Raw genomic sequence first — 121896 nt, forward strand, 5'->3', positions numbered from 1 at the left:
AGAAGTCGTTCACTGGAAAGTTGTTGAATTTCATGATGACTCCCAGCGTCCAGTTGAGGTTTTCTTTGTGTCTGCTGATCTCCTCGGTCTGGTTCTCCAGCTTGTTCTTTTCCTGAGTCAGCAGCTTATTTGTTTTGGAGACGTCACTGAGGTTCACACTGACTGTGAATGAGAACACAACGTCAACCGCTGGACGGCGTGGCTCAGAAAGTTAGAGCGGTCGTCTCGTAACCCGAGGGTTGCCGGTTCGATCCTCGACCAAGTTGAGTTCATGTCGAGGTGTCCTAGAGCAAGACACCGAACCACTAATTGCTCCTGATGGGTCGTGGTTGAACGCCTTGCATGGCAGCTTCCACCATCAGTGTGTGAATGTGTGTGTGAATGGGTGAATGTGAAGTATAATGTAAAGCACTTTGGGTATCGTTCCAGGTACAGTAAAGCGCTTTATAAATAAGGACCATTTACCAAAAAACCGATCCAGGAGGACATCCATGTGGTGTTACAAGAGAGTCATTTTCTCATATTCCTGATTGATTTTCATACATATGTCACACTGTCATTGCAAGTGTGCTGTTCAAGCTTTTGTCTGCAGGGGGAGCAGCACTGCAGACAAAGACGTCTGGACAAACTGGTAGAAAAGGCCAGTTCTGTGCTGGCTAGGGAGCTGGACCCTATGAGAACAGTGGTGGAGCAGCAGATGAGGAAACTGTAGGGCATCATGGAGTAGAATAAACACCCTGACAGGACAGAGAGGCAGCTGAGTGAGAGGCTGATCTCAATGCAGGACTGAGACGTTCAGGAGATCCTTCCCCCCATAGTCAAGAGACTGTACAACAGTGACTTCCAACATGATTCAAGGTTTTAGTTTTCATCACCTATAAAGAGACTTTACTCATATCTTCAATCTTTATTGCTATTCTAATTTTATTCATTTTAATTTCTTATCTTACTGTTAAAGATCAACCAGTGAGCAGAAAGTTCTGAAAAGTTATGTGTGTCTGAAGAGAAGTAAAATAATGCTCCTCTATGGCTGGAATAAAACCAAGAAGACGTTTCTGATGCACAGCTGAGCTGGAGTTGGTTTAGTGAGGATAGCACGTAAATAGTAGCAGGAATAACTGGAAATGAGGAAAAAGTGGAAACATGGAAATAGTTTCTGTTCTGTGTTTGTTTCAATGTCAATATTTTTTCTCCTGAAAGCCAAGACTTGAGAGAATAATGATGAAAAGACTGTTGATCTGTGTGTTATTTCTACAAAGTTCTGTTTGTAATAAATTCTGCTTTCTTCTTCTGGTCGGCCTTTATGCTGCTACATCTATTCATACATTCATTTTACATCATTTTAGCCTCATAATCTGACAGCTGAGGCTGACCTGGGGGAAAAAGTGTCTTCATGCTGACTGGGATTTAAAGGGTTGAGCTGCTACCTCCAGTTTAACATGAGAAAAAAATGTTTTGACTTTCAGGGTTTACTCACAACAAAGCCTGAAATCTTCCTGATTTTTATCTTTGAATTGAAAGACTCCCACATTAACTTTGCTGCTCTAAATGTAACATAACTAGTTCATCAACATTTACTGTGTTATGATGAAACTCACGGTGGATGATGGCGACGATGCTCCCGATCAGGACGAAACAAAGGAAACCCAAACACACCAGCAACAGACGTGTGTGAGAGGCTGCTGCAGCTTCTGCCTGAACTGAGGGAAGAAAATCAGCATCATAATTACTGTGGTCACATAGTATTGATGTAGCTTATTGACAAGCTTTAAGTCAATAATCTGAATTAAAAAACAATTTCTGCTTGTCTTAGATTAGATGATAAAAAGAAGCCACTGAATCAATACACCTGCTTGTTTTGACAAATATACATTTTGACATGTTAATATCGCCTCTATTTCTAATTATGTAGGACATGTTTATATCAGTACCTCATCCTGATTCAAAACTTTATTTAGAATCTATAAAGCTACCGGCCATTCACCTGGTTCACATGCCTATGTGTTGTTTTTATTATGTGTTACGTATCAGCCATCAACACTGAATCTGCAGAACTCAGCCTCTTCTTTGCCTGAGTACCAGGAAAAAAACAGTAAAGCACATGCAGGCTCCTAGAGAATCTAAAAGTAGACTGGGAGGCAGAACCTTCACTTATCAGAACCAGCTCCCAGTTTGGCTTCAGGAAGCAGACACTCTCTCTACCTTAAGATCAGACTTCACACTGTCCTTCCTAATAAATCTTAAAGTAAGTCTGGCTTGGTGACCCTTGGTGACCCTGATCCATCCCTTTAGCTTTGCTGCTACATGCCAAGGCTGCTGGAAGACGTCCCATGATGCACTGGGCTTCTCTCCGTTCTCTTTAAGCTGGATTTATACTTGCGCGCCGTCTGCGTCCGGCACAGCTGATGCTGGTAAAAAATGCTCTTGCACTGAAGCATAGGGCATCGTGTTGTAGTTTCTCTTCTCTGGTTACTGCAAAATCAGTGAGAAGCTCCAGAAATCCAGAAACGCGCAATCCCAAACCGACCAATCACAAAGGAGTACTGGCCTCCGCGAACCTACTCAAAGCATCCGGCATTGACGCCGTAGCCGACCTCACGCAGACGAGTATAAATCCAGCTTTATGATCCATGTAGAAATATGTGATGTTTTTTTTTTTCCTTAATTTGTGCTTCTCTTGTTCTTCTTCTGCTGGTTTCTGAGGATGTTGAATCTGCTCATGCTTCACGTTTTTGTTAGAAACTGAAAGCGTTGAAGATTATTGAGCATTTTGATTGTCAAAAGGTTCAAAGTAAAAATAAAAATAAAACCCTTCCCTTCTTCTTCTTCTTTTAAATATAAATACAAATGATCGAATCACTTTATCCAGCATCCATGTAAACATGTCAGCTGGAATCTCTGATCAGAATGATTTCAGTCATACAGATAAAATATTTGTCCATGTAAATGTAGTGACTGAGACCCCCAGTCAGAAGTTTTTACCACATAAGACACAACAACAAGCAGCCCTCTCCTGTTCTAGCAACGTGCTGTCAGAGCTGCTGTTTCTGGATGAACAGGATACAGAATGATGTCTTCTTTTCTTAAATTTGACCCAAATAACTGCCCTGTAAACTTATTAAAGAAGCAGAGAAGATCATTAGCATATCAAATGATCCCTTCTCACTAAATGAAGAAGGTGGGGGGTTCTTTATTTAACAGCAAAAACCGATGAAAACAGATTAGTTGTTTGCAGATATGAAACTGCCACTTAGGGAATTTCAAAACCTGAAATTTTTTTGGGAAAACCTTTTATTTCCCAGCTTCTGAAGAAACTAAACTTATGAAAATGAAACCAGTTGTCCTGACACACACACACAAATCTTCAGCTTTTACTGCAAATGCCAGATTTTATAATTAAGTTTAACTATTTAAATATCCTGTAAAAGTTGATGAGACACACATCTCACCACACTTTAAAGATAAATGCAAGCACATGTTCATCAGGTCTGAATGGGTCTTTAGCACTTTATTTTATCAAGTCCTTCATGTGTGTGGTTTATAATTATTATTATTATTATCATTATTATTGATGCTCTTAGTTGTTCTTATTGTTACTTAAGGTATTTAATGGGGATCCTGCACTCTGGGGGTTCTGCCTTGGGGCTGTTGCCATGGTGATCATCCTTCTCTGGGTGGCTGGGGTCCTGCACTGCAGCCTTATGGCTGTGATGTGGACCCCAGCTGGCCCTGATATGGGTGGTTGCTATGGCGGCGGCCTCTGGGACAAGGGTAGACTGGCTCCTGATGTGGACGGATCCTCATGATATCATAGTTTCCTCACAGCAGCATCAAGCCAGATGTTGATCACTTTTAGTATTTTACACTTCAGTTTAGAGACAGAAATTAGGGAGTCATGTTTGTGCAGAATGGGGGAGGGGGCTGCTTTCTGTGTTTATACATGTGTGTGTGTTCAACTATGTGTGAAAGAGACTACAATGAGTGTGTTTTTTTTTTTAACTGCTGTTATCTATTTTGGTGTGTGAAGGCTTGTTTTATTTAATTATGCACGAACTACTTTTTTTTAATCATGTAAACACTTTGTGTAAAACTGCTTTAAAAAAAAAGTTTGATTTAATGATTTGCTATTTATTAATTTTCTGTACGGCTTAGGTCAATTAAGGGTTGCGGAAAGCTGGAGCCTATCCCAGCAATTAACAGGTGAGAGGCAGGTACACCTGGACAGGTCGCCAGTCCATCGCAGGACCAACACAGAGGGACAAACAACCATTCACACTCACTCCTGGGGAGAATTTAGAGTCACCAGTTAACCTAACATGCATGTCTTTGGATGGTGGGAGGAAGCCGGAGAACCCGGAGAGATCGCACCCATACACTCGAACCAGCGACCTTCTTGCTGTGAGGTCAGATTTTTTTTTCAAAATTCCATGTCTGTATAATCAAAAAGAAAAACATCTTCTGTCTGCATGTTTTTCTAAAGATTTCTACATTTTCTTTTTGTATGTGCATAAAAGTTTCTTCTACAAGTTGCGTAGTTGCTGCTAAAGATACAAGATAAGATACCTCATTTGCGTTTTTGAATTGCATAACTTACTTGGAGGAGCTGCAGTGTCTTTACTTGAGTGTTTTATTTCAGCATAAACAGTCATGTCTTCATTTTTCTCTGCAGACAGAAATTGAACATAAATGATTAGACATTTACTGTTTTTCACATCACCATGATAATGAACAGAAATGACCAGAAATCATGATAAGACAAAAGAGTTAAAAAAAGCTTGTACAGTTCAAGATATTGATGATTCTGTTTAAATTAAAACAGAAAAGACAGGCAACCAGCTGCTACACCTGTAAGGAAACAAAAAACATTCCTATGGCAGCTGCAAGAAAAACAGAGCTGTCAATCATCAGAAGCACCTAAAAATAGACAGATGGTGCCAAGAGATTAAAACGCACAAGTTCCTGAGTTTTACAGAAATGATTTTAAAAGGTTTCTACTGAATTAGAGCCTGTGGTATTTAAATTTCCAAACAAGTGACAAAATCTTGTTTCGTTAGTTCTTTTTCTGTAAGGCAGAGTTGTATTGTACACAGCTGATCAGGAGTTACTCACCTTTTGGAGGCTGACGACCATTTTTGAAAACAACCGTGGAATAGCTGACCTCTTCCTCCATTCTTAGAAAACAAAACAAAACAAACAAAAAAACCAATAGAAATATTTAAATAAAAGAAACTGATGGAGAAGTCTGGCTGCTGTGTGAACGAATCATCAGTGTTCTTCAGAGAAAACAGTCAGGTTCCTTTTCCCTTTAACGGAGATGCTATTGTGGTTGTTTATTACACAAGCTGCCAGTTTTGCTTTTTCTCGGAAGGATGTGTTTCTGAAACCTCAAAAATTTTGCACAGACCATGAAATCAGCTGTTAAACCCACCGTGTTTGGGCTTGTGGATTTCTAAGCTACCATATTTGGTGCAGTTGAACTGTGACAACACTGAAAGGGAAAACACTGAAATTCATCATGAAGTTAGTCACAGTCTGCATGTTTGTTAATATCAAACAAGGAGAGAGAGAAAAAAAAACTTAAATCAAACCAAAACTTAAATTTACTTTGCTTTTGGTCTCATCTGTCCAAAAGACATCAACAGTTCTTATAAACAGCTTCTTAGATCTTACTTGTACTTGTGTCCTGCACTTGTATAATGACAAATAAAGAATCTTGAAGATTGTGGCATTCACAGATATTTTTCTCCTACAAATACTCAGCGATGAGCACAGTGACTTTTTTTTATGTACATTCCTGAAGCTGTTGTTGCCCTGCAGCATCCTGAGGCTGAGAAACAGCACTTTACTACTTTATTGTCCAGCCCGGGGCAACATTTTTTTTTTTTTACGCCCCTGTGTCACATCCCAGCAGCTGGATGTCAGCACACTGGACGTTTTGAATGGGCACCGTGATGCAGGCGGATGCTGAATTAGCCGTTGTTAGGGGAAACCAAAGTAAGAAAATTTCTTAAGTTTAGTAATGTTTAAAATTACAATAATAAAATTACAGTAATGATTTTGTCTGATATTTTAACAACTTTTGGTAATTTACTAAATGTTTTGTTATTTAAAAATAAATCAAGTACACAAATTCTTTCACTTGTATCAGTCAGTGGTTCTATCATTTTTATACACCAAACTTCTTCCCAGTCCTGCTCACAAAACGGGAAGTTTACTGTGGATGCAACTCGCTGAAATTTAACATTTAACATGCTAACTGAGGCCTGGAGTCTGAGATGGAGCTCTTGGGTTTTTTGCAGTTTCTCTAAGCATTTCATGTCTGATCTCAGGCTGAACTTGCTAGTACGTCCAGTCCTGGGAAGAGTGGCAGCTGTCTTTAATGTTTTTCTCTTGTGAATAACCTTTCTGTCTGTAAAATGATGGAAATTATGTTATAATCCTTCCCAGATTGATGGGCAGCAACATTAAGATCATTGCTGATGTCTTTCCTCCTTGGCATCATATTCAAGAGAAAAAACTTTTGCTTCTAATGAGATGCTCACACTTTGAACAGCACCTGACTGCGACTTACCCCTTTAACTCCTGTTGTAGCGCTTAGGATGGACTTTTCTCTGTAGGTTTGACCAAATTAGGAACACACGCACTACACAGTTTTGGATCAGTTTATAGTCAAAGATCTTAAGAATTTTTAACATCCATTAAAAAGTAATATTTCCCAATCAGTTTATTCAGTCTTCTGTTATTTCATAAAGAAATATTGTTAAAAAAATACATTTCAATGAAGTATAAACAGATTTATAGCTTTTACACATCACAAAATAAATCCAATAAATAGATGAAATGTTTATAGGGACAGGAGAGGTTAGACTGTACCAGCTGGCTCAGGTGCTAATCAAAGATCAGACACAGAGTTTATGTATACATCATATACACATCTTTATTTTAAATTTAATACAATAAGAATTAATAAAGCAGACAGTAAAACATTTCATAAAAAGTAAGTTTTTCTTTTTGAAAATCTGGTTTGAGAGAGAAAAAAACAGCATAAATAAATGACTAATCCTCAAATACTAAATAACATATTGAGACCCAGCGGCTCATTCTGGTCGGATTAAGGCTTTTTTCTCACAGATCCAGCAGTTTTTCATGGTGCAGCTGGCTTTGTCCCAGTTGGCCAGAGGATCCTTACGAGGGTTACTTAAAGCACATGACGTTTGGTAGCCGGGTTCCTGCGTGCTCCAGTATCTAACGAGAAAAACACAACCATGATGAAGCAGAATTACATGACGTGAAAATGTAGAATTTGATGGTGAAAATAATAAAATCTGATTGTAATATTGTTGTAATTTACTTAAAATTTGATGGATCTGTATGCTAACAGTTTTGGTATGATCCGTTCCTCTTTGTTTAGCTCTGTAGCTAACGCCCATACCATGGATAAATATCACAGGAGGATCTTCTTGTTATGGCCCGATGCAGAAGTTTTCATCACTGTACAAGTACTATAGATAAAAATATGAAATACTGTGTCCGTGAAAGTGGCTCTTGGTGTAAAATTGCTTAAATGGTCAAAAACAAAAGTTGATATGCCTTGAAAAGTCTTTATTAGCTGATTTGTTTTTAACCTTTAAAGCCATTTTGGCCATGTTTTAGTCAGGTCACCCCTGTAATCTCGATATTAATGGGATTTTAATGTGGTTAAAATCCAATTCTGCTCAAGTTAAAATCACCTCAAGTTAAAATCCAGCTCAGCTTGAGACAGCTGTGAAAATAGCAGCAGTGAAGTTGGATGGCTTCTTAGCAGAGCATGGCGTTGCCATGACAGCTTCAGACCATTTAGTGGATGTTTTAAAAGACATTTTCAAAGACTTAAAAACTGCACGGAGCCTCGGTTTTGGCTGTTCAACGTCAGCTGCAATAGCCAAACATGTTATTGGTGACTGTTATTTTGAGAGTCTCTTAGAAATCCGTCCAAACCCTGTGTATTGCTGGATGAGGAAAGACTCGTTTTTGGAAAGTTAAACAGATTTTTTCAGACCAATATATTTTATCTGAGATGGGGTGAAAGCAGAAAGGCTTTATGAGGAAATGATGAAATCATTCACTGACACAAATGTGCTGCTTGAAAATATCATTGGGTTTGGGTCAGATGGCTGCAGCACAATGAAGCACAACTCTGTCTCCAGTCGTCTCAAAGCTGATTGCCCTGGTGTGCCCGTGCAGCGCTGCATTTGCCACTCATTTCATCTTTGTGCAAGAGAAGCCTGCAAACAGCCCCCTCAGTGTGAGGATTTAGCCAGAGACTTGCATGGATATTTTAAAAACAGTGCCAAGCATGTGGAAGAGCTCTGGGAATTTCAAGAGTTCGGTCATATTGAGCCCCATAATGCACTGAAGCCATCCCAGACTCCATGGTTGTCACTAAATGAAGTTGTCAAACGCATGTCCAACCAGTGGGACACCTTCAAATGTTGTTTTTAGACCAGTGGTTTGATGCCAGACTGAATCAGAGGATGTTTTCACCTCAGACTTCTTCTGTTGTTACGGAAGAAGATGTATGTGTTGTAAAGGATTTCTCTAACTAATCATTGATTTGCTCATTTGATCGCGTCTCACTGGTTGTTGACATTGCTACTGAATAAACCCTGGTGTCCGTTAATATAGAGGTAAAAAACTTAGTACTTAGTTGTGTATTCATATGTGTGTCTTGATGCTTACGTCTGAGTAAAATTGCTGCCATCGACCCAGATCCAGGGATCCCTTGTATTTTTCTTCAAACCGATCCAGTATCCGTGCTTTTCATCATTGTATTCTTCTGTGTGGTTGTTGATGAATTCCTACATTTGAGACATGGGTGATATTCCTCAGTTTAAAATAAAAATAAACAAATGCATTCATCTTTAAAAATAATCATAAAACGAAAATAGTTATTTACCAAGATTTAATTTGGTCTCCGTCTATAAATGAAAAAACTCTCTAGTATATTTGCAGAAAGAAATAATTAAAAGAGTCTTGCCTGTTCCTTCTGGCTATTAATCACCACCAGGTCTGCATGTTTTTCCCTGCAGTCATTTCGGCTTCCTTCCCAGGTCCTCCACTTATTAGAATAGCCATATTTAGCAAACAGATAACAGTTCGACTGGAACAGCAGCCAGTCGTCCAGGCAAGGTTTGCACACTGTAGGAAGAAAGTGAGACAACGAAATATTCAATATCTCACTTTGCTTGATATTTTAAAACAACTTAAAATGATTAAAAGGGGGTTGAAACTAAAATCACTAAAATAGGAATAAATATGCACATGCAGCAGTGTTTGTTTACATTAGAAATGATTGTTTCTTCTTCTACTATTTTTGGAAAGTCAAATTGTTCTACGCATGTGAAAATTATTGTTCAAAAATGTGATGCATGTAAATCATTACAAGAAAACTAACCCGAATCCACATCCAGGCCTTAATGTCTTTAAAATAAATCTGAAGGTTCAGTAGCTGACTGTTTTCCTCTCTTTTAATGAATAAATAAAGCTGGGTATCATCAGCATAAAAATGTTGTATATGTACACTACCGTACAAAAGTTTGGGGTCACTTTACCATGGGATTTAATAGGGAAGTGACCCCAAACTTTTGAACAGTAGTGTATGTCATTTTTCATAGTGATACTGCCTAATGGAAACATGCATAAAGTGATTAAAAATGGACCTAGACCAGAAACCTGAGGTACACCAAAACAAACTCAGGTTTGCTTAGAAGGCAAAGCTCATAAAGAACTTTGAATCTATCAGACAGATGTGACCCTTGAACCCAATAATGTGGTCAAGCCTTTGTAATAAGATGTTAAGGTCAATGGTCCAGGACCAGCACAAAGATAAGACCAACATTAGAGGCAAGAAGAATCTGATAATTCTGGTGAAAATGAAAAATTTATTTAATTTACATTACAATTACGTAAAACTTCACCTTTCTGTGGGCAGTGTTTTTTCACAGGGAATTCCTCGTAGTCCAGGATGACTTCAACAGTCCAGTTGAGTTGGTTTCTTTCTCGGATCAGGTCTTCTTTTATTCTCTCTAAGGCAGCCTTTTCTGACCAGAGCTGCAGATTCTCCTCAGTTAAGGTGAAGTTCTGTCTTCTCAGTTCAGAAGTGACTGCAGTTTGGAATAAAGTGTTACTGTTGGTAATCCCAGACTAGTTTGAAATTTATTAAACACGGGGACAGACAAGACTTACAGTGGAAGCTGATGACGACAATGGCCAACACCAGGATGAAACAAGTAATTCCCAAAACCACTACAACTAAAGTAAGCAAGGTGGAAAGTGTAGCTTTTTGTTGACTCTCTGCAAGAGTAAAACAATACATTATTACAATAATTCAAGGTAACTGTTTTGTTTTTGTTTACTTTGCATTCAAAAACCACAAATTACCTTTTATAACAGAATGTGCATCCCATTCCTTTCCCTGTGTTTTCACCTCATCATAGATGATTTCCATATTGTTTGGTTTCTCTGCAAAAAGGAAAATAATGTAATAGAAAATAAAGTTTACATTTGGGATATGCAATTTGGCCGTATATGGTAATGCCTGTCATTTTAAGACATTAAGAGAGTGAAAGAAACCTTTGAATGAGGTCTGACATGTCTATTCAAAGCTCCACCTCTACATCAGTCCATCTGGGAGTATGTAATACCTCTCAGAGTGTGTTGAGGAGACTTTGTCATGAATTTGTGTTATACAGGTAAAGCTAAACTGGACTAAAATAAATTAAAAATTTTTATGTTTCTTTTATACTTAATCCTGGCACCCTCACCTGTCACATGTTAATTTGCTTTTTGGTGAAACTTCCAGAACAATTTTACTGTATATTTCATAAACTTTTCTTTCTTGGCTGCTCTCCAAACTCTTTAGAGTGTGCTGCTGTGTAGATTGGCTCACATTTTATGGGAGCTGACATTGCACTGTTGATGGTCATTATTGCCATGAAGAAGTGGTAATGGAGGATGAACCTGCTCTCATAGAAGAAAATGGGAAGGAGATTTCTGTCGTGCCTCCTTCGGCACACATTTTTCCTACCATAAGTGTTTACTTTAAATCTAACCAAGCAACAACTAACTAAATTAGAGAATCATTCCTTTACTGTAAATTTATCAATGCAGTTATTATTGTGTATCATATGTGTTTTGCCAGTAAAATCTATCAATCTGATAATGAGAAAAATAAAAAAATATAGACTAAAAGCATTGTTATGTTTTGAAATGCAATGGAATATAAGAGTTCAGAAGCAAGGAAAGGAGGCAGTTAATAGTACCTTAAATCTACATAAGTACGATACTGGAGTCAAAAACGTCCTGTTCCAGAGCACTCACAGTCTATAGGTTAAAAAAATGAACTAAATGTCTCACCGAGTGTAGAGATATGATTAGTCTTGAAAGTGACAGTCACATAATTCACTTCCTCCTCCATTGTTTATGGACATATCAGTATTCAGTTCAGCAGACAGAACCACAGAGTCGAACCACCATTTTGGTCTTGAGGTCACTGAGAGCTTCGAGCTGCAGAGAAATCGAATGCAAGAGATGTAGTTCCTCATTTTGTAAGAATGCTGTAAGACAGAATTTTTTTTGTTTTGTTTTTTGTAATAGCTGCTGGGAAGACGAACATATGAGATGTAAAACAAGAAAAACTAAGTGGCATTAACAGCTGCTGAAGCCTTCATTTTTCATGTACATCAAATGAATGAAATGAATTTAATTATTCATTCATGTCTGTCGCTTCCAAAACACAAAATAAAACAAGCAGTGATCAGGGGAGTAGCAGCAGTAGTGAAAGCAAACACGAGGCAAAGAGCATTAGTGGAAGTCTGCAGCTTAAATATCCAATGGATATGTTTGATTTGTAACATGAAACTTTAAAGGACATCACATGAGACACAGCACAGCAGCTATACACACACACACACACACACACACACACACACACACACATATATATATATTCATTTTCTGAATATTTGTTGCTTCCTAAATGGGAAATCATACTGTAAAGAAAAATTTCAAAGTAACACACACACACACACACACACACACACACACACACACACACACACACACACACACACAAGTGGCTCAAATGTCAGTGTTGATAACTGCTACATATTTGTACATGTTAACCTAACATGTACAAATATGTGTGTCAGAATGTGCCAATAATGGAATTGAAAATTAAGCTCCAACTTCCTATTTGCCTTCCCTGAACTTCCTCTTTTTGTCTGAGTAATTCCCTAAATTTGCACAGTCAGACTGACGGTAGTAAAACAGGCCTATCCCTTCATCTTCTTTGGAACCTAAAATGTGACTACTGAACACCTGACAATGGCTATAGTGCTTGTAGCAGGAGGTTATCCATCCTGAAGTCTTGATTTGTTAGCATTGGAGAGGTAATTGGTTAGCTCATAACTAGCTTCTCCAGGCTGGTGACATACTGGAACAGATACTTCCTCTGCTTTCTGGTAGCAAGGAGATGCCAGCATTAACATTGGAGAGGCTAGAGTCACAAATATATGAAAACATAACTGTAGCTAAAGTTAACTGAATAAAGTGCTGCATTGACATGTCTTTGTTTCTGTTTAATGGCATATTGTGCAATATGCTGCTGTTACCTAGCATTGACTTCAGGCTAAGGCTACTACTATAAGCTACATAAACAAATGCATTAGGCCCTATAAACCACCTGGTGGCACTAAAAGTATTCAGCCTCATCTGATGAGAAGTAAAATGACCTGTCTTTATTCTTTGTAGCAGAAGTCGGCAACCCACGGCTCCGGAGCCACATGTGGCTCTTTCATCCCTCTGATGTGGCTCTCTGGCTTTTAAAAATAATAAAATGTGTATTCAATTAAAATGTATTTTCACTCTTTGCCGTGTGTCTGAAAGAAGTGAAAACTTACCTGAGCACCAAAAGGCTCATACTTCCTATACCAACCTTTGTATCACAATAGTGGGAACAGAGACAGACTTCCTAGATCTGACGAACAGGTGATGATAACAATGAATATCCAAAAGTTAACTTCAGGTCTCCTGTATTGTTTTCAGACGTTGGCAGATGATTTCTGTTTAAATGTTAAGAGGAACCTGTTGGTTCTCCATGAACTACAACTGGAATTCCTCCTACAGTAACAGCTTTAAATATGCGTACCAGCTTCTGTTGAAGGTTGGTCTCATCCTCAACTCTGAAACATCAACAGCAGCAGATGATCTTTAAGGATGGAGGAAGAAATACATTATTCAACTCTGGTTTTTAACAAAAATGCATCACCTTCAAAAGGTAAAGAAGTCCTGATTTCCTCATATTAAACATGGTTAATATGTTTGATTTTAAGACGTCTTTAAAAGGTCTGTTTAGTGAAGTTATGGAGCTAGTTCTGTTTGTTTCCAGTTGGCTGTTTTACTAAACTTAGACACCAGATTCAGCTGGGATTTTCCAGTTATCCCAGCTGAACCTACTTGTCTTTAATTTCACTCAAAACTGGAGATTTAATCTTTATTGCAGATCATCTGCTCCAGACTAGACCATCAGTCAAGCTTAGATTTTTCAGTGTTCAATCAGGAGTCAATCGGTTCAGGAAATGCTTCTTTGTAGAGTTGTTTAAAGCATTTCATCCATGTTTTTAATCCAGTCTTATGTACTTTTATTATTATTATTACTAATTATTGTACATTAAAATACAATCAATTGTCCCAGAAACAGAAATTCATTTTTCTTGGATCGTCATTATTTCCAGCTGGTGTAGGTGTGTGCAGCTTGATGTTCAGTGAGGAATAAGCTTGCTTGTATCACTGTGGTTGCTGAGATGATTGGGCCTCATTCACCAACAATTCTTACAAACTTGTTCTTAAGTCCTGCTTTTTATTAAGATTGCCGTATTCACAGATATCTTCATATCCTGAATTCCTTTATCTTACGAACACTCAGGAAAACTCTTACGAACATTTGAGTGCTGACATGTTCGAACAAAATTAATGTTTGTATCGTCTCCTGTTGTTCAGAAGGGATAAGAGAAAAGATAAGTACTTTATTCATCCTGTAGACTGGGGAATTTAGGTGTTACAGCTGCAAACAGCAATAGACAATTTATCATGACAGCAGAATGATGGTCTGGCTGTCGTATTGTGATGAACAAATTTACTCTACTAAGAGGAGCCTTTTGGATACGAGCCTCCCCTTTACTCTTAAATGTTATTCTTTTTTATTATTTTAAAATATGTTTTTGCTTATAACCGCTGGACTGGACCAGAGAAACAGCAGAAGGAAAAAGATGGATAGAGGAGAAATAGGAAGAGAAAATATAGAACAAGGGAACAAAAGGTAGAAAAACAAGAGCTGCAATCAAAGCTAAACCGATAAACTAAACAGCTGCTACACCTGGAAAGAACCAGTAAACATCCTGAAGGTTTCTAAGAGAACACATCAGACTGAAAACCATGAACATGAACAACGAACACAACAGCAACTAGTATGTGTGTGGGTTTGTGTGTGTGTGTGCATACAATAAAGGCTAGATTTGTCAGCCACCCTGCTGGCCAGTGGAGTTGAACCTCTGCACTGGTGGCCATCTTGCCACAGTCAGCTCGCTCACTCAAACTTTGTTTTAATGGAGCATCCACTTTATAAATAACCATAACTTGCTCAATTCATTAGCAGTTGTTTTGGATTTGGTTCCTTATAAATGCCAGAGATGTAGCTATGACAATGCATACTTATGAATAATGATAATGAATAATTATAGCCAAAGATTCTAGAGCGGAGCTTTAACCGTGGACTTTCACATGATAATAAACATATAGGTGCAATGAATACACACACACACAATCAATATTTAGGCTACTAAAACTCAGCATACACAATGACAACATGATTGTTAATATATATATAGATATACAATATAAATTTTTTATTTATTATATCTTTAGTTTATTTTATGGTAAATGTCCTGTATTTATAAAGCATTTTACTGTACTGATCCCCAAAGCGATTTACATTATACTCACACACTGATGGTGGAAGCTGCCATGCAAGGCGACCCATCAGGAGCAATCTGGGGTTTGGTGTCTTGCTCAGGGACCCTTTGTCATGAGCTCGACAGGCCAAGGATCGAACCGGCAACCCTCAGGCTACAAGACGACCACTCTACCCACTGAGCCGTGCCCCATTTTATTATCTTATCATAACGCATTATAATACATTTATAATACATTATTCTCATTATTCACTGTCTGTAACATCTTGGACATAAAAGTGACGTGTTTCTGCAATACAAAATAAGTAGACTATAGTGGAGATTTACACATGGAGGACAGAGATACAAACAGATGTGTGAGTGAAACAGTTGAATTGAATTTAACACTGAAAAGGAAAACACTGATATATAATTAAATGACCTGACTTAAGATTTCACTAGACAGATACACAGGGCATAGTAGAGTGAGAGAGAACTTCAAACCAACACAAACTACACATGATTTTCACTACTACATGACTGAATACAGACAGACTGTGTCTTTCTGAGGGAATTATCTTAATAACTAAACAACTTTGTGTTACAACTTAGATATGAAACATGCATCAAAAATTTAATTTGATTGCTTGATTGATTTATTGTTTTACACAGAAGCATTATTTTGTTTTGTTTATCATTATTGTAGCAGTTGTTTGTAGTTTGCACCATTTTACATGTTTTAGGATTTGCACTTGTGCCATTTCTTGCCCTGGACCTTTGCAATAAACATTATTTTTAACTAAATGTTATTTATAATTTTTATAGCGGTTTGTTTAGTTTAGAGCAGGGGTGTCCAAAGTCGGTCCTTGAGGGCCGCTGTCCTGCAGGTTATCGGTGTTTCCTGCTTCAACGCACCTGACTCAAATTAAATAGATCCAACAGCCTATTAAGTTTTGCACAATGACTCAGTAATTTGAGTTAGGTGGTTTTGGAGCAGGGGCACATCAAACACCTGCAGGATTGTGGCCCTCGGGGACCGGAGCTGGACACCTTCTTCCGATTCATCAGAGAACAACAGTTTTATTCAGCCCATCTCCAGCTGAAGGTCAATAACAAAACTGATAAAGTCAGAGAAAGGAGACTGGATGGCGCCACTCTCCTACCAGTTCTCACCAAAAACAGGCTGGTATCCTAAACAACTATTGCTATCTCGCAGATGTGCATCTTCGAAAACCAGGCTTAACTTTCCCATAACCAAGTTTTGAAGCGAGAGGTCAGTCTGACCTCACACAAGCATTCACAATAAACCTGCAGAAAAACAGTTACTTCAAAGTTCTTTAAACTGAAAACACACAATATGAAAAAGTAACAGTGAAAGGATTAATAATAAATGAATGAAGAAAACTGAATATACATGTGATTATTATATGAGTATATATAAGTGATGACCATATGCAGCAAAATGTCTTTCATAAGTGTTTCAGAGTGACCTTGTTTTGTTTGTTAATAAAGAGACAAGAATTTGTACATTAGTTACAAAATGTGTGAGACTTAGTGATGTAGCTTCAGTTTCGGTAAGCATTTTGCCGCGTAGGGTGGGGTGTAAAACTCCGGCACCTGCCGGCCTGGGGCCGGCCATGCTTATAAATATTTCATGGCAGGATGAGTATCAGACCTTCAGCTGTGGAAAGTGCCCCAAACAAAGTATTTCCTCTCATGTCAAAGCTGAGTAAGAAAATAGCAGATGCAGATAATGTTAATGCAGTGTAAAAATTAGGGATGTGATATATTCAAGAGTTGATTACTGCGAGAAACATTACTATTTTAAGATTGCTTCGTTTATTGAGAGTACAAAGGAAAATACATGTTTAACATTTCATTAACACTGCTAGCTCATGTTAGCTCCCAGCTAACTTCTCCTCTTCAGGTGCCTCTCTTTATATTAGTTCCCAACAATAAGCCTACATTCAAAACAGCTGTACAACTCCACCCTTTAAATCATCACCATTGATGACTCCAGTCTCCTACATGGAGCAAACAGGCAGTCTAACCTCACTCTTCTGAGTCTGTAGGTGTTGCTCTGCAGAAATTTACTGATAGCTTATTTTGCTAATATGAATTAGAATACAGAAAACAGTCTACAAACTGCTTCTTATCAGTTATGCATTGTTGTTTCTATCATGCAGAGGAAAAAGAGGATGTTACAGTTTATTCTGGGGTAAAATTTGCAGAGCCTGTGACTACTGAACCAAGTAAGTAATAACATTTTACTACAACATGCAATATACTGCACCCTTCTGTTCTTTGGAGCTTGTTGCAGGTCTTAAATACTTCAATGTGCTGTTCACAGTTTATACAAACAAATTCAAACATTTTAGATTTTCCAAAGATGCTGCCATTTTTGGACTTATTGAACTCTGTTGCTCAAAGTCTACACCATCAAATCTTCAGCGTTATAAATTATAAATAGTTGAGATGGCGTTTGACCTTGATTGTGTAGGTCAGTGGTGACCCATGACCACATCAATTCACTTGTTCTAACAGATACCTGGGCATCCACATGGATGAAGCACTAGTGTAAAAGCTTAATGTAAAAGTTGAATTTTCTCTGCAGCCTCAGAACATTTATAACTTCGGAGTTGCTGCTTCTTTTATATCATTTGCTATTGTATGTTTGCATTTATGGACAATTTGATAGTGCAGTTAAAAGCTTAAAGCATGAATTTCCCTGCAAGGGATTAATAAAGTATTTCTGATCTGATCTGATCTGATTAAATCACATGATTTGAACAGATGGAAATCAGAAGTGTCAGTCAATATAACAATCCTATCAACAAAGCAGAATTAGACAGCCTAAGATAACACCCACACACTTCAGATGAGTTTCTTCAGGCTGGCTACAGGGTTCCCATAATTGTTAATATTTCTGTCACACAGAGGAAAACAAGGACCCGACTACTACTTCAGAGTTCAAAGCAAAAGAGCCTGAAGCTACTGTATCAAGTAAATTTGGTAAGTTTGAAAATACCATTCTGGCATTTTGAGGGTTTCTAGTACATGTACACTCACCAGCCGTTAATCAGGTCCACCTTCTAGTACCAGGCTGGACCCCCTTTTTACTACGGAACTACCTTACTTTTTAGATTGAACAGGGTGTTGGAAACATTCCTCAGAGGTTTTGCTCCATATTGACATAACAGCGTCACACAGTTGCTGCAGGTTTGTCGGTTGCATCCATGATGAGAATCTCCCGTTCCACCACATCCTGAAGCTGCTCTACTGGACTGAGATCTGGTGACTGTGGAGGCCGTTGGAGTCCAGTGAACTCATCTTCATGTTCTAGAAAGCAGGTGGAGATGATCTGAGCTTCGTGACATGGTGCATTATCCTGCTGGAAGTAGCATCAGAAGATGCTCCACTGTGGTCATAAAGGGATGGACATGGTCAGCAGCAATACTCAGGTAGGCTGTGCTGGTTAAACCAGGCCACGTTGGTACTAAGGGGCCAGAGTGGTACAAGAAAATCTCCCCCACACCATTACACCAGCAGCAGCCTGAAGCGTTGATCCAAGGCAGGATGGATCCATGTTTTTATGATGTTTCTACCAAATTCTGAGCCTAGCATCTGAATGTGGAGCTGAAATGGAGACTCATCAGACCAGCAATGTTTCTCCATCTTCTATTGTCCAGTGTTGGAGAGTCTGTGTGTATTGTAGCCTAAGTTTCTGAAATACTCAGAGCAGCATCCATGCCACTTTCCCAGTGTGACTGGCTAATTAGATATTTGTGTTAACATGTAATTGAACAGTTGGACCTGATAAAGTGGCTGTTGAGTGTATATGAGCTGCAAGTTATGAATTATTTTCTGGTATTTTGTCTGTTTGCTTCCATTTTCTTAATGAATGTTTTACTGTACATACTGTAAATTATTCTGGTGACAATGTCACAGTTAGTAAATTGTTGTACATGAATATACCCTGCATGGTCAGAGGGGAAATGTCACACTAGTTCAGAGGTTTATTTAAAAGAACTTACCCAGTTTTATAACATATGGTGTCTGTACACATTCCAAGATAGTAAACCACCATAATGTTTAGTCATTTCAGATTCACTTTTTTTCACCCCAAGCAGAAATTGAACCAGTTGCAGACTCTCACTCTCGCACTCATCTCCTGCCGATGTGTTTGGGGATACTTTGCATCATCCTGTTGGCAAGCATGATCGGCCTCATCGTCTACAGTGAGTTTTATTTAAGCACTAAACTATAATAAACAATTAGAGCAGCTTGCATGATCGTTGTTTCAGTGTGGGGAGAATGTTCTAACCAGAAGATAAAATCAAAGAACTCTGTAATGGGTTTGGATTAAATAACTTTGTTAACGTCTCTCATAATTATTAAAAATATTCCTTAACAAATTCAGTACACTGCTCAGATGAACTTCTACATACTTGAATGGTGCTAGTTACTCACAATCAACCTCTTCAAGTTCTATCACCACATCACAATGCAGCCTCTCCTAGAGCCGCCACCTTATCGTGGTAGTTGGGTTTACATTTTCCAGTGATATTAGGAGCTATGTTGTCAGAGACCTCATGCCCCTGGAATGTCATCAAAGGCCAAAAAGGTCTCTACATGACAGACCAGACAAAGTGCAGCTCAGCAGACCCCTATGTAGAAAAAGAACATTGGTTCAAAGATTCCCTTGCCCAGATATGGGTTCCCAGGGTCCCCTCTGGAGCTAGGTCTGTAGGTGGGCCTCATGGCAACTTGGTGGCCAGGCCCTATGCACATGGGGTCCCAGTCAAGCTCAGCTCAAAAAGGTGACATCGGTCCCCATGGGCTAACCACCTGTGAAAGAGGCCGTAGGGGTCAGGTGCAATGTGAGCTGGGCGGTGGCTGAAGGTGGGGATCTTGGTCCAATCCTCAGCTGCCAAAGTTCACTCTAGGGCCGTGGAATGTCAACTTTCTGGTGGGGAAAGACCATGAGCACTAGCTCAGCTAATGGCCGTCAATGGAAGAAATCATTCTAAGTGGTCAGGTGACGGCATCAGTGTCCACAACGTAGTCAAAATTTCCAGAAAAGCAAGCAAGCGCGTCCTCCTGATGAAGATCCTCCAAGATGACTGCGCCCGAGCAAAGCGAAGCACAATGAAGCGCAGCAAAGCAGCAGCAGTCCCCAACAGACATGATCCGGTGCTGCACGGCCACTCCACAGCTCAAATCGTATGATCCTGGATCGCACAGCTTATCGCTGAGCTTTCACAGGCCTTCGTCCTCTGCAGCTTGGCGTCAGGCACCGTGTTGTCACACTGCTGTGTATAACCAAAATCCAGGGGCGCATGTGAGGCGAAGAAATCCACGAGTTATGCAGCATGCAGCATATAACCAGAGTGAGCAGCACTAGATGGACAAACAAACAGTTTGCAGCGACGGCTGCTAGCCTACCTGCACCATCCAGGAGGGGAAGTTCGGGATTCCAGGAAATGACATAAGCCCAGCCACCAGCAAGCGAGAGGCAGCCTGCACGCCCTGCTTGCCTTTTATATGATCGTCCCCCCCAGTAATTGGCTGACCAACACGTATGGCAATCAATAACGCACGTAACACACGTGTGTCCTACTACAAATGGATAGATGGATCATAAAGCAATAGAGAGATAAACCTTTCCCAAAGATCCATCAGCTGGTGCGTTTAAAAGGTCTTAATGGACTTGCGCTGAATTAAAGCAACCATAGATAGCCAGTGGATGACAATTAATAGTAAAGTGATATTTGACTTTATGTTTGATGGACTAGTTTACTAATGTGCTGTCTCTTTTCCTTCCTAGTCATCACAGTAATGAACAAACTGGAAGCAAACCTCAGCGACCTCAAAGGACAAAATGAGCAACTGATTGTGGAAAAGAAAGTCTTAGAGAATCAGACTGAGCAGGTCACAGTGAAGATGAAAATGTTTGAGAACCAGACTGAGCAGCTAAAAATGGAAAAGAGAAGACTGGAGAATCAGACCGAGCAGCTGAGCAGAGACCGAGACGACCTAAACTGGACACTGGGAGTCATCCTGACATTCAACAGCTTTCCAGTAAACGAATTTTGCCCGAACAAAAGTGAGTACTTAACTAAGTCAACCTAGCTAAGACAGTTATTATTGTATTTTATTAAGTATGATAATCTCAACTTTACTTCGTTGTAGGAGTTGTGCCACAAAGACTTTGTTTTTTTAATATTCAGTCTTTATTTGTGAGAAAATTATTATTTTTTTTTTTTTTGCTTGTTTAAAAGCTCCATTTAAACAGGACTAAAAACAAACTAAACTCACCAATATGTCACTTAAACTCTCAACACTCCAACACTACTCTTGAATTAGGAGGGGATTCCTCGGCTTTATCTCTGTCAATACATTGCAGCAAAATTCGAACCACTTTCTGAACTGCTACATGCTTCAAATGCCACTGAAGACATCGCTCACCATAAACAATATGAGTGTCGGAACAAGCTGTAAACACTTTCTCCATTTAAAGGTTGAACTACTGGGGGGCTATTGCTGCTACAGCTCTGGGGAAGAACCTGTCTCTGATTCTTTTTGTGGTAGTTTTAAAGTGTAATTGTACCCTCTACTTTCTGTGTAACTTCACCCACTGCTGAATTTAAAAAAATGCCTCAAACTGCGAGGGTTGGGGTGGGAGGTGTGGGGTGATCTGGGGTCAGAGAGTGGGCGGGTCGGGATACACAGGCAGAAATGATTGACAGACAGACAGCAGCTCAGCTCACTGGCTCTCTCCAAGTATGCAGGGAGGAGCGTGCTCAGTCTTCCTGGACCTCCTGTATTCTATTCTATTCTATTCTATTCTATTCTAGTCTAGTCTATTCTATTCTATTCTACAGTCATTTGACAGACTGTTTTCTCTAAAGGGACTTACACCTGAGTGTAAGAACAACGCAAGCAAGAAATCGAGCAGGAGGGGACGTCATAATTAAGTGATTGGCTGCTGTGAGTCCAGTTGGATCCAGGTGCTGTCGTGTAGTGCTAAAGGCAGTGTTTGTTTTTTGTTTTTTTTTTATAATAGTATTTTTTTTAATTATGAGATCATGATTTCAACACACAATATCATTTTGGGCATAAGTGCACGCAGCATTCAGTGCTGAGTTGTGCCATAGAGCTGGACAAATCTTTCTAACTTATTTCGATGATTAGATGAGTTAAGCTAAGTGTGGAAATGCTTTAGTTTGCTCTGATTTGATTTAAAAGTGGATAACGACTAAGAATGATTGAATGATTTTCTGCATGAAATTTAAGCAGATCCCTTTCAGTCTTCCTCTGAGTAACATTGTTTTATAAAAAGTGTTCATTGATTTTTTTCATAAACTTATTAAAAACCCAGAGCTCCTCAAAGACGTAGACTGTCATGGATAATGCTTTTGTATTAAATCATCATTACAATTACTTGACATTACCGTATTAAAAAACACTTTTTGTTTAACTTTACAAAATTAATCTCCATGTCCCAACTATTTTGGAAGGTGTTGCAGGTCTTAAATGTAAAAATGGATGTATATTGACTAATATGAAGTTATTTGGCTATCTCAGCATTTAGCAGGTGAGAGGCAGGAACAACCTGGACAGATCGCCAGTCCATCGCAGGGCCAACACAGAGAGACAACCAACCATTCACTGTCACGCCTAGGGAGAATTTAGAGCAACAAATTAACCTAACATGCATGTCTTTAGACGGTGGGAGGAAGCCAGAGTACATGAAGAGAACCCACGCACACACAAGGAGAACATGCAAACTCCACACAGAAAGGCCCCTTCGAACCAGCAGCCTTCTTGCTATAAATTGCTCGTGCAATTTCTAATGTTGTCCTCGTCTTCATTCGCTTTCTGCTTTTTCTTTGTCACCGTCCTGATCCTCTTCTTCTTCTGGTTTGTTTGACATCCACTGTCAGAATTGCCCCCATGATTTCCACTGGTATTGGTCTGTTTTCTGCATTAAATGAGGGATAGCTAAGCTCTGTGAAAACGGACCAAATTACATGCATAACCGACACAGATGGACGGACAAAACTGTCCGTCCATCTGTGTATCCGTCTTCTGCGTAAAGCATAAATGGGCATTAAGGTTTACTGTAAGTCTTAAACACTATCAGAATCTTTATAAATAAGGAGGATAAAGTGGTTTTTGGTAGATTTTGTTGGTTTATGGATTTAAGGCTCCTCTTGATAATCTGATTCATTTATTTATTTACTGTTATTTATTTACTTTGATTTATGGAATCTATGTAATCTTGCTGAATCTGACCGGGGGGGACAGAAAATGAAAGAAAGCAGCAAAAGGGAAAGCAGAAAGAAGAAAGAGGAGACAAAAACACAACAAATAGAAGGCAACGACCCTTCAATACAAACTATCATGGATACACAGATGGATGGACAGTTGGTTACATGCATAATTTGATCCGTAGCCTTCAAATCTGTCAGGCACCAAAAGTGTCTCACCTACCTTTTCCTCATGCTTTTGAACTCCCCCAATCCTGAAACTGTTAGCAAGAGCAACCCGTCCTCATCTTCCTTCCAAATGTTCATAATGGGATCTACAGTCAAAGATGGGAACGTTAGATTTACCTCCTCAAAAGAATAATTGCCTCCTTATTCCAAAAAGCTGATTAAACAAATCAGGAAACATCTCCACCGCTTTAATCATACCATGATGAAAAAGCCGCTTCTCAAAGATCCATGGACCTGATATGCCATCAGCCTGTGTGACAACCATCAGGACCCATCAAGCTTCCAGGACAGAAGTATAGAAAGCTGACAGCCCAGTTATGTCTGCTTGCTCCTGCTTCAGGAGAAAGATGTTTGCCATATCACTGTTCTTCTGGCCATGACATCAATAAGGCCTTGGCCTCCCTCCAGTGCCTTCTGCTCCAAAAAGTCCAAAATCAAATGCTGTAACTAAATGTATTTAAGACCTTAGGGAGGAGAGAAAAGTATAAACTTATAACCATCAAGGCCACTACTAGGTTATTAGCAATCAGGTCACATCCTCTATAGGACAGGTGGGGTAGCAACCATTTCCATTTAGACAACCTTGTACCAACTTTATTAACTGTATCATCCCACCCCACATCCCATCACTCCTCTTCTTCCCCGTATTAAGTTCCCAGGCAATATGGGAAGTATTACCCCCCCACACATGTCCCTGACTGAAAAGCTTGACATTTTGTCCAGTTGACTTTTGCAGATGATGTAATAATTGTGGATTTTCTGTTAATGTTTGGTTCTGGTGATGGATTTACTTCCTGGGTAAAGTGGTTGGTAAGTGATGCAGACTGTTTTCTGTAGGTAGGAGGTGGTCTCAGTAGACCACCGAGTAGAGGAATAAGGCAGGGCTGTCCTACTTCAGGGCAACTGGACAGCGTAGCTATTGAACCCTTGCTTTGTAGGCTGTGTGACAGGCTGGGTAGGATTCATTTACTTGGGATGGGTGAAAATCTTCTTTTGGTGGTCAGTGTCTATGCTGATGATGTCACTGCGTTTTTAAGAGAACAAGCTGATTTTGAGGCCCTGATAGAGTCTTTGAATGTATATATGGAAATATCATGTGAAAAGGTTAACTAGGCGTGTTATTGCCTGGGAACATGATGTGTGGAATGAAGGGGTCTTTGGTTTCAGCACTGAAGATTTTTACATTCAAAATACCCAGCTAAATTATAAAGAATGTGTCCTGGTTACCAATAAGCTAGTGGCACAAACTTATACCTCTCCCTCCATCCACGGACACATATGAGAGGGTACATCACATGATCTTGTTTCTTTTATCTTTTCTTTTTTTCCTTTTGAAGGAGAAGGGACTGGTTAGGCAAATCTATCCCCTTCTTATCAATCACAGAGGGAGGCCAAGGTCTTTATTGATATCATGGCCAGAACGATGGCCTTCAGAAGACTGACGGCTCAGTCTCCTCTGTCATCACATTGTGAGACTGCTGGATACAGCAAGATCTCTCCTGCAACAGGCTGGAAGACTGGGATATGGCAAACATCTCTGTCTCCAGAAGCAGGAGGAGCAGACTTAACCTGGCTTTCAGATTTCTATACTTCTGTCCTAGAAGTTTGATAAATCCTGAAGATTGTCAGAGATCCTGAAGGCACTCTGGATCTGTGAGGATCGTAACGGTATCCTATCATCGGCCTCTATAAGATCAGCTTTTAAGGAAGCAGGCTGTGTGAAGTTAAGATACTATTCAGCAATTCCTCTTGCTCAGTTTCATGATGGGGAGAGTTTAAAAGCAGGAAAAAAGGTAGTTTATGACCTTTGCATGAAGGTGAGACACATTCAGCCTCTGACAGATTTTAAGGCATTGATGTGGATAATGCCTAATATTTAGTTTGTACTTCATTAGGGTATACATTTTCCATCGTCTGCATTTACTCCTCATTAAAAAATGTACAAATGTAGACCTACAAAGAAATAGAATTTAAAACACATACTCATTACTTAGTCAGCCATGCTACATAACAATGTCTTCTCCATTTAAAGTCTTTTCAACAAAAGCTTGAGCAAAATGTTGGTTAAATACATTTCATTACAATATATCAGGGAGCTTTGCTTTCTGTCGCTTGAAGCAGAAAACAAAGAAATACCACCGGAAATCACAGGGGCAGTGCTGAGCAGAATATCTGACATGTGACCAGCAAAAGAAATGAACCAGACAAGAAGAAGAGGAACAGGATGGGAACAAATAAGTAGAAGAAGAATAAAGACGAGCACAATAACTGTAGAAATTGTGCAAGTTTTACAACCGCCCAAAACAACCTAAACAACTTTGTAGATGCGTTAATGCAGCAAAACGGTGTCTGAAACTGACGTCGGCTCGCAGGAATGAACTTAGCACTGCCCACTAAGGGAGGATTTAACTTGAAAACCATGGCAACGCAAAACATGCATGGAAGTATGAGGACGGTGACACATGAAAACGCTTGAAACAGATTTCACTATTTACGCACATAATGGAGCATAAATGGTCCTTTAATTTCTGAGGACGTGCAGAAACAACGAATCAAACATATGCAAAATACGTGAAGCACAAACACAAAAACATGTAATTAAATGAGTTTATTCTCTGCCTTAGGGGTTTGTCTTCTTTTCCTTTTTCACCTATATGTGCATTAATGCTTCACATATACTTCTTAAGATACTCAGACTATGAGACTGATTAATTTAACACATTGCATCAGGATTTTTGTCAGATCCAGTTTACAAGATGAAGAAAATATTCAAGATATTACTATACTCTTTGTTATTTTAATATTTTAGAGACTTCTGTGGGTACACAGTCAGTATCAAGGCCAAATGAAGACAAGTCTGCTAAAGAGCTTTGTTTTTTATGCAAACTGACTATTAAATAAATACTTTTTCCATGAAAGGAAGTAAATTGAAGTGACAAAGACAAGGCTGAAATGTGTTGCTGGGGCTCAAGACTAACTCCAAAAGGAGGTGAAAATCTCAAAAATAATCTATTAGATGAACAAACATATTTTTCCCATCTGCTGTGAAAAAAAAAAAAAAAAAAAAAATTACTCTAAAAAATTAAAAAACAAAACAAACAAAACAAAACAAATAAAATAGTCAAACTTCCGTTGAACAATTTCTTACAAAATTGAAGCATAAAGAAAATACTAAGTACCTGATGTATTCGTTAAGATCAGTGTGTATCCTGAATTAGACATTTCGTTGCACTGAGTTAATCTGGTTCCATTTTTCTTCTCATTTCATGAACACAGAGTGTCAGTCGTGTCGCACCGGCTGGATTCAGTACCAGAAAAAGTGCTACCTGTTTTATGAAGACAGTCAGACTTGGATGACATGGAGTGACAGTCGACAGTACTGCCAAGATAAAAACGCAGATCTGGTTGTTATTGATGACCTGCAGGAACAGGTGAGTTTTAACACAAACACTGCACCAACATCTTTTCCTAATTTACCAAAATGCCATTTAAAGATAAATAAATAAAAGTTCTGATCAGAATTTGCTCCGTAGATCATTTGTTCATTTAATATTGAAATAAAATAATAAAATCATCAGTATGTTTTTCATCATTCTTTTAGGAATTTCATACATATATATATATATATATATATATATGCATTTTTGATGTGAAATTAACCATTTAAACATTTAAAACCTGAAATGGGGAGAAATTCTATTTTTTAGAATCTTTATTTAACCATTAGCAAAAAAAAAAAAAATGCAAATAATTTTTATATATTTACCGTTGATATCTTGAAATTATCGTGGTGCATCATTGTATTATTACTGCATCCACCAGGGGGCAGAAGAAAAGTATCAGACAGTGTTCAACAGGGTTTTAAGCTAAGTTTTGGCCTTAAAGTGATGCAAAAGGTCTCAGAAACTGTAAGAACCAAATACTTCATACAGAATTAAAGGGTTAGGATTTAAATCAGTTAAACTTAAAAAACAACGAACAAACAAAATTTGATTTTAATAGTTAATTTGTGTTGAAGCCAGTTTCCTCGTTGAGATTTGTTCCCCCTCCAGCCCGGCCACGTCCCCCTGCTAGAACCGACACATTATGACCAAGAAGTGAGAAAATGTCAGAATTTATTTATTAAAAAGGTAACAAGTGATAAAATGATTTATAAATAAAAAGGCATTATTATTACATTACATTACATCATAAAGGCTTTGTCTTGTATATGACAGCATTTGTTACATAAGGTTGTTGAGAATATAAAATAAAGAAAGTCCTTCTTTCGAGGACGCATTTCTTTCCTGTGTGGACGGGTTTTCAGGGTTGAAGGGGGAACGGATCTTAACGAGGAAACTGGTCTCAATACAACACCGGGATTGTCGTCTTGGTTGTTGGAGGTCGCTCGTCTTCCCTTGGCTGGCCTCCGTGCGCCGCAGTCACTTTACGCTACTGCTGCATCACCGTGGTACATCCCACCACCTGTCTCCCTGAGGGGCCAACATCCACCCAAAAGCGTTGTGGGTTTTAGGTGTAGCTGAGGAAAACCCATACGATATCACCACTCTGACAACACACGAAGCAGAAAACACCTTCCAGCCCACAGAAATCCAAGAAATTAAATATAAAAATGAAAAGTCGTTTTTCTAGTTTATTTATTTAAATCTTAACTTAAAATCAAAAGTATAAAAACAGCCTGATTTTAATTTATTTTAGATTTCTAAAAGAAAAATGAAAAACAAGCCAATTATTTATTTATTGAATTTTTTAAATTTGTAGTTGAATATTAAATGATGAATACACGAACCAGAACTGATGCCATTAAATCTGAGATGAATTTATTTGATCATAAGCAATAACATGAATTACAGAAATTCATCAGTCAAAACACGAAGTACTACTATGACAAGTTTCACGGATACTGGATGGGGCTGCAGAATAATGGCACCACATGGGTCTGGATTGATGGACACAAGGACACACTTCAGTAAGAAAATATTTCTTTTAAAAAAGTACTTAAATATTTTATTTTTCCCTCAGTTTCTACAAACTTTTATTATAAGAAAATTTGAACAATTTCTTAAATGCAAAATATACTTGAATTTGTCATTGAACTGCTTTGGAGCTTCACAGTGGTTTGTAAAAGTACGCAGCCCGCCTTGGCCTTCTTTCTGTTCTTTTCATTACAACTGTAACACATGTTTTTTCCTTTTATCTTTTTACTTTGTTTTGTTACTCTGTGTTTGGACACTAGTGCATGCATATGTATTCACCTTTTCAAACCCTTAAATAATCTGGAGTTTGTACTGTGAAGCAGGTTTAGTGCCTTACTGAGATAACTTCTAGTTCAGCTCTGGTTCTTTAGGATCACAAAGCTGGTTCACTTCTTGCCAGGTTTCTTTTCAAATTATCATTCAGTACGTATAAAATGCACTAACTCCTGACCAGGAGGTGTTCCATGAAGCTGGATAAAGGGAAAGTTTAGTCTGTTTCAATAAGTCTGGCTTGTCTCAGTGGGAGTTCTATTCCATCATTGTGGCTGAAATTAATCCCTGCTGAGTTACCATGGTAACTACAAGAACAAGTCTGCTCTGAGCCAGACTAAAGCTGGATTTATACTCATGCAGGAAGATGTTATGGACTGATGGAGATGGCAGGACCCTAAAACAGAAACAAATACTAAATAAACTATTGTGAACGGGGTTTATTTACAACAAGGAGCTTTGATGAGCTGAGGTGAAGATCTGGTTTGGGGATGGAGTGATGTGGTGGTGATGGAAAGCTTCCTACTGACAGCTGGTTTAGTCACATGACTGCTGACGTCTGAAGCTGTTGATTGTGCATCTCAGTAAGAAGTTAATTGTCTTTGTAAAGATGGATGTTGCTTGTTGTATGACAGCAGATGGACAATTACAGTTTTTCATGAAGATTAACATGAATCAAGGTTGAAAGTAAACGTTTTACCTTTTATTGAGAGAGCTTAATTGTCGTGGTTAATAAAGTAATTAAGTCATTGGTTGTCATGGTGATACAACCTGGTAAGAAGTGAATCATCTTTTGTGAAAATGGATGATGTTATATGTGCTGATTTTTGTGTTTTCTTTTGAAGGTACTGGAGGACTTTGAATGAAAAGCTTTATGGACTGACGATACCTGGGACCAACATCAGTCAGAGCTGGGACTCAGGAAATATTGAATTTCAGAACAAATTCATCTGTGAAGATGACGTCCTGATAAGGTCCAATTAGCTAATAGTGTGTTTGTATTCTTCCTCTTTATCCATCCATCCATCCATTTTCTTCTGCTTATCTGGAGTCGGGTCGCGGAGGCAGCTGCCTAAAACAAGGAAACCCAGACTTCCTTCTCCCCGGCCACATTCAGCTCATCCGGAGGGATCCCGAGGCGTTCCCAGGCTAGCCGAGAGATGTAGTCCATCCAGCGAGTCCTGGGTCTTCCCTGAGCCACCTCAACTGGCTCCTCTCGATGTGGAGAAACAGCGGCTCTACTCTGAGCCCCTCCCGGATCACAAGCTTCTCACCCTATCTCTAAGCGAGAGCCCGGCCACCCTGCGGAGAAAACTCATATTGGCCGCTTGTATTCACGATCTTGTTCTTTCGGTCAGTACCCACAGCTCGTGGCCATACTTCTTATGCTGAACTATAACCATAAAGTATGCAGTAAATCCCACCATATCCCCGGTGACATGATGCTCAGTTTATTTGCTTTAAACCAGATGATAGAAATTCACATTTTTAACAGCTTTTTAATAGAGTTCTTTAGATTTGCTTTGCTTGTTAATTAAAAACAAGCTTCTGTTCTGTTTTAGTATAAAACTAATAGATTTTTACATTTTAGAAACCTTTTTTGAGAGAAAAGAGAAGAGAAGAAAATGATCATGTTTTCAGGTTTCTTTTAAGCAAATTAAACATTAAATATCCTGAAATTGTTGTAATGAGAAGATTTTATCAGCTCTGTATTAAATAGCTTGAAGTTCCAGATCAGTTCTTTTGGTTAAAAATAATTTAAGGACAAAGTTTGGAGTCTGATAAGAAATGTGTTTAACGACTATCCATTCGTGTGGTAATCTTATTTTATTCTACATTAAGACCCTGAAGGAATCAGGAGATTCTCTGTTAATGATCTGTGCCGCCAGCTTTTCAGTCAAAAGATTCTGTTCAATTTTTTAAAATGTTTGTGGTTTGAAGAGAGTTTTTGTTTAGTGGTTTGTCTTTCTACAGTAAGAATGATTTTTTTTCAATGGGCCACACACAAGAACAAAAAGGAAACATATAACCAGACTAAACACTGAAGGTAAAATATAATGCATTCTCAGCAGTCCACAGAAATTCTTTCTGGTAAAAAAAAATTGCATTTAACTTTACTTGGTAAGACAGTTAAAGGTGAAATAAGTAGCATTGACACCTAGTGTTTCAGATCCAGAACTGCAGTCTAAAGCACACAAAGTTCTTCCTCCCTTCCCCCTTCCTCCCCCTCGGAGAGTTTCGTGCAGGTTGCCGGTTTGTGAGAGGACGGCTCTTTTATATACAGTCTATGGAGCACGGAGAACATAGCGCCAGAAAATATGATGACGAGCGAAGATGATTAACACACAGTAAGTTGCTATGCTTTGCAATATTAGCGCTAATTTCACGCACTAATTTACGTTAGCATAAAATAGAATGTAAACAAAAGCTTCATTAATCAACAAACACCACGTAGAGGCTGTTTTCACTTAGTCTCACTTAATAAATTAATTTGATAGTAATTTCAGAAGTTTATAAGGACCAACACACTATTCACTTGGCCAAAACATTTAGCCAATTTGTTGTTGTAAACTAACAGGCCACCAATTTACTTAATATATCCATACTGTATGAGCTATATTTAAGTCATATTATGTACTTTGCCTCCATGCCACTAGGGGGCCGGTATGTACTTTGGACTCAGCAGATCTTGAGTCCGGGTAGGTTTCTTAAGCGAGGAAAATACGAGCTCAGGTTGTTGCAGAATGGAGAAGCAAACAGTTTTCGACTGCGCCTGTGTATGCGCCTGAGATGCGCCTGGGCTAGCGCGGTGTATTCGTCTAGGTATGCGCTGTATTTATGCCAGTGTTAGCGTCTATTAATATGTTGAGAATGTCGGTTTGTTATTTATTATGCATTGAGCTTCTACCTGTTGTACAGAAGGCGAATAAATGTAAATAATTACTCATTCACGGAATTCTTTGATTGTTTGGAGCGCATCGGGAGCACGTCAAGTAAGTAATCCTTCCAATTAGCAACACGTACTAGACTTCGTTTAGGACTTAGTCAGTACACATACATTCACACAAATTAATGAGTGCCCAGAAATAAATTAGACTTTTCAGTTAATTTAAGCAAAATTCCAGTACTTACCTACTTTCCCAGCTCTGCATCCATCTTGAAATAATTTTATTTTAGTACTACTTTTTGTTGTTTTTTTTTATTTATTTTAAACTAATAACGTCTGTATTGTTGTTTTTTTCCTCTCAGGACACTGGTTTTAGCTGCCAGACCAGTAGTTTGTGTTGGAGGCCTTGCAGTGGTGACAGCGGGCAGGACAGAGTGTGGGGTGGTGCAGGCCGTCACCCGTTCTACTCGTCCCTGTTTTACTTTTATTAATCCGTGCGTGTTCCCTGGAATGCAGGTCTTTTACTTTTAGCTGATTTAACGGCTTTTTATTGCATGTTCTTTTTGTTGAGTGTCAGAGGGACAAAGTTAGGGTCGGGCCTGACCCTGGACCCTTCATCCCACCTGCCTTTCCTTTTTTTCTTTTTTTGCAGCTGTCATCACTGGAGTGGTCCCCTTACTGGTTTGTATTTTTTTGTTTTATATACATCTTCTTAATAAATATTGTGATCCTGAGGGGATAAGTTGCCTCCGCCCATCTTTTACCACCAGGTTCCTCACATGCGCTACACTGGTTTCAATCTTGTTTAGAGAATAGAAAGTACTTTGTGTCAATAGGTAACTTTACATCTTTACACCCAAGGGTCCATCCTGGGTCCACTTCTGTTTAACATCTACATGCTCCCACTGGCACAGGTCATGAAGAACAACAACATAAGTTACCATAGCTACGCAGATGACACGACTGAGGCCCTTAAGAGGCTCTTGGTAAATCCATTGAGGAGATTAATGACTGGATGTGTCTAAACTTTCTTCAGTTAAACAAGAACAAAACTGAGGTGATTGTATTTGGAGCCCAAAGAGAAACGATTAAAGGTCACATAGTGCATTGTTATTAATGAAAATTTATTTCCTTATATCTGCTTTCCTTTTATTAAAACTAAAAACTAAGATTTATAAACACAACATTTTGAATAAGAAAAGAAACAGTATATACAAACCTTCAGAATCAAGGAGATAATCTATCCAAAAGCCAAGTGTTTTGCCCTCCTTCTGCCGCCTCTTGCTCCCTTCTGGTTTGAAATCTGGTTGGAACATGTTCTCCAGTTCGGAAGCATTCAGGACTTTGGCAGAGAAGCATAAAACTGGGACCAGAACACTGGAAAGCTGCTGCAGTGCAAAAAAATGAAGACTCGACAGTCTATCTTTGAATCTATTAAGGATAGAAACACTAAGGATTTGCATTTATTCTTTTATTTATGATTATACGAGAAGGGGACAAAACAAAAAGGTATCAACATAAAGTATATTAAAAAGAAAAAAAAAGAAATAAGAATTTAAAGGAAAAAAGCCAGTTAACTTTGATGTCTGGACAGGTAATAATTTCTAATCGTTCACATTATCACAGGGATGCTAATTAATCAGTATTTTAATAGATATATGAAGGTTTCACAATGTCAGTGGCTCTTTTAATGAGCGATGCTGGTTTCATAATGAGAAATGAGCTTAGAAATTTGGATTAGTTCTAAACACTACATCATATTTTTGATAATTAATGGCTGACAGGTTATTAATTACCATTGGATGGCACTGTGGTTTCTGTCAATAATGTACCATCTGAGGTACTCCTCCACGAAAGCTTGCTTCTCACAAGTCTTCACACCTCGGAGGCATCCAGCAGTTTGGAACATGGTGCTGTTTTGCAAAATTATATTTTGCAAAGATTTCTCAGATTCTGCTTCCAGGATCTAAAGAAAAAGGAAGTTTACTATGAGAAAAACTAAACAGCAATATCAATTTGCTACATTCTAATGAATAAAAACAATATAATAATAAAAAAAAAATATTTGATGCTGGTTAATTGAATACAAATGCCTAAACTACTACCACAAGCTCTTCTGAGGGCAGATCTTTCTTTTTGTTAGGAGCAGGATCTTCAATGTCAACTTTATCAATCACAATGTGTTCAAACAGGTTGGTGTAGTTTCTGCGGAGTGAAAACATTATGTGCACACAGTATAGATGCAATCAAACATAAATGCATAAACATGCAGTTCCAGCTTTGTAGAACATCTAATTTGTGTCAAGAGTTAAAAGTAAGAGAGTCAAAATACATGCATTCATAATAACTTTGAGTATTAGTTTCATATAAAAATGTTGTTATAAATGTAACAAAATAGCCGATTCAAAGGAATAATATAAAGCACATACTTATATCATTGCTGAGGGCAAATCACCAAACCTACTATTTCTTTTTTTTTTTTTTTTTTTTTTTTTTGCACCACTACTAAATAAAAATATGTAAATATGTAAAGGACAGATGAAGGTTATTATTGTGATTAAATCTTTCAACCTTTGTATCACAATAGTGGGAACAGAGACAGACTTCCTAGATCTGACAAACAGATGATAACAATCAATTTCCATACATGAACTTCAGGTCTCCTGCATTGTTTTCTGACGTTGGCAGATGATTTCTGTTTAAATGTTAAGAGGAACCTGTTGGTTCTCCATGAACTACAACTGGAATTCCTCCTACAGTAATAGCTTTAAATATGCGTACCAGCTTCTGTTGAAGTTTGGTCCACTACTAAATAAAGAGTTTATATTTATCTGCTTGTGTACAGTGTATTGATGAAAAAATGATTTGTTATAGTGTGGAAATTGAGGATGGGAGGAAATGCACTTATAATATTGTAAATGGTAAATCATAATCAAATAGAAAAATGAATGCAGTGAAGAACCTCTGCTTAAAAAATAAAATTTTATTATCTGTTGTAATTCATTTGCATTTAGCCCCAGCACCATTCCTTAGAGGACAAAGAAAAGCAAACTCCACACAAACATCCCAGCTTACCTTCTTCAGAGTCCCTCTTAAAGTAGATCCTTTGATTTGGCTTCAAGGGTAAATCGTCTTTGTGTCCCAGGAATATTATTGACCTCTGTGCCATCCGGAAACAGAAGAAGGAAAGGTCCATCTTTTACATCCTTGTTAAATTCCTTCATTTTTTAAAACAGCCTGATTGAGCAGACGTGTTGCAGTGATGTCAGGGTCTGTTGTTAGGGAAACAGTTTTTCCACGTTGTGGCCTAAGACCATCCTTCTGAATGGCCATCAAGCCAATATTTATCCGTAAGGAAAAGGATGTGGATGCCTGAGCAATGTTTAAAAATCACTACCAAACTATTCTTTTTCATCCCTGCTGCTTTACATGTTGCCATAAGGGTGATTCTTTTTTTGTGGCATCAGTTAATGTCCACATGTTTGTCCTGCCCTGATTTTTTCTAAAATGTTCAAAATATTTACAACAAAGTACTTTGGTTATGCACTTAAGTGTTTGCCATCATTTAAACATAAATAAAATGTATTTCAGATATTAGTTTTTATTTTGCACACTTTTTTGGTGACAAACACACTCTGTTTCTATGTGTCCGCAGTGCAATGTAATCAATTTCCTCAAGAAGTGTAGGCCATTAAATTATATATAGATATATATTTCTTTTCATAACTTGATAAACTAGACTAAACTTTATTTTGTTATACACTTGAATCTGGTGAAACTATATTTTTTATTTGCTAGTTCCTTCATTTTCTACATGTCCCTGTAGTAATTTTCCACCCTGTTACAGGGAGTGACATCATTTGGTTTTGGTGGGAATTCAACTGTGGAAAAAAAAGGAAAGCTTAACTGTAACTCTCTCTTTACTTTTTTTTTATCTTTAACATGTTAGACCTGTATGAGGCACTCTTAAAGTTCCACCCTGTTATTGTAAACAATGAAAAATGTTTATCCAGCAGAAAATTAAAAAACACATCTTAAATTCAGTTATTAAAGGTGTGTTATTCTGTTAAGGGTTAGCTAGCTAAATGCTGATCAGTTAAAGAGCTACAGCTAGATTAGCTAAAAAATTTCCACCCTGTTAGGTTCCACCCTGTTAGGTCTATGGACCTAACAGGGTGGAAATTAGGGTGGAGAGTCATAATTATAATTATAGTTTAATGTTATTAACATTATTTACTTCATATTTATAGATATTTGTGTGTCTTTTAACATTATATATATGTACACACACACCCACACACGTGTGTGTATACGTGTGTGTACATATGTAATTACACACACATAACTATCTACCCATATACATAATTTTACACTATAATACAGGGTAATGCAATAGAAAACATTGTTGAAAAATTGGTTTGTTGAATAAATGATGAAATTATAAATATCTGTTAGGAAATGGCACCAGCGCTTAGTGCAGCAGAAATACAGCGTCGGTACAGGGCAAAGCGTGATGCAGACCCAGAGAGGAGAGCCAGATACCTTCAAAAAGAAAGAAAAAAATGGGAGCGAGACAAGGAGACAGGAAAAAAAAAAAGAATTGCAGACCTCACTGAGCGAGAAAAGCGTGCCCAGAGGAAAAAGTGGAGGGAAAGAAAGAGAGAGGCAGAAACCAGGGAAAAGGCTACTGCAGCGATACCTTCTCCACCCGAATCACCCAATACCCCCGATACGCCAACAGGCCCTTCACCTGCTGAATATTCAAGGTTTGAGCTCTGATCTCTACAGGATTATTTGTTAGAGTAAGTTAAATTTTTCTATTCTTAAAACATAGGAATCCAACTGCATGTTAATTATGTCTTTTGATTTCTTTTCTGTTATAGGCAAAGAAAGTTAGGTCAACGTCAGAAAAAAAGGAATAAACAAAGACTGGAAAGAGAAATAGAAAAACTTACAGCTCTCCTGGCAAAACAAAAAGCAAAAACAGAGAAATACAGAAAGAGGTGGCAACGGAGTCAGCCCAAGACCTATCACCAATCCTTGTAATACCTGTCATTTCAGATGGCAAAATGCAGGACAATGAGGAAAATCATCAGAATTTGGAATTGGGAACAAATATTTTCCACCCTGTTATGTTCCATTCCACCCTGTTAGTAAGGAGTTTTTTAAAAAATTTTTTTACTAAAAACATTGAAGACTGTAAATCTTGTTGCACCATATTAGGAAGTGAGGAACATTAAATACACATATAAGTAAAAGTTTTTTAAACTACCAATATTTTCCATGTTGTCAGTAAAAATGAGTTAAAATAATTCTCTCTTTTTAATAATAGAGGCAAATACTATTCATAACTAAATTATCTGTTACAATTTAAAGAATAAAACATATTATATTAGCAAAAGGGACATAGTCTTTATAAGAAAAAGTCAACATTGATCAACATGTTAAACTATTTGTGGTCCATATGTAAATGTCCCTAACAGGGTGGAACACATTCAGAGACTATGTTTAAGAAGAATACCTGTAATTATCATTTTATCCACTCCTGAGCTTGACCACTATGCATTTCTTAATGTTAAACATGTCAGTGTAGTAACAAAATATTAAAAACATAAAACATTACTTGTTTTTTTTTTTTTCAAAGGCCATGAAGTCACAATGTTGCTGCAAACAGAGAATCACCCCATAAGTAACAGTATAAGTTTAATTACTGCTGTTACTCAAAGTAGAATAATGCAAACTTTTAGATCTAAACTGCAGATTTGGATACAAACAGTTGGTAAAAACGCTTTTTAAATCATTGCTCAATTGGTGATTTACCGTTTTGACTGATCATAGATCAACTGGCAAGCAGGGACCTTCTTGACAACCTAAATTTGCTTTTACTATTAAACAGTTATTCAAATTTTGCATAATTCTGTTACATCTAACTTTCTTCATATCACACCCCTCAGGAATGAGGGAATGTCATTAGCTAGTTGTCAGTTGCTTATTATCAGTTAGAGCCATAGCCAACGTATCCTAACCTTTGCTTTAACCCCTTTCTTCCAAGAGAAAACTTCTGCCTCTTTTCATTTTTCTCTTGTCGGTTTTCTAAGGTGCTGAAGGTTGGAGCTGGGCAGGGTCAGGTAGTCTGCAGCCAAGGAAAAATGTCACATCACAGACACACACACACACACATACAGGTGACATGCCATACACCATACAATATGCAAATCAGGACAACACAGAATCATTTTCCTAGAAAGTAGCTCCCAAGGATAAAACTGAAACTTATATTTGACCCATAAATCGCTGCTGCCATTATTTATTTGTAGGTATGTATACTATAGTCAGCTTTAATTTACCAGGCCCATTGTGTTTGATTTGATTTGATCAAATACTTTTGGGCCTACCTGTAGGTTTAACTGTACAAATGCATAATAGAGAATGAGGACCAATGTCATCAATACACAGGATTGAGTAATTTGCCATTTTTGGGTGTAACCATAGTGTGTTTACACCAGTTCAGCTGTGGCTCTCGTCTTTATAGGAAATTTCCACTGAGGAACTAATAAAGGTTTTCTTATTCTTAAAATGTTCGTATTCCGAATTTGACCATTTCATATTACCCACCATATTAATAGACGGGTATGAATAAATTTCACATGCATGCATGCACACAGCAAGGAAAACAAAATAAACAAATACAGAGAAAAACAACAAAAATAAAGTTATTTTTCTCATTGTTCCGTCTTTTGGATTTATTTCAGGGTTAGTTACCTTCACTTTACCCAGCAGTGGTGTGAAGCAGACATGAGAGTCTCCTGGAACTATAAGAGCTGTGTTGTGTTTATCACTAAAACTGGGAGCAAAACATTCACCAATAAACAAGTAGTTTCTCTACTCTGATGTTCCACCCTCCCCTGTTTCTCCTCCTCTCCAGCTGGACCTTTCTGGCAGGCTAAATATTTTTGGCTGTAGCCCGTTGTCGACTACTGTGCTAATGTCTGGAAACCGCTAATGCTCTTGAGTTACTAAATACATAAGCAACATAAACATTTCTTCATGCTTATTACCTTACCCAAAGGTTGTGGAGTCTCTCTGATACCAGATATTTCGTGAAGCCTCTTGCCACAGCCGCTGCAAAAATTTGGCGATTGTTCAAACAGCTTTTTTCCAGTTTGTGTCTTCCCTCCTCTCCAAGCCATGACCGAGTGAAAGGCAGAATAACTTCTGGCAGAATAACTACCAGCTCCAACGGCGTTGAATTAGTGATGTCTCATGTTGCACACTGGTACCAACGTCTTCCAGTTTGTTAATGTAATTGTGTTTTTCATGTGTTGTTGTGTTTTTTATTTGTTGTGTTTTACACTTCATGGCCGACGTAAATTAGTGACGATACCGAGTCCTATAAACAGTAATGATAAAGTGTGATTTAAGTCAACTGGACTCTGCTTTTACACACATCGACTGACAGATTTGATCAGAGTGATTGACAGGTACCCATATTTTTTTTCCCCCATTAGAGGATATGGCAAGCGACATCATGGCATCAAAAGGAACTCATCCATGTGGGGTAGAAAAATGTAAGAAGAAAACAAAGAAAGACAAAGGACAAAAACAGCCATTTGGTCTTGATGTGGAGTAGGGGGAGATGTAACAGAGTTTTTGACAGGTTTATTTGTCCTGCTAGCTAGCTCGGCTAACATCATATACATGCTAGTTAGCTAGCTGGATATGATTTGTACTCTTATATTGATTCAATATAATTAATTCATTAAGTTTAGTGTGTATTTTATAGGTCTATAATTAGAAGTGTGCTACGGCTTTATAAATGAGAATAGGTATTTATCAAGTAACTTAGTGAATATTAGGCCTTTTGTTTGTTATTTTGGACTGTTGCGGCTGTAGCTCATTGCTCAACGTGGTCACAGATACTGACGGTTTTTCATATTAGTGGTTGCACATATGTGTCATGCATGGACCTCAGAGACAGAAGATAGGTTAACAGGACTTTTTTCAGATACTGCACACAAATGAATCCTCTTACTCAGACAGGCGGCGGGAGAGCTGATTGGGCTTCCTTAAACCTGGGAGCCGGAAAGGGAGAGAGAACTGGTCCATGCTGGTGAGAACATCAAGGTCCGACAGGGAGTGACTGTGGTGCTGGGGTATACAAGGGCTGGTGAGCCAATGGGAGACAGGTGTGACTGATCAGGGATCTGGGGAGTGATTGGCTAAAGGGCAGGACTGGAGTGAATGTGGCAGGGTGAGATGATAAGGAACTGGTATGGATGATCAGGGAATTGGATGTGGAGGCTGTGGTGCCTGGCTGGACCAGGTGAGGGCATGACAACATGGTTAATTTTTACTTTATAATCATCAACTGAGAAAACAGATGAGTGTTAACACATTAAAGGACAGATGAAGGTTTTTATTGTGATCAAATCTTTCAACCTTTGTATCACAATAGTGGGAACAGAGACAGACTTCCTAGATCTGACAAACAGATGATAACGATCAATTTCCATACATGAACTTCAGGTCTCCTGCATTGTTTTTCTGATTTCTGTTTAAATGTTAAGAGGAACCTGTTGGTTCTCCATGAACTACAACTGGAATTCCTCCTACAGTAACAGCTTTAAATATGCGTACCAGCTTCTGTTGAAGGTTGGTCTCATTCTCAACTCTGAAACATCAACAGCAGCAGATGATCTTTAAGGATGGAGGAAGAAATACATTATTCAACTCTGGTTTTTAACAAAAATGCGTCACCTTCAAAAGGTAAAGAAGTCCTGATTTCCTCATATTAAACACGTTTAATATGTTTGATTTTAAGACGTCTTTAAATGGTCTGTTTAGTGAAGTTATGGAGCTAGTTCTGTTTGTTTCCAGTTGGCTGTTTTACTAAACTTAGACACCAGATTCAGCTGAGATTTTCCAGTTATCCCAGTTGAACCTACTTGTCTTTAATTTCACTCAAAACTGGAGATTTAATCTTTATTGCAGATCATCTGCTCCAGACTAGACCATCAGTCAAGCTTAGATTTTTCAGTGTTCAATCAGGAGTCAATCGGTTCAGGAAATGCTTCTTTGTAGAGTTGTTTAAAGCATTTCATCCATGTTTTTAATCCAGTGTCATGTACTTTTATTATTATTATTACTAATTATTGTACATTAAAATACAATCAATTGTCCCAGAAACAGAAATTCATTTTTCTTGGATCGTCATTATTTCCAGCTGGTGTAGGTGTGTGCAGCTTGATGTTCAGTGAGGAATAAGCTTGCTTGTATCACTGTGGTTGCCGAGATGATTGGGCCTCATTCACCAACAATTCTTACAAACTTGTTCTTAAGTCCTGCTTTTTATTAGAGATGTGACGTTCATGAACGAATAGATTCTTTTGAACGACTCTTTTAAATGAACAATGGGAACCGATTCACAACTGTGAGCCTTTCATTTGTGAGTCATTCTTTGTATATACAAATTTTTTACACTGCCTTCATCAAATGAAATGAAATCAAACTTTATTTAGCGCTTTTCATGCCATAGGCAACACAAAGTTCTTTACATGATTAAAAACATAAGAATAAAAACACTCAATGAAATCTTTCACACGCACACACTTATACACACACACATCAAGCCCATTAAAACATTGACTAGAATTTGCACAGACTGCTCAGGTTTCTTCTTTTTTATCTATATTTTTCCTTTAATTTTTAAATCTTGTATAGTAGATTTTATATAGGTACAAATTTAGATTGTTTGTCATTCTTATATATTGTGAAATTTTGTAAGATATTGTGAGAACAAGCCAGTCTTTTGAATGGCTCTTTGAAAGGAACGGCTCCTCAAGATCTCGCTCCCTTCAAAGAGCCATAAATCCCATCTCTACTTTTTATTAAGATTGCCGTATTCACAGATATCTTCAAATCCTGAATTCCTTTGTCTGACAAACATGCAGGAACATTTGAGTCTTTTTTTTTTAACCTGTCCAGCATCATGACAGCAGAATGATGGTCTGGCTGTCGTATTGTGATGAACAAATTTACTCTACTAAGAGGAGCCTTTTGGATACAGGGCTCCCCTTTAATCTTAAATGTTATTCTTTTTTATTATTTTAAAATATGTTTTTGCTTATAACTGCTGGACTGGACCATAGAAGCAGCAGAAAGGAAAAGGTGGATAGAGGAGAAATAGGAAGAGAAAGTATAGAAAAAGAACAAAATATAGAAAACAAACCGCAAGAACTGCAATCAAAGCTAAACAGAAACTAAACAGCTGCTACACCTGGAAAGAACCAGTAAACATCCTAAAGGCTTCTAAGAGAACACAGACTGAAAACCATGAACATGAACAACGAACACAACAGCAACTAGTATGTGTGTGTGTGTGTGTGTGTGTGTATGTGTGTGTATATGTGTATGTAGGTGTGTGTACTAAACATAAGGGGTGAGTTGTGTTGAGTGATCATGCAAATGCAAACGGGTCCCCTCCAACAATCAGAGACAGACTAAGAGGGCCCCAAGCTCTGGGCAACCATGCACCTGGACAGAAGCAGGCAGAGGAAGGTCACAGCCACACCCCAAAGAGAGAGCATTAGAAAGCTAAAGCAGAAAAAGATATTAACATATAAGAGTAGAAAAAAACTACTATAAGAATTTACAGGAAAACATTCACAGTACAAAATTTACAATAACAGATTAAAACGTAATAAAAACCTACAAAACACAAAGTACAAAAATTAAAATGCAGTAAAATTGAGTCAGATTTTTTTTAAATAATTTTGGTAATTTGCATGATCATTTTACTTTTAAAGAAACTGCAATTAAATTTATATATATATATAACGGACTTGAGAATAAACACAGCATTAATGGAGCAACCCACGAACGTCGCTTCAGTGGAGAATGGGGTTGTTTTAACACATTCTTTTCCCAGTCAGAGGACTCCACACCTGCACTTTTCCCACATTTTTTAAACTTGCAACAGTCCAGCTGCGTTTTGCACCAATGTGTTTGCTCTACAGGATCTCGGGTCTTCTCGGTTTGTGCAACAATGGCTGTTGGTGATCAGCTGATCGGCTATTGTTACGCTAGTTCAGGTATCACCAACTCCGGACCTCTTGAGCCAGTGTCCTGCAGGTTTTCACTGCATCCCTGCTGCAACACACCTGGTTCAAATGAAATAGTCAATAGTCAAGGTCTACACCAGCCTCTTAACGACCCATTATTTGAGTCAGGTGTGCTGCAGTATGGAGGTATTGAAAACCTGCAGGACACTGGCTCAAGAGGTCCGGAGTTGGTGATCCCTGCGCTAGTTTATCGTTTAGATGAGAAAGAGGAAAGTAGTGGTTCATGGTTCACACTGTCACATTTTTACCCCAAAGTATTGCTTTTGGCAGGATCTTCTCTAACACAGTAGCTGACAAAAGGATTTATACTTCAGCTATGCAGGGGTGGATCTAGAAAAGTTCTGATGGGGGGCCAGGCAGGAGCACTGACCAGAAAAAGGGCGGCACAAATTAGACCTTTTTTAGGTTTAGATTATATGAAATATAGAACTTATTATTACAATTAAAGTGATCATCTAATGTAAAAAAAGAAAAAAAAGAAAAGCTAAATAAAATGTGTAAAACAAACAGTCAATGATCTATTTTATCATCAGGTGTTTACTTTGGGTGAAGCTGCTGTAGGACTTTTATCACCACTGCCCATCATTTATCACTTTTATCTCTTGGTGAAGTGGTAAGAATACCTTTTTGTTGGAGCACAATTCTAATTCTTACTTAACTTTTTATTTATTGCTGGCAAAGCTGGTAAATTAAATCTACCAACTCATGTCTCAGATTTTCTGTCGTGGTCTGTGGCTGCTATGTAGGGTTTTGTTAAGTTTAAAATCTAGTTACATTTCTTTTTTCCTTTTTTTAATGATCAGAGTGAAGATTTGCCTTATTTTGCTTCAACAAAGAAAATAGTTTATGCAAACATTTGCCTTGAAATAGGTTAACTGAGGAAAACCCCGCAAGCTAGATCAGGCACCCAACTGGAGTTACTCTGCCTTGTATTCTACATGCCACATATCAAACATATCCATTCAGTCTGGGTGATCTGGTTAAGCAACACACTTCCTGTCTTGTTCCTCATGCTTGCTGCCACTGCTGCTGTGACATGAAAAGCTGCCTGCTTTTCATGCAACTTGATTATACACTATATTGTCGAAAGTATAGGCTCACCTGCCTTGACTCCTGATTAATAGACATCCAATTCTTAATCAAATGAGTTCAATATGACGTTGGCCCACTCTTTACAGCTATAACAGCTTCTAACTTCAACCTCTTCTCTAACTCAGGTCAGGCCTCTGTGCAGGCCAGTCAAGTTCATCCACACCAAACTCATCCATGTCTTAATGGACCTGCTTTGTGCACTAGTGAACAGTCATGGTGGAACAGGAAAGGGCCATTCCCAAACTGTTCCAAAAAGTTGGTTCCGAGATCCTTTCACTGAAACTAAGTGCCTGAAACTAAGCCCAGCTCCTGGAAACCAAGCCCAAACCATAATCCCTCGTCCACTAAACTTTACACTTGGCAAATGCAGCTAGATAATTACTGTTCTCCTGGCCAGAACCCTACCCTTACCACTTCATGGCTGAGTTGCTTTCGTTCCCAATCACTTCCACTTTGTCACGATACCACTGAAAGTTGAATGTGGAATATTTAGGAGAGAGGAAATTTCATGACTAGACTTGTTGCAGGTAGCATCCTATTACAGTACCACGCTGGAATTTATTGAGCTCCTGGAGCGACCCATTCCTTCACAAATGTTTGTAGAAACAGTCTGCATGCCTTGGTTCTCAATATTCATACACCTGTGGCCATGGAAGTGATAGGAATGCCTGATTTCAATTATTTGGATGCTTGAGTAAATACTTTTGGCAATATAGTGTACTAAATGAGCTTTTCTACATCTCAACAACACCATGGCATGAAAAGTACCTACAAGCTACAAGCTAAGTTAGCCAGTGACTAGCAGGGACTAGCAGAAATAGATATATGGACCATTGTCACTGACATCACACCGTTCGTTTCCACCGCCACATTGGGTGGTAAAAAGCTAGCTGGGTCCCTGCTCCCGCTATAGTGACTATTCACTGTTTCTCATCAAGGATAGCGCTAGCAGACTTAACACTTTCCAAACCACTTCAGCACTTATGAGGTGAAATAAACATGTACTTGTTGGTGCTGAAAATCCGCCTGATTTTCCAAATTCCTGGTTAAAAAAAACTCCAAAACATCCAACTAATGGAGATATTACCTGATTTACCTTACCTTGACATTTACAACTACCTAGACAATCGACAGGGGCAGAATTAAAAGCATACAAGTCAGATTAGAGGCTTATAAATATTTCATGGCAGGATGAGTATCAGACCTTCAGCTGTGGAAAGTGCCCTAAAGTATTTCCTTTTCATGTCAAAGCTGAGTAAGAAAACAGCAGATGCAGATAATGTTAATGCAGTGTAAAAATTAGGGATGTCCCAGTGACATATTTAAGAGTTGATTACTGTGAGAAAACATTGCTATTTTAAAATTGCTTTGTTTATTGAGAATACAAAGGAAAACATTAACACTGCTAGCTCATGTTAGCTCCCAGCTAACTTCTCCTCTTCAGGTGCCTCTCTTTATATTAGTTCCCAACAATAAGCCAACATTCAAAACAGCTGTACAACTTCACCCTTTAAATCATCACCATTGATGACTCCAGTCTCCTACATGGAGCAAACAGACAGTCTAACCTCACTCTTCTGAGACTGTAGGTGTTGCTCTGCAGAAATTTACTGATAGCTTATTTTGCTAATATGAATTAGAATACAGAAAACAGTCTACAAACTGCTTCTTATCAGTTATGCATTGTTGTTTCTATCATGCAGAGGAAAAAGAGGATGTTACAGTTTATTCTGGGGTAAAATTTGCAGAGCCTGTGACTACTGAACCAAGTAAGTAATAACATTTTACTACAACATACAATAAATATACTGCACTCTTCTGTTCTTTGGAGCTTGTTGCAGGTCTTAAATACTTCAATGTGCTGTTCACAGTTTATACAAACAAATTCAAACATGTTAGATTTTCCAAAGATGCTGCCATTTTTGGACTTATTTAACTCTGTTGCTCAAAGTCTACACCATCAAATCTTCAGAGTATATATATATATATATATACATATATATGTTTTTTTTTTTCCTTTACCCTGTCCTGTCCAGCATCCTAACATACAGAACGGTGGTCTGTGTGCCATATTTTGCTTGACAGATTTGCTCTACCAAGGGAGACATGTTATATACATGGCTGCACTTGATATTTTTATTATCTTTTCTTTATTTATATGTCAGTGCCGAACCTGACAGGGAGATAGAGGAAGAGGGAGAAAAAAGGGAGAAAAATACAGGATTAAAAATGTGGAATTAACAGTTGTCTAGGCTGCCTAAACACACCACAAATATATATATATATATATATATATATATATATATATATATATATGTATATATATATATGTATATATATATAAACTACCACAGTTTCTATTTTATATTATAAATTTTAAATAGTGGAGATGGCGTTTGACCTTGATTGTGTAGGTCAGTGGTGACCCATGACCACATCAATTCACTTGTTCTAACAGACACCTGGGCATCCACATGGATGAAGCACTAGTGTGAAAACTTAATGTAAAAGTTGCATTTTCTCTGCAGCCTCAGAACATTTATAACTTAGGATTTGCTGCTTCTTTTATATCATGTGCTGTGATATGTTTGCATTTATGGATTTGATAGTGCAGTTAAAAGCTTAAATCACATGATTTGAACAGATGTTAATATTTCTGTCACACAGAGGAAAACAAGGACCCGACTACTACTTCAGAGTTCAAAGCAAAAGAGCCTGAAGCTACTGTATCAAGTAAATTTGGTAAGTTTGAAAATACCATTCTGGCATTTTGAGGGTTTCTAGTACATGTACACTCACCAGCCGTTAATCAGGTCTACCTTCTAGTACCAGGCTGGACCCCCTTTTTACTACAGAACTACCTTACTTTTTAGATTGAACAAGGTGTTGGAAACCTTCCTCAGAGGTTTTCTCCATATTGACATGACAGCGTCACACAGTTGCTGCAGGTTTGTCGGTTGCATCCATGATGAGAATCTCCCGTTCCACCACATCCTAAAGCTGCTCTACTGGACTAAGGAGGCCGTTGGAGTCCAGTGAACTCATCGTCATGTTCTAAAAAGCAGTTAGAGATGATCTGAGCTTCGTGACATGGTGCATTATCCTGCTGATAATAGCCATCAGAAGATGCTACACTGTGGTCATACAGGGATGGACATGGTCAGCAACAATACTCAGGTAGGCTGTGCTGGTTAAACCAGGCCACGTTGGTACTAAGGGGCCCAAAGTGGTACAAGAATATATCCCCCACACCATTACACTAGCAGCAGCCTGAAGCGTTGATCCAAGGCAGGATGGATCCGTGTTTTTATCATGTTTCTACCAAATTCTGAGCCTAGCATCTGAATGTGGAGCTGAAATGGAGACTCATCAGACCAGCAACGTTTCTCCATCTTCTATTGTCCAGTGTTGGAGAGTCTGTGTGTATTGTAGCCTAAGTTTCTGAAATACTCAGAGCAGCATCCATGCCACTATCCCACTGTGATTGGCTAATTAGATATTTGTGTTAACATGTAATTGAACAGTTGGACCTGATAAAGTGGCTGTTGAGTGTATATGAGCTGCAAGTTATGAATTATTTTCTGGTATTTTGTCTGTTTGCTTCCATTTTCTTAATGAATGTTTTACTCTGATAGCGTAACATACTGTAAATTATTCTGGTGACAATGTTAACTGTAAATTGTTGTACATGAATATATCCTGCATGGTCAGAGGGGAAATGTCAAACTGGTTCAGAGGTTCATTTAAAAGAAGAAACGTACCCAGTTTTATAACATATGGTGTCTGTACACATTCCAAAATAGTAAACTATCATAATGTTTAGTCATTTCAGATTCACTTTTTTTCACCCCAAGCAGAAATTGAACCGGTTGCAGACTCTCACTCTCGCACTCATCTCTTGCCGATGTGTTTGGGGATACTTTGCATCATCCTGTTGGCGAGCATTATCGGCCTCATCGTCTACAGTGAGTTTTATTTAAGCACTAAACTATAATAAACAATTAGAGCAGCTTACATGATCGTTGTTTCAGTGTGGGGAGAATGTTCTAACCAGAAGATAAAATCGAAGAACACTGTAATGGGTTTGGATTAAATAACTTTGTTAACGTCTCTCATAATTATTAAAAATATTCCTTAACAAATTCAGTACACTGCTCAGATGAACTTCTACATACTTGAATGGTGCTAGTTACTCACAATCAACCTCTTCAAGTTCTATCACCACATCACAATGCAGCCTCTCCTAGAGCCGCCACCTTATCTTGGTAGTGGGGTTTACATTTTCCAGTGATATTAGGAGCTATGTTGTCAGAGACCTCATGCCCTTGGAATGTCAACAAAAGGTCCCTAGATGACAGACCAGACAAAGTGCAGCTCAGCAGACCCCTATGTAGAAAAAGAACATTGGTTCAAAGATTCCCTTGCCCAGATATGGGTTCCTGGGGCCCCCTCTGGAGCCAGGTCTGTAGGTGGGGCTCGTGGCAACTTGGTGGCCAGGCCCTATGCACATGGGGTCCCAGTCAAGCTCAGCTCAAAAAGGTGACATCAGTCCCCATGGGCTAACCACCTGTGAAAGAGGCCGTAGGGGTCAAGTGCAATGTGAGCTGAGTGGTGGCTGAAGGTGGGGATCTTGGTCCAATCCTCGGCTACCAAAGTTCACTCTAGGGCCGTGGAATGTCAACTTTCTGGCGGGGAAAGACCATGATCTGGTCCAACTCTTACTGGAGTGATTTAAAGTTAAGCGTGCTTAGCTGAGATGAGAATCAGCACCTCCAAATCCAAGACCATGGTCCTCAATCGGAAAAGGCTGGCGTGTCCTCTCTTGGTCGGGAAGTGGGGATCTTGTTTATGAGTGAGGGATGAATGGAGATCGACAGGCATATTGGAGCAGTGTCGGCTGTGATGTAAATGGTAAAAGGTGCATATTTATAAAGCGCTTTACTGTACCTGGAATGATACCCAAAGCGCTTTACATCACATTCACCCATTCACACACACATTCACACACTGATGGCAGAAGCTGCCATGCAAGGTGCTCAACCACAACCCATCAGCAGCAATTAGGGGTTCGGTGTCTTGCCCAAGGACACCTTGACATGAATTCATCTTGGCCGAGGATCGAACCGGCAACCCTTAGGCTACAAGACGACCGCTCTATGTTACTGAGCCCTGCCGCCCCATGTGGACTTTGCATCAGTTTATTGTGGTGAAGAAGGAGCTGAGCCAAAAGGCAGCCGGTCACACTACATTCCTACTCTCACCTATGATCAGCAGCTGTGGGTAGTGGCCAAAAGAACAAGTTTGCAAATACAAGCGACCAAAATGAGATTCCTCCCCCGGGTGGCTGAGCTCTCCCTTGGGTGAGAAGTTTGGCCATTCTAGAGGGTCTCAGAGTAGAACCGCTGCTCCTCCACTCTGAGGGTAGCCAGATGAGGTGGCTCAAACATCTGGCCAGGGTTACTCCTGGATGCCATCCGTTCCTGAGGAGGCTCCAGGGAAGACCCAGGACATACTGGAGAGACTATAAGCCAGTTTCCATCAACGGGTGTGGGGTGGAGCGAGTAGACGCATGACTATAATTATAATTCCAAATGCAAAAACTGACCCAACCCATCCTACATTTTTGGGACCCTTCGGATGGGGTACAAATCCAACTGATTTGACCCCAAAGGGTGGAGCTTGACATGACTGATTAGTTGAAAAGAAAAAGTCACATCCCTTGCGACCTGGCATGAAATGTTGTTACGAAGCACCGCCAAGATGAAAGAACATAAAGTAGTGAATGACTGGCATTCTCCTCCTTTGTTTCTGAGTCGTGTTTTGGTTATACTTTAAGGAAGTGGTTGTGCTGTGATGGCGTCAGGCTATTACGTAGCTAAGGCTTTAATTACTATCCACCTGACACTCTGCCTTTCAGATAAGGTTACGGTTGGCTTTGGGAACCCAACAAGATTACAGTTTACAAATCATATCCACACCCTAACCGTCTCGTCCCGACCTGCGCCCGTTGGTGGAACCAAGGCCTAAATGTCTCTCCACTAGCCTGGGAATGCTTGGGATTCCCCAAAGGGATATCAAATAAGTTGCCGGAGTGAACATAGTCCGGGTTTGTCTGCTTAGGCTGCTGCCCAACTCCAAATAAGTGGTTAGAAAATGAATGTGTGGCGTTCAATAAACAAAAAAATATCAATTAAAATAAGCAATAAAACCAAGGGAATAAATCAGGGCTGAGACCTACTTAGTTGGGGAGGGTCCAGACAAAACAAAAAGGGGGTCCCAGGAACACCACAAGTGAGGTTAAACAAACTAAACCAACTTAAATCCACACGACACACAGAGGGGGCACCACCAACACATAAGCCCAACCACCAACAAGCAAGAGGCAGCCTGCACGCCCTGCTTACCTTTTATATGATCGTTCCCCCCAGTAATTGGCCGACCAACACGTATGGCAATCTGTTAAGCAGAGCTTAGCTTCCATCAACTAAGGGAACAATGAAACATGCCTGCAGTCTAGATTCAGTGAGAACAATCACAATCACTTGTTTATTGGTGCAGGTACAACTTAAATAGTGTAGCACATAGCATGATCACATGACAAACAAACCTGTGAGGAATCAACAATAATTGAGAGCACACCTACTAGCCAATGAGTCAATTAACACCCCCACTTGCTCACATATTATTCACATGCATTATAAAACAAACAAAAAAAAACATAGGAACATCATGAAAATCAACTGCATTGCCTCTCGGCTACAACCCAAACAGGAATGTGGAAAAGGTAAGTAGCTTCTGTTTTGTAGCTGGTTTAGTCATCAGGTCTGCTACCATCTGATCTGTTGGGCGATACTCCAAAGACACTTCACCATTGTTTACAGTCGATCTTACAAAATGATATTTGATATCAATATGCTTACATCTTTGTCTGTTAACAGGATTCTTTGCCAGTGCAATTGTACCCTGGTTGTCTTCAAAGATAATAGGAACACCATACTGATAATCATCAAGATGTTGTAGCATTTGAGTCAAGTACAAACACTCTTGTGTGGTTGCAGCCAGTGCAATATACTCAGCCTCACATGTTGACAAAGCTACCGTTGGCTGCTTTTTGGTCTTCCAGGAAATCAGAGGTCCCCTCTTACATAGGCTAACACAATAGCCAGATGTGCTACGGCGGTCACTAGTATCACCTGCCCAATCTGCATCGCTGTAAGCCACCAGTCTTAATCCTCTATCACATTTCCTGTAACAGAGCATCTTGTCATTTGTTTCTTTCAGATATTTCAGTACATGCTTCACAGTTGTCCACTGCTCTTCTGATGGCTCACTGAAATACTGTGACAGTTTACTTACAACATAACTCAGATCAGGTCTAGTGCATGAAGTCAGGTAAATTAGACTACCCACTGCCTCTCTGTAATTCCTGGGGTCACTTAACTTCTCATCACTGTCAGTGTAATCCAACTTCGGTTCACAAGGTGTCGACCTGGGTTTACAATCTTTCATGTCAAACCTTACCAGCAGTTTATCCACATAACTCTGCTGTGACATAGTCACACCTCCATCATACTGATCAAACGTGATCCCTAAAAAATTCTTAAGTCTGCCCAAATCTTTCATCTGGAATTTCCCTTAGCTACATAGCGTGCCTTATACTTATCCGATCCATCAGCATTACTTTTGATAACATACACCCATTTACCCCCCACTGCTTTCTTGCCCTCAGGTAGTGTGGTCAGTGTAAATGTCTTGTTGTCCCTCAGTGATGTCATCTCCTCATCCATTGCCTCTATCCACTGTCTTGAATTGGATGATGTTATGGCTTCTCTGAAAGTCTGAGGTATATTGGAAACCATCTTGTAGCAATAATCAATGTTAATCTGCACCTGATCACTCTCCACCCCATAGAAGTCTGGCCTCCTTCTTTCTCTACCTGGGTATCTCCTTGGAGAATGTGATTCTGACTTGATCTCAGCTAGCTGTGGACTTGTCTGGCTTGGGCCTGGCCGAGTCTCTGGGATGTCACACTGCTTAGGTCTGTCAGGTTCAGGTCTGGTTGAGCTACACTGCACATCAACATCATCATCATCAGATATATCATTAGTCTCCTGTCCCTCAACTTTGGACATGAATCTCACCTGTCTGTGTTTCCTCACATTCCGACTGCCAGGATAGTAGACCAGATAAGCTGGACTGTTCTTGTCATAGCCTACAAAAATGCCTTTGTCTGACCTCGAATCTAGCTTCATCCTATCCTGTTGATAAGCGTAACACACAGTACCAAATGTCTGCATCCTGGACACATTAGGTTTCCTTCCTGTCAACATAAAATAAGGCGTCTGTCTGGTGCGGTTGTTAAAACATCTGTTCCTCACCACTGCTGCTGTTTGGACTGCATATGGCCATAGCTCCTTAGGTAACTGACTTTCTAGAAGCATACATCTAGCCATGTCAAAAAGTGTTCTCCAGTTGCGCTCAGCGGTGCCATTCTGATGTGGTGAGTATGGTGCTGACGTCTCATGTCTGATTCTGTTCCTACGAAGTAATGTTTGATAACCCTTCCCAGTAAACTCAGTACCATTGTCAGACCTGATACATGTAACTTTTCCATATGGGGCTGTGTCAGCTAGGAATCTCTCTGTGGCCTCCACTGTGTCATTTTTGTGTTTCAAAAAGTAAACAAACACTGCACTTGAGTAGTCATCGGTAAAGGAAAGTGCATACCTATACCCCTCTCTGGACTGTGGGTCAATGGGACCTGCCAAGTCAGTATGTACCAACTCTAAAGCTGACTTGGCCCTCACATCAGGTCTCCTGTTCCTGCTCTGAGTGAACTTGCCTTGAACACACACTTCACATTGGATGTACTTGGATGCTTTACCTTTAATTGACATGCCATCCACAACATTCTCTAACTTCTGAACATCATCAAAATTGCAATGTCCCAGAATCTCATGCCACTTCTGAATATCATAACAACTCATACATTGATCATCACAGTCATTGTTCACTGGCACAGTAGGCAAATAAAACAGTCTATTATGTTCATGTATATGAAAACTTGTACCGTCTTTGTACTGTAGGACATCTTCACCCTCCTTGAAGACGACTGTTGCCCCGCTGGAAGTTGCAGCTCTCACAGAGAAGATGTCTTGAGGATATGAGGGAATGTACAGCGCCTGCTTCAGTGTGGCACTGAGATGCCGTCCCCTGCTGTCGACCAGACCCACCTCTGCTTCTCCTCTGCGCTCTGCAACCCCCTTACACCTCGTGCCATCAGCCAGCTCCACGCAGTGTGTCTCAGGCTGGAATTGATCATCAAAGCTCTTGAACTTGGCCAGATCGGTGATGATATGTGATGTTGCTCCAGTGTCCACCATCAGCCCCTTTCTGGTGACACTGCTCCCTGGGTGACGATCACTGGTCACTAGCTTGAAGGCGAAAGTGTTGTCCGTTCCTTCAAACACCCCGCGTACCTTGTCCTGTGTCTGCTGTTTCCGTCCTCCTCGCCGCATGGTACTTTTGCCTTGGCTGTTCCACTGTTGACCACGCTGGCACTGTCTTGCCTTGTGTCCTCTCTGGCCACACCGGAAACATTCTATGTCACCACTCTCAGTGCCCCGCCCTCTTGCATCTGCTGGGGCACCGGCCCTTCTTGGGTGCACCCGGGCTCCCATCACATTGTCTTCAATCACAGCTGTGCGCATGCCTTCAGTGTTCTCATAACTCCTCAACTTGGTCTTAAAGTCAGCAAAAGAGAGGGTCTCGTCCATTTGAGTGACAAAAATGGAAAAAGGTTTGAAAGATTCTGGCAGACCCTTCAAAGCCATCGCAACTAATAGTCCATCACTCAAAACTTCCCCAGCATTCCTCAGTGCTGTGATTGAGTTCTCAGCACGTATGACATATTCAGTCACACTCTCACTGTTCTGTTTTTGCAGTGAAGTCAGTTCTGTGTAGAGACTCACAATACGGGGCTTACCCTTGCCAGCATAGTAGTCCCGCAAAATCTTGAGTGCTCCACGGCCATCATCTGCAGCCTCTCTCATAACCAGAGACAAACTTTTGTCATCAAGGAACTGGATCAATTCGGCGTATGCTTCAGCATTCTTTGCTGCGTCCTCAGCCAGCGTTTCTGCATCTGCACCCTCAGCAGGCCCATTCAAAATTATATCTTTCAGTTTCTGCAGCCGCATATGCCCCAAGAACTTTGTCTCCCACAGTTCATAGTTCTTTTCCTCTCCGTCGAACACAAGACGAGACCATCGTGAACTTGTCCGCTCGCTCATGGTGCTGGCACTCCAAACAAACTGCCTTGTGGTGGCTACTCCTACCCTATTAATGACCTGGGCCCATAACCTGTTAAGCAGAGCTTAGCTTCCATCAACTAAGGGAACAATGAAACATGCCTGCAGTCTAGATTCAGTGAGAACAATCACAATCACTTGTTTATTGGTGCAGGTACAACTTAAATAGTGTAGCACATAGCGTGATCACATGACAAACAAACCTGTGAGGAATCAACAATAATTGAGAGCACACCTACTAGCCAATGAGTCAATTAACACAATCAATAACACACGTAACACACTTGTGTCCTACTACAAATGGATAGATGGATCATAAAGCAATAGAGAGATAAACCTTTCCCAAGGATCCATCAGCTGGTGCATTTAAAAGGTGTTATTGGACTTGCACTGAATTAAAGCAACCACAAATAGCCAGTGGACGACAATTAATAGTAAAGTGATATTTGACTTTTTGTTTGATGGACTAGTTGACTAATGTGCTGTCTCTTTTCCTTCCTAGTCACCACAGTAACGAACAAACTGGAAGCAAACCTCAGCAACCTCAAAGGACAAAATGAGCAGCTAATGATGGAAAAGAGAGTCTTAGAAAATCTGACTGAGCAGGTCACAGTGAAGATGAAAATGTTTGAGAACCAGACTGAGCAGCTAATGATGGAAAAGAGAATATTGTTGAATCAGACTGAGCAGCTAACGATGGAAAAGAGAATATTGTTGAATCAGACTGAGCAGCTAACGATGGAAAAGAGAGTCTTAGAAAATCTGACTGAGCAGGTCACAGTGAAGATGAAAATGTTTGAGAACCGGACTGAGCAGCTAATGATGGAAAAGAGAATATTGTTGAATCAGACTGAGCAGCTAACGATGGAAAAGAGAATATTGTTGAATCAGACTGAGCAGCTAATGTTGGAAAAGAGAATATTGTTGAATCAGACTGAGCAGCTAACGATGGAAAAGAGAATATTGTTGAATCAGACTGAGCAGCTAACGATGGAAAAGAGAATATTGTTGAATCAGACTGAGCAACTAACGATGGAAAAGAGAGTCTTAGAAAATCTGACTGAGCAGGTCACAGTGAAGATGAAAATGTTTGAGAATCAGACTGAGCAGTTAATGATGGAAAAGAGAAGACTGCAGAATCAGACCGAGCAGCTGAGCAGAGACCGAGACGACCTCAACTGGACACTGGGAGTCATCCTGACATTCAACAACTTTCCAGTAAACGAATTTTGCCCGAACAAAAGTGAGTACTTAACCAAGTCAATATAGCTAAGACAGTTATTATTATATTTTATTAAGGAACATGCAAATATATTTAGCTGGATCATAATCTCAACTTTCCTTCGTTGTAGGAGTTGTGCCACAAAGTTTTTTGAATATTTAGTCAAAACTTCTTTTTTTTTTTTGCTTGTTTAAGAGCTCCATTTAAACAAGACTAAAAACAAGCTAAACTCACCAATATGTCACTCAAACTCTCAACACTCCAACATTACTCTTGAATTAGGAGGGGATTCGTTGGGCTTTATCTCTGTCAATACATTGCAGCAAAATTCGAACCACTTTCTGAACCACTACATGCTTCAAATGCCACTGATGACATCGCTCACCATAAACAATATGAGTGTCGGAACAAGCTGTAAACACTTTCTCAATTTCTAGACATGTGTTGAAGCCTCAGCACGGTATGTCCCATCAATAGAGATCAGAGATCCTGCATGTCCATGTTAGACTTGTTCCCTCATCCTTTACACACTGAAATTCCTCCAGATTGCTTGAATGGTTCAATGATTTTCTGCATGAAATTTAAGCAGATCCCTTTTGATCTTCCTCTGAGTAACATTGTTTTATAAAAAGTGTTCAATGATTTTTTTTTCATAAACTTATTAACAACCCAGAGCTCCTCGAGGACGTAGACTGTCATGGATAATGCTTTTGTATTAAATCATGATTGTCCCAACTTTTTTGGAAGGTGTTGCAGGTCTTAAATGTAAAAATGAATGTATATTGACTAATATGTAGTTATTTGGCTATCTCAGCATTTAGCAGGTGAGAGGCAGGAACACCCTGGACAGATCGCCAGTCCATCGCAGGGCCAACACAGAGCAACAACCAACCATTCACTGTCACACCTAGGGAGAATTTAGAGCAACGAATTAACCTAACATGCATGTCTTTAGACGGTGGGAGGAAGCCAGAGTACATGAAGAGAACCCACGCACACACAAGGAGAACATGCTAACTCCACACAGAAAGGCCCCTGTTCGAACCAGCAGCCTTCTTGTTATAAGGCAGCTCTGCTAACCACCACACCACCATGCAGACCTTGACATGACAAGTCAAGCAACTTAATTTCCAAGCACAGCTCGGATAAAGATGCCAATTGTGTAGGGTGTAAACAAAATGTTAGAAATGGCCCTGGTGGTTGGTGGAATTGGTGATTATATGGGAAGTATTACCCCCCCCCCCCCCCCCCCCCGCACATGTCCCTGTTGACTTTTGCAGATGACGAAATAATTGTGGATTTTCTGTTAATGTTTGGTTCTGGTGATGGATTTACTTCCTGGATGAAGTGGTTGGTAAGTGATAGAGTGTTTTCTGTAGGTAGGAGGTGGTCTCAGTAGACCAGCGAGTAGAGGAATAAGGCAGGGCTGTCCTACTTCATGGTAACTGGACAGTGAGCTATTGAACCCTTGCTATGTAGGCTGTGTGACAGGCTGGGTAGGATTCATTTACTTGGGATGGGTGAAAATCTTCTTTTGGTGGTCAGTGTCTATGCTGATGATGTCACTGCGTTTTTAAGAGAACAAGCTGATGTTGAGGCCCTGATAGAGTCTTTGAATGTATATATGGAAATATCATGTGAAAAGGTTAACTAGGCGTGTTATTGCCTGGGAACATGATGTGTGGAATGAAGGGGTCTTTGGTTTCAGCACTGAAGGTTTTTACATTCAAAATACCCAGCTAAATTATAAAGAATGTGTCCTGGTTACCAATAAGCTAGTGGCACAAACTTATACCTCTCCCTCCATCCACGGACACAAATGAGAGGGTACATCACATGATCTTGTTTCTTTTTTCTTTTCTTTTTTTTCCATTTGAAGCAGAAGGGACTGGTCAGGCAAATCTATCCCCTTCTTATCAGTCACAGAGGGAGGCCAAGGTCTTTATTGACATCATGGCCAGAACGATGGCCTTCAGAAGACTGACGGCTCAGTCTCCTCTGTCATCACATTGTGAGACTGCTGGATACAACAAGATCTCTCCTGCAACAGGCTGGAAGACTGGGATATGGCAAACATCTCTGTCTCCAGAAGAGGGAGGAGCAGACTTAACCTGGCTTTCAGATATCTATACTTCTGTCCTGGAAGTTTGATAAATCCTGAAGATTGTCAGAGATCCTGAAGGCACTCTGGATCTGTGAGGATCGTAAAGGTATCCTATCATCAGCCTCTATAAGATCAGCTTTGAGGAAACAGGCTGTGTGAAGTTTAAATACAATTCAGCAATTCCTCTTGCTCAGTTTCATGATGGGGAGAGTTTAAAAGCAGGAAAAAAAGGTAGTTTATGACCTTTGCATGAAGGTGAGACACATTCAGCCTCTGACAGATTTTAAGGCATTGATGTGGATAATGCCTAATATTTAGTTTGTACTTCATTAGGGTATACATTTTCCATCGTCTGCATTTACTCCTCATTAAAAAATGTAAAAATACAGTTAAAGACTGACAAAGAAATAGAATTTAAAAAACATACTCATTACTTAATTAGTCAGCCATGCTACTTAACAATGTCTTCTCCATTTAAAGTCTTTTCAACAAAAGCTTGAGCAAGATGTTGGTTAAATACATTTCATTACAATATATCAGGGAGCTTTGCTTTCTGTCGCTTGAAGCAGAAAACAAAGAAATACCACCAGAAATCACAGGGGCAGTGCTGAGCAGAATATCTGACATGTGACCAGCAAAAGAAATGAACCAGAGAAGAAGAAGAGGAACAGGATGGGAACAAATAAGTAGAAGAAGAAAAAGACAAGCACAATAACTGTAGAAATTGTGCGAGCTTTACAACCGCCCAAAACAACCTAAACAACTTTGTAGATGTGTTAATGCAGAAAAACGGTGTCTGAAACTGACGTAGGAATGAGCTCTGAACTTAGCACTGCCCACTAAGGGAGGATTTAACTTGAAAACCATGGCAACACAAAACATCCATCGAAGTATGAGGATGGTGACGCATGAAAACGTTTGAAACAGATTTTGCTATTTACGCACATAATGGAGCATAAATGGGCCTTTAATTTCTGAGGACGTGCACAAACAACGAATCAAACATGTGCAAAATACGTGAGGCACAAACACAAAAACATGTAATTAAATGAGTTTATTCTCTGCCTTAGGGGTTTGTCTTCTTTTCCTTTTTCACCTATATGTGCATTAATGCTTCACATATACTTCTTAAGATACTCAGACTATGAGACTGATTAATTTAACACAGTGCATCAGGATTTTTGTCAGATCCAGTTTACAAGATGAAGAAAATATTCAAGATATTACTATAATCTTTGTTATTTTAATATTTTAGAGACTTCTGTGGGTACACAGTCAGTATCAAGGCCAAATGAAGACAAGTCTGCTAAAGAGCTTTGTTTTTTATGCAAACTGACTATTAAATAAATACTTTTTTGCGTGAAGAGAAGTAAATTGAAGTGACAAAGATAAGACTGAAATGTGTTTCTGGGGCTCAAGACTAACTCCAAAAGGAGGTGAAAATATCAAAATTAACTAACAGCTTCCTTTTATCAGAACAACTGTTAATTCCTCACACGGGAACTTTATTTTGTGCTTTTTCTCTATTTCATTATTTTATTTCTTTTATTTCTTTTAACATCTATGTTTAATGTACTTGTTATTGCTCAATGCTGTAAAGCAGGGGTGCCCAGCTCCGGTCCTCAAGGGCCACAATCCTGCAGGTTTTTGATGTGTCTCTGCTCCAAAACCACCTGACTCAAACTGATGAGTCATTGAGCAAAACTTAATAGGCTGTTGGAGTCAGGTGTGTTGAAGCAGGAAACATTGGAAAATCTGCAGGACAGCGGCCCTCGAGGCCAGACTTTGGGCATCGCTGCTGTAAAGCTTTAAATGTTTTATGTAAATTGTCTTATACAGGAAATGTGCTATACAAATAAATTTGACTTGCCTGGCCTATTACACGAACAAACATATTGTTTCCATCTGCTGTAAGAACTTTAAAATTAACTTTAAAAAACCCAAACAAAACAAATAAAATAGTCAAACTTCCGTTGAACAATTTCTTACAAAATTGAAGCATAAAGAAAATACTAAGTACCTGATGTATTAGTTAAGATCAGTGTGTATCCTGAATTAGACATTTCGTTGCACTGAGTTAATCTGGTTCCATTTTTCTTCTCATTTCATGAACACAGATTGTCAGTCGTGTCGCACCAGCTGGATTCAGTACCAGAAAAAGTGCTACCTGTTTTATGAAGACAGTTCTTGGATGACATGGAATGACAGTCGACAGTACTGCAAAGATAAAAATGCAGATCTGGTTGTTATTGATGACCTGCAGGAACAGGTGAGTTTTAACACAAACACTGCACCAACATCATTTCCTAATTTACCAAAATGTTCATTTAAAAATAAATAAATCAAAGTTCTGATCAGAATTTGCTCCGTAGATCATTTGTTCATTTAATATTTAATTAAAAATTATAAATAATCAGTTAGTTTTTCATTATTCTTTCAGAAATTGGATATGAAAAACAAAATAAATATATAATCAGGCAGTTTTTGCACTTTTGATGTGAAATTAATCCTTTAAACCTGATGGAAGAAAAAATGGAGAGAAAGTCTCATTTTTAAAATGTGAAGTCTTTATTTATCCCTTAACAAAACATAAAAAAATAAAAATAATTTTTGTATATTTACCGTTGATGTGTTGAAATTATCGTGGTGCATCATTGTTTTATTGCTGCATCCACCAGGGGGCAGAAGACAAGTATCAATCAGTGTTCAACAGGGTTTTAAGCTCAATTTTGACCTTAAAGTGATGCAAAAGGTCTCAGAAACTGTAAGAATCAAATATTTCATACAGAATTAAAGGTTTGGATTTAAATCAGTTAAAGTAGAAAAACAACCAACAGACAGATTTTGATCTTAATGGTTAATTTATCAGATTTATCTGATCTGGAAGGTGCTTCAGATTCTCTTTCTGCAAACCGGTGCTGTGCTGAAGCCAACATCCACCCAAAAGTGTTGTGGGTTTTAGGTGTAGCTGAGGAAAACCCATACCATATCACCACTCTGACAACACACGAAGCAGAAAACACCTTCCAGCTCACAGAAATCCAAGAAATTAAATATAAAAATGAAAAGTTGTTTTTCTAGTTTATTTATTTAAATCTTAACTTAAAATCAAAAGTATAAAAACAGCCTGATTTTAATTTATTTTAGATTTCTAAAATAAATTTACAGTTATTAAATGATGAATACATGAACCAGAATTGATGCCATTAAATCTGAGATGAATTTATTTGATCATAAGCAATAACATGAATTACAGAAATTCATCGGTCAAAACACGAAGTACTACTTTGACGAGTATCACGGATACTGGATGGGGCTGCAGAATAATGGCACCACATGGGTCTGGATTGATGGACACAAGGACACACTTCAGTAAGAAAATATTTCTTTTGAAAAAGTACTTAAATATTTTATTTTTCCCTCAGTTTCTACAAACTTTTATTATAAGAAAATTTGAACAATTTCTTAAATGCAAAATATACTTGAATTTGTCATTGAACTGCTTTGGAGCTTCACAGTGGTTTGTAAAAGTACGCAGCCCGCCTTGGCCTTCTTTCTGTTCTTTTCATTACAACTGCAACGCATGTTTTTTCCTTTTTTCTTTTTACTTTGTTTTGTTACTCTGTGTTTGGACACTAGTGCATGCATATGTATTCACCTTTTCAAACCCTTAAATAATCTGGAGTTTGTACTGTGAAGCAGGTTTAGTGCCTTACTGAGATAACTTCTAGTTCAGCTCTGGTTCTTTAGGACCATGTTGTGGAGTACTTTCTGACCCTTGATGTCATTGTGTGGTTTATTTTGTGGAAGCAGGTGTTGTGGAGAAATAGTTGGTGATGGCATTTTGTAGTTTACTGTCCTTGATAACATCCTACTTTCCGTACTGTTGTTTCTCCTTTGGTGTCTTCATAGCCGTTTGTGTGATATGGTGACTTCATCATATGAAGAGCTTCTTCTCTGGATCATACTTTTTTGTAGTAAATTACTTTAAGCTTATGATGTGACAAAAACACTTTCAGGTAAAAGAAGAGCTCCGGACATCAGCTTTATGTAGAAATGATGGTTTATTACAAAAAGTGACATCGTAAACAGATATGCATCTCTGTGAGGTCTCTGAAGCCAATCGTAGAAAAACCCCGACCAAATGTGTCTCTCTTATATAGCTTTCAAACAAAGAACATTCCTCAGTCCTGAATCGGCCAATCATAGATCAGACACAAGTTTACATACAGCATGTTCTTGTGTTCTTCTCCGAATTTTATGTTTACATCCTGTGCTGGGAACTTCTCTAAGTTGCAGAGTACATTCCTTTAACCTTTTGAATCCTAGGGTTTTTGGAGGTGTAGTGGCCTGAACAGACCTACCCAAATTAAATCAACAATAACTCTGTAATTTTCAGGTCAATATACATAACCTTGGTCTCAATGGATAGGTAAGACCCTATGGAACATAAATCCAGTGTCAGAAACATTGTGAATGTTCATATGCCTGTGCAAACACCTCGCCAGTTCTGGGCTGGACACACGGGAGGCGACGTCGCTCCTTCTCTATCATTTTCTATCGAACATGCGTGATGAGGCGGAAATCGCTGCCCTCCTCCAGCCAAGCGACAGGCGACATTCGTGCATGTGAAATGTTGCTCTTGTTCACGCAGACGTGCACATGGGGGCTTGCGACGCGACACAAGAAAAGAGAAAAATGTTCAATTTTTGTGAGTTGCGACTAAACAATCCAGAGACACAAAGAGATAAACGTTATAAACAAACAGAACTTTTTCTCAGTTAACACAGTGAACAACCGGGATTTAAGAAACTCATCAACACTTTGGACAAACGGCATCACGGCCATCTCGTCTCCATGTTAGTGGAGTGTCTGCCTGCCCTGGATGATGAGTGTGGTGAGGGTGGTGTGAAGGACGTGGCTACAGTCCAATGTTTCACCACCGCTATGGACCTGTGGTCAAGCTGCACCATAAAGCGGTATATATATATATATATATATATATATATATATATATATATATATATATATATATATATATATATATATATACCAGGCAGAACATAGCTGCTGGTCTGAGACAAACATTAGCTATGGGGACCTGGTGGAAAGAAACTAGTCTGTATTACTACAGACAAGCTTCAAATGTCACACTGACACCCCCCCGAGTTCTCTTAGAGAATAATGACATCCCCAACATCCCCTTACATCTCGTATGAAGTGAATCATCTTTGTGAGGATGGATGTTGTTATATGTGCTGATGTTCATGTTTTCTTTTGAAGGTACTGGAAGAATTTGTTCAATTCAACACTTTATGCACTGACGATGCCTGGAAACAATCCCCAACAGAGCTGGAACTCAGGAATTAATTATTTTCTGAACAAATTCATCTGTGAAGACGACGTCCTGATAAGGTCCAATTAGCTAACACTGTGTTTGTATTCTTCCTCTTCATGTTACACCAAAATATAACTTTCTGAATCATCAGTTTTAGACAGTAAAAAACTTTAAAACAAATATGTAAGGATGCTTTTTAGAAAACCCATTTTATATATTCTATAGAAGTAGGCTACAAGTCCATTTACTACTTACAAGAAGACAAAACAGAGTAAAATAATGTGACGACTCAGCTGTTTCTTTTCTTATAAAAGCTTTTTAATAGAGGCCTTTAGATTTGCTTTGCTTGTTAATTAAAAACCAGCTTCTGTTCTCTTAGTGTGAAACTAGTTGATTTTTTTCATTTAAGAAACGTTTTTTGAGGGACAAAATCCTCACAGGACAAAGAGAAGAAAATGATCACATGTTTTCACTTTCTTTTTGAACAAATAAAACACTAAATATCTTGAAATTGTTGTAATAAAAAGATTTTATCAGCTCTGTATTAAATAGATTGAAGTTCCAGATCAGTTCTTTTGGTTAAAACTACTTTAAGGACTGCAGGACTTCTGTAATTCAGTCCAACGGGGACAAAGTTTGGAGTCCGATCAACATTGAGGAAACAATCCCTTTACACACTATAAGAAATCTGTAGAACAACAATCAATTCATGAGGTAATCTGATTTTATTCTACATTAAGACCCTGAAGGAATCAGGAGATTCTCTGTTAATGATCTGTGCCGCCAGCTTTTCAGTCCAAAGATTCTGTTCAATGAATAAAATCATTTTTAAAATGTTTGTGGTTTAAAGAGAGTTTTTGTTTAGTGGTTTGTCTTTCTACAATAAGAATTATTTAGATTTTTTCCAATAATGAGCAGATTTTGTTATGAACTAACAGCATTAAAAAAAGATAATGAAAGATGTGAGATAATTACATTATGGGTTATTTGATCAGTAGTTCCTCAGACTTTCTGAACTTATTTAAAACTTTTCTTTATTTACTTTGAAATGATTCAACTACTTCCTGTAACCTTCCTCAAAAAAGGCTGTGATGTTGCTGTGGCGGTCAGCTGTTCTTATTCAGGTTTTGCCAGACAGCAGAGGACGACGTCGCCACTTTTGTCTGGAGCCTTGAGGAGGACGGCATCCATCCCCCATCTCTGCTCCTGGGACGACAGGAAGATTGTCTAAGAGGGTTCAGACTGGAATAAAGAATAAATCTGCTCAGACCAAATATTTACTTTAAAGCTGCTTAGAATTAAATAAACTGTTTTTGTTTTACATTTATGTTTGAACATATTTCAGAAAATCACTGCAGCTGTTTCCTGTTTAACTGGAAGCAAAATTAAAGGAAAGACTTAAACATCACATCTTAGATCTCAAATGAATGAAATATTCCAGTTAATAATCTTTATTCATTACATAGTGGAATGTGTTGGGAACAAAATACCATAAGAATGATCAATGGAAATCTAAACTGTGAACCCATGGAGGTCTGGATTCAGAATCATACTCTACATAAAAGTGGAAAGATCAGATTTTTCTCTGAATCAACTGAATCTGAATCAACAGGCTGAACCAACTTCAGTGGAAATTCCTGCAGACAGTTCAGAATGAGGTTCAGTGGTGTGTGTGGCCTCCACCTTCCTGTAAGCACTACCTACAACGTCTGGGCTCCTGACGAGACCACGGATGTTTTCCTAAAGGAATCTGCTCCTAGACCTGGATTAGGAGTTCAGTCAACCCCTGGACAGTCTGTACTGCAACGTGGTGGTGGATGGAACGAATCATGTTGTCCAGAAGTGCTGGATAGGATTGATTTGATGCTACATCAAATCAAACTTATCAAACATCAAACTGATTTGATGTAAACATTAAATTAAAATAAATTTGATTAAACTTTAAAAGGTGTTCCTTTAATTTTTTTTTAGCAGTGTTTAAAGCAGCAACTAGCACCATAAATTATATCTGACCCGCCAGATTACATTGATTTAAAAAAACAACAAACAAACAAAAAAAAAAAAAAAAACAGACTTGTAGAGTTATGTCTCAGTAATGTAGAAACATGGTGGTGTTTACAGCGCTGTACTAACAGAACAGCATGGCCTCTTTAAGAGCTGCAGAGGAAGAGAGAAGCAATGTGAGCAGGGGTCAGAGCGGTAGTGAGGGGAAGGGGAACGTCGGAGCAGAGGAAGTCACTGTGAGAAACTTCCTGTTTTTCCTGGGTTAGAGTTAGGGTCAATGTTTTGCTACCAGCTTTAGCAATAAACACCACACAGCTCTGCTAGTTCCAGCAGAGTCCGTGTCTGCTTCACCACTGCTCTGTAAAGTGAAGGGAGCTAAGCCTGAAACTAGCTGCAGTTTCACCCAGGAATAATCACCTCTCCTCCACCTCCCGACCTCGGTTTGAAGGTGGCAGCAGTTTCTGATGTTTCTGTTGGAGTAATCCCTGATAGTGAAGCCAACAGACCAGAGCAGCACGGTTAATAAATCATCAAAGAAATGTTGCTTCTGGAGCGAAAAGACCAGACAGAAAGACGAGTAAAATAACTTGTTGTTGCTGCTACTGCAGTTAGTTCACCTGGCAAAAAAAAAAATGCCCCAGATTCAATCCTGAGGTCTTCCTGACCCACTTTCTCATCTACTTGCTGAACAATAAAAGGACAAAAGAGCCCAAAGAATGTTAAAAATATAATAAAGTAAAAGAAACACTGGTGCATGGTGTAACTTTGAAGCTTTGAAATTAATCATGATTTATTTTACAAATTATTTATGATTAATCACCATTCACGAGTTTTTATATGCCTGAAATTAGTTAAAAATCACAGTGGCCTGACATTTTTTTTTCCTTTTATCATTGAAGTGTAAGTGTGACAAAAGTGATTAAAAGTCATTAGATAATCACTTTAGTTATAATAATTAGTTTATAATTTCATAAAATCTAGACCTTAGAAAAGGTCCCATTTGTGCCCCCCTTTTCCTGGTCAGTGCACCTTCCTGGACCCCCATCAGAACTTTTCTAGGCCCGCACCTGCATAGCTGAAGCAGCATAAACCCTGTCTACCACAAGCCAACTACTGTGTTAGAGAAGATTCTGCCAATAACAATAAACCAAAAACAGTGTAAACCATGAACCACTAGTTTCCTCCTTCTCAGCTGAACAATAAACTAACACAAGAAAAGACAATCAGCTGATCACCAACAGCCATTGCTGCACAATCAGAAACAACCAGAGATCCACTAGAGCAGACATGTTGGTGCAAAATGCAGCTGGACTGTCGCAGGACCAAGTAAACAGGTCTGGTGGCAGAGTTCAGGAGGACAGCCGGGAGGCCGAGACGACAGGGTGCAGAGTCCAGGAAGGTGACCTGGAGGCCGCGCAGACACACAACGGATCTCTGAAAGGCAGCCTGGAGGCCACGCCAACAGGAGCTGGATCCTCGGTGACCCTTCCTGGACCCAGGAGCCGGAGGCAATGCCAGAGACGCCAGAGACGTGGACCATTCTGTAGTGTCTCTGCTTGCCTGGAGATCCAAACAGGACAGAATCCAACTAAGGTTTGGTGGTCTGATTGCTGGAGATTTGGACGCCAACATCAGGAGCATGATTGGACTTGGAACTGGTTGACTGGCTGATTTTATACAACACATCAACATCCTGTTGTACCTCTGCCAGTAGGCCAGCTGCTCCTGGAAGGCTGACATACCATGGTTTGGCATTAAGCAGATCTATAATCCTTTTGGCTGCTGCCAATTGTTTTGGAAAGGAGCTAACTCCAGCCATGCAATCATCATATGCCTTTGTGGCCTGGTGCATCCCTTCAAAAGAGTCCTTATACCTGCAGTTGTAAAGAAAAATAAAAATAATATATATATATATATATATATATATATATATATATATATATATATATATATGTATATATATACATATATATATATATAAGAGTATTAAATAATCTCATATTTAAATCACATATTTAAACAGATGTGAAGGCTGTTTGTGCTCATATAGTCAACCCGTGTCTCACCATGGTTTGGACAGAAACAGACTTCCTACCAAAAGACAGGATCAGGTATCCTGCATTGTTCTCTGTCAGTGGTAAATGATCCTTTTTAACTAAATGTTAAGAGGAACCTTTTGGTTCTCTTAACATTTGAGCTAAAACTGGAATTCCTCCTATAAAACAGCTTTAAATATGTAAAGCAGCATCTGATGAAGACTGGTCTCATTCTCAGCTCTGAAGCAGCAGCAGTTAAAGATGGAGGAAGAAATCAATTATTCCACACTGGTTTTCAACAAACGTGCTTCACCTTCAAAAGGTAAAGAAGTCCTGATTTCTTACGATTAAACACATGGTTAATGACATTTGACTTTTAAAACATCTTTCAAATGGTCTATTTATAAAAGTCATGTTGCTAGCCCTGTTAGTTTAGGTTGTAGTTGGTCTTCTTAACTTACTTGAGATTCCAACTTATTTTCAGATTTTTACTCGTCCCACCTGCTCTTTGTTGTTAGTTAGAGAAAATCTGCTGTTTTGCTGAACATAGAGAAGAGATTAAGCTGACATTTATTTATCTCGCTGACCTGTTTGATGTCTATGTTTTTTGGTTTTTCTTATATCTAATATTTTTCATCACACAGAGAAAAATGAGGACCAAGTAGTTTATTCTGAGGTGACAAATGATAAGCGGAGGACCACCGAACCAAGTAAGTTTTAAATTTTGATTAAAAACATAAAATATATCTTTCAAACAATATGTATATATATATATATATATATATGTGTGTGTGTGTGTGTGTGTGTGTGTGTGTGTGTGCGTGTGTGTGTGTGTGTTTTAAAAGGGCTGTCAAAAACAATGTGTTAATGGCTTTAATTAATTTATGTAATTAATTGCGTTAAATTGTTCGGTCGGATTCTTCACTAACGACACCTGCTGATAATAAGGTCCATCTTATTAGATGGTGAACTGGTAGAAGAAGCTTATTGGAGAGAAAACCAAATAAAATTTCTCCTCAGATAAAAACAGGCTGAGGTGGAGGTGATTTATCCAACGTATTGCTGGAAAGGCACACGTCCTATCCACAGCTTAGTGCTACAGTCCTAACCCAGCTCTAAATAACAGTAGCTGTTGAACATTTTCACTGACATTATCAAGAATCCTTATAAATCTGTTCATTCAGCTGTTTCATAAATATTATTTTTCTCCCACAGAGGAAAACAAGGACCCAGCTATTTATTCTGAAGTAAAACCTAAAGAGCCTGCAACTACGACATCAAGTAGGTTTAATAAATTTAAAAATAAAAATAACACATGATGCATAAACACTCACCAGCCATCTATCAGGTCCTCCTTCTAGCAGGTTGGACCCCTTTTATAATTTTTGGCGTCATAGATTAAACAAGGTGGTGGAAACCTTCCTCAGAGTTTTGCTCCATATTGACATAATATCACACAGTTGCTGCAGGTTTGTCGGCTGCATCCATGATGAGAATCTCCCGTTCCACCACATCCCAAAGCTGCTCTACTGGACTGAGATCTGGGGTCTAATTTATCAAACTGTGCGCAGCAAAGCAAACTAAAGGTGCGTTTGCGGCTCAAAAAGGAAATGCTGCGCAGTTCTACTTTCAGGTTTTTATCAAAGCGTGCACACACGCGTCCCACGCCTGTTTCCGTTTATCAGAATCAGCTCTAAAGCAGGCACACGTGAGTGAACGCCTTCCCACGCCCACATGGTGGCTATAAATGGACAGGTACATATTCATCACATCATTTGCATGATGGCTCGGGAGGGAAAAAGAGGGAAGAAATTGAATTTTTGGGGTGTGAGACAGAGATGCTGATGGACCACGTCGACAAATGTAAAAATGTTTAATTGGTGGGCACGGCGTGGGTGTTACTTGTGTCAGAAAGGCAGAATAGCAGATGCTGTTATCACAGTGTCCGAAGGGAAGACATGCCAGAGGCACTGGAACGTGCAGCCGGAAATCTCAGTTAGTAGAGCATCCATCTGCCATGCGGGAGACCGAAGTTTGATTCCCAGAAAGGTGAATTGCTTTGGAGAAAACCGTCTGCTAAATGACAGTAATGATGCCGGTAATTTAGTCATTTGTTCTAATTTATGCAAAAAAATATGTACAGATACATCTGAGATTGGTAGCAGTTTATTTAATGTTAAATAATATTTCTTTCTAGTCGCTGGGTGCTCCAGCTGGGTGGGCGGTGCTGCAGCTGGGTGGGTGGTGCTGCAGCTGGGTGGGCGGTGCTGCAGCTGGGTGGGTGGTGCTCCAGCTGGGTGGGCGGTCCTGCAGCTGGGTGGGACAAGGAGTTGCAGGAAATAAAGACTGTCTTGACAGAAATTGGGACAACAATTTTTTTAAAAAAGCATTGTGTAAGAATAAATAAATAAATAAAGGAAATCCTCCTCTTGTGTGTTTCATTAGCGTAGCATCACTTCTAGACCTCCAGCCTCCAGTCTGGTCCCGCTTTGCTGGAATGAAGGACCAAAGCTACTTTCCACACTGACGGCTACATGCTGGCAGCAGACTGGCTCCTTATTTAACTGGATGGATTTTATAACATGGAAGTTTTGTTTCACAATGACAGAACATATTTTAGTGGTTGAGGTTCTTATTAATATTATCTCCCTTTTTCCCGAAAAACCTGACATCTCCTCTGACCTCTGACATCAACAAGACATTCTAGTCCAGACAACTGCTGCTCGCTGGATATTTCCTCTTCTTCAGACCATTCTCCGTAACCCTAGAGATAGTTGTATGTGAAACAGTCACTGAAATCTCATTTCTTCCTTTTTTGATGCTCCATTTTAACGCCTGGAAGTCGTCTTCACCATGTTTACATGACTAAATGCTGCCATGCGATTGGCTAATTAGATATTTGTGATAACAAGTAACTGAACAGTTGGACCTGATAAAGTGGCTGTTGAGTGTATATGAGTTTGCTTCTATTTTCTTGTATTTTGTCTGTTTGCTTCTATTTTCGTGATGGATCTTTTACTCTGATGGCAGAACATACTGTAACTTATTCTTGTGTCAGTATTGACTGAAAACATTGTTATACATGAATTTAGCCTGCATGGTGAAAAACACAGAGATTACTGTATCATGTTAGACTTTATTTTTGTCAGATGGGGAAACGTCAAACTGGTTCAGTCGTTTTTTTAAAAGACAAACCTTACCCAGTTTTACAACATGATATTAACATGATATACAATATTAAACCACAATTAAACCACAATAATGTTTAGTCATTTCTAATAAATTTTTTCCCTCCCAAGCAGAAGCTGAAGCAGTTGCAGACTCTCACTCTCGCACTCTTCTCTTGCCGATGTGTTTGGGGATACTTTGCATCCTCCTGGTGACGAGCATGATCGGTCTCATCGTCTACAGTGAGTTTTATTTAAGCATTAAACTCTAATAAACAATTAGAGCCGCTTACATGATGGTTGTTTCAGTGTGGGAGGAATGTTCTGACCAAATGATAAAAGAGAACATCTCTTTAATGGGTTTGGATTAAATAATTTGGTTAATATGTGTCATGATTATTGAAAGTATACATGAACTAATTCAATACACAGCTCAAATGAATTTCTACATACTTGAATGGTGCTTAATACTCATAATCAACCTGTAACGCATGGACCCCTTAGAGACAAAGGCAGGTTAATGATCTTTATTACACAACAGGAATTCAGAGGAATTGTCTTAATGTGACAACGGAGGAGGCGACAGGGGGGTAAGAGAAGCCAGGAATGGAAAGGGAGCGAGTCCTTCATGTACGTAGGATAAGATCCGACAGGGAGTGACTGTGGTGCTAGGGTAAATATGGGCTGATGGGTGAAAGGGAGACAGGTGTGGCTGATCTGGGACAGGTGTGAGCAATTAGGTTAGTGATCACTGAGGAAAGGCAGGAAAGGCTTGGGCAGACCGGGTGAGGGCATGACACAACCTCTAGGTTCTATCACCACACCTCAAAGCTGCTTCTCCTAGAGCCGCCACCTTATTGTGGTAGTGGGGTTTACGTGTCCTAGTGATACTAGGAGCTATGTCGTCAGGAATGGTCATCAAAGGCCAAAAAGGTCTCTAAGTGGCAGACCAGACAAAGTGCAGCTCAGCAGACCCCTATGTAGAAAAAGAACATAGGTAAAAGTTTCCCTTGCCCAGACATGGGTTCTCTGGAGCCAGGCCTGCAGGTGGGGCTTGTGGTAAACGTGGTGGCCAGGCCTATGCACATGGGGGCCCAGTCTAGCTCAGCCCAAAAAGGTGACATCAATCTCCATGGGTTAATCACCTGTGACAGGGTCCATAGGGGTCAGGTGCAATGTGAGCTGAGCAGTGGCTGAAGGTGGGGATCTTGGTGGTCCAATCCTTGGCTGCAGAAATTAGTTTTCGGGTCGTGGAATGTCACAACCATAGACTGGAACTCTGCTTTTTGGAGATGGTGTGGTTTTGTTTCCTTTATCAGGCTGTGATCTCCAACTCTCACTGGAGTGATTTACAGTTGAGTGTGAAGCTGCTGAGATGAAAATCAGCACCTCCAAATCCAAGACCATGGTTCTGAGTTGGAAAAGGGTGGAGTGCCCTCTCTTGGTCAGGAATGGGGTCCTGCCCCAAGTGGTGGTCTTATTCATGAGTGAGGGAACAATAAACTGGAGATCGGCAGGCATATCAGTGCTGTATTTGCAGTGATGTGGACTCTTCATCAGTTTATTGTGGTGAAGAAGGAGCAGAGGCAAAAGGCAAAAGACTTTTTGTTTGATGGACTAGTTGACTAATGTCTCCTTTCCTTCCTAGTCACCACAGTAATGAACAAACTGGAAGAAAACCTCAGCAACCTCAAAGGACAAAATGAGCAACTAATTGTGGAAAAGAGAGTCTTAGAGAATCAGACTGAGCAGCTAATGATGGATAAGAGAGTCTTAGAGAATCAGACTGAGCAGGTCACAGTGAAGATGAAAATGTTTGAGAATCAGACTGAGCAGCTAAAGATGGAAAAGAGAAGATTGGAGAATCAGACTGAGCAGCTAATGATGGAAAAGAGAGTCTTAGAGAATCAGACTGAGCAGGTCACAGTGAAGATGAAAATGTTTGAGAACCAGACTGAGCAGCTAAAGATGGAAAAGAGAAGATTGGAGAATCAGACTGAGCAACTAATGATGGAAAAGAGAAGACTGGAGAATCAGACTGAGCAGCTAATGATGGAAAAGAGAAGACTGGAGAATCAGACCGAGCAGCTGAGCAGAGACCGAGACGACCTTAACTGGACACTGGGAGTCATCCTGACATTCAACAGCTTTCCAGTAAACGAATTTTGCCCGAACAAAAGTGAGTACTTGACTAAGTCAATATAGCTAAGACAGTTATTATTATATTTTATTAAGGAACATGCAAATGTATTTAGCTGGATCATAATCCCAACTTTCCTTTGTTATAGGAGTTGTGCCACAAAGACTTTGAATTTTTTTTATATTAAGTCTTTTAATTGTATGAAAATCTGTTTTCTTTTTTTGATTGCTTTTTCATAGGCTCCATTTAAACAGGACTAAGAACGATCTAAACTTACCAATATGTCGCTCAAACTCTCAACACTCCAACACTACTCTTGAATTAGGAGGAGATTCCTCGGGCTTTATCTCTGTCAATACATTGCAGCAAAATTCGAACCACTTTTTGAACCACTACATGCTTCAAATGCCACTGATGACATCGCTAACCATAAACAATATAAGTATCGGAACAAGCTGTAAACACTTACTCAATTTCTAGACACGTGTTGTAGCCTCAGCACGGTATGTCCCATCAACAGACATCAGAGGTCCTGCATGTCCATGTTAGACTTGTTCCCTCATCCTTTACACACTGAAATTCTTCCAGATTGCTTGAATAGTTCAATGATTTTCTGCATGAAATTTAAGCAGATCCCTTTCGATCTTCCTCTGAGTAACACTGTTTTTAAAAAGTGTTCAATTATTTTTTTCCATAAACTAACAACCCAGAGCTCCTCAAGGACGTAGACTGTCAAGGATAATGCTTTTGTATTAAATCATGATTACAGTTACCTGACATTACCTAATTTAAAAAAAACACATTTTTTCTTTAACTTGACAAAATTAATCTCCAAGTCCCAACATTTATGGAAGGTGTTGCAGGTCTTAAATGTAAAAATGGATGTATATTGAATAATATGACATTATTTGGCTATCCCACCAATTAGCAGGTGAGAGGCAGGAACACCTTGGACAGATCGCCAGTCCAAAGCAGGGCCAACACAAGAGACAACCAACCACTCACTGTCACGCCTAGGGAGAATTTAGAGCAACAAATTAACCTAACATGCATGTCTTTAGACGGTGGGAGGAAGCCAGAGTACATGAAGAGAACCCACGCACACACAAGGAGAACATGCAAACTCCACACAGAAAGGCCCCTGTTCGAACCAGCAGCCTTCTTGTTATAAATTGCTCATGCAATTTCTAATGTTGTCCTCGTCTTCATTCGTTTTCTGCTTTTTCTTTGTCACCGTCCTGATCTTCTTCTTCTTCTAGTTTGTTTTTTTCGCTGGTCACATGTCAGCTATTCTGCTCAGCACTGCCCCCAGGATTTCCACTTGTATTGCTCTGTTTTCTGCATTAAACGAGGGATAGCTAAGCTCTGTGAAAACGGACCAAATTACACGCATAACCGACACAGGAGACGCATGAAACTGTCCGTCCATCTGCGTGTCCGTCTTCTGCGTAAAGCATAAATGTGCATTAAGGTTTACTGTAACTACCAGAGTCTTCATAAATAAGGAGGATGAAGTGATTTTTGGTAGATTTTGTTCACTGCTGTGACAAGGCACTTACATGCCCAAAATCAGCTTCTCTCACCAAGAAAACACAAAGTCGGGAATTTTTTGTGGTGAGATTAACTTTATTGTTCATGAATGTATGTATTAACTCCGCACAGCATAAACAAGTTAATTCTAACAGCCCTAATAAAAAGTAACCGTAATAGTATCAACGATACTAGCCCTTTATTTACTTGGTATCAGATTGACACCAAAATTTGTAATATTGCACATCACTAGCTGGTGAGCCAACTCCCTTGTTTCATTACTGGTGGAAAAAATGTTCCATCTGCATCTTCCTCACTCTGTTTCTCCATCATCCTTCTCCACATGTAGATGTAATAATCTGGTATTTGTTTCCACTTTTGCACATCTCCATGTCAATCTCTAAAACAGTTCTGATCTCTTCTGAGTTTCTTAGCCATTCTTCTGGCCATGACATCAATAAGGCCTTGGCCTCCCTCCAGTGCCTTCTGCTCCAAAAAATCCAAATTCAAATGCTGTACACAAATGTATTTAAGACCTTAGGGAGGAGAGAAAAGTATAAACTTATAACCATCAAGGCCACTACTAGGTTATTAGCAATCAGGTCACATCCTCTATAGGACAGGTGGGGTAGCAACCATTTCCATTTAGACAACCTTGTACGAACTTTATTAACTGTATCATCCCACCCCCACATCCCATCACTCCTCTTCTTCCCCGCATTAAGTTCCCAGGCAATATGGAAAATATTACCCCCCCGCACATGTCCCTGACTGAAAATCTTGACATTTTGTCCAGTTGACTTTTGCAGATGATGTAATAATTGTGGATTTTCTGTTAATGTTTGGTTCTGGTGATGGATTTACTTCCTGGGTGAAGTGGTTGGTAAGTGATGTAGAGTGTTTTCTGTAGGTAGGAGGTGGTCTCAGTAGACCAGTGAGTAGAGGAATAAGGCAGGGCTGTCCTACTTCAGGGCAACTGGACAGTGTAGCTATTAAAGTCTTGCTATGTAGGCTGTGTGACAGGCTGGGTAAGATTCATTTACTTGGGATGGGTGAAAATCTTCTTTTGGTGGTCAGTGTCTATGCTGATGATGTCACTGCGTTTTTAAGAGAACAAGTTGATGCTGAGGCCCTGATAGAGTCTTTGAATGTGGATATGGAAACATTATCTGCAAAAGTTACAGTGTTGAGGTAGTTGCTCTAAAAAAGTAATTAGTTACTAGTTACTCATTACTTCTGTAAATTGTAATGAAATTACTTTACTAGTTACTGCATATGAAAGGTAACGTCACTAATTACTTTATTTTACCATTTCTTACTTCACCATGTAGACATGGACAAACATCATAGCCGAAGCATCTCTGCCTGTCTGCATAGTGTTTACTGTATATTGTAAACAAAATGGCTTTAAGACCATAAGAACAACATCCCTGTCTGTGGGAAGAAATGGCCACACTTGTCTTATAATCATTTTATCTAGAATTTTTCTAAACCTGGGCGATTTAATCGTCAACAGGGGGAGCATGTCTCCTACAGCGAACCCTGCAACTTGCTTGTTCATTTCTGTCTTACCGGCTGCTGCGCTCCAGGTAATGTTGAAAAAAGCTTAGCTTTTTAAGGCGGGTCGGCTGCTAAAGGACTCCACTGACCGGCAAGCAGGATCTTTTACCACAGGTTTGGGAGGAAACTGGACTGAACTGAAAATAATACAAGTATCTCCAGTATCTCTCCAGCTTAATTTTTCTTTTTCCTTAGTTGGCGCACAATCAGCTACGACACGCAAATCTCTATGGCAGCGTGCCCAGGCAAGCACACACACAGGCAGCAGCATGCGCGTACCACTTAAAACAGATCAGAACTTTACACATGGGCAAACACGGCTTGAATAACACAGAAAAACACGTTATTGTAGTCCTGTAAAGTAATTTCATTACCGATATTTTAAGAGTAATGCATTACTTTACTTTGTTACCCAAAAAAGTTATATTGTTACAGTAACCCGATACTTTGTAATGCGTTACTCCCAACACTGAAAGGTTAACTAGGCAACTGGGGAGGGGTGGAGGAATGCTTCTTTTACTGCCTGGGAACATGATGTGTGGAATAAAGGGTTCTTTGGTTTCAGCACTGAAGAGTTTCACATTCAGAAAATACCCAGCTAAATGATAAAGAATGTGTCCTGGTTACTAATAAGCTAGTGGCACAAACTTATACCTCTCCCTCCATCCATGGTATGGATGAGGGTACATCACCTGTTGAAAAATGGGCAGCTGATCTGTAATCAGTGTTTGAATTACGGGGGAGCTAAGGGGAGCTTGGCTCCCCTGAAAGGCAGAGGAGCTCCCTTAAAGAGATTCAGCTGATAAGTTCGGGGTAACCCTAAAAATCTTCCAAATGATGCGGATGATCCGTTCTGTTTCCTTCAGCGGCGTGGACAGCAGCATTGTTTGTATTTATTTATTTCCCTCTTGATTCTTGTATTTTTATGTGCTGCTTTGTCCATTTATGTACAGCTGTTATGGAGAAAGCAATGGACTGGCTGGGAGGTGCTGACTCAGGGTTTGATCACCCAGGGGTGCCAGCCAGAGCACTTCTTAAGGCCGCTCAGAGTATGGGCTAGTAAAGACTGAGAGGCTGATGTAGAGATTCCTTCTCTGCTTTATTTCTCAATTGTGTGTGGATGTGTGGTTTTTTGGTCATTCACACACACATTGCTTATACCGGTGACCTTAGCCCACCACAAAGACTGTTACACATGAAACTCCGCCAGATGACGTCACCCACAATACAACTAACTGGTAAACTGGCCAACCTCGCACAATACACACTGAGATATCGGCTGACTACAACTAAATAAAATGGAGTCTTTGGGGCCTTTTCTACAGCCGCCCCAAATGTATGTAATACATTTGCTCATCCATAAAGGCAACAAAGTCATGGTTGGGAAGAAGCTGTAGTCTCAGAATTGTCTTCTTCTCCAGACGGAGGGGCAGGAAGGATAACCAGCCGGGCTATCGGCCGGGTGTAAACCTTTCCCTTCACTTTCACATCTGCGGATCGGATGTGTCCATCAGGGCTGGGGTGAGTCTTGATCACCCTCCCAATAGGCCATAAAACTTTTTGGAGTCACTGGATCCAGGTCGCTGGCATCTGAGGATACATAACTCAAACGTTTGCTGTTTAGGATTCCCTCCACCTCAATGAGCACAGTGTGCAGCACTTCCTCTGTCACTGGTTGGGCTCCCACCGTGACATAGAGTGCACTCTTGACTGAACGGATCTCTCTCTCCCAAACCCCTCCAAAATGCGGGGCTGCTGGGGGTTTAAAATGGAAGGCAATCTTCTGTGGTGCAAGGAGCTCTTGTAAGGCTGGAGAAATAGCAGTGAAGGCCTCCCGGAGTTCGGAAAACAGCTCTGCCGGTGTTCCTCTGCATGCGACGAATCGACATAGAGCCATTAGGAAGGCATCCGTATCAATGGCGGTCAGGAGATCCAGATGCACTGCCCTTGTGCTAAGGCATTTGAAGATGATTCCCCATCTCTTCTCTTGCTGCCGGCCCACCATAACTTCAAGGGGCCCAAAGCAGACCATTCCAGTGGAATAGAAGGCAGGTTTGAATAGGCGCAAACGGGCTGCTGGGCGGTCCGCCATCTTTGGTACAGCTGGTTTAGCTCTCCATCGCCTGCAGTCAGCGCAACTGTACTGATGCCGCTGAACAGCCTCACAGCCCCGAAAGACCCAGAAAGAACGCCGAAGCTCAGCAAACACCACAATTTGGGCCTGGGTGGTGAAGTCATTCGTCAAACTCCTGAATAGTATGGGTCTAGGATTACTGGATGAAGGGCGATCGACTCCAGGTCTTCTGATTGACGGCGTCCTTGTCGTCCCCCAACATGAATGAGCTCTCCTCTCTCATCCAATTCAGGTGATAGTCAGAAGTCGGCTGCTTTTATGGGCTTCCCTGCTTTCAGTAAACTATGCTCATGTGGGAAGCTCTCCTTCTGAGCTCTATGAAGGACCAACCGCTCAGCTTGGCGATAGACTTCCGCTGTGGGATGTCCATCAGAGTTGGCAGCCCCTTGTAACTCTTGTGCTGTCACCTCCAGCAGTTCCTTCCAGGAGCTGTGCTGGCTGAGGTCTGAGGCAGCCTGTTTTGAAGCAACTGCAGTGAGCCCACAGAAGACCAACTTACGCAGCTCTGTTACATCTTTTGCTGGATCAGCTGAAGGGTTCTCAGGCCATGTGGTTGGACATTGTAGGAGGAAGGAGGGCCCCTGGCTCCATCTGTTTGGCCCAACCAGCTCCCTCAGCCCTTTTCCACGGGTTACATAGTCAGCAGGGTTATTTGCAGAATCAGCATATCTCCAGACATGTCCATCGGTCAGTTCCTGAATCTCTGCCACACGGGTACTGACAAAGACTTGAAATCAGCAGGATTCTGACTTCAACCAGGTCAGAACAGTTGTCGAGTCAGACCACAGAATCAGTCGGTCAAGGCTGATGGTAAGTTCTCTTTGTAGAACCTGTGCGAGTTGTGCCCCAGTAAGAGCAGCACAAAGTTCTAATCTGGGCATTGAGTGTGACGGCTTAGGAGCAACTCTAGACCGAGCTATCAAGAAGGACAGATGCACTCCACCAAGCTTATCAGTGGACCGGAGGTATGCCACTGATCCATAGGCTTCTTCAGAAGCACTGCAGAATACGTGCACTGCTCTCTGAAGACCACAGATGTTCACCTCCTTAGGTAAGTAGGGTCAGGGCAGTGTGATTTGTGGTAAGACTTGTAGCTCTTCCTCCCAGGCTTTCCATTGCTGTAGGAGCTCCTGAGGAAGGAGTGGGTCATCCCAGCCACGGGGCTTGTCCCAGAGTTGTTGGACCAGTATTTTAGCCCAGGTTGTGTAGGGTCAAATGAACCCTAACGGGTCATACTGATTAGCCAGGACTTTGTAGATGTTGTGCATCGTGGAAACACCGAAATCCACTGGACTATGCTGGTAGACGGGGGCGTCAGTGTGGAAATGCCAGCTCAGTCCTAAAGTGGACTCAGGAGCATCTGTTCTGTGCTGTGCTAGCCATAGCTCCACACTAGCCGAGCAGAGCTCTTCCGGTAGGTGACTTGTCACATCTGGTTCATTGCTAGCCCACTGACGTAGCTTGAACCCAGCCGATGGTAAGAGGGCTCGCAACTTGTCAACCTGGTGCCTTGCCTCAGCAATGGTGGGAAAGCTCTGGAGGCAATTGTTCACATAAAAGCACCTTTCCACTGACCTCCTCACGTCTTCATCTGGCTGGCTGTTATCGTTGACATGACGCTGTAAGGCAAACATGGCACAGCAAGGACTACACGTATGGCAACTGCATGCTCTCTGAAACATAGCAGGACTCCCAGAAGTGATGCTCCCAATGTCGGCCCAGGCAGTAGGTAGGTATTAAGGCTCTGTCCTCTGTACTGATAGGAACAGTTGTAGACCAGTCGGTTCTTGCCATTGTGGCTCACCATATGGTGTGGGATGTACCATGCCTTACAACCTCCCTGAACAGGAACTTCGGGACCACACTTGACAATAGAGTCTGCCTTGATCAGTTTCTTCATCTCCTCTCTGTAGACCACAGCCCGTGTAGGATCTCTTGCCAGCCGTAAATCTACCCCTCGTAAACTGGGTTTGACAGCTTCTTTAGTAGCTTGCAGAAGCATCATGTCGGAGAAGCGGGGTAGCATAACAGAGTATACCATCGACCTCTACTCTGGTGGTCTTAGCCTCAAGGATTCTGATGGCCTACTGGTCTTGCTTCGACCGAGTGACTATTTTCTCACTCCTGAGGTGCTACTGTTGTCAATAGGCACTGCTGGGGTTGAGCAAAGCTACAGACTACACTAGCTGGGCCCTGCAGCGTCCAGCTAGGGGCTAGAGGAGACTGAGAATGACACTGATGCCACACGAAGAGAATGTACCTAATCGTACGTAGTGTTAATTCTTCGGGGGTCCCCTGCAGCCCTAACTTCTCTGTTGCAGCTGGCAACAACATAGTCCTCTCAGACCTGTCATCCAATATTGCGTAGGTATTGAGTGTCCTATCACCGTAGTGGATACGGACCTTAACAACTTTTAGAAGGACCCGACTACTATCTAGGGGTCGGTCCAGATACAGCACCTCTGTTGTGGCCCTTGTCTCCCCTTCTGGAGTTGTTTTTATCACTCTTGGTGGTTTCACATTGACCTCATGCAACACTTGGAGGTGTTTACCTTGGCAGAGGTTACATGGCTTTTTTAGGTTGCACTGTGCAGCTTGATGTGATCATGCACAGCGCCAACACCTCTTGCTGCTCTTTATCCAGTCAGTTAACTGCTCCTTGGTTAGACTAGATGCGGCTGTACACTGACTGAGATAGTGCTCTTCGTTATTGCAGAATGGACAGTAAGACCTACTTTTATTCCCCTTGAAGGAGCTGTCAGGGGCTTGGACCTGTGACTTCTTATCAACGTCCTTCCTACCATGGAGAACAGTAGTGGGGCGGTTATTCTGTCAACCATCAGGTTTCTGTGTTGGCCTCTTCCTAGTCCCTTTCACTGCTAATTGTCCTTCAGAGTCCTGGCACCAAGACTCATACTTCAGCCACTCAGTCAGGTAATGTGTGAGTTTGTGTGCCCCAATGAAACATGCAGCGGCAAAATGCTGCTCTCAATTCAAGGTGGCAACTTGCTCAGCAGGCGGGCCACATGTGAGCTGCACTGCAGCTCCACTTCTCCTTCAGGGCCTAATGTCCTTAACATTCACATCAGTGACTGTACTTGGAGTGAGAACTTCTCGAATGCATAAATATCTCCCCGCCTGATATCTGGTGAGTCCAACACAGCAACAATACGCTTCAATGGTATCTAAAGTGGTTATCACTCAGGATGGCCATCGTATCTGAGAAGGGCTTTGGAGAGTTGAGGTAAGCGTTTCAACTGCACTTTGTTTCAACTGTAGTTGTTTTAAAGGGCTTTATAAATAAAGTTGAGTTGAGCTGAGTCTGTTGTGTGCTGTGAGCATCCACACAACCACCTGATGTGCTTCTTTTTGTGGTTAAAGAACTCTCTGTCGCTGTTTCTGATTAAACAAGCAGCATACAGTAGTCTTTTAGTAACCATATTTTTGACCGGGCTACGTGCACTAATATAAATGCTCGTGCGCGTGACGTGTGAAGTTGTGGTGCATGTGCGAAAATAAGGCTCTCCAAAAGCCCCAGTGTAATTCGAGCCCTGTCTTCTGTAATGGTGGATTGTACAAGTTGCCACAGCCACAAGCCACGACACAAAGCATGACTCTGCAAGCTGTGTGTTGCAGCCAGTCTGAAACTCTTGCACGTTTGCTGGTAAATTGCCAGCAGTTTAAATGGTATCTTGACATTCTTACAGATTGGTGTTCAGGCTGGTGGAGGTGTTCTCCTTTCCTCTGTTTGTGTTCAGTCCTCAGTATTCTCTCAGAAATTCAACAACTTCACAAGGTAATTTTTGTTACAGCCAAATTTGCTACATGGTTGACACTAAAAACTTTAGTATCAATGCTGTTAGCATTGATTGGTGGTATGTATCTATCTTTTCCCTCTTTTTGTCATATCTGACTATGAATAGGACAACTTTGTTCACTAATTTGAATGATAAACTTAAATTTAGTTCTCATTAAAAGACCTACAAAGAAATAGAATTTAAAAAACACATACTCATTAATTAGTCAGTCATGCTACATAACAATGTCTTCTCCATTTAACGTCTTTTCAACAAAAGCTTGTGCAAAATGTTGGTTAAATACATTTTATTACAATATATCAGGGAGCTTAGCTTTCTTTCACTTGAAGCAGAAAACAAAGGAATAACACCGGAAATCACAGGGGCAGTGCTGAGCAGAATATCTGACATGTGACCAGCGAAAGAAATGAACCAGACAAGAAGAAGAGGAACAGGATGGGAACAAATAAGTAGAAGAAGAATAAAGACGAGCACAATAACTGTAGAAATTGTGCGAGCTTTACAACCGCCCAAAACAACCTAAACAACTTTGTAGATGCGTTAATGCAGCAAAACGGTGTCTGAAACTGACGTCAGCTCGCAGGAATGAACTTAGCACTGCCCACTAAGGGAGAATTTAACCTGAAAACCATGGCAACGCAAAACATGCATGGAAGTATGAGGACGGTGACACATGAAAACGCTTGAAACAGATTTCACTATTTATGCACATAATGGAGCATAAATGGTCCTTTAATTTCTGAGGACGTGCACAAACAACGAATCAAACGTGAGGCACAAACACAAAAACATGTAATTAAATGAGTTTACTTTCTGCCTTAGGGGTTTGTCTTCTTTTCCTTTTTCACCTATATGTGCATTAATGCTTCACATATACTTCTTAAGATACTCAGACTATGAGACTGATTAATTTAACACATTGCATCAGGATTTTTGTCAGATCCAGTTTACAAGATGAAGAAAATATTCAAGATATTACTATACTCTTTGTTATTTTAATATTTTAGAGACTTCTGTGGGTACACAGTCAGTATCAAGGCCAAATGAAGACAAGTCTGCTAAAGAGCTTTGTTTTTTATGCAAACTGACTATTAAATAAATACTTTTTCCATGAAAGGAAGTAAATTCAAGTGACAAAGATAAGGCTGAAATGTATTGCTGGGGCTCAAGACTAACTCCAAAAGGAGGTGAAAATCTCAAAATTATCTATTAGATGAACAAAGATATTTTTCCCATCTCCTGTTAAAAAAAAAAAATTAAATTACTTTAAAAAACAAAGAAACAAAACAAACAAAACAAAACAAATAAAATAGTCAAACTTCCGATGAACAATTTCTTACAAAATTGAAGCATAAAGAAAATACTAAGTACCTGATGTATTAGTTAAGATCAGTGTGTATCCTGAATTAGACATTTCGTTGCACTGAGTTAATCTGGTTCCATTTTTCTTCTCATTTCATGAACACAGCGTGTCAGTCGTGTCGCACCGGCTGGATTCAGTACCAGAAAAAGTGCTACCTGTTTTATGAAGACAGTCCTTGGAAGACATGGAGTGACAGTCGACAGTACTGCAAAAATAAAAACGCAGATCTGGTTGTTATTGATGACCTGCAGGAACAGGTGAGTTTTAACACAAACACTGCACCAACATCATTTCCTAATTTACCAAAATGCCATTTAAAGATAAATAAATAAAAGTTCTGATCAGAATTTGGTCCGTAGATCATTTGTTCATTTAATATTTAATTAAAATAATAAAATCATCAGTATGTTTTTCATCATTCTTTAAGGAATTTCATGCAAATATATGTATATATATGTATGTATATATATATATATGTATATATATATATATATATATATATATCTGATCTTGAAGGTGCCGAAGATTCTCTTTCTGCAAACCGGTGCTGTGTTGAAGCCAGTTTCCTCGTTGAGATTTGTTCCCCCTCCAGCCCGGCCACGTCCACCTGCTAGAACCGACACATTACGACCAAGAAGTGTGAAAACGTCAGAATTTATTAATTAAAATGGTAACAAGTGGTCAAATGATTCATAAATAAAAATGCATTATTATTACATTTTATTTTAAAATGACATAATTTGAGCATTTTCACATTAAAACTGCATTTAAATTGAAAACTCTTAAACCTTTATAAAGGCTTTGTCTTGTACATGACAGTATTTGTTATATAAGGTTGTTGAGAATACAAAATAAAGAAAGTCCTTCTTTCGAGGACGCATTTCTTTCCTGTGTGGATGGGTTTTCAGGGTTGAAGGGGGAACGGATCTTAACGAGGAAACTGGTCTCAATACAACACCGGGATTGTCGTCTTGGTTGTTGGAGGTTGCTCGTCTTCCCTTGGCTGGCCTCGGTGCGCCGCAGTCACTTTACGCTACTGCTGCATCACCACGGTACATCCCACCACCTGTCTCCCTGAGGGGCCAACATCCACCCAAAAGCGTTGTGGGTTTTAGGTGTAGCTGAGGAAAACCCATACCATATCACCACTCTGACAACACACGAAGCAGAAAACACCTTCCAGCTCACAGAAATCCAAGAAATTAAATATAAAAATGAAAAGTCGTTTTTCTAGTTTATTTATTTAAATCTTAACTTAAAATCAAAAGTATAAAAACAGCCTGATTTTAGTTTATTTTAGATTTCTAAAATAAATTTACAGTTGAATATTAAATGATGAATACATGAACCAGAATTGATGCCATTAAATCTGAGATACATTTATTTGATCATAAGCAATAACATGAATTACAGCAATTCATCGGTCAAAACACGAAGTACTACTTTGACCAGCATCACGGATACTGGATGGGGCTGCAGAATAATGGCACCACGTGGGTCTGGATTGATGGACACAAGGACACACTTCAGTAAGAAAATATTTCTTTTAAAAAAGTACTTAAATATTTTCTTTTTCCCTCAGTTTCTACAAACTTTTATTATAAGAAAATTTGAACAATTTCCTAAATGCAAAATATACTTGAATTTGTCATTGAACTGCTTTGGAGCTTCACAGTGGTTTGTAAAAGTACGCAGCCCGCCTTGGCCTTCTTTCTGTTCTTTTCATTTCAACTGTAACACATGTTTTTTCCTTTTATCTTTTTACTTTGTTTTGTTACTCTGTGTTTGGACACTAGTGCATGCATATGTATTCACCTTTTCAAACCCTTAAATAATCTGGAGTTTGTACTGTGAAGCAGGTTTAGTGCCTTACTGAGATAACTTCTAGTTCAGCTCTGGTTCTTTAGGATCACAAAGCTGGTTCACTTCTTGCCAGGTTTCTTTTCAAATTAGCATTCAGTACGTATAAAATGCACTAACTCCTGACCAGGAGGTGTTCCATGAAGCTGGATAAAGGGAAAGTTTAGTCTGTTTCAATAAGTCTGGCTTGTCTCAGTGGGAGTTCTATTCCATCATTGTGGCTGAAATTAATCCCTGCTGAGTTACCATGGTAACTACAAGAACAAGTCTGCTCAGAGCCAGACTAAAGCTGGATTTATACTCATGCGGCAAGATGGTACGGACTGATGAAGATGGCAGGACTCTAAAACAGAAACAAATACTAAATAAACTATTGTGAACAGGGTTTATTTACAACAAGGAGCTTTGATGAGCTGAGGTGAAGATCTGGTTTGGGGATGGAGTGATGTGGTGGTGATGGAAAGCTTCCTACTGACAGCTGGTTTAGTCACATGACTGCTGACGTCTGAAGCTGTTGATTGTGCACCTCAGTAAGAAGTTAATTGTCTTTGTAAAGATGGATGTTGTTTGTTGTATGACAGCAGATGGACAATTACAGTTTTTCATGAAGATTAACAGCGTTTTACCTTTTATTGAGAGAGAGAATTGTCATGGTTAATAAAGTAATTAAGTCATTGGTTGTCATGGTGATACAACCTGGTAAGAAGTGAATCATCTTTTGTGAAAATGGATGATGTTACATGTGCTAATTTTCATGTTTTCTTTTGAAGGTACTGGAGGACTTTGAATGCTAAGCTTTATGGACTGATGATACCTGGGACCAACATCAGTCAGAGCTGGGACTCGGGAGATATTGAATTTCAGAACAAATTCATCTGTGAAGATGACGTCCTAATAAGGTCCAATTAGCTAATAGTGTGTTTGTATTCTTCCTTTTTATCCATCCATCCATCCATCCATCCATCCATCCATTTTCTTCTGCTTATCGGGTCGCGGGAGCAGCTGCCTAAGCCAGAAACCCAGACTTCCCTCTCCCTGGCCACATTCACCAGCTCATCTGGAGGGATCCCAAGGCGTTCCCAGGCTAGCCAAGAGATGTAGTCCGTCCAGCGTGTCCTGGGTCTTCCCCAGGGCCTCGTTCCGGTGGGACGTGCCCGGAACACCTCACCAGGGAGGCGTCCAGGAGGCATCCTAAGCAGATGCCTGAGCCACCTCATCTGGCTCCTCTCGATGTGGAGGAGCAGCGGCTCTACTCTGAGCCCCTCCCGGATCACAAGCTTCTCACCCTATCTCTAAGGGAGAGCCCGGCCACCCTGCGGAGAAAACTCATTTTGGTCGCCTGTATTCGCTATCTTGTTCTTTCGGTCACTACCCACAGCTTGTGGCCATAGGTGAGGGTAGGAACATAGATCAACCGGTAAATCGAGAGCTTTGCCTTTCGGCTCAGCTCCTTCTCCACCACGAATGATCGATGCAGAGTCCGCATCACTGTAGATGCCGCACCGACCCGCCTGTCAATCTCCCGCTCCATCCTCCCTTCACACTCAGCTGCGAATCGCTCCAGTGAGAACTGAAGATCAAGGCCCGACGAAGCCAACAGAACCACATCATCTACAAAGAGCAGAGACCCAATCCTGAGGCCACCGAACCGGATCCCCACAACACATTGGCTGCGCCTAGAAATTCTATCCATAAAAGTTAGACAGAATCGGTGACAAAGGGCAGCCTTGGCGGAGTCCAACCCTCACTGGAAACAATTCTGATTTACTGCCGGCAATGCGGACCAAACTCTGACACCAGTTGTACAGGGACCGGACAGCTCGTACAAGCGGGTCCGGCACTCCATACTCCTGGAGTACCCCCCACAAGAGTCCCCAGGGGACACGGTTGAATGCCTTCTCCAAGTCCACAAAGCACATTTAAATTGGTTGGGCAAACTCCCATGCCCCCTCAAAGACCTGGAAGAAGGTGTAGAGCTGGTCCACTGCTGTACGACTGGGACGAAAACCACACTGCTCCTCCTCAATCAGAGGTTCGACTATCTGACGGACCCTCCTCTCCAGCACCCCTGAATAGACCTTACCAGGGCGGGTGAGGAGTGTGATCCCTCTGTAGTTGGAGCACACCCTCCGGTCCCCCTTTTTGAAGAGGCCTGCCAGGCCTGACCAGCATCCTCTCCCACCATCTGAGCCAACTCATCACCAGGTGGTGATCAGTTGACAGCTCCGCCTCTGTCTTCACCCGAGTGTCCAGAACATGCGGCCGCAAGCCTGACGACACGACTACAAAGTCGATCATCGAACTGCGGCCTAGAGTGCCTGGTGCCAAGAACACATGTGGGCACACTAATGTCTGAACAAGGTGTTCGTTATGGACAGTCCATGACGAGCACAGAAGTCCAACAGCAAAACACCACTCGGATTCAGATTAGGGGGGCCGTTCCTCCCAATCACGCCCATCCAGGTCTCGCTGTCACTGCCAATGTGAGCATTGAAGTTCCCCAACAGAATGAGGGAGTCCCTGGAAGGAGGGCTCTCCAACACCCCCTCCAAGGACTCCAAAAAGGGTGGGTTCTCTGAACTGCTTTTTGGTGCATAACCACAAACAACAGTCAGGACCCGTCCCCCTGCCCGAAGGTGGAGGGAGGCCACTTTTTCGTCCACCGGGGTAAATCCCAATGTACAGGCGCCAAGTCGGGGGGCAATGAGCATGCCCACACCTGCTCGGCGCCTCTCACCGGGAGCAACTCCAGAATGGAAGCGCGTCCAACCCCTCATAAGGACATTGGTTCGAGAGCCCAAGCCGTGTGTCGAGGTGAGTCCAACTATATCTAGCCGGAACCGTTCAACCTCGCACATCAGCTCAGGCTTCTTCCCTGCCAGAGAGGTGACATTCCACGTCCCTAGAGCTAGCTTCTGCAGCCGAGGATCAGACTGCCAGTGTCCCTACCTCCTGCAGCCACCCAGCTCACACTGCACCCGACCCCTATGGCCTCTCCTGCAGGTGGTGAACCCATGGGAGGGGAGGCCCACATCACCCTTTCTGGCTGAGCCCGAGCAAATTAAACATTAAATATCCTGAAATTGTTTTAATTAGAAGATTTTATAAGCTCTGTATTAAATAGCTTGAAGTTCCAGATCAGTTCTTTTGGTTAAAAACAATTTAAGGACTGCAGGATTTCTGTAATTCAGTCCAACAAGGACAAAAGTTTGGAGTCTGATCAACACTGAGGGAACAATCCCTGTACACACTATAAGAAATGTGTTTAACTATCTATTCATGTGGTAATCTGATTTTATTCTACATTAAGACCCTGAAGGAATCAGGAGATTCTCTGTTAATGATCTGTGCCACCAGCTTTTCAGTCAAAAGATTCTGTTCAATGAATGAAATTGTTTTTAAAATGTTTGTGGTTTAAAGAGAGTTTTTGTTTAGTGGTTTGTGTTTTTACAGTAAGAATGAATAAGATTTTTTTCAGTGGGCCACACACAAGAACAAAAAGGAAACGTGTAACCAGACTAAACACACTGAAGGTAAAATATAATGCACAGAGTTCTCACCAGTCCACAGAAATTCTTTCTGGTAAAAAAAAATTGCATTTAACTTTATTTGGTAAGACAGTTAAAGGAGAAATAAGTAGCATTGACACCTAGTGTTTCAAATCCAGAACTGCAGTTGAAAGCTAAACACACAGAGTTCTTCCTTCCTTTCCCCCCTGCTCCCCCTCGGAGAGTTTCATGCAGGTTGCCGGTTTGTGAGAGGACGGCTCTTTTATGTACAGTCTATGGAGCACAGAGAACGTAGCACCAGCAAATATCATGATGACGAGCGAAGATGATTAACACGCAGTAAGTTGCTATGCTTTGCAATGCTAGCCCTAATTTCACCTGCTAATTTACTTTAGCATAAAATGGAGTGTAAACAAAAGCTTCATTAATAAACAAATGCCACGTAGAGGCTGTTTTCCCTTAGTCTCACTTAATAAATTAATTTGATAGTAATTTAATAAGTTTATAAGGACCAACACACTATTCACTTGGCCAAAACATTTTGCCTATTTGTTGTTGTAAACTAATAGGCCACCAATTTACTCAATATATCCATACAGTCACACAAATTAATGAGTGCCGAGAAATTAATTAGACTAAAATCTTTTTTAAATCAAGATAAGCTTTTCAGTTAATTTAAGCAAAATTCTAGTACTTACCTACTTTGCCAGCTATGCATCCATCTTGAAATAATTTTATTTTAGTGCTACTTTTTGTTGTTTTTTAAAATTATTTTAAACTAATACCTAATACCAAACCTATGGCCCGGTCACATATGTTTGAATACAGACAATGGAAAAATGTCAGTCTTAGTCTTACTGGACCTCAGTGCTGCATTTGATACAGTCGACCACAATATATTGCTTAAATGACTGGAGAACTGGATGGGCCTCTCTGGTACTGCACTACACTGGTTTCGATCTTATTTAGAGAATAGAAAGTACTTTGTGTCAATAGGTAACTTTACATCTGAGCAGACAAAAATTACATGTGGAGTTCCCCAAGGTTCCATCCTGGGGCCTCTTCTGTTTAACATCTACATGCTCCCACTGGCACAGGTCATGAGGAAAACAAAATTAGTTACCATAGCTACGCAGATGACACACAAATGTATATTACAATGTCACCAGAAGACCGAGGCTCCATACAAGCTCTTGGTAAATGCATTGAGGAGATTAATGGCTGGGTGTGTCTGAACTTTCTTCAGTTAAACAAAAACAAAACTGAGGTGATGGTCTTTGGTGCGAAAGAGAAACGATTAAAGGTCACCACAGAGCTTCAGTCTATACAACTAAAAACCACCAACAAGGCCAGAAATCTGGGTGTACTGATGGACTCAGACCTTAACTTTGAAAAACACATTAAGGGAATTACAAAGTCAGCCTACTATCACCTTAAAAATATATCAAGGGTAAAAGATCTGATGTCTCAGCAGGACCTGGAAAAACTAGTCCAGCTTCCATCTTTAGTCGGCTTGATTATTGTAACAGTGTTTTTACAGGTTCTACCTAAAAAATCAATTAGACACCTGCAGCTGATTCAGAACTCTGCTGCTCGACTCCTCACTAAGACCAAGAAAGTGGACCACATCAGTCCAGCTCTGAGGTCTTTACACTGGCTGCCTGTCCGTCAGAGGATAGACTTTAAAGTTCTGCTGCTGGTCTATAAAGCTCTGAATGGTTTAGGACCTAAATACATCAGTGACCTCTTGACCCAGTATGAACCTGCCAGAACCCTGAGGTCATCTGGATCCAGTTTCTTATCAGTTCCCAGAGTCAGAACCAGACATGGAGAAGCTGCATTCAGCAGATCAGCTGAAACACTCAGTTTATTTCAATCCAGGTTAAAGACCCACCTGTTCTCTGCTGCATTTCAGAAGTTTTTATTTAGAAGTAAAAATCTACATCTGGTTCTTTTAAGCTGGATTCATGCTTTAATATTGTCTTTCCCCACACTGGAATTTTATTTCTTGCATTTTATCTATTTTATTTTAACATCTTCGTTCTGTTTTTATTTCATTCATTGCATTTCTTTTGATCTTTGTTTTTTTAATGCATTTGTATTGCTTTCTCCACCCTGCTGAAATGTAAAGCCATTTGAATTGTCTTGTACATGAAATGTGCTATACAAATAAATTTGCCTTGCCTTGATACTGGATATGCTCAGGACCAATCATGAAATTTCTATTAGTATGCATACACTGTAGACGTGTTTAAAAGAAGCTGGACTGTATAGACGATGCAACTACTTGCACTTCCTGAGGTGAGACATGCTATTTTGACTGAACTGCAAGGACCAGGGCAATTGTTCGGCTATCAGACCATGTGGCAAGTTCTCCATCAAAAACACGAAGTAGTTATGGGGCTGCTGAGGCAACTGAGTCCTCAAGAAATTGCTTTAAAAGCTTGCAGGAGGTTTACAAGATGCACGTATCACTCCATGGAGCCCAATTACATATGGCATGTAGACGGAACTGAAACCTTTGGCTTGGCCCTTTCAGGCTGTATTGATAGGTTATCAAGAAGAATGTGACTTGTTTGTGGAACAACAAGCAACAATCCGAGTGTCATCGCTCACAATTATATAATTGTATATGTCAAGAGTCTTGGAGTGTTATCAAAGAGGCTACAAACAGACCTTGGGACAGAGAATAGGACTAAGGCAGCAATACAATGTACCCTCCATCGTGTGTGTATGGACTATTACGCTGGTTCATCAAGCTACAATTATGGACCATCAACAGGAAATCAGTGCATCGAGTCATGGTGGTCTTTTCTTAGAGGATGAGGTGGGAATATTTTGTCATTTCATTCCATATGGAGTTAATTACCATTAATAATTATTTGTTCAGTTACAAAAGGTACTCCAACATTTTATTTTTTTTTTAAGACTGAAAAAGTAAAACTCATTATTTTGTTTATTTGTAGCATGTTTTAAATGTGACCTCAAACAGAATAGGGGAGACATTTCTTAAATCACTATACATTGAACAAGAATAAAGGTACTTTAAATCTAATGTATCCTCAGGTCTCAGTTTTGGATGGACTTGTTTGGAGACCTAAGAGACTCTGGAAACTTCAATGGAAGCCATGAACACTAATGTTTGCTAAGATTCTGCTTCATCAGTGTTTTGCAGAAAGACCTGGATGAATGCAAAGACCTCTGGAACAAACACAGGATCTGGCCAAGCAGACTTGCATCATGTCCCGGGGTGATTCCAAATGAACTTTGTCTCTTACCACACAGGTAACTGACATCTTCAGAGAATGGAATAACCCTTTCGCATCATACAATAATTAAAATTGATACTTTATTGCTTAAGCTGGAAGATATGTTGATCATTGTATACATTGTTTCGGCCCCAGGCCTGTACACTCATGAGAACTATGCAAAACTGCTATGCCAGAGCAAGGCGAGGATTGGCTAACGCTCCAAGGCCACGTCCCCTCCCTCTGATGTCCAGATTGGACGGCTACCCACCCGGACAAAGCAAGGATGGCAACCCGGAAGAACTCCTCTGCTATAAAAGCTGCTCAGAAACAACCTGTCAGGGCGGCTGTGTGGTTGTGTGACACCAGAGCGCCCAGGTGGCTTTGTTCGTGAATAGTGGAGAATTTTGCTGGTAAACGTATAGATAATATTGGATTTGTTTGTGCTGAGCTTTTCAGATTGCGTTCTTGGTTGTGGTGAAAAGACTCTCTCTGTTAATTAGTCTAACCGCTTTTGTTGTGGCGGAGTTTTTGGTTTGTGTATTGATATTTGTGTTAACCTGTTTAGTAACTGACGCTCTCATTAGGAGACACATTTTGAGTTATCTAATTTGGTTCTTTTTTTGGTTTGTTTCTTAGTTGTAGGTTTATAGATATTCCCAGAATTTATCTGGAGGACTTTTTGTTTTTGGTTATTGTAGAGATTATTACACCTGAAAAAGGACACCTTTTGTTTAATAGTTTAGAGATATTGCCGGGTTTTTTCTTTTATGGAAATCCTTTCTGTTATCTTTAAAGTTCCCGAGGTATTTTGTAAATATTTCTGTGTTTTGTTTTATATATTTTGTGCCGGAATAAAATTGATATTCCTTTTACAAATCTCCGGACTCCGGATATTTGTCATTTGTTACCTTTACCTTGTCACTAGCCAAGGGGAACGTAACATACATGGGTATGATACAACTGTTTATAAGCTGTCTCTCCTAATACTAACTTATATAGTTCCAAGAGATATTGATCATATTCACCAGTACATACAGTGACAGGTAGGGATAAAACATTAACAGTCTAAACTATTAGGAAAACTTCACACTTGACATTCTGAATAAAACTTTGTAAACAGTGTTTGTATTAACATTTGTTTATTGTACACACTAGCTCAGAACCAAGAAAAACTGTTTTGTTACACATTTAGCTAAGTTGCTCATCACATAAATGTGTTAAAAAGATAGCTTTGCAAAGGTAGTATGTCAACAGCAGTTGACTGACACATGGAACCATAAACATTTAAAAACATCCAAATCCTGGAGCATTTTGTATCCCAAAATCCACATTTGCCTTGAAGACACTAGGACCTCAAGAGAGGAAGCTTCAATGTATTTGCACAGGTGTTTGCAGCTGGAAAAGGCGAATCGTTTAAAAACTGAATGCGTGGAGGTGGTGTCATGCCTGCTGGTGGAAGTGCTGCCAGGCCTGTGGCAAACATCAACAAATCTTCCAGGGACACAGCCGTCACTTTCTCTGAAAGAAGAAAGTCAAAATTATAGCGCATTGTTATTAATGAAAATTTATTTCCTTATATCTGCTTTCCTTTTATTAAAACTAAAAACTAAGATTTATAAACACAACATTTTGAATAAGAAAAGAAACAGTATATACAAACCTTCAGAATCAAGGAGATAATCTATCCAAAAGCCAAGTGTTTTGCCCTCCTTCTGCCGCCTCTTGCTCCCTTCTGGTTTGAAATCTGGTTGGAACATGTTCTCCAGTTCAGAAGCATTCAGGACTTTGGCAGAGAAGCATAAAACTGGGACCAGAACACTGGAAAGCTGCTGCAATGCAAAAAAAGGAAGACTCGCCAGTCCATCTTTGAATCTATTAAGGATAGAAACACTAAGGATTTGCATTTATTCTTTTATTTATGATTATATGAGAAGGGGACAAAACAAGATGGTATCAACAGAAAGTATATTAAAAAGGAAAAAAAAGAAATAAGAATTTAAAGGGAAAAAGCCTGTTAACTTTGATGTCTGGACAGGTAATAATTTCTTATTGTTCATATTATCACAGGGATGCTAATTAATCAGTATTTTAATAGATATATGAAGGTTTCACAATGTCAGTGGCTGTTTTAATGAGCGATGCTGGTTTCATATTGAGAAATGAGCTTAGAAATGTGGATTAGTTCTAAACACTACATCATATTTTTGATAATTAATGGCTGACAGGTTATTAATTACCATTGGATGGCACTGAGTCAATAATGTACCATCTGAGGTACTCCTCCACGAAAGCTTGCTTCTCACAAGTCTTCACACCTCGGAGGCATCCAGCAGTTTGGAACATGGTGCTGTTTTGCAAAATTATATTTTTGATTTCTGCTGTGAAAGGTGGAATTCTGTCCATTCAAAACATAAAATAAACTACTGTGTAATCTTGATTTCCGTGCAGATTTCATGCATAGGCGCATGAGAAAAGAAATGTTTTTAACCTGGACTTAAATATGTCTATATTTGGTGAAAGTTTAATCTCCACTGGCAGTTTGTTCCACTTGTTTGCAGCAGAACAGCTAAATGCTGCTTCTCCATGTTTAGTCTGGACTCTGGTCTGGACTAGTTGACCAGAGTCTTTGGATCTAAGAGATCTGCTAGGTTTATATTCTCTGAACATATCACAGATGTATTCTGGGCCTAAACCATTCTGGGATTAGTAAATGATCAGAAGGGTTTTAAAATCTATTCTGTGACTGACTGGAAGCCAGTGTAAAGATTTCAAAACTGGTGTGATGTGTTCAGATCTCTTAGTCCTGGTTAAAACTCTAGCAGCAGCGTTCTGGATGAGCTGCAGATGTTTAATGCTCTTTTTAGGAAGTCCTGTTAAAAGACCATTACAGTAATCCAGCCTACTGGAGATGAATGCATGGATGAGTTTCTCTTGGTCTTTCTGAGAGACTAAACTTTTAATTCTGTTGATGTTTCTGAGCTGGTAAAAAGCTTCTTAGTGAAGCTTTGATGTGGCTGCTGAAAGTCAGATCTGAGTCTATCAACACTCCAAGGTTACGAACTTGGTCAGTGATTTTAAGAGCCCGAGTCCCCATGTGTTTGCCAATGCTGACCCTCTTCTCTTTCTACCAAACAGAATAATCTCAGTTTTGTCTTCATTTAATTGTAGAAAATTCTCCTTCATCCAGGTGTTTATTTGCTCCAGACACTGACACAATAAGTCTATTGGACTGCAGTCATCTGGTGACAGAGACACATAAAGTTGTGTATCATCAGCATAACTTTGATAATTAATGTGAAAGTTCTGTAATATTTTACCCAAAGGGAGCAGATACAAGTTGAACAGAAGAGGTCCAAGGACTGACCCCTGGGGGACTCCACAAGTCATGGCCACTCGCTTGGATTCATAGCTGCCGATGGTAACAAAATAACTCCGGCCTTCTAAATAGGACCTGAACCAGTTAAGAACCGCTCCAGAAAGTCCAACCCAGTTTTCCAGCCTGTGCAACAGGATTCTGTGATTTACAGTATCAAACGCAGCACTGAGATTCAGCAGAATCTGGACTGATACTTGACCAGGATCAGTATTCAACCTAATGTCATTTAACACTTTGACCAGAGCTGTTTCAGGGCTGTGATGAGGTCGGAAGCCGGACTGAAATTTATCAAGATTTCCACTTTCATTTAAAAAGTCATGAAGCTGGTGAAATACAACTTTTTCAATAACCTTGGACATAAAAAAGGTTAGAGACAGGTCTATAGTTGTTCATTATAGAGGCGTCTAGAGTCCTTTTCTTTAGGAGGCTTAATAGCAGCTATCTTTAGTGACTTGGGAAAAATGCCTGATGCCAGTGAGCTATTAACTATCAGTAGAAGATCACTTTCTACTGAGGTAAAAACTGTTTTTAAAAGTCGGATGGTATCATGTCCAGAGTGCATGTTGTTGATTTCAAATGCCAAACTGTTTCTTCAGTAGATGATAATCTGTGGACTGCAACGTGAGTGTAAAGAAGGACCTGTCAGAGAACGATCAGGTTCAATCAGGATTTTAATGACAAGCTTGGAGATCAATGAGCAGCTTACAATGGAGGCAAAGGAGGGAACAAACATGGAAGTCCAAACAACAGTCAGGTGAGTCAGAGCCGGGAAGGAGGAAGGTGGAAGGTCCAGCATTGCTGATACGATGCCCGACAATGTGAGAGTGTGGAGCAGGGGTATATGAAGCCGGGTAGGGAATTGGATGCAGGTGTCCTCTATCAGTAATCAGGAGACTGACTGCTGTGAAGCTTGGCAGGAGTGGGCGTGTCCGTGACAGAGCCAGGTGCAAGTGTAACGTGAGGAGCTGAAATTCAGTGCAAGACACTTTCACATTCAGCATTTTTCATGCTCATATGAAAACGTTGTTATAAATGTAACAAAATAGCTGATTCAAAGGAATAATATAAAGCACATACTTATATCATTGCTGAGGGCAAAACACCAAACCTACAATTTCTTTCTTTTTTTTTTTTTTTTTTTTTGCACCACTACTAAATAAAAATATGTAAATATGTAAAGGACAGATGAAGGTTATTATTGTGATTAAATCTTTCAACCTTTGTATCACAATAGTGGGAACAAAGACAGACTTCCTAGATCTGACAAACAAATGATAACAATCAATTTCCATACATGAACTTCAGGTCTCCTGCATTGTTTTCTGACGTTGGCAGATGATTTCAGTTTAAATGTTAAGAGGAACCTGTTGGTTCTCCATGAACTACAACTGGAATTCCTCCTACAGTAATAGCTTTAAATATGCGTACCAGCTTCTGTTGAAGGTTGGTCTCATCCTCAACTCTGAAACAGCAACAGCAGCAGATGATCTTTAAGGATGGAGGAAGAAATACATTACTCAACTCTGGTTTTTAACAAAAATGCGTCACCTTCAAAAGGTAAAGAAGTCCTGATTTCCTCATATTAAACACGTTTAATATGTTTGATTTTAAGACGTCTTTAAATGGTCTGTTTAGTGAAGTTATGGAACTAGTTCTGTTTGTTTCCAGTTGGCTGTTTTACTAAACTTAGACACCAGATTCAGCTGGGATTTTCCAGTTATCCCAGTTGAACCTACTTGTCTTTAGGTTTCACTAAAAACTGGAGGTTTAATCTTTATTGCAGCTCATCTGCTCCAGACTAGACCATCAGTCAAGCTTAGATTTTTCAGTGTTCAATCAGGAGTCAACCGGTTCAGGAAATGCTTCTTTGTAGAGTTGTTTAAAGCATTTCATCCATGTTTTTAATCCAGACTAATGTACTTTTATTATTATTATTACTAATTATTGTACGTTAAAATACAATCAATTGTCCCAGAAACAGAAATTCATTTTTCTTGGATCGTCATTATTTCCAGCTGGTGTAGGTGTGTGCAGCTTGATGTTCAGTGAGGAATAAGCTTGCTTGTATCACTGTGGTTGCTGAGATGATTGGGCCTCATTCACCAACAATTCTTACATACAAATTTGTTCTTAAGTCCTGCTTTTTATTAAGAGTGCAGTATTCACAGATATCTTCATATCCTGAATCCCTTTGTCTGACAAACACGCAGGAACATTTGAGTCTTTTTTTTAACCTGTCCAGCATCATGACAGCAGAATGATGGTCTGGCTGTTGTATTGTGCAGAAGAAATTTACTCTACTAAGAGGAGCCTTTTGGATACAGGGCTCCCCTTTAATCTTAAATGTTATTCTTTTTTATTATTTTAAAATATGTTTTTGCTTATAACTGCTGGACTGGACCATAGAAACAGCAGAAAGGAAAAGGTGGATAGAGGAGAAATAGGAAGAGAAAGTATAGAAAAAGGGAGAATAGAACAAAAGGTAGAAAACAAACCGCAAGAACTGCAATCAAAGCTAAAGAGAAACTAAACAGCTGCTACACCTGGAAAGAACCAGTAAACAACCTAAAGGCTTCTAAGAGAACACATCAGACTGAAAACCATGAACATGAACAAAGAACACAACAGCAACTAGTGTGTGTGTGTTTGTGTGTGTGTATGTAGGTGTGTGTACTAAACATTAGGGGTTAGTTGTGATGAGTGATCATGCAAATGCAAACGGGTCTCCTCCAAGGATCAGAGGCAGACTAAGAGGGCCCCAAGCTCTGGGCAACCATGCACCTGGACAGAAGGAGGCAGAGGAAGGTCACAGCCACACCCCTAAGAGAGAGCATTAGAAAGCTAAAGTAGAAAAAGATATTAACATATAAGAGTAGAAAAAAACTACTATAAGAATTTACAGTGAAACATTCACAGTACAAATTTTACAATAACAGATGAAAACGTAACAAAAACCTACAAAATACAAAGTACAAAAATTAAAATGTAGTAAAATTCAGTCAGATTTCTTTAAAATAATTTTGGTCATTTGCATGATCATTTTATTTTTAAAGAAACTGCAATAATCAGCTGGTGATTCTATGGATGGACTTGAGAATAAACACAGCATTAATGGAGCAACCCGCGAACGTCGCCTCAGTGGAGAAAGGGGATGTTTTAACCATTTTTTTCCCAGTCAGAGGACTCCACACCCGCACTTTACCCACATTTTTTTTAAACTTGCGACAGTCCAGCTGTGTTTTGCTCCAATGTGTTTGCTCTAGAGCAGGCATGTCAAACTGGTCCAGCAAAGTGGTCTCATCTGGACCAGTCAGGCAGCACTTTGAGGGTCATGTTCTTTGATTTCTCAAGTGCTTTTAATACGATTCAGCCTGCTCTGCTGTGTGAGAAGCTGCAGAAATTCCAGGTGGATCCCTCCACAACCACCTGGATTTACGACTACCTCACAAACAGACCACAGTTTGTGAGACTGAAAGGTTGTGTGTCTGAGATGGTGGTCAGCAGCACTGGAACACCACAAGGGACTGTACTTTCACCATTTCTATTCACGCTGTACACCTCAGACTTCCAGTACAACTCTGAGTTCTGTCATCTGCAGAAATACTCTGATGACTCAGCAGTTGTTGGGTGTATCAGTGATGGACAAGAAGCAGAGTACAGAGAACTGGTCGGTCAGTTTGTGAAATGGTGCGGTGACAATCATCTCATCTTGAATACCAAGAAAACAAAGGAGATGATTGTTGACTTCAGGAGGAACAAGAACACACATAGAAGTGTTTCCATCATGGGAGAGGAGGTGGAGGTGGTGGAGGAATACAAGTACCTTGGAGTTCAGCTGGACAACAGACTTGAGTGGAAAAGCAACACTGAGTACATTTACAAGAAAGGTCAGAGCAGACTCTACTTCTTAAGGAAGCTGAGATCTTTTAACGTCTGCACCAAAATGTTGCAAATGTTCTACAGGTCTGTTGTTGAAAGTGCAATCAGCTTTGCAGCAATCTGCTGGGGCAGCGGCATCAGAACCAGAGACTTGAAAAGAATTAACAAACTGATCAAGAAAGCTGGTTCTGTGCTTGGAGTAACTCTGGAGCCGCTGGAGTTGATCATCAAAAAAAGAATTCTGTACAAGCTGACGAAGATAATGGAAGATCCTTCACACCCTCTACACAACGCCGTGACGAAACAACAGAGTGTGTTCAGTGGGAGGCTTGTTCAAGTCCGATGCAAGACAGAGAGATACAGAAGATCCTTCCTTCCAGCAGCTATCAGGCTGAAGAACAAAGCCCTTAATTAATTAATGTGATTGTTTAAAAAAAAAAAAAAAAAAAAAAAAAAATTACTACTACTACAATATTGAATTTCCCTTTGGGATTAATAAAGTATTTTTCATTTCATTCATTCATTCATTCAAAGGGCCGTGTGGCTGCAGGTTTTTGTTCCAGCCAGCCAAGAGCACACAGTTTGACCAATCAGCTGTCTGAAGACTGAGATCAGTTGATTGAATCAGTCAAATCTGGTGTGCTGCTGCTTGGTTGGAACAAAAACCTGCAGCCACACGGCCCTTTGCTGGACCAGTTTGACATGTGTGCTCTAGAGGATCTCGGGTCTTCTTGGTTTGTGCAGCAATGGCTGTTGGTGATCAGCTGATCGGCTATTGTTACACTAGTTTATCGTTTAGCTGAGAAAGAGGAAACTAGCGGTTCATGGTTCACACCGTCACATTTTTACCCCAAAGTATTTCTTTTGGCAGGATCTTCTCTAACACAGTAGCTGACGAAAGGATTTATACTTCAGCTATGCAGGGGTGGATCTAGAAAAGTTCTGATGGGGGGCCAGACAGGAGCACTGACCAGGAAAAGGGCGGCACAAATTAGACCTTTTTTAGGTTTAGATTATATGAAATATTGAACTGATTATTGCAATTAAAGTGATCATCTAATGTAAAAAAATAAAAAAGCAAAATAAATCGTGTAAAACAAACAGTCAATGATCTATTTTATCATCAGGTGTTTACTTTGAGTAAAGCTGCTGTAGGACTTTTATCACCACTGCCCATCATTTATCACTTTTATCTCTTGGTGAAGTGGTAAGAATACCTTTTTGTTGGAGCACAATTCTAATTCTTACTTATCTTTTTATTTATTGCTGGCAAAGTTGTTAAATTAAATCTACCAACTCATGTCTCAGATTTTCTGTTGTGGTCTGTGGCTGCTATGTAGGGTGATCTGGTTAAGCAACATACTTCCTGTCTTGTTCCTCATGCTTGCTGCCACTGCTGCTGTGACATGAAAAGCTGCCTGCTTTTCATGCAACTTGATTATACACTATATTGTCAAAAGTATAGGCTCACCTGCCTTGACTCCTGATTAGTTTATCCACACCAAACTCATTCATGTCTTAATGGACCTTCTGTGTGCACTGGTGCACAGTCATGGTAGAACAGGAAAGGGCCATTCCCAAACTACTCCATATGGTTCAGAGTTCCTTTCACCGAAACTAAGTGGCCACGCCCAGCTCCTGGAAACCAAGCCCAAACCATAATCCCTCCTCCACCAAACTTTACACTTGGCCCAATGCAGCTAGATAAGTACCGTTCTCCTGGCCAGAACCCTACCCTTACCAGTTCATGGCTGAGTTCCTTTCGTTCCCAATCGCTTCCACGTTGTCATGATACCACTGAAAGGAAATTTCATGACTAGACTTGTTGCAGGTAGCATCCTATTACAGTACCACGCTGGAATTTTTGAGCTCCTGGAGTGACCCATTCCTTCACAAATGTTTGTAGAAACAGTCTGCATGCCTTGATTCTCAATAGAGTTGTAACAGTTGTAATTGTGGAATGGCCCTTTAAGACTACTTTTAGTTGTCTACTAATGATGACGTCAGCAAGATGTTTTGAGAAGAGAGGAGATCGTCTTGCGCACGCTTGGACTACAGACGGACATTTTGGGAGCTCAGCTCTTATTCATTTCTTTTTCCCCCTCGTTGTGACGGACGTGTTGTGTCGCACTGTTTTATTTATGTAAAATGAGACAGTAGCCGTCCAACCGGGCTTTATATGGTTGATGAATGTCCTTTTATTAAAGAGCACGCACTGTGAAATCTTCAGTACCAGTGTCGCTGTGAGTTTGTCAACCTTGTGGCAGCTTTATCCAGCTAACTGGGCTAATTCCCTTTTCCACAACACGCTTCCCCGTGTTTTGGAAGTGATTGGAATGCCTGGTTTCAATTATTTGGATGCTTGAGTAAATACTTTTGGCAATATAGTGTACTAAATGAGCTTTTCTACATCTCAACAACACCATGACATGAAAAGTTCCTACAAGCTACAAGCTAAGTTAGCCAGTGACTAGCAGGGACTGGCAGACATAGATATATGGACCACTGTCACTGACGTCACACCGTTCTTTTCCACGTTGGGTGGCAAAAAGCTAGCTGGGTCCCCACTCCTGCAATAGTGACTATTCACTGTTTCTCATCAAGGATAGTGCTAGCAGACTTAACACTTTCCAAACTACTTCAGCACTTACGAGGTGAAATAAACGTGTACTTGTTGGTGCTGAAAATCCACCTGATTTTCCAAATTCCTGGTTTAAAAAAACTCCAAAACATCCAACTGATGGAGATATTACCTGATTTACCTTACCTTGACATTTACAACTACCTAGACCAGGGCTACTCAATTCGGTCCTACGAGGGCCTCAATCCAGCAGGTTTTCCATGTATCCCTGCACCAACACACCTGAGTCAAATTAGGTGGCTCTAACAGCCAATCAGGTTCTACACAATGACTCATTAATTTGACTCAGGTGTGTTGGTGCAGGGATACATGGAAAACCTGCTGGATTGCGGCCCTCGTAGGACCGAATTGAGTAGCCCTGGTCTAGACAATCGATAGGGGCAGAATTAAAAGCACACAAGTCCGATTAGAGGCTTATAAATATTTCATGGCAGGATGAGTATCAGACCTTCAGCTGTGGAAAGTGCCCCAAAGTATTTCCTCTTCATGTCAAAGCTGAGTAAGAAACAGCAGATGCAGATAATGTTAATGCAGTGTAAAAATTAGGGATGTCCCAGTGATATATTTAAGAGTTGATTACTGTGAGAAAACATTGCTATTTTAAGATTGCTTTGTTTATTGAGAGTACAAAGGAAAACATTAACACTGCTAGCTCATGTTAGCTCCCAGCTAACTTCTCCTCTTCAGGTGCCTCTCTTTATATTAGTTCCCAACAATAAGCCTACATTCAAAACAGCTGTACAACTCCACCCTTTAAATCATCACCATTGATGACTCCAGTCTCCTACATGGAGCAAACAGACAGTCTAACCGCACTCTTCTGAGACTGTAGGTGTTGCTCTGCAGAAATTTACTGATAGCTTATTTTGCTAATATGAATTAGAATACAGAACACAGTCTACAAACTGCTTCTTATCAGTTATGCATTGTTGTTTCTATCATGCAGAGGAAAAAGAGGATGTGACAGTTTATTCTGGGGTAAAATTTGCAGAGCCTGTGACTACTGAACCAAGTAAGTAATAATATTTTACTACAACATACAATATACTGCACTCTTCTGTTCTTTGGAGCTTGTTGCAGGTCTTAAATACTTAAATGTGGTACTGTGTTGTCTAACCTGTGCTGTTCACAGTTTATACAAACAAATTCAAACATGTTAGATTTTCCAAAGATGCTGCCATTTTTGGACTTATCTAACTCTGTTGCTCAAAGTCTACACCATCGAATCTTCAGCGTATATAAATTTATATATGTTTTTTTTTTCCTTTTTCCTGTCCTGTCCAGCATCCTAACATACAGAACAGTGGTCTGTGTGCCATATTTTGCTTGACAGATTTGCTCTACCAAGGGAGACATGTTATATACATGGGTGCACTTGATATTTTTATTTTTTACTGTACTCTTATTTTCTTTTCTTTATTTATATGTCAGCGCCGAACCTGACAGGGAGATAGAAGAAGAGGGGAAAAAGAGAGAGAAAAGGACAGGATTAAAAATGTGGAATTAACAGTTGTCTAAGCTGCCTAAACACACCACAAAAGAAATATATATATATATATATATATATATATGTGTGTGTGTGTGTGTATATATATATACAAACTACCACAGTTTATATTTTATCTTATAAATTATAAATAGTGGAGATGGTGTTTGACCTTGATTGTATAGGTCAGTGGTGACCCATGACCACATCAATTCACTTGTTCTAACAGACACCTGGGCATCCACATGGATGAAGCACTAGTGTGAAAACTTAATGTAAAAGTTGCATTTTCTCTACAGTCTCAGAACATTTATAACTTAGGAGTTGCTACTTCTTTTATATCATGTGCTGTTGTATGTTTGCATTTATGGACAATTTGATAGTGCAGTTAAAAGCTTAAATTTGAACAGATGGAAATCAGAAGTGTCAGTCAATATAACAATCCTATCAACAAAGCATAATTAGACAGCCTAAGATAACACCCACACACTTCAGATGAGTTTCTTCAGGCTGGCTACAGGGTTCCCATAATTGTTAATATTTCTGTCACACAGAGGAAAACAAGGACCCGACTACCACTTCAGAGATCAAAGCAAAAGAGCCTGAAGCTACTGTATCAAGTAAATTTGGTAAGTTTGAAAATACCATTCTGGCATTTTGAGGGTTTCTAGTACATGCACATTCACCAGGTACCAGACGTTGAAAAGGTACCACTTCTAGTACCAGGCTGGACCCCCTTTTTACTACAGAACTACCTTACTTTTTAGATTGAACAAGGTTCAGAGGTTTATTTAAAAGAAGAAACTTACTCAGTTTTATAACATATGGTGTCTGTACACATTCCAAAATAGTAAACTATCATAATGTTTAGTCATTTCAGATTCACTTTTTTTCACCCCAAGCAGAAATTGAACCAGTTGCAGACTCTCACTCTCGCACTCATCTCTTGCCGATGTGCTTGGGGATACTTTGCATCATCCTGTTGGCGAGCATTATCGGCCTCATCGTCTACAGTGAGTTTTATTTAAGCACTAAACTATAATAAACAATTAAAGCAGCTTACATGATCGTTGTTTCAGTGTGGGGAGAATGTTCTAACCAGAAGATAAAATCGAAGAACTCTGTAATGGGTTTGGATTAAATAACTTTGTTAACGTCTCTCATAATTATTAAAAGTATTCCTTAACAAATTCAATACACTGCTCAGATGAACTTCTACATACTTGAATGGTGCTAGTTACTCACAATCAGCCTCTTCAAGTTCTATCACCACATCACATTGCAGCCTCTTCTAGAGCCGCCACCTTATCATGGTAGTGGGGTTTACATTTTCCAGTGATATTAGGAGCTATGTTGTCAGAGACCTCATGACCCTGGAATGTCATCAAAGGCCAAAAAGGTCTCTACATGACAGACCAGACAAAGTGCAGCTCAGCAGACCCCTATCTATTCCCTTGCCCAGATATGGGTTCCTGGGGCCCCCTCTGGAGCCAGGTCTGTAGGTGGGGCTCGTGGCAACTTGGTGGCCAGGCCCTATGCACATGGGGTCCCAGTCAAGCTCAGCTCAAAAAGGTGACAACAGTCCCCATGGGCTAACCACCTGTGAAAGAGGCCATAGGGGTCAGGTGCAATGTGAGCTGGGTGGTGGCTGAAGGTGAGGATCTTGGTGGTCCAATCCTCGGCTGCCAAAGTTTACTCTAGGGCCGTGGAATGTCAACTCTCTGGCGGGGAAAGACCATGATCTGGTGCACTCACCTCAACTCACTGCTTGGTGGCCTCTGGTCTCAGGCTTCAGATGATGTGGTGGTCCTGTTGCCTTCATTAGGCTGTGATCTCCAACTCTTACTGGAGTGATTTAAAGTTAAGCGTGCTTAGCTGAGATGAGAATCAGCACCTCCAAATCCAAGACCATGGTCCTCAATCGGAAAAGGCTGGTGTGTCCTCTCTTGGTCGGGAAATGGGGATCTTGTTTATGAGTGAGGGATGAATGGAGTTCGACTGGCATATCGGAGCAGTGTCGGCAGTGATGTAAATGGTAAAAGGTGCATATTTATATAGCGCTTTACTGTACCTGGAATGATACCCAAAGCGCTTTACATCACATTCACACACACATTCACACACTTAGGGCGGAAGCTGCCATGCAGGGTGCTCAACCACAACCCATCAGCAGCAATTAGGGGTTCTGTGTCTTGCCCAAGGACACCTTGACATGAATTCGACTTGGCCGAGGATCGAACCGGCAACCCTCAGGATACAAGACGACCGCTATATGTTATTGAGCCACGCCGCCCCATGTGGACTTTGCATCAGTTTATTGTGGTGAAGAAGAAGCTTAGCCAAAAGGCAACCGGTCACGCTACATTCCTACTCTCACCTATGATTACCAGCTGTGGGTAGTGGCCAAAACAACAAGATTGCAAATACAAGCAACAAAAATGAGATTCTTCTCCCCGGGTGGCTGAGCTCTCCCTTGGGTGAGAAGCTCGGTCATCCTAGAGGGTCTCAGAGTAGAACCGCTGCTCCTCCACTCTGAGGGTAGCCAGATGAGGTGGCCCGAACATCTGGCCAGGGTTCCTCCTGGATGCCTTCCCTTCCTGAGGAGGCTCCAGGGAAGACCCAGGACATACTGGAGGGACTATAAGCCCGTTTCCATCAACGGGTGTGGGGTGGAGCGAGTAGGGACGCATGTTTTTTTTTATAATTCCAAATGCAAAAACTGGGAAGGGTACCCTAATATCTGACCCAACCCATCCTACTTTTTTTGGGACCCTTCGGTTGGGGTACAAATCTAACTGAAATGACCCCAAAGGTTGGAGCTTGACATGATTGATTAGTTGAAAAGAAAAAGTCACATCCCTTGCGACCTGGCATGAAATGTTGTTACGAAGCACTGCCAAGATGAAGGAACATAAAGTGGTGGATGACTGGCATTCTCCTCCTTTGTTTCTGAGTCGTGTTTTGGTTATACTTTAAGGAAGTGGTTGTGCTGTGATGGCATCAGGCTATTACGTAGCTGAGGCTTTAATCACTATCCGCCTGATACTCCGCCTTTCAGATAAGGTTAAAAGATTACAGTTTACAAATCATATCCACACCCTAACCGTCTTGTCCCGACCTCCGCCCGTTGGTGGAACCAAGGCCTAAATGTCTCTCCACTAGCCCGGGAATGCTTGGGATTCCCCAAAGGGAAATCAAATAAGTAGCCGGAGTGAACATAGTCTGGGTTTGTCTGCTTAGGCTGCTGCCCAATCCCAAATAAGTGGTTAGAAAATGAATGTGTGGCGTTCTGGTCATGCAAGGGTCAGACAGCACCACCCCGGAACTTTCACCCGGGAAAATGCACCAAGTTGGTGAACTTACCACCAGGCACCCAGGTTCAATATGCACGAGGCAGAGACAGCAGTTCCAATAAACAGATGAATTTATTAAACAAAAAAATATCAATTAAAATAACCAATAAAATCAAGGGAATAAATCAGGGCTGAGACCTACTTGGTTGAGGAGGGTCCAGACAAAACGTAAAGGGGGTCCCAGGAACACCACAAGTGAGGTAAAACAAACAAAACCAACTTAAATCCACACGACACACAGAGGGGACACCACAAACACCACTAGAGACACCAATCCAAAGGCTCAGCACCTGATAAAAGAAAGAAAACAGAATTATAAAATACTCTCAATGAAACAAAGTCACTAAAAACTTGATAAAAGAAGATAACCAAAAGAACTGCCTCTACTCTTAAACAGGCACGTGCACGCGTGCACACTAGCTCAGCTAATGGCCGTCAATAGAAGAAATCAATCTAAGTGGTCAGGTGACGGCATCAGTGTCCACAACGTAGTCAACATTTCCAGAAAAGCAAGAGTTAGCCCCAGCACGTCACTCCTGATGAAGATCCTCCAAAATGACTGCGCCCGAGCAAAGCGAAGCACAATGAAGCACAGCAAAGCAAAGCAACAGCGGTCCCCAACAGACATGATCCGGTGCTGCACGGCCACTCCACAGCTCAAATCGGGTGATCTGGGATCGCACGGCGTATCGCGGAGCTTTGCAGGCCTTCTTCCTCTGCAGCTTGGCGTCAGGCACCGTGTTGTCACACCGCTGTGTATAACCCAAAATCCAGGGCTGCACATTAGGCGAAGAAATCCACAAAGTGTTATAAATGGTAAATGGCCTGCACTTATATAGCGCTTTTATCCAAAGCGCTTCACACACTGATGCGGAAGCTAGCATGGAAGGCGCTCAACCATGACCCATCCGGAGATATTAGGGGTTCGGTGTCTTGCTCAGGGACACCTCGACATGAGCTCTCCGGGCCGGGCTCGAACCGGCAACCCTTGGGCTGCAGGACGACCACTCTACCCACTGAGCCATGCCACCCCCCTGCAGCATGCAGCATCAGCCTAAAGGATCAGTGAGCTCAGTAAGGAGTGCACAGCCTGCAGCAATACCCAATGAGTCTCTGAAACAATGATCAGAGTGAGCAGCACTAGATGGACAAACAAACAGTTTGCAGAGACGGCTGCTAGCCTACCTGCACCATCCAGGAGGGGAAGTTCGGGATTCCAGGAAATGACATAAGCCCAACCACCAGCAAGCGAGAGGCAGCCTGCACACCCTGCTTGCCTTTTATATGATCGTCCCCCCCAGTAACTGGCCGACCAACACGTATGGCAATCAATAACACACGTGACACATATGTGTTCTACTACAAATGGATAGATGGATCATAAAGCAATAGAGAGATAAATTTTTCCCAAAGATCCATCAGCTGGTGTGTTTAAAAGGTCTTAATGGACTTGCGCTGATTAAAGCAACCACAGATAGCCAGTGGATGACAATTAATAGTAAAGTGATATTTGACTTTTTGTTTGATGTACTAGTTTACTAATGTGCTGTCTCTTTTCCTTCCTAGTCACCACAGTAATGAACAAACTGGAAGCAAACCTCAGCAACCTTAAAGAACAAAATGAGCAACTGATTGTGGAAAAGAGAGTCTTAGAGAATCAGACTGAGCAGGTAACGATGGAAAAGAGAGTCTTAGAGAATCAGACTGAGCAGGTAACGATGGAAAAGAGAGTCTTAGAGAATCAGACTGCGCAGCTAACGATGGAAAAGAGAGTCTTAGAGAATCAGACTGAGCAGGTCACAGTGAAGATGAAAATGTTTGAGAATCAGACTGAGCAGCTAATGATGGAAAAGAGAAGATTGTTAAATCAGACTGAGCAGCTAACGATGGAAAAGAGAAGACTGGAGAATCAGACCGAGCAACTGAGCAGAGACAGAGACGACCTCAACTGGACACTGGGAGTCATCCTGACATTCAACAACTTTCCAGTAAACGAATTTTGCCCAAACAAAAGTAAGTACTAAACTAAGTCAATATAGCTAAGACAGTTATTATTATATTTTATTAAGGAACATGCAAATATATTTAGCTGGATCATAATCTCAACTTTCCTTCGTTGTAGGAGTTGTGCCACAAAGACTTTATTTTTTTTTTAGATTCAGTCTTTAATTGTGAGAAAACTTTTTTTTTTGTTGTTGTTGCTTGTTTAAAAGCTCCATTTAAACAAGACAAAAACAAACTAAACTCACCAATATGTCACTCAAACTCTCAACACTCCAACACTACTCTTGAATTAGGAGGAGATTTCTTGGGCTTTATCTCTGTCAATACATTGCATCAAAATTCAAACCACTTTCTGAACTGCTACATGCTTTAAATGCCACTGACGACATCGCTCACCATAAACAATATGAGTGTTGGAACAAGCTGCAAACACTTTCTCCATTTAAAGGTTGAACTACTGGGGGGCTATTGCTTCTAAAGCTCTGGGGAAGAACCTGTCTCTGATTCTTTTTGTGGTAGTTTTAAAGTGTAATTGTACCCCCTACTTTCTGTGTAACTCCACCCACTGCTGAATTTAAAAAAATGCCTCAAACTGCGAGGGTTGGGGTGGGAGGTGTGGGGTGATCTGGGGTCAGAGAGTGGGCGGGCCGGGATACACAGGCAGAAATGATTGACAGACAGACAGCAGCTCAGCTCACTGGCTCTGTCCGTGTATGCAGAGAGGAGCGTGCTCAGTCTTCCTGGACCTCCCGTATTCTATTCTATTCTATTCTATTCTACAGTCATTTGACAGACTGTTTTCTCTAAAGGGACTTACACCTGAGTGTAAGAACAACGCAAGCAAGAAATCGAGCAGGAGGGGACGTCATAATTAAGTGATTGGCTGCTGTGAGTCCAGTTGGATCCAGGTGCTGTCACGTAGTGCTAGAGGCAGTGTTTGTTTTTTATTTTTTTTATAATAGTATTTTTTTTTTAATTATGAGATCATGATTTCAACACACAATATCATTTTGGGCATAAGTGCACGAAGGATTCAGTGCTGAGTTGTGCCATAGAGCTGGAAAAATCTTTCTAACTTATTTCGATGATTAGATGAGTTAAGTTAAGTGTGGAAATGCTTTAGTTTGCTCTGATTTGATTTAAAAGTGGATAAAGACTGAGAATGATTCTATGATTTTCTGCATGAAATTTAAGCAGATCCCTTTCGATCTTCCTCTGAGTAACATTGTTTTATAAAAAAGTGTTCAATGATTTTTTTTCATAAACTTCTTAACAACCCAGAGCTCCTCAAAGACATAGACTGTCATGGATAATGCTTTTGTATTAAATTATCATTACAATTACTTGACATTACCATATTAAATAACACTTTTTGTTTAACTTGACAAAATTATTCTCCATGTCCCAACTTTTTTGAAAAGTGTTGCAGATCTTAAATGTAAAAATGGATGTATATTGACTAATATGAAGTTATTTGGCTATCTCAGCAATTAGCAGGTGAGAGGCAGGAACACCCTAGACAGATCGCCAGTCCATCGCAGGGCCAACACAGAGAGACAACCAACCATTCACTGTCACGCCTAGGGAGAATTTAGAGCAACGAATTAACCTAACATGCATGTCTTTAGACGGTGGGAGGAAGCCAGAGTACACGAAGAGAACCCACGCACACACAAGGAGAACATGCAAACTCCACACAGAAAGGCCCCTGTTCGAACCAGCAGCCTTCTTGTTATAAGGCAGCTCTGCTAACCACCACACCACCATGCAGACCTTGACATGACAAGAAAAAGGAGACAAAAACACAACAAATAGAAGGCACCGACCCTTCAATACAAACTATCATGGATACACAGATGGATGGACAGTTGGTTACATGCATAATTTGATCCGTAGCCTTCAAATCTGTCAGGCACCAAAAGTGTCTCACCTACCTTTTCCTCATGCTTTTGAACTCCCCCAATCCTGAAACTGTTAGCAAGAGCAACCCGTACTCATCTTCCTTCCAAACGTTCATAATGGGATCTACAGTCAAAGATGGGAACATTAGATTTACTTCCTCAAAAGAATAATTGCCTCCATATTCCAAAAAGCTGATTAAACAATTCAGGAAACATCTCCACCGCTTTAATCATACCATGATGAAAAAGCCGCTTCTCAAAGATCCATGGACCTGATATGCCATCAGCCTGTGTGACAACCATCAGGACCCATCAAGCTTCCAGGACAGAAGTATAGAAAGCTGACAGCCCAGTAATGTCTGCTTGCTCCTGCTTCAGGAGAAAGATGTTTGCCATATCACGGTTCTTCTGGCCATGATATCAATAAGACCTTGGCCTCCATCCAGTGCTTTCTGCTCCAAAAAGTCCAAAATCAAATGTTGTGCACAAATGTATTTAAGACCTTAGGGAGGAGAGAAAAGTATAAACTTATAACCATCAAGGCCATTACTAGGTTATTAGCAATCAGGTCACATCCTCTATAGGACAGGTGGGGTAGCAACCATTTCCATTTAGACAACCTTGTACCAACTTTATTAACTGTATCATCCCACCCCCACATCCCATCACTCCTCTTCTTCCTCGCATTAAGTTCCCAGGCAATATGGAAAGTATTACCCCCCGCACATGTCCCTGACTGAAAAGCTTGACATTTTGTCAGGTTGACTTTTGCCGATGATGTAATAATTATGGATTTTCTGTTAATGTTTGGTTCTGGTGATGGATTTACTTCCTGGGTAAAGTGGTTGGTAAGTGATGCAGAGTGTTTTCTGTAGGTAGGAGGTGGTCTCAGTAGACCAGTGAGTAGAGGAATAAGGCAGGGCTGTCCTACTTCAGGGCAACTGGACAGTGTAGCTATTGAAGTCAAGGCAAATTCATTTGTATAGCACATTTCATGTACAAGACAATTCAAAGTGCTTTACATAAAACATTTCATCAGGGTGCAGAAAGCAATACAAGTGCATTAATAATAATAAAAAAGGATTAAAAAGATTAAAAGAAATGCAATCAATGAAATTAAAACAGAATGAAGATGCTAAAATAAAATAGATAAAATGCAAGTAATAAAATTTCAGTGTGGAGAAAGACAATTTTAAAACATAATTCCAACTTAAAAGAACCAGATGTAGATTTTGATTTCTAAATAAAACCTAGTTCCATGCAGCAGAGAACAGGTGGGTCTTTAACCCGAATTTAAATAAACTGAGTGTTTCAGCTGATCTGAGGCTTTCTGGGAGTTTGTTCCAGACATGTGGAGCATAGAAGCTGAATGCAGCTTCTCCATGTCTGGTTCTGACTCTGGGAACTGATAAGAAACTGGAACCGGATGACCTGAGGGTTCTGGTAGGTTCATACTGGGTCAAGAGGTCACTGATGTATGTTAGTCCTAAACCATTCAGAGCTTTATAGACCAGCAGCAGAACTTTAAAGTCTATCCTCTGACGGACTGGCAGCCAGTGTAAAGACCTCAGAGCTGGACTGATGTGGTCCACTTTCTTGGTCTTAGTGAGGACTCGAGCAGCAGAGTTCTGAATCAGCTGCAGGTGTCTAAGTGATGTTTTAGGTAGAACCTGTAAAAACACTGTTACAATAATCAAGCCGACTAAAGATGGAAGCTGGACTAGTTTTTCCAGGTCCTGCTGAGACATCAGATCTTTTACCCTTGATATATTTTTAAGGTGATAGTAGGCTGACTTTGTAATTCCCTTAATGTGTTTTTCAAAGTTAAGGTCTGAGTCCATCAGTACACCCAGATTTCTGGCCTGGTTGCTGGTTTTTAGGTGTATAGACTGAAGCTCTGTGGTGACCTTTAATCGTTTCTCTTTCGCACCAAAGACCATCACCTCAGTTTTGTTTTTCTTTAACTGAAGAAAGTTCAGACACACCCAGTCATTAATCTCCTCAATGCATTTACCAAGAGCTTGTATGGGGCCTCGGTCTCCTGGTGACATTGTAATATATATCTGTGTGTCATCTGCGTAGCTATGGTAACTAATTTTGTTTTTCTTTTTAACCTGTGCCAGTAGGAGCATGTAGATGTTAAACAGAAGAGGCCCCAGGATGGAACCTTGGGGAACTCCACATGTAATTCTTGTCTGCTCAGATGTAAAGTTACCTATTGACACAAAGTACTTTCTATTCTCTAAATAAGATTTAAACCAGAGTAGTGCAGTACCAGAGAGGCCCACCCAGTTCTCCAGTCGTTTAAGTAAAATATTGTGGTCGACTGTATCAAATGCAGCACTGAGGTCCAGTAAGACTAAGACTGACATTTTTCCATCGTCTGTGTTCAAACATATGTTATTAGTGACTTTGGTCAGAGCATCTAGGTGCTGTGGTGCTGTCTAAAACCTGACTGGAAGACATCATAGCAGTTGTTTGTGTTAAAAAGTAGTTTAGTTGATGAAAAACAGCTTTTTTGATTTTCTTACTTAGAAAAGGAAGATTTGAGATCGGTCTGTAGTTGCTCATTTGTGTTTTGTCTAGGTTGTCCCTTTTTAGCAGGGGCTGGATTACACCTGTTTTTAAAAGTTCTGGGAAGACGCTAGAAATTAAGAACAAGTTCACAATCTGTAACAGATCTGGTTCCAGAGTCCTTGAGACCTTTTTGAAAAAAACCTGTGGGCAGGATGTCCAAGCAGCAAGAGGAGAAGTTCAGCTGACATAAGATGTCGCCCAGATCTTTGCTGTTAATGGGATTGAACTGTGTCATGGTGCTTAAACTGGTTTTCAACGGACACAGTATGTCTGTTGAACCTGCTGTTGATGAACAAACGGCTTGTCTGATATTTTGGATTTTTTCTGTGAAGAATTTGGCGAACTCATTGCAGGCCTTGGTGGAACAGAGTTCAGGTGCTACTGACACAGGAGGGTTTGTTAACCTGTCAACAATAGTAAATAAGACCCAAGCATTATGATAGTTTTTGCTAATAATGTCAGAGAAATAGGACTTTCTTGCATTCCGTAGTTGTAAGAGTGAAGTTTCTCTTCAAAACATGTCATAATGAACCTGTAGATTTGTTTTTCTCCATCTACGCTCGGCTTTTCGACACTCTCTTTTTCCAGTGTGGAATTTCTCCATGGAGACTTTTTCTTTCCAGAGACAACTTTCACCTTAATAGGAGCAATAGCATAGATAATATTTAACATTTTAGCATTAAAACTAGCAACAAGATCATTGGCTGAACTGCCTGACAGGGCAGGTGTTAAAGAGAAGATCTGGTTAAACATCCCACTTGTGTTTTTAGTTATACAGTGTTTTGTGATGACCTCTGTTGAGACATTTGTGTGAACAGAAACTGTACACTCAAAGAAAACACAATAATGATTAGACAGGCCCACATCACACACAGTAACCATGGAAATATCCAAACCCTTAGAAATCACTGTGTGGGCTCTGTTATATGCTGAGTCAGCCCAAAGTTCTCCAGACTGTTACCCAGATCTTTAGTCGCTTTGTCCTGATGATTGTCTACACGGATGTTAAAATCACCGACAATAATTACACAGTCAAAGTCTACACAGATTGTAGCCAGCAGTTCACTAAACTCATCATAAAATTCTGCATAGTGCCCTGGTGGTCTATAGAAATTTAGATAAATTATATTATAATATGCTTTCAACTGAAGAGCCTGTTGAATCTTTGTTTCCAGCATGTTGATCCTCTGTAGAAGTTTGTGATAGTCATCTGTAGAGAAGGGAGGCATTTTGCAGCTAGTTAGCTTTAGGTTCTGAGTAACTGTAGAAAAGGCTTCTGCTATTTGTAGGCCACGCTGACGTGACACTGACAAGATTGTAAAAATAGTAGTATCCAACCAAATCTACCACAAAATACAGTCCCGGTCATTAATAAGTATCCAGGAGCCGTTGCTCAAAGGTTTCTTGATTAGAAAAATAGGAATATTGACAAAAAAATGCAAGCAGAGGAGGAGAACAAAGCAGCAAGTGTCAGCAGGAGACAGATGCAGGAAGCAGGTGTTGAACCCTTGCTTTGTAGGCTGTGTGACAGGCTGGGTAGGATTCATTTACTTGGGATGGGTGAAAATCTCCTTTTGGTGGTCAGTGTCTATGGTGATGATGTCACTGCGTTTTTAATTCTATTCTATTCTATTCTACAGTCATTTAGCAGACACTTTTATCCAAAGCGACTTACATTTGAGAGTAAGAACAACACAAGCATGAATTCATTTTTTTTTTTTTTTTTTTTTTTTTTTTTTTTAACCTGTCTTGTCCAGCATCGTTGCAAACAGAATGATTGTCTGGCTGCTGTCTGGTGCTGGGCAATTTTACTCTATCAAGCAGGGATTTATACTACATGTATAAAGTCCCTCTTGATGAAAAACTTTATTAAATCAGACTCTTAATGCTGGACTCGACCGGAGGGGACAGAGAGAGAGAGAGAGAAAAGAAAGTAGAGAGAAGAGGGAGGGGAGAGAGAGGGACAGAAAGGGTGTGGGGAGTGCGGGTCGGGACTTGAAACATCATACAGAAGACCATGTAATCCATACTACTTACAACATATATAGCTACGATCATCCTAGCCAGTAGGTCATTACACAACTAGTTGATAATAGTAACAATAATAATAATAAGAGTAAGAGTAATAATAATAATAAGAACAGAAATAATTAAAAAAAGAAACAAAATATGATAATAGATATAAGTGAAACTGCTGTATTCAAGAACACGCGCAGAGAAACCTGTGTGGATGTGTTGGAGAACTCGGCCACACGGCGACGCAAAGACTGTGTGGAGACGTTCAGGAAGGAGTGACCATGCAGAGTGATCATGCAGATGCCACCTCACTTGAACAGAGGCCAGAGTCAGGCCAGCGGTCCCGAGACCCAGGCCACCAGCCCCCCCGCAGGCAACAGATCCCGACCGGTCCACAGAGACGACCACTCGCCCGCCCAGGAAGGCAGCAGCAGGAGACCCCAGCAGGAGCCGCCCCGCGGACACAGGGCACCGGCCCCGGCGGGCCGAGGCCAGCAGTCCCCGACCCCCCCGGGCACCGGCCGCCCGGGACAGACGGGGCAGAGGCATGAATTCAAACAAGATGGGACGTCATAATTAAGTGATAGTCAGACCGCTTTTGAGTCCAGTTGGACCCAGGTGCTGTCATGTAGTGCTAGTGCAGTGCATATCATTTTTATTTATTTATTTATTATTATTTTTTTAAGTCATTTTATTTAAATACAAGATCACAATGTCATCACACAATATCATCTTGGGCATAAGTGCACACAGCTTCTTCAGTACTTGGTTGAGCCAAAGAGCTGGACAAATCTTTCGAACTCATTTAGTTAAGCTAAATGTGAAAATGCTCCTTAAACAACTGAGTCTTTAGCTTGGTCTTAAAAGTAGATAAGGACTCTGCAGATCGGACGGAGTTTGGTAGATCGTTCCACCACCGGGGAACAACAGAGAAGAAGAGTCTAGCTACTGATGTGGCGCCACGTTGTGGTGGGAGCACTAGGCGTCTTTCACTGGCAGAGTGTAACTGTCGAGAGGGAGTGTAGCTCTGGATTAAGGAGTGAAGGTAGACCGGAGCCGTTTGGGTTATTGTTTTGTAAGCCAGAAGCAGAGCTTTAAATTTGATGCGTGCTGCAACTGGAAGCCAGTGAAGAGCAATTAGCAGCGGAGTGACATGAGCTCTTTTGGGCTGGTTGAAGACCAGACGTGCTGCTGCGTTCTGGATCATCTGCAGAGGTTTAACTGAGCATGCAGGCAGGCCAGCCAGTAAGGAGTTGCAGAGCACAAGCTGATGTTGAGGCCCTGATAGAGTCTTTGAATGTATATATGGAAATATCATGTGAAAAGGTTAACTAGGCGTGTTATTGCCTGGGAACATGATGTGAGGAATGAAGGGGTCTTTGGTTTCAGCACTGAAGATTTTTGCATTAAAAAAACCCAGCTAAAGTATAAAGAATGTGTCCTGGTTACCAATAAGCTAGTGGCACAAACTTATACCTCTCCCTCCATCCACGGACACATATGAGAGGGTACATCACATGATCTTGTTTCTTTTTTCTTTTCTTTTTTTTCCTTTTGAAGCAGAAGGGACTGGTTAGGCAAATCTATCCCCTTCTTATCAGTCACAGAGGGAGGCCAAGGTCTTTATTGACATCATGGCCAGAACGATGGCCTTCAGAAGACTGACGCTCAGTCTCCTCTGTCATCACATTGTGAGACTGCTGGATACAGCAACAGGCTGGAAGACTGGGATATGGCAAACATCTCTGTCTCCAGAAGGAGGAGGAGCAGACTTTACCTGGCTTTCAGATTTCTATACTTCTGTCCTGGAAGTTTGATAAATCCTGAAGATTGTCAGAGATCCTGAAGGCACTCTGGATCTGTGAGGATCGTAACGGTATCCTATCATCGGCCTCTATAAGATCAGCTTTGAGGAAGCAGGCTGTGTGAAGTTTAAATACAATTCAGCAATTCCTCTTGCTCAGTTTCATGATGGGGAGAGTTTAAAAGCAGGGAAAAAAGGTAGTTTATGACCTTTGCATGAAGGTGAGACACGTTCAGCCTCTGACAGATTTTAAGGCATTGATGTGGATAATGCCTAATATTTAGTTTGTACTTCATTAGGGTATAAATTTTCCATCATCTGCATTTACTCCTCATTAAAAAATGTATAAATACAGTTAAAGACCTACAAAGAAATAGAAATTAAAAAACATACTCCTTACTTAATTAGTCAGCCATGCTACATAACAATGTCTTCTCCATTTAAAGTCTTTTCAACAAAAGCTTGAGCAAAATGTTGGTTAAATACATTTCATTACAATATATCAGGGAGCTTAGCTTTCTGTCGCTTGAAGCAGAAAACAAAGAAATACCACCGGAAATCACAGGGGCAGTGCTGAGCAGAATATCTGACATGTGACCAGCGAAAGAAATGAACCAGAGAAGAAGAAGAGGAACAGGATGGGAACAAATAAGTAGAAGAAGAATAAAGACGAGCACAATAACTGTAGAAATTGTGCGAGTTTTACAACCGCCCAAAACAACCTAAACAACTTTGTAGATGCGTTAATGCAGCAAAACGGTGTCTGAAACTGACGTCGGCTCGCAGGAATGAACTCTGAACTTAGCACTGCCCACTAAGGGAGGATTTAACTTGAAAACCATGGCAACGCAAAACATGCATGGAAGTATGAGGACGGTGACGCATGAAAACGTTTGTTATCTTTGTTATTTTAATATTTTAGAGACTTCTGTGGGTACACAGTCAGTATCAAGGCCAAATGAAGACAAGTCTGCTAAAGAGCTTTGTTTTTTATGCAAACTGACTATTAAATAAATACTTTTTGCATGAAAGGAAGTAAATTGAAGTGACAAAGATAAGGCTGAAATGTGTTGCTGGGGCTCAAGACTAACTCCAAAAGGAGGTGAAAATATCAAAATTATCTATTAGATGAACAAACATATTTTTCCCATCTGCTGTAAAAACAAATTTATTTACTCTAAAAAGCAAACAAACAAAACAAACAAAACAAATAAAATAGTCAAACTTCCGTTGAACAATTTCTTACAAGATTGAAGCATAAAGAAAATACTAAGTACCTGATGTATTAGTTAAAATCAGTGTGTATCCTGAATTAGACATTTCGTTGCACTGAGTTAATCTGGTTTAATTTTTATTCTCATTTCATGAATACAGAGTGTCAGTCGTGTCGCACCGGCTGGATTCAGTACCAGAAAAAGTGCTACCTGTTTTATGAAGACAGTTCTTGGATGACATGGAGTGACAGTCGACAGTACTGCAAAAATAAAAACGCAGATCTTGTTGTTATTGATGACCTGCAGGAACAGGTGAGTTTTAACACAAACACTGCACCAACATCATTTCCTAATTTACCAAAATGTTCATTTAAAAATAAATAAATAAAAGTTCTGATCAGAATTTGTACCATAGATCATTTGTTCATTTAATATTGAATTAAAATAAAATCATCAGTTTGTTTTTCATCCTTTAAGGAATTTCATACAAATACATATATATATACATATATATATCTGATCTGGAAGTTGCTGCAGATTCTCTTTCTGCAAACCGGTGCTGTGTTGAAGCCAGTTTCCTCGTTGAGATTTGTTCCCCCTCCAGCCCGGCCACGTCCCCCTGCTAGAACCGACACATTATGACCAAGAAGTGTGAAAACGTCAGAATTTATTAATTAAAATGGTAACAAGTGGTCAAATGATTCATAAATAAAAAGGCATTATTATTACATTTTATTTTAAAAAGAAGTCATTTATTTACCATTTTCACATTAAAAACTGCATTTAAATTGAAAACTCTTAAACCTTTATAAAGGCTTTGTCTTGTACATGACAGTATTTGTTACATAAGGTTGTTGAGAATATAAAATAAAGAAAGTCCTTCTTTCGAGGACGCATTTCTTTCCTGTGTGGACAGGTTTTTAGGGTTGAAGGGGGAACGGATCTTAACGAGGAAACTGGTCTCAATACAACACCGGGATTGTCGTCTTGGTTGTTGGAGGTCGCTCGTCTTCCCTTGGCTGGCCTCCGTGTGCCGCAGTCACTTTACGCTACTGCTGCATCACCGCGGTACATCCCACCACCTGTCTCCCTGAGGGGCCAACATCCACCCAAAAGCGTTGTGGGTTTTAGGTGTAGCTGAGGAAAACCCATACGATATCACCACTCTGACAACACACAAAGCAGAAAACACCTTCCAGCCCACAGAAATCCAAGAAATTAAATATAAAAATGAAAAGTTGTTTTTCTAGTTTATTTATTTAAATCTTAACTTAAAATCAAAAGTATAAAAACAGCCTGATTTTAGTTTATTTTAGATTTCTAAAATAAATTCACAGTTGAATATTAAATGATGAATACATGAACCAGAATTGAAATCTGAGATGAATTTATTTGATCATAAGCAATAACATGAATTACAGAAATTCATCGGTCAAAACACGAAGTACTACTATGACAAGTTTCACGGATACTGGATGGGGCTGCAGAATAATGGCACCACGTGGGTCTGGATTGATGGACACAAGGACACACTTCAGTAAGAAAATATTTCTTTTGAAAAAGTACTTAAATATTTTCTTTTTCCCTCAGTTTCTACAAACTTTTATTATAAGAAAATTTGAACAATTTCTTAAATGTAAAATATACTTGAATTTGTCACTGAACTGCTTTGGAGCTTCACAGTGGTTTGTAAAAGTACGCAGCCCGCCTTGGCCTTCTTTCTTTTCTTTTCATTACAACTGTAATGCATGTTTTTTCCTTTTATCTTTTTACTTTGTTTTGTTACTCTGTGTTTGGACACTAGTGCATGCATATGTATTCACCTTTTCAAACCCTTAAATAATCTGGAGTTTGTACTGTGAAGCAGGTTTAGTGCCTTACTGAGATAACTTCTAGTTCAGCTCTGGTTCTTTAGGATCACAAAGCTGGTTCACTTCTTGCCGGGTTTGTTTCCAAATCAGCATTCAGTACGATAAAATGCACTAACTCCTGACCAGGAGGTGTTCCATGAAGCTGGATAAAGGGAAAGTTTAGTCTGTTTCAATAAGTCTGGCTTGTCTCAGTGGGAGTTCTATTCCATCATTGTGGCTGAAATTAATCCCTGCTGAGTTACCATGGTAACTACAAGAACAAGTCTGCTCTGAGCCAGACTAAAGCTAGATTTATACTCATGCAGGAAGATGTTATGGACTGATGAAGATGGCAGGACCCTAAAACAGAAACAAATACTAAATAAACTATTGTGAACAGGGTTTATTTATAACAAGGAGCTTTGATGAGCTGAGGTGAAGATCTGGTTTGGGGATGGAGTGATGTGGTGGTGATGGAAAGCTTCCTACTGACAGCTGGTTTAGTCACATGACTGCTGACGTCTGAAGCTGTTGATTGTGCATCTCAGTAAGAAGTTAATTGTCTTTGTGAAGATGGATGTTGTTTGTTGTATGACAGCAGATGGACAATTACAGTTTTTCATGAAGATTAACATGAATCAAGGTTGAAAGTAAACGTTTTACCTTTTATTGAGAGAGCTTAATTGTCATGGTTAATAAAGTAATTAAGTCATTGGTTGTCATGGTGATACAACCTGGTAAGAAGTGAATCATCTTTTGTGAAAATGGATGATGTTATATGTGCTGATTTTTGTGTTTTCTTTTGAAGGTACTGGAGGACTTTGAATGAAAAGCTTTATGGACTGACGATACCTGGGACCAACATCAGTCAGAGCTGGGACTCAGGAAATATTGAATTTCTGAACAAATTCATCTGTGAAGATGACGTCCTGATAAGGTCCAATTAGCTAATAGTGTGTTTGTATTCTTCCTCTTTATCCATCCATCCATTTTCTTCTGCTTATCCGGAGTCGGGTCGCGGAGGCAGCTGCCTAAAACAAGGAAACCCAGACTTCCTTCTCCCCGGCCACATTCAGCTCATCCGGAGGGATCCCGAGGCGTTCCCAGGCTAGCCGAGAGATGTAGTCCATCCAGCGAGTCCTGGGTCTTCCCTGAGCCACCTCATCTGGCTCCTCTCGATGTGGAGGAGCAGCGGCTCTACTCTGAGCCCCTCCTGGATCACAAGCTTCTCACCCTATCTCTAAGAGAGAGCCCGGCCACCCTGCGGAGAAAACTCATATTGGCCGCTTGTATTTGCGATCTTGTTCTTTCGGTGACTACCCACAGCTTGTGGCCATACTTCTTATGCTGAACTATAACCATAAACTATGCAGTAAATCCCACCATATCCCTGGTGACATGATGCTCAGTTTATTTTCTTTAAACCAGATGATAGAAATTCACATTTTTAACAGCTTTTTAATAGAGTTCTTTAGATTTGCTTTGCTTGTTAATTAAAAACAAGCTTCTGTTCTGTTTTAGTATAAAACTAATAGATTTTTACATTTTAGAAACGTTTTATGAGAGAAAAGAGAAGAGACAGAGAAGAAAATGACCACGTTTTCAGTTTTCTTTTAAGCAAATTAAACATTAAATATCCTGAAATTGTTGTAATGAGAAGATTTTATCAGCTCTGTATTAAATAGCTTGAAGTTCCAGATCCGTTCTTTTGGTTAAAACTAATTTAAGGACAAAGTTTTGAGTCTGGTCAACACTGAGGGAACAATCCCTGTACACATTATAAGAAATGTGTTTAACGACTATCCAGTCATGTGGTAATCTGATTTTATTCTACATTAAGACCCTGAAGGAATCAGGAGATTCTTCGTTAATGCCGCCAGCTTTTCAGTCAAAAGATTCTGTTCAATGGATAAAATGTTTGTGGTCTAAAGAAAGTTTTTGTTTAGTGGTTTGTCTTTCTACAGGAAGAATGAATAAGATTTTTTTCAGTGGGTCACACACAAGAACAAAAAGTTTTCCATTAGTCTCACCTAATAAATTAATTTGGTAGTAATTTCAGAAGTTTATAAGGACCAACACACTATTCACTTGGCCAAAACATCATTACATTTGTTGTTGTAAACTAATAGGCCACCAATTTACTCGATATATCCATAGTGTCACACAAATTAATGACTGCCCAGAAATAAATTAGATTAAAATCTTTTTTAAATCAAGATAAACTTTTCATTTAATTTATGCAAAATTCCAGTACTTACCTACTTTGCCAGCTCTGCATCCATCTTGAAATAATTTTATTTTAGTACTACTTTTTGTTGTTTTTTTTAAATTTATTTTAAACTAATACCTTCTGTATTGTTGTTTTTTTCCTCTCAGGACACTGGTTTTAGCTGCCAGACCAGTAGTTTGTGTTGGAGGCCTTGCAGTGGTGACAGCGGGCAGGAAAGAGTGTGGGGTGGTGCATGATGGGTATTTTTCTATTATAAAATAAGACACAAAAAACTCAGAGTGAAGTCAGCTTCATCGCGATGGGGAGAGACGGTGGTTCAGCACTCAGAGAGTGTCTGGTGTCAACTCCGAAGTCTCAACCCCAGCGCAGCCTCTTTATTGAGCAGC

General features: G+C 40.1%; 4 protein-coding genes across 10 annotated transcripts in view; 2 read left to right on the forward strand and 2 right to left on the reverse strand.

Annotated features, from left to right (window-relative positions):
- Positions 1–5296, reverse strand: part of LOC121641927 (C-type lectin domain family 12 member B-like) — a 16722-nt gene extending 11426 nt beyond the window's left edge. Inside the window, exons 1-4 of the mRNA XM_041988313.1 lie at positions 5110–5296; positions 4595–4663; positions 1599–1700; positions 1–162 (exon numbers count right to left, since the gene is read on the reverse strand). The exon at positions 1–162 is cut by the window's left edge and continues 12 nt beyond it. Coding sequence (XP_041844247.1) covers positions 1–162; positions 1599–1700; positions 4595–4663; positions 5110–5170 — 394 coding nt within the window. The 5' untranslated portion in view covers positions 5171–5296. The remainder of the gene's footprint in view (positions 163–1598; positions 1701–4594; positions 4664–5109) is intronic.
- Positions 5297–6919: 1623 nt separating this feature from the next.
- On the reverse strand, positions 6920–11560 carry LOC121641989 (CD209 antigen-like protein C). Of its 2 annotated transcripts, XM_041988422.1 has the most exons (7): positions 11395–11560; positions 10420–10500; positions 10225–10332; positions 9957–10142; positions 9017–9177; positions 8719–8837; positions 6920–7245 (listed from the first exon to the last, which is right to left on the reverse strand). In XM_041988422.1, exons 1-7 carry the CDS (start codon positions 11453–11455, stop codon positions 7098–7100), a joined length of 864 nt encoding a protein of 287 aa, XP_041844356.1. In that variant the 5' UTR covers positions 11456–11560; the 3' UTR covers positions 6920–7097. The 2 variants fall into 2 exon arrangements, with proteins under 2 accessions (XP_041844356.1, XP_041844357.1); XM_041988423.1 differs by lacking the exon at positions 10225–10332.
- Positions 11561–13108: 1548 nt separating this feature from the next.
- LOC121641021 (C-type lectin domain family 12 member B-like) lies at positions 13109–29867 on the forward strand. 2 transcript variants are annotated; one of them, XM_041986869.1, is made up of 8 exons: positions 13109–13315; positions 17174–17239; positions 17925–17999; positions 19115–19225; positions 20815–21093; positions 26765–26919; positions 28342–28457; positions 29580–29867. In XM_041986869.1, exons 1-8 carry the CDS (start codon positions 13255–13257, stop codon positions 29716–29718), a joined length of 1002 nt encoding a protein of 333 aa, XP_041842803.1. In that variant the 5' UTR covers positions 13109–13254; the 3' UTR covers positions 29719–29867. The 2 variants fall into 2 exon arrangements, with proteins under 2 accessions (XP_041842803.1, XP_041842804.1); XM_041986870.1 differs by having other exon boundaries at positions 19118–19225.
- Positions 29868–40259: 10392 nt separating this feature from the next.
- LOC121641946 (asialoglycoprotein receptor 1-like) lies at positions 40260–120372 on the forward strand. Of its 5 annotated transcripts, XM_041988357.1 has the most exons (10): positions 40260–40387; positions 45537–45602; positions 46501–46575; positions 47688–47798; positions 71663–72193; positions 82665–82816; positions 83973–84088; positions 85190–85318; positions 90995–91213; positions 91374–91925. In XM_041988357.1, the coding sequence occupies exons 1-9, from the start codon at positions 40327–40329 to the stop codon at positions 91065–91067; spliced, it is 1314 nt and encodes a 437-aa protein (XP_041844291.1). In that variant the 5' UTR covers positions 40260–40326; the 3' UTR covers positions 91068–91213; positions 91374–91925. The 5 variants fall into 5 exon arrangements, with proteins under 5 accessions (XP_041844291.1, XP_041844290.1, XP_041844289.1 ...); XM_041988359.1 differs by lacking the exons at positions 45537–45602; positions 46501–46575; positions 47688–47798; ... (4 more) ...; positions 90995–91213; positions 91374–91925 and adding exons at positions 102022–102087; positions 103116–103190; positions 103467–103574; ... (3 more) ...; positions 118852–118967; positions 120089–120372 and having other exon boundaries at positions 40279–40387; XM_041988356.1 differs by lacking the exons at positions 71663–72193; positions 83973–84088; positions 85190–85318; positions 90995–91213; positions 91374–91925 and adding exons at positions 54646–55386; positions 118852–118967; positions 120089–120372.
- The last annotated feature ends 1524 nt before the right edge of the window (positions 120373–121896 follow it).

Source organism: Melanotaenia boesemani, chromosome 6 (assembly GCF_017639745.1).
Source record: "Melanotaenia boesemani isolate fMelBoe1 chromosome 6, fMelBoe1.pri, whole genome shotgun sequence".
Classification (NCBI taxonomy): domain Eukaryota; kingdom Metazoa; phylum Chordata; class Actinopteri; order Atheriniformes; family Melanotaeniidae; genus Melanotaenia; species Melanotaenia boesemani.

Excerpts from the sequence above, each read along its gene's own strand:
- LOC121641946 (XM_041988355.1), top strand. The coding sequence starts at position 40,327 with ATGGAGGAAGAAATACATTATTCAACTCTGGTTTTTAACAAAAATGCG. Across the intron at positions 40,388-45,536 it reads AAATGCGTCACCTTCAAAAG|AGGAAAAAGAGGATGTTACA; the intron begins GTAAAGAAGTCC and ends TCTATCATGCAG. Across the intron at positions 60,842-62,752 it reads GGACACAAGGACACACTTCA|GTACTGGAAGAATTTGTTCA; the intron begins GTAAGAAAATAT and ends TTTCTTTTGAAG.
- LOC121641021 (XM_041986869.1), top strand. The coding sequence starts at position 13,255 with ATGGAGGAAGAAATACATTATTCAACTCTGGTTTTTAACAAAAATGCA. Across the intron at positions 13,316-17,173 it reads AAATGCATCACCTTCAAAAG|AGGAAAAAGAGGATGTTACA; the intron begins GTAAAGAAGTCC and ends TCTATCATGCAG. Across the intron at positions 21,094-26,764 it reads CGAATTTTGCCCGAACAAAA|AGTGTCAGTCGTGTCGCACC; the intron begins GTGAGTACTTAA and ends TCATGAACACAG.
- LOC121641989 (XM_041988422.1), bottom strand. The coding sequence starts at position 11,455 with ATGGAGGAGGAAGTGAATTATGTGACTGTCACTTTCAAGACTAATCAT. Across the intron at positions 10,501-11,394 it reads TAATCATATCTCTACACTCG|AGAAACCAAACAATATGGAA; the intron begins GTGAGACATTTA and ends TCCTTTTTGCAG. Across the intron at positions 10,333-10,419 it reads TGCACATTCTGTTATAAAAG|AGAGTCAACAAAAAGCTACA; the intron begins GTAATTTGTGGT and ends TTACTCTTGCAG.